Here is a 144,179-nt window from a genome sequence, read left to right as displayed (position 1 = left end):
AGTTCTGACCATTGCCTTGTATAGGCATATGGAGATAATGTGACTCCCAGCTGCCACACAAGTCCTGGCCATTTCCTTGTATAGGTGATGTGGGGTGATGTGACCACTGACTACCCAAGTGATGAGCCCAGCAATGGTCAGTGTCCTGATTACCCCAGTGCTTTCCCTCTGGCCATGAGCAGTCTCCCTATGCTGTAGCACTGGCCTGCCTCCCTATGCTGTAGCACTGGCCTGCCTCCCTATGCTGTAGCACTGGCCTGCCTCCCTATGCTGTAGCACTGGCCTGCCTCCCTATGCTGTAGCACTGGCCTGCCTCCCTATGCTGTAGCACTGGCCTGCCTCCCTATGCTGTAGCATTGGCCTGCCTCCCAATGCTCTGGCACTGGCCTGCCTCCCTATGCTGTGGCCAGGGCCGGCGTCAGCACCCGGCGCACCCGGGCAAGTGCTGGGGCCCTGAGCAGGCAGGGGAGGCCCTCTTGCCGTCGGGCACCCCGGAGCTCTGGGACCCGTGAGCAAAGGAGAGCGGTGCCAGCGCCTGCCACCTCCTTCCACCCCCCCGCTTGCTCAGGGCCCCGGCACAATACTTGCCTCTCCCCGTGCCTCCGCAGCAGCTCGGGTCTCTTCCGCGTCCTCTGACTGTGATGTCTCAGGTCAGAGGGTGCGATGACGTCTTTCCACCGTGCCCTCTCCTGAGCCGTCACAGCGCAGAGCAGGAAGACACTGGCGATGCTGAGGAGACCGGAGCAGCAGCAGCAGGTGAGGAGAAGTGAGGTGAGTATTTCATTTTTTTTTAATGTATGGAGGAGGCATGGGGCATTATGGGGGGGGGGGGGACAGCCTGCAATGGGGTATTATAGGGGGGGGATCAGCCTGCATGAGGCATTATAGGGAGGAAGAAGAGCCTGCAATGGGGCATTATATGGGGGGGGGAACAGACTGCATGGGACATTATATGGGGGGGACAACAGCCTGCAATGGGGCATTATGGGGGGGGCAGCCTGCTTGAGGCATTATGGGGGAGGGACGGCCTGCAATGGGGCATTATAGGGGGGGGAACAGCCTGCAATGGGGCATTATAGGGGGGGGGACAGCCTGCAATGGGGCATTATAGGGGGAGGGGGACAGCCTGCATGGAGCATTATAGGGGGGGGGACAACCTGCAATGGGGCACAATGGGGCATTATAGGGGGGGGGGACAACATGCAGGGGCCATTATGTGGGGGGGGGAACAGCCTGCATGGGGCATTATGTGGGGGGGGACAGCCTACATGGGGCATTTTGGGGGGGCACAGCCTGCATGGGACATTATGTGGGGGCACAGCCTGCATGGAGCATTATATGAGGGCCAGTATTCTGTATGGAGCGTTATATGGGGGCCAGTATTCTATATGGAGTGTTATATGGGAGCCAGTATCCTATATGGAGCGTTATATGGGGGCCAGTATCCTGTGTGGAGCGTTTTATGGGGTCCATTATCCTGTATGGAGCGTTTTATGGGGGCCAGTATTCTCTATGGAGCGTTTTATGGGGGCCAGTATTCTGTATGGAGTGTTTTATGGGGGCCAGTATTCTGTATGGAGCGTTATATGGGGGCCAGTATTCTGTATGGAGCATTATATGGGGTCCATAATACTGTATAGAGGACTATGTGGTGCCCATAATACTGCATGGAGGACTATACTGTCCGGTCTGCACTGTACGCTGCGAGGATTCGCCGATTTCTGAGCTATTGTAGAATTTACAATAGATATCACTCATGTAATGTGAAGTGACCGCGGGCAAGGCCGCGCGTTGATATCCATGATCTGGCCCAGCAAGATCCCCACACAAAGACTCTACCTTGATAACCGTATCTTTACTTGTATACATTTTTAACACAGCAGAACACAGTAAATGACAACCGTAAATGTTCACAGCAATAACGTGTACTTATAAGCTGACCCTCACTGTCCCTACTCACACGTTACCAGTCCTTTACTCCAGAAGGATGTGTCCCCCGTCGCAGGCCTGACTGTCTTTGCAGGAAGGCGTCCCAGCCGAAGAAAACAGGAACAGCAGACTTCGCTGAAAGGAAGGAATACTTCGGCCTCTCGCCAGAGGTCCCGCTTACAGTCTCTCTGATCCGGGTAGTAGCTCTTGTGGATTCCCTTATGTGGTTCACACTCCAGTAGCGGGGAGTGTAACAGCTGAATCCTTCAGGAGTGCGGAAGCTGTGGAAAACTCTGAGGATAAGGTGTCAGATAACAGAAACCACGTTGAGAGTATCCTCTACGGCACACACGAGGACCTGCACACCGTCCTGGTTCTTTTTTACAGACCACCTCCGACTCTCCGCGCGCTTTTTTTCACTTTGCTCACGTGACTCTCCAGGAAGGGACACAGGAGACTCAGTCTTTTCCTCTGTCATCACATCCTGCGCAGGTGCAACCTCTGGCCACAAGGTGACAACACCATCCTGCGTTATCCTTTCTGTCACAGGCTCTATCTCAATTATCACAGAACAGCCAGAGCCTGCCAGCTCACTACACGTCCCCCCGCTCAAAGGTTGGCAGTCCCTGCCAACGACCGGCTCCAGGGCGGCGATGGCTGTGGATGTTACAGGGGGCGGCTGGGAAGAGGGCCACACATATTGGTCTCTGTAGGACTGTCCTGGAGATACCCCTGCAGTGGTCCTCGTTGTCCGCCTAACGGGTTGGATCCCCTCCCTCCGATCAGTCACCCCACTTTCTTTCCCAGTCGACATGTCAGTAGAGGAGGTAATCGGTTCAAGTGCGTCAGTCAGACGGACAGGGGTAGGCATGCATTCAATCTCTACATCCCCGGGGTCAGTGTCTCCGACAGTATTAGTGATATCCATCTCTCTAGGTATCACAGTAGGGGAGTCAGGCTGGGAGCGACAGGGGGGCAACATATTACGGTGCAAAGTACGGATGCTGCCGCTGTCTTCGCCCTGCACTCGATAGACAGGGCCACCGGGGTACGGGTGTCCAATTACTCGATAGACTTCGGTCTCCCACTTGGGCCGGAGTTTCCCTTGCGGTTTCTTTATACGGACTAGGACCAGTTGACCTACATTCAGTGAGTCCTCTTGTACCGGAAGTGGATCAGCGTGCACTTGATCCTGGATTTGTCGGCCTACTAGCCGGTAGACAGTCTCCATTCTCTGGCGGTGTGTTTGTAGCCAGGAAGGATAGGTACCACAGGTATCTTCTTCGGAGTTAGACAGTTGCAACTCATGAATGTCTTTGCCTGGACGGCCAAAGAGAAGGGTATATGGGGTGCATCCAGTGACGGAATGGACTTGATTATTATAGGCCCACAGCAGTTCTGGGAGGAATCGAGGCCAGTCGGGCTTTTTGTCTTCAGCCAGTGTCCGGATCAGTTGTAAGAGGGTCCGGTTAAAGCGTTCACACGCGCCATTCCCTTGTGGATGGTAAGGGGTGGTCCTGGACTTCTTGATTCCATACATCCGTTGGAGTTCTTCAATGACTCGCCCTTCGAAACAAGCCCCCTGATCAGAGTGCAGCCGCTCCGGACATCCGTGGACCCGAACAAACTGTTGACAGATGGCCTGTGCAGCTGATTCGGCAGTCTGATCCTTGGTAGCGACGGCGAATTTCGTGAAGTGGTCCACCATCACCAGACAGTACTGGTAGCCACTCTTCGCCGTTCCAATCAACAGATAGTCCACCATCAACAGCTCGAGGGGCCTCGACGTCTTAATAGTCTGGATGGGTGCACGCTGTTCAGCGGACTTGTGGAATTCACAGGTACAGCATTCTTGACAGACGTTTTCAACCAGCTTACGGAGCCCCGGACAAAAAATGAACTGCTGGCTCCACCGGAGGGTCTTGTCTATGCCGAAGTGACCGTTCCTCCTGTGAGCTTCGCCCACCATCTCATGGGCCAACTGCACCAGGACGACAATCTGCAAACACTCCTCCAGCATATGGGATAAAAGGGCCCTGCGATACAGGACTCCATCTTTCACGATCAGCCGATCCCATTGGGAAGCAGAGTCAAGGCTCCGGTCGACAGTCGGGCTCTCACTTCGGAGGGCGGTTTCTCTTGTTTATTCACATACCGTTTCAGTAAGACGTGCTCGGGATCTCGATCTTGAAGCTTGGCCCATTCTTGCTGGGACAGGGGAGATCCCACTATGGCTTCAATCCCTCCTACAGCATACTGGCGGCTATCTTCTATTTGCTTTGCGAGCCGAGCAAAGTCAGGCATCTCATCTTCCTCCAACTCTTCATCCCGGTCCCCCACTGGCGGGGATGATGTCACTCTAGACAGGCTGTCAGCATTCTGATTCTCATTCCCCGCTCTGTATTTAATTTTGTACTGGAATCTAGAGAGCCTGGCCATCCAGCGCTGTTCCATTGCCCCTAGTTTGGCATTCTCTAGGTAGGCGAGAGGATTGTTGTCCGTCATGACCGGCACCTCCGCTCCTGTCAGATAGCCAGCAAATTTCTCCGTCATAGCCCAAGTCAGAGCCAAGAGTTCCAAGCGGAAGGAGCTGTAGTTGACGGGATTCTTTTCGGTGTCACGGAGAGACCTACTGGTATAGGCTATCACGCGTTCTTTATTATCTTGAACTTGAGAGAGGACCGCCCCTAGACCTTGAAGGCTGGCGTCGGTGTGCAACTGGAACGGTAATGTGTAATTTGCATACGCCAGAACAGGGGGTGATGTTAGAGCAGCCTTAAGTGCCTGAAAGGATTTTTCTTGGTCAGGCCCCCAACTGATGCGTCGTCCTCTGGGACTGTTCGCGGTCCCTCGGAGAACCTCATGCAGTGGTTCAGCAAGCCGAACAAAGTCCTTGACAAACCGATGGCATATGGCATATTAGTAATAGTATATGATCAATATATAAATAAGTAATATACAATGTGACAATAATAAATTATGACACATTCATAATAAATATATCAATACTATAGACACGTGACATGATAATAAATTATAACATGTTATTAAAATATGATACATATATAGATCAAAACATATATCAGTAATATGATTGTTAAAGGAATAAAAGCAAAAAATATTGCTCACTCGTCCATCCCTACTGCTATTACCCATATCTACAGGGTCCATAACATGTACGGGGATACCCAGTTATGTGTGCATAATATATCATAGCATAGTATATGGAAGGGGAAGGGAAACAAGAATGGGAAGGAGGGAAGGAAGGGGAAAGAAAGGGGGGGGGGGAGGGAAAAGGGAAGAGGGAAAAGGGGGGGAAGGGGGGGAAGAGGGGGGAGGGGAAGAAGAGGTGGAGGGGAGGGAGAGGGAAAAAGACAAAGAAAAGGGGGAAGGAAAGAAGAGAACACTGTAGCAACTTCAAGTCTTCAATTGCAAGTCCTTCACGACCATAGAGCCCCAGTCTGGCGATGACATCAGACGTCACATCAAGAATAAACTGTAAGAAATGTTAAAACAAAATAAAAACAGATAAAAACAAAAACAAGACACTGGTTCAAGGACTATGTTGGTCACAGGAATGGAACATAACTAATATTTTCATTTAACCCAAGGGGGCAGACTGTTTTTAATGTCCAGATCCAACGTGTTTCCAGCTGGGCCATGGACTTACTTGTTTTGCCCCCTCTAATATTTGATGGAACCATATCAATGCCAATTACTTTGAGCAGTGAAGCATCACATCCATGAAACTGCTTGAAATGTCTCGGTAATGTCTTCAAGAGGGATAAATCATTGATTTCTCTTGCTGCCACAATGCTGAGAACGTGTTCACGTACCCTAACCTTTAATTGGCGGGTTGTTAACCCCACATAGATTAGTGAACATGGGCATGTGGCATAATATACCACAGCAGTAGAGGTACATGTGATGTGATGTTGAATATTGTACCCTGTGAGTCCATCCGAACTGTGGAATCTATCGGATCTCCCCACATTGGGACAGGCCACACACTTACCGCAGGGACGACAACCTTTAGGCAATTTTGCTCTAGACAGAAATGATGTAGATTCATTCGTGTAGTGACTTTTCACTAAATCATCATGTAGGTTGCGTGATCTTCGGAAGGTAATATTAGGTTTTGGACTTAGATATTTAGAGAGTACAAGATCGGATTGTAGAATGGGCCATGACTTATCCAAGAAATAACGCATCAGGTTAATCTGTCCGTGATGCTGAGTGATAAATCTGACAGTTTTATCTGACTTTTCTGTCTTCTTTGAATACAAGGCCATATGCCTAGAAGTATGTTTGGCCCTGTTAAATGCCCTTTTAATAGAGAGACGACTGTACCCTCTTTCCAAAAATCTTGTCTTCAGTGTGTCAGCCTGTTGTAAGAAATCTGCATCATTGGAGCAAATTCTCCTTAGTCTAAGGAATTGGCCCACTGGTATTGACCGGATCATTGATGGAGGGTGTGATGAGGATGCCAGTAGTAGAGAGTTCACTGCTGTATCCTTACGGAACAAAGAGGATTGTAAACAGTTCTGGGAATCCTTGTAAATCCTGACATCCAGAAAATCAATGGAACTCGTATCACTCTGGTATCTCAGGTGGATATTCAAATGGTTTTGGTTCAGACATTTCATAAATTGATGTAACTCCTCGGTAGTACCATGCCAGATCATGAAAATGTCATCAATGTACCGCGTCCAAAAGAGGACGCGGTCCATCGAAGGATACCGATCTGACATGAATAGGTCCATCTCCCACAGCCCCAAGAACAAATTAGCATACGCAGGAGCAAATGCTGCACCCATAGCTGTGCCCTGGAGCTGTAGGTAGAAGGATTCCTTAAATAAGGAAAAATTATGAGATAAGGTGAACTCTAACAACTGACTGATAAAGTTCCCCATATTCAATGTCCTGGATGAGGAATGAAGAAAAAATTTGGTAGCCTGTATACCATCAACATGTCGAATGTTGGTATACAATGATTCCACATCGCATGTCACCAAAATGGTATCCATGTCTATGTGAAGCTCATCAATTTTCTTCAAAAATTCAGAGGTATCCTTTGTAAACGAGGGTAATGATTCCACCAGGGGCTGGAGCTCAGTATCAATGAAACGATTAACGTTTTCCAGATAATTTCCTCTCCCTGACACAATTGGCCTTCCGGGTGGTGTTTGACAGTTCTTATGTATCTTCGGTAACAGATACAGGGTGGGAATGGAAGGTTCACTGACCTGAAGTGCTTGGTGCAATTCCTTTGAGATAACTCCGTTATCCCTAGCAGATTGTAAAATGGAAAATAATTCCTTTTGATATTTCACTAAGGGATTAAAGGTTAATTTTTTATGGCATTCCCGATTTTTTAATTGACGGAACGCTTCCTCCTCGTACATCGATTTCGGCCAGATCACCACATTCCCACCCTTATCAGCTGGTTTAAGGCTGTGTGCATACGATGCGTTTTTAATGCGTTTCAGCAGCGTTTTTGCAGCTGCGGAAACGCATTAAAAACGCATGGTAGAAGGGCAGCAATGTTCCTCAATGATAATCCGCATGTGCTGTGCCCATGCTGCGGATTTTTCCGCAGCGTTTATGCTGCGCTCAAAAATCCGCAGCATGTCCATTAATTTTGAGGAAACGCGGCGTTTTCGCCGCCATTGACTTGCATTAGACCGCATGGATTACGCATCACTGTATATGTAGATGCGTAATCCACGCGTTCTAATGTGCGGATGGTACCCGGGTGTGGAGGAGAGGAGAGTCTCATCCACACCCAGGTACCATTAAAAAATCTGTAAAAAAAGAATAAAATAAAAAATAAATGTATACTTACCTTCTGTCGGCCCACGCACCGCTCCTGCTTGGTTCCCGGCACTTTGCAGTGAGTTGAAGGACCTGCGCTGACATTAGAGTCATGTGATGGGTCACGTGACGCTGACGTCGGCAGGTCTTTCAATTCAATGTTGCCGGCAAAGGAGAACGGAGTGAGCGGGACACCGGGGGCCATCGGAGGGTAAGTATACATTATTTTTTATTTTTACCACTCTCTCGGGTCACACTATATAAATCCATGCTGTTTGCATGGCTTTATATAGTGTGACCTAGTTGTCACAAGCACTTTCCAAGTGATGCTAATCGCTTGGAAAGCGCTTGTCAATGTGCATGCGGAAATGTCAGTGGGTAACCGCTCCATTTCCGCATGTCCCTGGCAGGAAAACGCATGTACAATCCGCATGCGTTTTTTTCTGCCAGGGAGATGCAGAAATGCTCAGGAAAAAATCCTGAGCATTTCTGCATCGTGTGCACATAGCCTAAACATTACGTCAGATCGTTTGCGTAATAGCTGGAGACATTGTCTCTCATCTCTGGTCAAATTGTCCAGTGTTGGATATCGTGGAATATTCTCAAAGTCCTTGCTCACCATTTCGACAAATACCTCAATGGTTGAGCAAGTGGACAGGGGAGGAAATTTCTGAGAGCGTGGCTTGATAGAGAGAGGGATCTTACCCTCTGTTGAACTGTTGTGTTCCTCCGCCAACTCTATGCTGTAGCACTGGCCTCCTTCCCTATGCTGTAGCACTGGCCTGCCTCCCTCCCTCCCTATGCTGTAGCACTGGCCTCCCTCCTTATGCTGTGGCACTGGCCTCCCTATGCTGTAGCACTGACCTCCCTCCCTATGCTGTAGCACTGGCCTCCCTCCCTATGCTGTAGCACTGGCCTCCCTATGCTGTAGCAGTGGCCTGCCTCCCTCCCTATGCTGTAGCACTGGCCTCCCTCCCTATGCTGCGGCACTGGCCTCCCTATGCTGTAGCACTGGCCTCCTTCCTTATGCTGTAGCACTGGCCTCCCTCTCCCTCCCTATGCTGTAGCGCTGGCCTCCTTCCCTATGCTGTAGCACTGGCCTCTTTCCCTATGCTGTAGCACTGGCCTCCTTCCCTATACTGCACTGGCCTCCTTCCCTATGCTGTAGCACTGGCCTCCTTCCCTATACTGCACTCGCCTCCCTCCCTACGCTGTAGCACTGGCCTACTTCCCTATGCTGTAGCACTGGCCTCCTTCCCTATGCTGTAGCACTGGCCTCCCTCCCAATGCTGTAGCACTGGCCTCCTTCCCTATGCTGTAGCACTGGCCTCCCTCCCTATGCTGTAGCTCTGGCCTCCCTCACTATGCTGTAGCTCTGGCCTCCCTCCCTATGCTGTAGCACTGGCCTCCCTCCCTATGCTGTAGCTCTGGCCTCCCTCCCTATGCTGTAGCAGTTGCCTCCCTCCCTATGCTGTAGCACTGGCCTCCCTCCCTATGCTGTAGCACTGGCCTCCCTCCGTATGCTGTAGCACTGGCCTCCTTCCCTATACTGCACTGGCCTCCTTCCCTATGCTGTAGCACTGGTCTCCTTCCCTATGCTGTAGCACTGGCCTCCTTCCCTATACTGCACTGGCCTCCTTCTCTATGCTGTAGCACTGGCCTCCCTCCCTATGCTGTAGCACTGGCCTCCCTCCCTATGCTGTAGCTCTGGCCTCCCTCCCTATGCTGTAGCTCTATCCTCAATCCCTATGCTGTAGCTCTGGCCTCCCTCCCTATGCTGTAGCACTGGCCTCCTTCCCTATGCTGTAGCACTGGCCTCCCTCCCTATGCTGTAGCACTGGTCTCCTTCCCTATGCTGTAGCACTGGCCTCCTTCCCTATGCTGTAGCACAGGCCTCCTTCCCTATACTCCACTGGCTTCCTTCCCTATGCTGTAGCACTGGCCTCCTTCCCTATGCTGTAGCACTGGCCTCCTTCCCTATGCTGTAGCACTGGCCTCCCTCCCAATGCTGTAGCACTGGCCTCCTTCCCTATGCTGTAGCACTGGCCTCCTTCCCTATGCTGTAGCGCTGGCGTCCCTCCCTATGCTGTAGCACTGGCCTCCTTCCCTATGCTGTAGCACTGGCCTCCTTCCCTATTCTGTTGAACTGTTGTGTTCCTCCGCCAACTCTATGCTGTAGCACTGGCCTCCTTCCCTATGCTGTAGCACTGGCCTGCCTCCCTCCCTCCCTATGCTGTAGCACTGGCCTCCCTCCTTATGCTGTGGCACTGGCCTCTCTCCCTATGCTGTAGCACTGACCTCCCTCCCTATGCTGTAGCACTGGCCTACCTCCCTATGCTGTAGCAGTGGCCTGCCTCCCTCCCTATGCTGTAGCACTGGCCTCCCTCCCTATGCTGCGGCACTGGCCTCCCTATGCTGTAGCACTGGCCTCCTTCCCTATGCTGTAGCACTGGCCTCCCTCTCCTTCCCTATGCTGTAGCACTGGCCTCTTTCCCTATGCTGTAGCACTGGCCTCCTTCCCTATACTGCACTGGCCTCCTTCCCTATGCTGTAGCACTGGCCTCCTTCCCTATACTGCACTGGCCTCCCTCCCTACGCTGTAGCACTGGCCTACTTCCCTATGCTGTAGCACTGGCCTCCTTCCCTATGCTGTAGCACTGGCCTCCCTCCCAATGCTGTAGCACTGGCCTCCTTTCCTATGCTGTAGCACTGGCCTCCCTCCCTATGCTGTAGCGCTGGCCTCCTTCCTTATGCTGTAGCACTGGCCTCCCTCCCTATGCTGTAGCGCTGGCCTCCTTCCCTATGCTGTAGCACTGGCCTCCCTCCCTATGCTGTAGCACTGGCCTCCTTTCCTATGCTGTAGCACTGGCCTCCTTCTCTATGCTGTAGCACTGGCCTCCTTCTCTATGCTGTATATGCTGCAGCACTGGCCTCCTTCCCTATGCTGTAGCACTGGCCTGCCTCCCTATGCGGTAGCACTGGTCTCCTTCCCTATGCTGTAGCACTGGCCTCCCTCCCTATGCTGTAGCACTGGTCTCCTTCTCTATGCAATAGCACTGGCCTCCCTCCCTATGCTGTAGCACTGGTCTCCTTCCCTATGCAATAGCACTGGCCTCCCTCCGTATGCTGTAGCTCTGGCCTCCCTCCCTATGCTGTAGCACTGGCCTGCCTCCCTATGCTGTAGCTCTGGCCTCCCTCCCTATGCTGTAGCACTGGCCTCCCTCCCTATGCTGTAGCACTGGCCTCCTTCCCTATGCTGTAGCACTGGCCTCCCTCCCTATGCTGTAGCGCTGGCCTCCCTCCCTATGCTGTAGCGCTGGTCTCCTTCCCTATGCTGTAGCACTGGCCTCCTTCCCTATGCTGTAGCACTGGCCTCCTTTCCTATGCTGTAGCTCTGGCCTCCCTATGCTGTAGCACTGGCCTCCCTCCCTATGCTGTAGCACTGGCCTCCCTCCCTATGCTGTAGCACTGGCCTCCCTCCCTATGCTGTAGCTCTGGCCTCCCTCCCTATGCTGTAGCACTGGCCTCCTTCCCTATGCTGTAGCACTGGCCTCCCTCCCTATGCTGTAGCGCTGGCCTCCCTCCCTATGCTGTAGCGCTGGTCTCCTTCCCTATGCTGTAGCACTGGCCTCCTTCCCTATGCTGTAGCACTGGCCTCCTTTCCTATGCTGTAGCTCTGGCCTCCCTATGCTGTAGCGCTGGCCTCCCTCCCTATGCTGTAGCACTGGCCTCCCTCCCTATGCTGTAGCACTGGCCTCCCTCCCTATGCTGTAGCTATGGCCTCCCTCCCCATGCTGTAGCACTGGCCTCCCTCCCTATGCTGTAGCACTGGCCTCCTTCCTTATGCTGTAGCACTGGCCTCCCTCCCTATGCTGTAGCACTAGCCTTCCTCCCTATGCTGTAGCACTGGCCTCCCTCCCTATGCTGTAGCTCTGGCCTCCTTCCTTATGCTGTAGCACTGGCCTCCCTCCCTATGCTGTAGCACTGGCCTCCCTCCCTATGCTGTAGCACTGGCCTCCTTCCCTATGCTGTAGCACTGGCCTCCCTCCCTATGCTGTAGCGCTGGCCTCCCTCCCTATGCTGTAGCGCTGGTCTCCTTCCCTATGCTGTAGCACTGGCCTCCTTCCCTATGCTGTAGCACTGGCCTCCTTTCCTATGCTGTAGCTCTGGCCTCCCTCCCAATGCTGTAGCACTGGCCTCCTTCCCTATGCTGTAGCTCTGGCCTCCCTCCCTATGCTGTAGCACTGGCCTCCTTCCCTATGCTGTAGCACTGGCCTCCCTCCCTATGCTGTAGCGCTGGCCTCCCTCCCTATGCTGTAGCGCTGGTCTCCTTCCCTATGCTGTAGCACTGGCCTCCTTTCCTATGCTGTAGCTCTGGCCTCCCTATGCTGTAGCGCTGGCCTCCCTCCCTATGCTGTAGCACTGGCCTCCCTCCCTATGCTGTAGCACTGGCCTCCCTCCCTATGCTGTAGCTCTGGCCTCCCTCCCCATGCTGTAGCACTGGCCTCCCTCCCTATGCTGTAGCACTGGCCTCCCTCCCTATGCTGTAGCACTGGCCTCCTTCCTTATGCTGTAGCACTGGCCTCCCTCCCTATGCTGTAGCACTAGCCTCCCTCCCTATGCTGTAGCACTGGCCTCCCTCCCTATGCTGTAGCTCTGGCCTCCTTCCTTATGCTGTAGCACTGGCCTCCCTCCCTATGCTGTAGCACTGGCCTCCCTCCCTATGCTGTAGCACTGGCCTCCTTCCCTATGCTGTAGCACTGGCCTCCCTCCCTATGCTGTAGCGCTGGCCTCCCTCCCCATGCTGTAGCGCTGGTCTCCTTCCCTATGCTGTAGCACTGGCCTCCTTCCCTATGCTGTAGCACTGGCCTCCTTTCCTATGCTGTAGCTCTGGCCTCCCTATGCTGTAGCGCTGGCCTCCCTCCCTATGCTGTAGCACTGGCCTCCCTCCCTATGCTGAAGCACTGGCCTCCCTCACTATGCTGTAGCTCTGGCCTCCCTCCCTATGCTGTAGCACTGGCCTCCTTCCCTATGCTGTAGCACTGGCCTCCCTCCCTATGCTGTAGCGCTGGCCTCCCTCCCTATGCTGTAGCGCTGGTCTCCTTCCCTATGCTGTAGCACTGGCCTCCTTCCCTATGCTGTAGCACTGGCCTCCTTTCCTATGCTGTAGCTCTGGCCTCCCTATGCTGTAGCGCTGGCCTCCCTCCCTATGCTGTAGCACTGGCCTCCCTCCCTATGCTGTAGCACTGGCCTCCCTCCCCATGCTGTAGCACTGGCCTACCTCCCTATGCTGTAGCACTGGCCTCCCTCCCTATGCTGTAGCACTGGCCTCCTTCCTTATGCTGTAGCACTGGCCTCCCTCCCTATGCTGTAGCACTGGCCTCCCTCCCTATGCTGTAGCACTAGCCTCCCTCCCTATGCTGTAGCGCTGGCCTCCTTCCCTATGCTGTAGCACTGGCCTCCCTCCCTATGCTGTAGCACTAGCCTCCCTCCCTATGCTGTAGCACTGGCCTCCCTCCCTATGCTGTAGCTCTGGCCTCCTTCCTTATGCTGTAGCACTGGCCTCCCTCCCTATGCTGTAGCACTGGCCTCCCTCCCAATGCTGTAGCACTGGCCTCCCTCCCTATGCTGTAGAGCTAGCCTCCCTCCCTATGCTTTAGCGCTGGCCTCCCTCCCTATGCTGTAGCTCTGGCCTCCTTCCTTATGCTGTAGCACTGGCCTCCCTCCCTATGCTGTAGCACTAGCCTCCCTCCCTATGCTGTAGCGCTAGCCTCCCTCCCTATGCTGTAGCACTGGCCTCCCTCCCTATGCTGTAGCACTGGCCTCCTTCCCTGTGCTGTAGCACTGGCCTCCTTCCCTATTCTGCACTGGCCTCCTTCCCTATGCTGTAGCACTGGCCTCCTTCCCTATGCTGTAGCGCTGGCGTCCCTCCCTATGCTGTAGCACTGGCCTCCTTCCCTATGCTGTAGCACTGGCCTCCTTCCCTATGCTGTAGCACTGGCCTCCTTCCCTATACTGCACTGGCCTCCTTCCCTATGCTGTAGCACTGGTCTCCTTCCCTATGTTGTAGCACTGGCCTCCTTCCCTATGCTGTAGCACTGGCCTCCTTCCCTATGCTGTAGCACTGGCCTCCTGCCCTATGCTGTGGCACTGGCCTCCCTCCCTCCCTATGCTGTATATGCTGTAGCTCTGGTCTCCCTCCCTATGCTGTAGCGCTGGCCTCCCTCCCTATGCTGTAGCGCTGACCTCCCTCCCTATGCTGTAGCACTGGCCTCCTTCCCTATGCTGTAGCGCTGGCCTCCTTCCCTATGCTGTAGCTCTGGCCTCCCTCCCTATGCTGTAGCGCTGGCCTCCCTCCCTATGCTGTAGCGCTGGCCTCCCTCCCTATGCTGTAGCTCTGGCCTCCCTCCCTATGCTGTAGCACTGGCCTCCTTCCCTATGCTGTAGCACTGGCCTCCCTCCCTATGCAGTAGCACTGGCCTCCTTTCCTATGCTGTAGCACTGGCCTCCTTCCCTATGCTGTAGCACTGGCCTCCCTCCCTATGCTGTAGCGCTGGCCTCCTTCCTTATGCTGTAGCACTGGCCTCCCTCCCTATGCTGTAGCGCTGGCCTCCTTCCCTATGCTGTAGCACTGGCCTCCCTCTCTATGCTGTAGCACTGGCCTCCTTTCCTATGCTGTAGCACTGGCCTCCTTCTCTATGCTGTAGCACTCGCCTCCTTCTCTATGCTGTAGCACTCGCCTCCTTCTCTATGCTGTAGCACTGGCCTCCCTCCCTATGCTGTATATGGTGTAGCACTGGCCTCCTTCCCTATGCTGTAGCACTGGCCTCCTTCTCTATGCTGTAGCACTGGCCTCCTTCCCTATGCTGTAGCACTGGCCTCCTTCCCTATGCTGTAGCACTGGCCTCCTTCTCTATGCTGTAGCTCTGGCCTCCCTCCCTATGCTGTAGCGCTGGCCTCCCTCCCTATGTTGTAGCGCTGGCCTCCCTCCCTATGCTGTAGCGCTGGCCTCCCTCCCTATGCTGTAGCACTGGCCTCCTTCCCTATGCTGTAGCACTGGCCTCCTTCCCTATGATGTAGCGCTGGCCTCCTTCCCTCTGCTGTAGCTCTGGCCTCCCTCCCTATGCTGTAGCGCTGGCCTCCCTCCCTATGCTGTAGCTCTGGCCTCCCTCCCTATGCTGTAGCACTGGCCTCCTTCCCTATGCTGTAGCACTGGCCTCCCTCCCTATGCTGTAGCACTGGCCTCCTTTCCTATGCTGTAGCACTGGCCTCCCTCCCTATGCTGTAGCGCTGGCCTCCTTCCTTATGCTGTAGCACTGGCCTCCCTCCCTATGCTGTAGCGCTGGCCTCCTTCCCTATGCTGTAGCACTGGCCTCCCTCCCTATGCTGTAGCACTGGACTCCTTTCCTATGCTGTAGCACTGGCCTCCTTCTCTATGCTGTAGCACTGGCCTCCTTCTCTATGCTGTATATGCTGCAGCACTGGCCTCCTTCCCTATGCTGTAGCACTGGCCTGCCTCCCTATGCGGTAGCACTGGTCTCCTTCCCTATGCTGTAGCACTGGCCTCCCTCCCTATGCTGTAGCACTGGTCTCCTTCCCTATGCAATAGCACTGGCCTCCCTCCCTATGCTGTAGCACTGGCCTCCCTCCCTATGCTGTAGCACTGGTCTCCTTCCCTATGCAATAGCACTGGCCTCCCTCCCTATGCTGTAGCTCTGGCCTCCCTCCCTATGCTGTAGCACTGGCCTCCTTCCCTATGCTGTAGCACTGGCCTCCCTCCCTATGCTGTAGCGCTGGCCTCCCTCCCTATGCTGTAGCGCTGGTCTCCTTCCCTATGCTGCAGAACTGGCCTCCTTCCCTATGCTGTAGCACTGGCCTACTTTCCTATGCTGTAGCTCTGGCCTCCCTATGCTGTAGCGCTGGCCTCCCTCCCTATGCTGTAGCACTGTCCTCCCTCCCTATGCTGTAGCACTGGCCTCCCTCCCTATGCTGTAGCTCTGGCCTCCCTCCCTATGCTGTAGCACTGGCCTCCTTCCCTATGCTGTAGCACTGGCCTCCCTCCCTATGCTGTAGCGCTGGCCTCCCTCCCTATGCTGTAGCGCTGGTCTCCTTCCCTATGCTGTAGCACTGGCCTCCTTCCCTATGCTGTAGCACTGGCCTCCTTTCCTATGCTGTACCTCTGGCCTCCCTATGCTGTAGCGCTGGCCTCCCTCCCTATGCTGTAGCACTGGCCTCCCTCCCTATGCTGTAGCACTGGCCTCCCTCTCTATGCTGTAGCTATGGCCTCCCTCCCCATGCTGTAGCACTGGCCTCCCTCCCTATGCTGTAGCACTGGCCTCCTTCCTTATGCTGTAGCACTGGCCTCCCTCCCTATGCTGTAGCACTAGCCTCCCTCCCTATGCTGTAGCACTGGCCTCCCTCCCTATGCTGTAGCTCTGGCCTCCTTCCTTATGCTGTAGCACTGGCCTCCCTCCCTATGCTGTAGCACTGGCCTCCCTCCCTATGCTGTAGCACTGGCCTCCTTCCCTATGCTGTAGCACTGGCCTCCCTCCCTATGCTGTAGCGCTGGCCTCCCTCCCTATGCTGTAGCGCTGGTCTCCTTCCCTATGCTGTAGCACTGGCCTCCTTCCCTATGCTGTAGCACTGGTCTCCTTTCCTATGCTGTAGCTCTGGCCTCCCTCCCAATGCTGTAGCACTGGCCTCCTTCCCTATGCTGTAGCTCTGGCCTCCCTCCCTATGCTGTAGCACTGGCCTCCTTCCCTATGCTGTAGCACTGGCCTCCCTCCCTATGCTGTAGCGCTGGCCTCCCTCCCTATGCTGTAGCGCTGGTCTCCTTCCCTATGCTGTAGCACTGGCCTCCTTTCCTATGCTGTAGCTCTGGCCTCCCTATGCTGTAGCGCTGGCCTCCCTCCCTATGCTGTAGCACTGGCCTCCCTCCCTATGCTGTAGCACTGGCCTCCCTCCCTATGCTGTAGCTCTGGCCTCCCTCCCCATGCTGTAGCACTGGCCTCCCTCCCTATGCTGTAGCACTGGCCTCCCTCCCTATGCTGTAGCACTGGCCTCCTTCCTTATGCTGTAGCACTGGCCTCCCTCCCTATGCTGTAGCACTAGCCTCCCTCCCTATGCTGTAGCACTGGCCTCCCTCCCTATGCTGTAGCTCTGGCCTCCTTCCTTATGCTGTAGCACTGGCCTCCCTCCCTATGCTGTAGCACTGGCCTCCCTCCCTATGCTGTAGCACTGGCCTCCTTCCCTATGCTGTAGCACTGGCCTCCCTCCCTATGCTGTAGCGCTGGCCTCCCTCCCCATGCTGTAGCGCTGGTCTCCTTCCCTATGCTGTAGCACTGGCCTCCTTCCCTATGCTGTAGCACTGGCCTCCTTTCCTATGCTGTAGCTCTGGCCTCCCTATGCTGTAGCGCTGGCCTCCCTCCCTATGCTGTAGCACTGGCCTCCCTCCCTATGCTGAAGCACTGGCCTCCCTCACTATGCTGTAGCTCTGGCCTCCCTCCCTATGCTGTAGCACTGGCCTCCTTCCCTATGCTGTAGCACTGGCCTCCCTCCCTATGCTGTAGCGCTGGCCTCCCTCCCTATGCTGTAGCGCTGGTCTCCTTCCCTATGCTGTAGCACTGGCCTCCTTCCCTATGCTGTAGCACTGGCCTCCTTTCCTATGCTGTAGCTCTGGCCTCCCTATGCTGTAGCGCTGGCCTCCCTCCCTATGCTGTAGCACTGGCCTCCCTCCCTATGCTGTAGCACTGGCCTCCCTCCCCATGCTGTAGCACTGGCCTACCTCCCTATGCTGTAGCACTGGCCTCCCTCCCTATGCTGTAGCACTGGCCTCCTTCCTTATGCTGTAGCACTGGCCTCCCTCCCTATGCTGTAGCACTGGCCTCCCTCCCTATGCTGTAGCACTAGCCTCCCTCCCTATGCTGTAGCGCTGGCCTCCTTCCCTATGCTGTAGCACTGGCCTCCCTCCCTATGCTGTAGCACTAGCCTCCCTCCCTATGCTGTAGCACTAGCCTCCCTCCCTATGCTGTAGCACTGGCCTCCCTCCCTATGCTGTAGCTCTGGCCTCCTTCCTTATGCTGTAGCACTGGCCTCCCTCCCTATGCTGTAGCACTGGCCTCCCTCCCAATGCTGTAGCACTGGCCTCCCTCCCTATGCTGTAGAGCTAGCCTCCCTCCCTATGCTTTAGCGCTGGCCTCCCTCCCTATGCTGTAGCTCTGGCCTCCTTCCTTATGCTGTAGCACTGGCCTCCCTCCCTATGCTGTAGCACTAGCCTCCCTCCCTATGCTGTAGCGCTAGCCTCCCTCCCTATGCTGTAGCACTGGCCTCCCTCCCTATGCTGTAGCACTGGCCTCCTTCCCTGTGCTGTAGCACTGGCCTCCTTCCCTATTCTGCACTGGCCTCCTTCCCTATGCTGTAGCACTGGCCTCCTTCCCTATGCTGTAGCGCTGGCGTCCCTCCCTATGCTGTAGCACTGGCCTCCTTCCCTATGCTGTAGCACTGGCCTCCTTCCCTATGCTGTAGCACTGGCCTCCTTCCCTATACTGCACTGGCCTCCTTCCCTATGCTGTAGCACTGGTCTCCTTCCCTATGTTGTAGCACTGGCCTCCTTCCCTATGCTGTAGCACTGGCCTCCTTCCCTATGCTGTAGCACTGGCCTCCTGCCCTATGCTGTGGCACTGGCCTCCCTCCCTCCCTATGCTGTATATGCTGTAGCTCTGGTCTCCCTCCCTATGCTGTAGCGCTGGCCTCCCTCCCTATGCTGTAGCGCTGACCTCCCTCCCTATGCTGTAGCACTGGCCTCCTTCCCTATGCTGTAGCGCTGGCCTCCTTCCCTATGCTGTAGCTCTGGCCTCCCTCCCTATGCTGTAGCGCTGGCCTCCCTCCCTATGCTGTAGCGCTGGCCTCCCTCCCTATGCTGTAGCTCTGGCCTCCCTCCCTATGCTGTAGCACTGGCCTCCTTCCCTATGCTGTAGCACTGGCCTCCCTCCCTATGCAGTAGCACTGGCCTCCTTTCCTATGCTGTAGCACTGGCCTCCTTCCCTATGCTGTAGCACTGGCCTCCCTCCCTATGCTGTAGCGCTGGCCTCCTTCCTTATGCTGTAGCACTGGCCTCCCTCCCTATGCTGTAGCGCTGGCCTCCTTCCCTATGCTGTAGCACTGGCCTCCCTCTCTATGCTGTAGCACTGGCCTCCTTTCCTATGCTGTAGCACTGGCCTCCTTCTCTATGCTGTAGCACTCGCCTCCTTCTCTATGCTGTAGCACTCGCCTCCTTCTCTATGCTGTAGCACTGGCCTCCCTCCCTATGCTGTATATGGTGTAGCACTGGCCTCCTTCCCTATGCTGTAGCACTGGCCTCCTTCTCTATGCTGTAGCACTGGCCTCCTTCCCTATGCTGTAGCACTGGCCTCCTTCCCTATGCTGTAGCACTGGCCTCCTTCCCTATGCTGTAGCTCTGGCCTCCCTCCCTATGCTGTAGCGCTGGCCTCCCTCCCTATGTTGTAGCGCTGGCCTCCCTCCCTATGCTGTAGCGCTGGCCTCCCTCCCTATGCTGTAGCACTGGCCTCCTTCCCTATGCTGTAGCACTGGCCTCCTTCCCTATGATGTAGCGCTGGCCTCCTTCCCTATGCTGTAGCTCTGGCCTCCCTCCCTATGCTGTAGCGCTGGCCTCCCTCCCTATGCTGTAGCTCTGGCCTCCCTCCCTATGCTGTAGCACTGGCCTCCTTCCCTATGCTGTAGCACTGGCCTCCCTCCCTATGCTGTAGCACTGGCCTCCTTTCCTATGCTGTAGCACTGGCCTCCCTCCCTATGCTGTAGCGCTGGCCTCCTTCCTTATGCTGTAGCACTGGCCTCCCTCCCTATGCTGTAGCGCTGGCCTCCTTCCCTATGCTGTAGCACTGGCCTCCCTCCCTATGCTGTAGCACTGGACTCCTTTCCTATGCTGTAGCACTGGCCTCCTTCTCTATGCTGTAGCACTGGCCTCCTTCTCTATGCTGTATATGCTGCAGCACTGGCCTCCTTCCCTATGCTGTAGCACTGGCCTGCCTCCCTATGCGGTAGCACTGGTCTCCTTCCCTATGCTGTAGCACTGGCCTCCCTCCCTATGCTGTAGCACTGGTCTCCTTCCCTATGCAATAGCACTGGCCTCCCTCCCTATGCTGTAGCACTGGCCTCCCTCCCTATGCTGTAGCACTGGTCTCCTTCCCTATGCAATAGCACTGGCCTCCCTCCCTATGCTGTAGCTCTGGCCTCCCTCCCTATGCTGTAGCACTGGCCTCCTTCCCTATGCTGTAGCACTGGCCTCCCTCCCTATGCTGTAGCGCTGGCCTCCCTCCCTATGCTGTAGCGCTGGTCTCCTTCCCTATGCTGCAGAACTGGCCTCCTTCCCTATGCTGTAGCACTGGCCTACTTTCCTATGCTGTAGCTCTGGCCTCCCTATGCTGTAGCGCTGGCCTCCCTCCCTATGCTGTAGCACTGTCCTCCCTCCCTATGCTGTAGCACTGGCCTCCCTCCCTATGCTGTAACTCTGGCCTCCCTCCCTATGCTGTAGCACTGGCCTCCTTCCCTATGCTGTAGCACTGGCCTCCCTCCCTATGCTGTAGCGCTGGCCTCCCTCCCTATGCTGTAGCGCTGGTCTCCTTCCCTATGCTGTAGCACTGGCCTCCTTCCCTATGCTGTAGCACTGGCCTCCTTTCCTATGCTGTACCTCTGGCCTCCCTATGCTGTAGCGCTGGCCTCCCTCCCTATGCTGTAGCACTGGCCTCCCTCCCTATGCTGTAGCACTGGCCTCCCTCTCTATGCTGTAGCTATGGCCTCCCTCCCCATGCTGTAGCACTGGCCTCCCTCCCTATGCTGTAGCACTGGCCTCCTTCCTTATGCTGTAGCACTGGCCTCCCTCCCTATGCTGTAGCACTAGCCTCCCTCCCTATGCTGTAGCACTGGCCTCCCTCCCTATGCTGTAGCTCTGGCCTCCTTCCTTATGCTGTAGCACTGGCCTCCCTCCCTATGCTGTAGCACTGGCCTCCCTCCCTATGCTGTAGCACTGGCCTCCTTCCCTATGCTGTAGCACTGGCCTCCCTCCCTATGCTGTAGCGCTGGCCTCCCTCCCTATGCTGTAGCGCTGGTCTCCTTCCCTATGCTGTAGCACTGGCCTCCTTCCCTATGCTGTAGCACTGGCCTCCTTTCCTATGCTGTAGCTCTGGCCTCCCTCCCAATGCTGTAGCACTGGCCTCCTTCCCTATGCTGTAGCTCTGGCCTCCCTCCCTATGCTGTAGCACTGGCCTCCTTCCCGATGCTGTAGCACTGGCCTCCCTCCCTATGCTGTAGCGCTGGCCTCCCTCCCTATGCTGTAGCGCTGGTCTCCTTCCCTATGCTGTAGCACTGGCCTCCTTTCCTATGCTGTAGCTCTGGCCTCCCTATGCTGTAGCGCTGGCCTCCCTCCCTATGCTGTAGCACTGGCCTCCCTCCCTATGCTGTAGCTCTGGCCTCCCTCCCCATGCTGTAGCACTGGCCTCCCTCCCTATGCTGTAGCACTGGCCTCCCTCCCTATGCTGTAGCACTGGCCTCCTTCCTTATGCTGTAGCACTGGCCTCCCTCCCTATGCTGTAGCACTAGCCTCCCTCCCTATGCTGTAGCACTGGCCTCCCTCCCTATGCTGTAGCTCTGGCCTCCTTCCTTATGCTGTAGCACTGGCCTCCCTCCCTATGCTGTAGCACTGGCCTCCCTCCCTATGCTGTAGCACTGGCCTCCTTCCCTATGCTGTAGCACTGGCCTCCCTCCCTATGCTGTAGCGCTGGCCTCCCTCCCTATGCTGTAGCGCTGGTCTCCTTCCCTATGCTGTAGCACTGGCCTCCTTCCCTATGCTGTAGCACTGGCCTCCTTTCCTATGCTGTAGCTCTGGCCTCCCTATGCTGTAGCGCTGGCCTCCCTCCCTATGCTGTAGCACTGGCCTCCCTCCCTATGCTGTAGCACTAGCCTCCCTCACTATGCTGTAGCTCTGGCCTCCCTCCCTATGCTGTAGCACTGGCCTCCTTCCCTATGCTGTAGCACTGGCCTCCCTCCCTATGCTGTAGCGCTGGCCTCCCTCCCTATGCTGTAGCGCTGGTCTCCTTCCCTATGCTGTAGCACTGGCCTCCTTCCCTATGCTGTAGCACTGGCCTCCTTTCCTATGCTGTAGCTCTGGCCTCCCTATGCTGTAGCGCTGGCCTCCCTCCCTATGCTGTAGCACTGGCCTCCCTCCCTATGCTGTAGCACTGGCCTCCCTCCCTATGCTGTAGCTCTGGCCTCCCTCCCCATGCTGTAGCACTGGCCTCCCTCCCTATGCTGTAGCACTGGCCTCCCTCCCTATGCTGTAGCACTGGCCTCCTTCCTTATGCTGTAGCACTGGCCTCCCTCCCTATGCTGTAGCACTGGCCTCCCTCCCTATGCTGTAGCACTAGCCTCCCTCCCTATGCTGTAGCGCTGGCCTCCTTCCCTATGCTGTAGCACTGGCCTCCCTCCCTATGCTGTAGCACTAGCCTCCCTCCCTATGCTGTAGCACTAGCCTCCCTCCCTATGCTGTAGCACTGGCCTCCCTCCCTATGCTGTAGCTCTGGCCTCCTTCCTTATGCTGTAGCACTGGCCTCCCTCCCTATGCTGTAGCACTGGCCTCCCTCCCTATGCTGTAGCGCTGGCCTCCCTCCCTATGCTGTAGCTCTGGCCTCCTTCCTTATGCTGTAGCACTGGCCTCCCTCCCTATGCTGTAGCACTGGCCTCCCTCCCTATGCTGTAGCGCTAGCCTCCCTCCCTATGCTGTAGCACTGGCCTCCTTCCCTGTGCTGTAGCACTGGCCTCCTTCCCTATTCTGCACTGGCCTCCTTCCCTATGCTGTAGCACTGGCCTCCTTCCCTATGCTGTAGCGCTGGCGTCCCTCCCTATGCTGTAGCACTGGCCTCCTTCCCTATGCTGTAGCACTGGCCTCCTTCCCTATGCTGTAGCACTGGCCTCCTTCCCTATGCTGTAGCACTGGCCTCCTTCCCTATGCTGTAGCACTGGCCTCCTTCCCTATGCTGTAGCACTGGCCTCCTTCCCTATGCTGTAGCACTGGCCTCCTTCCCTATGCTGTAGCACTGGCCTCCTTCCCTATGCTGTAGCACTGGCCTCCCTCCCTATGCTGTAGCGCTGGCCTCCTTCCTTATGCTGTAGCACTGGCCTCCCTCCCTATGCTGTAGCGCTGGCCTCCTTCCCTATGCTGTAGCACTGGCCTCCCTCCCTATGCTGTAGCACTGGCCTCCTTTCCTATGCTGTAGCACTGGCCTCCTTCTCTATGCTGTAGCACTCGCCTCCTTCTCTATGCTGTAGCACTCGCCTCCTTCTCTATGCTGTAGCACTGGCCTCCCTCCCTATGCTGTATATGCTGTAGCACTGGCCTCCTTCCCTATGCTGTAGCACTGGCCTCCTTCTCTATGCTGTAGCACTGGCCTCCTTCCCTATGCTGTAGCACTGGCCTCCTTCCCTATGCTGTAGCTCTGGCCTCCCTCCCTATGCTGTAGCGCTGGCCTCCCTCCCTATGTTGTAGCGCTGGCCTCCCTCCCTATGCTGTAGCGCTGGCCTCCCTCCCTATGCTGTAGCACTGGCCTCCTTCCCTATGCTGTAGCTCTGGCCTCCTTCCCTATGCTGTAGCACTGGCCTCCTTCCCTGTGCTGTAGCACTGGCCTCCTTCCCTATTCTGCACTGGCCTCCTTCCCTATGCTGTAGCACTGGCCTCCTTCCCTATGCTGTAGCGCTGGCGTCCCTCCCTATGCTGTAGCACTGGCCTCCTTCCCTATGCTGTAGCACTGGCCTCCTTCCCTATGCTGTAGCACTGGCCTCCTTCCCTATGCTGTAGCACTGGCCTCCTTCCCTATGCTGTAGCACTGGCCTCCTTCCCTATGCTGTAGCACTGGCCTCCTTCCCTATGCTGTAGCACTGGCCTCCTTCCCTATGCTGTAGCACTGGCCTCCTTCCCTATGCTGTAGCACTGGCCTCCTGCCCTATGCTGTAGCACTGGCCTCCCTCCCTCCCTATGCTGTATATGCTGTAGCTCTGGCCTCCCTCCCTATGCTGTAGCGCTGGCCTCCCTCCCTATGCTGTAGCGCTGACCTCCCTCCCTATGCTGTAGCACTGGCCTCCTTCCCTATGATGTAGCGCTGGCCTCCTTCCCTATGCTGTAGCTCTGGCCTCCCTCCCTATGCTGTAGCGCTGGCCTCCCTCCCTATGCTGTAGCACTGGCCTCCTTCCCTATGCTGTAGCACTGGCCTCCCTCCCTATGCTGTAGCACTGGCCTCCTTTCCTATGCTGTAGCACTGGCCTCCCTCCCTATGCTGTAGCGCTGGCCTCCTTCCTTATGCTGTAGCACTGGCCTCCCTCCCTATGCTGTAGCGCTGGCCTCCTTCCCTATGCTGTAGCACTGGCCTCCCTCCCTATGCTGTAGCACTGGCCTCCTTTCCTATGCTGTAGCACTGGCCTCCTTCTCTATGCTGTAGCACTGGCCTCCTTCTCTATGCTGTATATGCTGCAGCACTGGCCTCCTTCCCTATGCTGTAGCACTGGCCTGCCTCCCTATGCGGTAGCACTGGTCTCCTTCCCTACGCTGTAGCACTGGCCTCCCTCCCTATGCTGTAGCACTGGTCTCCTTCCCTATGCAATAGCACTGGCCTCCCTTCCTATGCTGTAGCACTGGCCTCCCTCCTTATGCTGTAGCACTGGTCTCCTTCCCTATGCAATAGCACTGGCCTCCCTCCCTATGCTGTAGCTCTGGCCTCCCTCCCTATGCTGTAGCACTGGCCTGCCTCCCTATGCTGTAGCTCTGGCCTCCCTCCCTATGCTGTAGCACTGGCCTCCCTCCCTATGCTGTAGCACTGGCCTCCTTCCCTATGCTGTAGCACTGGCCTCCCTCCCTATGCTGTAGCGCTGGCCTCCCTCCCTATGCTGTAGCGCTGGTCTCCTTCCCTATGCTGTAGCACTGGCCTCCTTCCCTATGCTGTAGCACTGGCCTCCTTTCCTATGCTGTAGCTCTGGCCTCCCTATGCTGTAGCGCTGGCCTCTCTCCCTATGCTGTAGCACTGGCCTCCCTCCCTATGCTGTAGCACTGGCCTCCCTTCCTATGCTGTAGCTCTGGCCTCCCTCCCTATGCTGTAGCACTGGCCTCCCTCCCTATGCTGTAGCACTGGCCTCCTTCCCTATGCTGTAGCACTGGCCTCCCTCCCTATGCTGTAGCGCTGGCCTCCCTCCCTATGCTGTAGCGCTGGTCTCCTTCCCTATGCTGTAGCACTGGCCTCCTTCCCTATGCTGTAGTACTGGCCTCCTTTCCTATGCTGTAGCTCTGGCCTCCCTATGCTGTAGCGCTGGCCTCCCTCCCTATGCTGTAGCACTGGCCTCCCTCCCTATGCTGTAGCACTGGCCTCCCTCCCTATGCTGTAGCTCTGGCCTCCCTCCCCATGCTGTAGCACTGGCCTCCCTCCCTATGCTGTAGCACTGGCCTCCTTCCTTATGCTGTAGCACTGGCCTCCCTCCCTATGCTGTAGCACTAGCCTCCCTCCCTATGCTGTAGCACTGGCCTCCCTCCCTATGCTGTAGCTCTGGCCTCCTTCCTTATGCTGTAGCACTGGCCTCCCTCCCTATGCTGTAGCACTGGCCTCCCTCCCTATGCTGTAGCACTGGCCTCCTTCCCTATGCTGTAGCACTGGCCTCCCTCCCTATGCTGTAGCGCTGGCCTCCCTCCCTATGCTGTAGCGCTGGTCTCCTTCCCTATGCTGTAGCACTGGCCTCCTTCCCTATGCTGTAGCACTGGCCTCCTTTCCTATGCTGTAGCTCTGGCCTCCCTCCCAATGCTGTAGCACTGGCCTCCTTCCCTATGCTGTAGCTCTGGCCTCCCTCCCTATGCTGTAGCACTGGCCTCCTTCCCTATGCTGTAGCACTGGCCTCCCTCCCTATGCTGTAGCGCTGGCCTCCCTCCATATGCTGTAGCGCTGGTCTCCTTCCCTATGCTGTAGCACTGGCCTCCTTTCCTATGCTGTAGCTCTGGCCTCCCTATGCTGTAGCGCTGGCCTCCCTCCCTATGCTGTAGCACTGGCCTCCCTCCCTATGCTGTAGCACTGGCCTCCCTCCCTATGCTGTAGCTCTGGCCTCCCTCCCCATGCTGTAGCACTGGCCTCCCTCCCTATGCTGTACCACTGGCCTCCCTCCCTATGCTGTAGCACTGGCCTCCTTCCTTATGCTGTAGCACTGGCCTCCCTCCCTATGCTGTAGCACTAGCCTCCCTCCCTATGCTGTAGCACTGGCCTCCCTCCCTATGCTGTAGCTCTGGCCTCCTTCCTTATGCTGTAGCACTGGCCTCCCTCCCTATGCTGTAGCACTGGCCTCCCTCCCTATGCTGTAGCACTGGCCTCCTTCCCTATGCTGTAGCACTGGCCTCCCTCCCTATGCTGTAGCGCTGGCCTCCCTCCCTATGCTGTAGCGCTGGTCTCCTTCCCTATGCTGTAGCACTGGCCTCCTTCCCTATGCTGTAGCACTGGCCTCCTTTCCTATGCTGTAGCTCTGGCCTCCCTATGCTGTAGCGCTGGCCTCCCTCCCTATGCTGTAGCACTGGCCACCCTCCCTATGCTGTAGCACTGGCCTCCCTCACTATGCTGTAGCTCTGGCCTCCCTCCCTATGCTGTAGCACTGGCCTCCTTCCCTATGCTGTAGCACTGGCCTCCCTCCCTATGCTGTAGCGCTGGCCTCCCTCCCTATGCTGTAGCGCTGGTCTCCTTCCCTATGCTGTAGCACTGGCCTCCTTCCCTATGCTGTAGCACTGGCCTCCTTTCCTATGCTGTAGCTCTGGCCTCCCTATGCTGTAGCGCTGGCCTCCCTCCCTATGCTGTAGCACTGGCCTCCCTCCCTATGCTGTAGCACTGGCCTCCCTCCCTATGCTGTAGCTCTGGACTCCCTCCCCATGCTGTAGCACTGGCCTCCCTCCCTATGCTGTAGCACTGGCCTCCCTCCCTATGCTGTAGCACTGGCCTCCTTCCTTATGCTGTAGCACTGGCCTCCCTCCCTATGCTGTAGCACTGGCCTCCCTCCCTATGCTGTAGCACTGGCCTCCCTCCCTATGCTGTAGCACTAGCCTCCCTCCCTATGCTGTAGCGCTGGCCTCCTTCCCTATGCTGTAGCGCTGGCCTCCCTCCCTATGCTGTAGCACTAGCCTCCCTCCCTATGCTGTAGCACTAGCCTCCCTCCCTATGCTGTAGCACTGGCCTCCCTCCCTATGCTGTAGCTCTGGCCTCCTTCCTTATGCTGTAGCACTGGCCTCCCTCCCTATGCTGTAGCACTGGCCTCCCTCCCTATGCTGTAGCACTGGCCTCCCTCCCTATGCTGTAGCGCTAGCCTCCCTCCCTATGCTGTAGCGCTGGCCTCCCTCCCTATGCTGTAGCTCTGGCCTCCTTCCTTATGCTGTAGCACTGGCCTCCCTCCCTATGCTGTAGCACTGGCCTCCCTCCCTATGCTGTAGCGCTAGCCTCCCTCCCTATGCTGTAGCACTGGCCTCCCTCCCTATGCTGTAGCTCTGGCCTCCTTCCTTATGCTGTAGCACTGGCCTCCCTCCCTATGCTGTAGCACTGGCCTCCCTCCCTATGCTGTAGCACTAGCCTCCCTCCCTATGCTGTAGCACTAGCCTCCCTCCCTATGCTGTAGCACTGGCCTCCCTCCCTATGCTGTAGCACTGGCCTCCCTCCCTATGCTGTAGCGCTAGCCTCCCTCCCTATGCTGTAGCGCTGGCCTCACTCCCCATGCTGTAGCACTGGCCTCCCTCCCTATGCTGTAGCGCTGGCCTCCCTCCCTATGCTGTAGCGCTGGCCTCCCTCCCCATGCTGTAGCACTGGCCTCCCTCCCTATGCTGTAGCACTGGCCTGCCTCCCTATGCTGTAGCACTGGCCTCCCTCCCTATGCTGTAGCGCTAGCCTCCCTCCCTATGCTGTAGCACTGGCCTGCCTCCCTATGCTGTAGCACTGGCCTCCCTCCCTATGCTGTAGCGCTAGCCTCCCTCCCTATGCTGTAGCACTGGCCTGCCTCCCTATGCTGTAGCACTGGCCTCCCTCCTCATGCTGTAGCACTGGCCTCCCTCCCTATGCTGTAGCGCTGGCCTCCCTCCCCATGCTGTAGCACTGGCCTCCTTCCCTATGCTGTAGCACTGGCCTCCTTCCCTATGCTGTAGCACTGGCCTCCTTCCCTATGCTGTAGCACTGGCCTCCCTCCCCATGCTGTAGCACTGGCCTCCCTCCCTATGCTGTAGCGCTGGTCTCCTTCCCTATGCTGTAGCTCTGGCCTCCTTCCCCATGCTGTAGCACTGGCCTCCCTCCCTATGCTGTAGCGCTGGCCTCCCTCCCCATGCTGTAGCGCTAGCCTCCTTACCTATGCTGTAGCACTGGCCTCCCTCCCTATGCTGTAGCACTGGCCTCCCTCCCTATGCTGTAGCGCTGGCCTCCTTCCCTATACTGCACTGGCCTCCTTCCCTATGCTGTAGCGCTGGTCTCCTTCCCTATGCTGTAGCGCTAGCCTCCCTCCCTATGCTGTAGCTCTGGCCTCCCTCCCTATGCTGTAGCACTGGCCTCCCTCCCTATGCTGTAGCGCTAGCCTCCCTCCCTATGCTGTAGCACTGGCCTCCCTCCCTATGCTGTAGCGCTGGCCTCCTTCCCTATGCTGTAGCACTGGCCTCCTTCCCTATGCTGTAGCGCTGGACTCCCTCCCTATGCTGTAGCACTGGCCTCCCTCCCTATGCTGTAGCGCTGGCCTCCCTCCCTATGCTGTAGCGCTGGCCTCCCTCCCTATGCTGTAGCGCTAGCCTCCCTCCCTATGCTGTAGCGCTGGCCTCCCTCCCTATGCTGTAGCACTGGCCTCCCTCCCTATGCTGTAGCGCTGGCCTCCCTCCCTATGCTGTAGCGCTGGCCTCCCCATGCTGTAGCGCTGGCCTCCTTCCCTATGCTGTAGCGCTGGCCTCCCTCCCTATGCTGTAGCACTGGCCTCCCTCCCTATGCTGTAGCGCTGGCCTCCCTCCCTATGCTGTAGCGCTGGCCTCCCTCCCTATGCTGTAGCGCTGGCCTCCCTCCCTATGCTGTAGCACTGGCCTCCCTCCCTATGCTGTAGCGCTGGCCTCCCTCCCTATGCTGTAGCACTGGCCTCCCTCCCTATGCTGTAGCACTGGCCTCCCTCCCTATGCTGTAGCGCTGGCCTCCCTCCCTATGCTGTAGCGCTGGCCTCCCTCCCTATGCTGTAGCACTGGCCTCCCTCCCTATGCTGTAGCACTGGCCTCCCTCCCTATGCTGTAGCGCTGGCCTCCCTCCCTATGCTGTAGCGCTGGCCTCCCTCCCTATGCTGTAGCGCTGGCCTCCCTCCCTATGCTGTAGCGCTAGCCTCCCTCCCTATGCTGTAGCGCTAGCTCCCTCCCTATGCTGTAGCACTGGCCTCCCTCCCTATGCTGTAGCGCTGGCCTCCTTCCCTATGCTGTAGCGCTGGCCTCCCTCCCTATGCTGTAGCGCTGGCCTCCCTCCCTATGCTGTAGCGCTGGCCTCCCTCCCTATGCTGTAGCGCTGGCCTCCCTCCCTATGCTGTAGCACTGGCCTCCCTCCCTATGCAGTAGCGCTAGCCTCCCTCCCTATGCTGTAGCGCTGGCCTCCCTCCCTATGCTGTAGCGCTGGCCTCCCTCCCTATGCTGTAGCGCTGGCCTCCCTCCCTATGCTGTAGCACTGGCCTCCCTCCCTATGCTGTAGCGCTGGCCTCCCTCCCTATGCTGTAGCACTGGCCTCCCTCCCTATGCAGTAGCGCTAGCCTCCCTCCCTATGCTGTAGCGCTGGCCTCCCTCCCCATGCTGTAGCACTGGCCTCCCTCCCAGCAGCTGGCTCTGGGTTTATGGTATATGCCGGGTTATTGTAATCTATGCAGTAAACACTCCAGAGCAGGGATTAGGTGTTTTCCAGGATCTGAGCTGTGCGGTGACGTCAGTGACGTCAGCCCATGTGCCCGTTGTTCCCGTTGTTCCCTCTGCCTGGCGCGTGTGGCGCAGCTCTCCCCGGGCAGACTGTTCTCATGTAGCTGCGCATGTCCTGGCAGCAGGTTCAGCACCACAGCGCGGACAGCTCCTCTCCATCACTGTGTGCTCCTCCATCCGTCCTCCCAGTCCACCCCCACCTCCTCCCTGCTCCCCTCCCCCACTCTGTGCATTGGTTACCAGCTTGTGCAGTCTCTCCTGGATGTGACTGCATCAAACCGCAGCGAAGCCATCGCGCTGTGAGAGGCGAGGAGACGTCCATCGCCCGGAGCAGAGTGCTGGGCGCGGGAGGGAGCGCTGGTCCCCTGAGAGGGAGATGCCGGCGCCTCTGCTGTGACTCCTCTGCAGACTGTCACTGGGCGCTGTCTCTGCCGTCATCCTCGGGCCTCACCGTCCTCTGGACTCTGCTGCTCTGGTCCCCAGGGTGTGTCTGTGTAGGAGCCGCTCTCACTCCAGCGAAGCTCAGGTTGAAGATGGCGGATCGAGCTGAGATGTTTTCTCTCTCCACCTTCCACTCCCTCTCCCCCCCGGGCTGCAGGTGAGAGCCAGCTTCTAGCATGGGCTTCTGTGGGTGGCATTGGTGTGCCAGGCTGCTGCTGGTGCCCCAGCTGTGGGGACAGAGATGGGGGCACTGACATGACTGCACCCTGACAGGTCTGTCCTCCATGTTACCAGTGATTGCTCTACGGCTTGTACCAGACATCTTAAGACACTGGCACCTAAACAACAGCAAGCACCTTCCACAGGGGCAGAGGGCACAGAGAAAGCCTGTATCACCACATGGGCTGCCCTGTGCCAGGTACCCTGCTCTCCCACATAGCAAGGACAGGGCTTGTCTGCAATGGAAGAAATATTATTATTATCTCCACATGCAATGCAAACCTAAAGTAAGAAACTAATGGCATCCATGATAGAGAATAGCGGATGGCAGAAAAAAAATCATTTTCCAGAATATTGTTTCGTCTTTTGCATCAGTGTGATAAAATCCAAACCTGCTATTGTGTTCCTTCATGTTCTCCATATAAAAAAATAAATAAATATATATATATATATATATATATATATATATATATATATATACTGTGTGTGTGTGTGTGTGTGTGTGTATATATATATATATATATATATATATACATATGCACACAGTATATATATTTATTTATTTAATATATATGTATATATTGTGTTTGCATTTTGCTCAGAGTGCAGTAGATATTAGTACCGTTTGCCTGTTGGCCAGTATACAGGACACGGCCATGGTTGCTGCAGTCATCTGCTCAATACGCTGGGCCCGGACCCACACATAGTAGACAATACGTGCTTCCATATGCCGACCCTGACATCACCACATATTATCTAGTCTGCACTTCTGCACATTAATGCTACGATTAATCACATTTTTAGGTATAAAGCTGTTCTTGGGTTGTAAGCCTTTAGTATCCCCACAGGAGACTTACTGATACTGTTAAAAACTTTCATCTTTATTTCATATTTGATAAGTTGAGTCATATATTTTAATGTTGGACCTTACTAAAATTGCGTTTTTAATTAATATTAAAATGTTTAATGTTATCTATAAAGACTGTGTGATCTGCCTGGACTTGGAGTAAAGTGCTGCGGAATATAGAAATAAAATGTATTATTATTACTTTTAAACCCCTAAACCTTCAACTACATCAAATCATTTATGTTAGCATGTATTAGCTTATAATTAATAATATATAATAGTAATTATCGCCCTTCTATTTTTTCAATATTGTGTTGGGACACCTAAATCATTGTGGGTTTTGTTAAAGAGTAATTGTCATTTTAATTAATTAATTTTTTCATAAATCAATAGTAGTGGTGAAGATAAACAAACTTTGTAACATACCGATTTCTTTCACCTCAAGAATTGTCAAGAGGGAAGATTTTCCCATTACTGAGATAGGAGATGGCAGTTGGTGCTCTTAAAGTTCTATGAAGAACTGTAACTTGTTGCAGCAGAATGTCTGTGTCTGCCTCTAGCTCCTCCCTCTCTTCTCCATAGAATGTTGTGAACACCAACTGTCATCTGTCTCAGTAATGGAAAAATTTGTCTTCACTGTATACAGAGCAGATTTTACTGATTTTATTCATGTATTGGAAGTGAAAGATCAGTCCAGGAGGAAGAAGAAGCAGATTTCTCTGATAAGATATATTACAAAGTTTCTTATTTTCACGTAATTTAGTGATTTCTGAAATAATAATTAAAATAATGGTTATATTTTTAGCTATCTTTGCATTATTACAACAAGTCAAGGTAAAATTTTATTTACTTGAAATTGTATAATTGATGCAATTATTAAACTATTCATCTTTATTAGATTGCAGTCAATTGGCTGTATAAATTGGACCGAGATTGAAACGCAGTGCACGGACTGGCTGGCGGCTCTCCTGTCCAGAGTGTGACTGCTGTATAGAAATAGATGAAACTGTCACACTGGGTTGGGAGAGCCGCTAGCCAGTCCGTGCACTGCGTTTTGATCCCGGTGCGATTTGTACGGCCATCTGACTGCACCCTTACTATGAATGATTTAAATCAACCCTAGAATTGACAAAATAGTTTTAGAATTCACATAAGTAGTTAAATGATGACTCCTTTGTTATGTAAAGTAATTGTTGTATAATACACCTGTATCTGGAAGATGCAACAGCCATTTGGACTATATTCACACATCTGTGTGACACTTCCTAGTGCAAATCTTTTTTTTTTTCTTGGGCAGCACAACGACCCATAGAGTTGTATTAATCTATATACACATCAGTTTTAAAATGGGGTCCGTGATCCTCAGAGCATGTCCTGTTCAGACTCGGTCATTAAAGTCTATGGGGATCCGTGTAAATCAGATGAAACGTGGAAGACAGACTTTGTGCTTTAGTTTTTCATTGGTGTTTCTTCCATTTTTTCATTGATCCATTAAGAGTTAAAGCACCACTCCAGTTTTTTTTATTGCAGCGCTGGAGTGGTGCTTCTAATCTAAAGCCCCTACACCTAGTCTGATACTCACCTGCCGCCGTCTCCACCTTCTTTTGCCGCTGCTCCCATCGGTGTCCTTCAGGATCTCTCCAGTGTTTCCTGGGTGAGCCGTGGGTCACAATTTAATGCAAGTCTATGAAAGCCTTGTTCTAACTCTTTTGAGAGCTTGTAACTTATCTCCTGACTTCCGACCAGTCAGAACTGCTGTCAGAAGACGGCGTCACGAGACCCAGAGCAACGCCGAAAAGAGAGGAAGATGGCGGCGGGTAAGTATAAGATGGGACAGGGACCTTAGTTTAGTAGCTTCACTCCAGCACTAATATGTGGTGTGGAGTGGTGCCTTAATGGATAAATAAAAGTGCAGACCGTGTACCTGATTTAATGTTTAAAAACGGATGATGGAACATGGAGGCAAAGCAAATGACACATGAGAAAAAAAAATTGTTTTTTGCACTGATGTAAAAATAGACATGACATGGTTGTGTGAATCTCGCCTTAGTCTATCACATCGCTGGAGCTTTCTAAGAGTGGGAAGCTGTGGTGTCATGTGAGAAAGGCTCTGTGGCCTGATGAGACCAAGGGCTCAGGCAAACGAGCGTAGAAATCGGACGTGTGCGATCAGATAGCACACGGACAGCACACTGACTCATGTTACTCAATAGGGCTTTTCAGATGAACGATTCTTCTCTTGGTCCAACTATCTGTGAGAACTAAAAATCTAAGCATGCACTACTTTACTCCGAGTTTCAGATGAGACTCACATTCAAGTCTATGGGTGTGTAAAAAACCCCAGAACATCCGCTTGCCATCCGATCTTTGCGGACACATTTCTGTTTTAAACCTAGGAAGCTGTATATGATCATGTACATTTTTTTTAGTATACATGTATGAAAACGGATCACAGATGGATGTCACATGGTCGTTAAAAAAAACGGACACACGGATGAAAATTAGAAAAAAATAGTCCAAGTTTTCATGACTTTTCTTACACTTGTCTGCAGCCGGCCTATGTGTGAGTTTTGTACAGTAACCATGATATGTTTGATGTTAGTCGAACACTACACAGCAATAGAAGCACATTTCTAACCATAAAGCATAGTGAGAGTAATAGTAGGCTGCAGTAATTCTGCAGAACCCCATGTAAGGCTTGTAAAGATTGAGGGTAAAATACAAGGAACCCCCGGAGTAAAACATTCTGCAGTCTACAAGAAAACTGCAAATTGGGAGAAGAATTTTTTTCCAACTACAGCTAAATGTTAAGAAAAAACGAAATACTAAGGTTTACAGTCCAGTGTTAAATCCTTTTTAGAGTAAGAAGATGGGCAAGAAAACATCCCCCGGGGAGAACTGCAATTGTCTTTCATGGGGAAAAAAAGAATTGGAAAAAACTGCAGGTCAGCGCTGCCAGTACAACCAGTTTCTAGTGATTTCTTTTCACATTTTTGTTTGTTACACTTGGACTACTATAAAAGCGAGTGGTGCGAATCATATATATATTTTACCCCAGTAAATGGATAGATCATTTATTTGCTTGTTCTTATCACTATAGGACATAATGTCCAGCATATGTAGAGTGGCTGGCACAGGTGCGGTGCCTGTGCCATCACTAGTGGGTGCCAGCTGTAATATACACCCAGCATTCTGCTACATTGGTCGGGATTGGAATTATATCCGATCCTGGCTCTTTAACCTTTAACCCCTTAGATGATGTGGCATGAAACTCCATGTGTCAGCCCATTAGGCAGGGCTGTGGAGTTGGTAAGCCAAACCTCCAACTCCGACTCCACGACTCTGACTCCCTCATACATGGCTCATGTTTCCGTGATAAATTTACTGTAGCACAGATTCATCTCAGCTAAAAGTCTAGACCCTTAGATCAGGAATAGACATTTATAAGACATTTCATAACTTTCCCAAATTCTTATGAAAAAATGTTCTCCACAAACTGCATTGTACTACTGTACCCAATTTATTATATATTTTAGGAGTCGGACTTGATCCATTTTATACCGACTCCGACTCCACCAGAATGGGCTCCGACTCCACATCCCTGCCATTAGGCAAGTCCAATAGGCAGGTCACCGCTAGCTTCTCTCTGCCCTGTTCCTGTGGGCTGACAGATTGTTCCCTATACACATTTGCAGGGAGAGCCCTGTCAGTCTAGTGAATGGGCTAGGATAAGTTTATGTGGACTTGACTCTTGGACTAGTCACATCATCCCCAGACGCACTTTCACCTATCTTCTCTGTCCAGCGCAACATTTTTGAGTAAAACATATTTAGAATGTAGGTGTTGGTCTCTGATTCCTGATGCCCCTGATTCGGTTTGCATGAATTAGCTGACAGGTCCCCTTTAAATATACAGGGAAATTATTGCAGTTTTTAGTACCCTAGGTGCCATAAAAAAAGTAACATTTTAGAAAATGTAAGTAATTAGAAAAAATACCCCCCTCCAAAAATAAATAAAATAAAAATAGATAAATATATGGTACCACTGCAATTACTCATAGAAAAAATAACAAATCACTTAAACCACATAGCAGTGAAAATAATAGGTAAAAAATAGTGGAGTTGCTATTTTCCTTCCCTCACCCCTGTAAAAAAATAATAAATGTCAAATAATAATCATATGGATAAGTTGACGTAAAAATAAGAAAGTTAAGGGTCTTGAAATGTGGCAATGCAAAAAATGTTTTTTTTTTTCCCCACGTTTTATACACAAAAAGTATTAGAACAACCTATATCAATTTGGTTTTGCCCTAAAGTAACAACATGCTGTTTATTACTACACAGTCAATGTTGTAAAAAAAATACATAAAAAACGGAATGGTATTTTTTTTCTACCCTTTCTTCCCAAAAAAATATTCAATAAGCTATGTGTCCCAAAATGGGGTTAATAAAAACAACTGATCCCACAAAAACATGCCTTCATACAGCTTTAACTACGTAAAACGAAAAATAAGGCCCACAATAGCCCGAAAGCGGTTCACAATAGACATTTTACCCTATAAAATTACATTAATTACTGTAATGTAAGTCAAAGAGTCTGATCACGTATGATGGGGCCTTTCCTGAGCAGTAAGTTGAGTTATTTTATGTCGCAATGGCAGGATATTGCTCTGACAATGTGTTAAGTGTGTAGATGGATGAATTCTACAGTTTTGTTTTGCACGGAATGATATACTTTCATAGATATCCTCATCTATGACTGATGTTCGTTATAATAAGAAATTCTTAGGAACAGTTGAATCAAATTGTAATTCCTAATGTAACTGCCATAGGTGTTTTAACAAGGCTTTTTTGTTGTATATAAACCTAAAAGGGAATCAGTAGGATCAACCCTCCTGAGTCGTCTATATGGGCATATAGGTCATAGGAAGCGGAATGCAATGATATCTGCAATCCAATGTCTTAATCCAGAGAAATCAACTTTTTATTCATATCTAAATTACCTGTTAAGATCTATGGGCTGGACCCTGATCTCCCGGAGACTCCACCTCCAGAGCCTATTGTAAATGAAATGAGTTACCAATGAGACCAATGAGACATATACCGTAATGACAGAAAGTCTGCTCTCCTGATCTACATGTCTCACACTGGTGGTAACACCTAGTTTAATTGAAAGTAGCTCATTTACATATTAAGAAAAACGTAGATTCTTCTGGAATAAGATATCAGATATAAAGTTATAATTTTATTCAATTTTCTATTACCCACATGGCCATATAGACGGCTTAGAAGGGTTCATCCTACAGACAGATTCCCTTTAATACTGTGTGCCCAGAGCATATTGTGTATCACTTATGTTGCATTATGCCACATTTTCAAACAGAGTTATGCAAGCCATGGAAAAATTGTGCCAATGTAATAGGTGCACAGTTTACACAGTTGTTCAAGACTAAGGACCGATTCGCTCATCCGTATTTCGCATATATATTTTATCTGTTTTTTTTTTTGTTTGTTTTTTACTTTTTCATGTTCACATGTACTTTTTTTTTTTTTTCAGACTAATTGTCAGGAAAAATAGAGAAATGTCCTATTTTGAACCAATTTGTAAATCAAAATCTCTCATTTAAGTGAATGGATCAGTGAGAAAAACAGCACACAGTTTCAATCCCTCTTGTAACCTAGTGTATCTATTTTTCACTATCTAATGGGTAGGGTACCAAAAGCTTGGAAACTTTTTCTTTTTGCCATCAAGAAAAATAACTAATGTTAAGAGATATACACATGGTCCAAAGAAACGAATGAAAATCAAATAATAAAGTATCCTATCTTCAGTTTTACTGCATAGCCCAGCCTGTACAACTATGTCTAGGGCTATGCTACTTACAAGACTCTGCTATTTAATGGTTAGTTCCTAGATTTTACAAGACTGTCCAAAATATTGAACTACTAGGAGTACAAGTCCCATGTAGATCAATATTCAGATGCAGTCAGAGCATTGTTATGCTTAGCTTTTATTATCAATACATATATTCATAAAGAGAGAGAGAGCAACATTGTATCTATTCTTCATAATTCCACACCACTTTATTGTTATTCTCTAATAACAGAAGTGATATTACGGCATATTGTTCCTTGATAACTCATTCATAGCCTAAAAATAGCAAAGATGGACAGCTCATAAATAATCACTGTAATGTACCATTTCTAATGGGAAGAGCACAGGCTGATTTCACTGGAGTGATGATGTTACATCTGCAGTTTTCTGATATTAGCGGCGGCTTTTGAATCACCGCTAGTTATGGATTTGATTAGAAAACCATTATCCACAAAGTTCTTAGAACCAGAGAGAGATAAAAGCATTCTCATACTGCTGCCGTTGTTTAGGGCTATCCTCATAGATGCTGCCAGGATCACAAGAGCATCCACGCTACAATCTCTGCAAGCAGCACTAATACATATTTAAAGGGCAGGTTTATGTTTGGTTCCTGACAGGTATTTTTTTTAAATATATCACGAAATTGTTCTGCATTTAGCACTGAATGTGGGAGTCAGTTATTGCAGAGAAGAACAGCTCTTTTTTTCCTATATTTTCTCCTTCTTCTGTTAACAATGATCGGCTAAAGCTGCATAGGAGTAATAGTCTCATGCAATTATCCTACTAAATGGCCTGTAAGTCAATTATAGTCTGTGGTGGACCCTTAACCATAGAAAATAACAAACTTCCAAGGAATTGCTGATTTTAGGGATTGTGCTTCTGCCCATTAGTCTTGCATCATATTCCTTATCATTTAATTCATTTTACTCTCTTATATTGCACCAATAGTTTCCTCAGCTTTGTTGACATCATCATCACTTTCTCCATTGGGGCTCACGTTCTAAAATCCCTATCATTATGTCTTGGGAGTGGGGCATGAAACCCACTCAAACACAGGGAGAATATACAAACTCCTGCAGATGTTGTCTTTGGTGGACCAGGACCCCAGCACTGCATGGCTATAGTGCTTTTTCAAACAATTTCATTAACATTTTAATTAACACACAAATTGGCTAGGAAAGGGGAAAAGGAAGTACTTAGGGGAAGTGCGACGACATAGGTTCTTAATTTGCTTTACTAGGGAATATTCTGAGGGGGGAAAGTCTGAGGAAATGTGGGAGAGGTAAAAATTACAATCTTAACAGTATTGTTTACATACATATAAGAGTGGTTAAACCATTTTACATTTTAGTTTGCTAATCATAGTTATAATTAGAGAGGAATAATGAAAGGTCAATATTTAAGGAGTAGAACAAATCCAGGTCTTCCATTTTTTATAATATGAGTCGTAGTAATTATTCGCAATTGCATGGCTTCTTTCATAGGAATTATGTAAGGTAATTTTATCTATGACTTCACTAATTATGGGTACCGACTTTTCTTTCCATAATGCTGCTATAGCGTTTTTTTGTTACTAAAAAAAGTATGAATTATTATTGGCTTATGAGTTGGGTTAATAGTATCTAGATTGAGGCGTTAAAACAATGTTTAGTTGGGCAAGGCTATACTGCTAACCACTAATACACTGTGCTACCATGAGCATGTACAGTCCTGATCATCGTTATTGGCACCCATGAAGTTTAAGTACATAATGTGGAATATCTCCTGAAAAAAATTAATCAAGTGAAACAGTTTTTTGTATAGAGCACTCCTGTTAAATACAAAAGAGCAAATGATAAACAATAATTTTAAACCAAAAAAAATGGGAAGGAAAAATAGAAAAACCTAAAGCTTGCTGTGACACTGGTATTGGTACCCTTTACATGAATTTAGTATGGAAACACATTTTAACTCGCTTGTGGTAAATCACAAAAGAGATTAACCTGTGATTAATTGTCGGTGCCCATGTGACATGAATTAGCCAATGAATGATGACTTCACTGTTTCAAAAAGCCACATGGTAGGCACTGTTCCTTTGTCACAATGCTGAAGACAAAGGAGCTGTCTGAGGACATCAGAACTGCTATTATTAGCAAACACAAGACTTCCAGAGGGTATAAGGCCATCTCCAAAGACTTTGGTATCCCAGTTTCAACAGTGCGCAATGTTATTAAGAAGTTTGCCAAGAATGGAACCGTCAAGAACCTCCCTGGACGTGGGAGAAAGAGGAAAATTGATAAGAGATGTCTTCAAGGGTTAGTGCAAATGGTAGAAAAAACACCACGTCAAACGTGCAAAGACCTGAAGGCCAACCTGTAACAGTCTGAGGTCATGGTTTCAACAAGTACCACACGCCACACACTAAACCAAGCAGAGTTTTATGGGCGAACGCCAAGGAAGAAACCATTGCTGAAGAAAAGCCATAAAAAGGAACGACTGATCTTTGCCAAAGAGTGCCTTTACAAACCACAATCCTTCTGAGAAAATGTTCTGTGGACAGATGAAACAAAAATAGATCTTTTCAAACAATGCAAAGCAAGAGTTTGTTTACAGTCGGCTCAATAAAGCTTATAAGGAAAAGAACACCATACCAACAGTTAAAGGGGTTGTCCAGTACTTTATATTACCCCCCCAATGTATCCCCCTGGGGCCCATAAGGATTTTTGTAATTAACTTACGTTGCAGATACTGCCTGTGAGCGGCGCTATCACTGGCCGCTCACAGGCATCATGTGACCCCCGGCTACAGCCGGCTCTGACATCCGCTGACTTCACGAACCCCCCCGCGTCACACCCCGCATCCACCGCGCGCTCTGCCTCTCCCCATTCATTGGGAAAGCGCACCGTGGATGCTGGGTGTGACGCAGGGGGTAATCCCGCCTATAACCCAGCAGCCACCACGGGGACCCCAGTTCTGACTCATGCCTCACTTGTCGTGACATCAGCGCGGGGTCACGTGATGCCTGTCAGCAGCCAAGGTTAGCGCCGCTCACAGGCAGAAACGGCAACGTAAGATATTTGCAAAAATCCTTAGGGGCCCCGGGGGGATACATTGGGGGGGGGGGGGTAATATAAAGTACTGGACAACTTCTTTAACCATGGTGTAGGATCCATAATGTTGTGGGGTTACTTTGCTGCATCCGGTACTGGAGGCCTTGACCGTATCATAGCAATTATGAAATCAGAGAATTATTAAGAGATTTTAGAGCGAAATATCCTACCCAGTGTAAGAAAACTTGGTTTGAGTCCAAGATCGTGAGTCCTCCAGCAAGATAATGACCCAAAGCACACATCCAAAAGTACACAGGAATGGTTGAAAAAGAAAAAATGGACTGTTTTAAAATGGCCAGCAATGAGTCCTGACTAGTGTTGAGCGATACCTTCCGATATCGGGAAATATCGGATCGGATTGGATCGGACCGATACCGAAAAAGTATCGGATATCGCCGATTCCGATACCGGAAACCAATGCAAGTCAATGGGACATAAATATCGGAATTAAAATAAACCCTTTCTTTCCTTGTAGGTTATTTCTACATGAAGGAAAACAACTAAGAATAATGTAGAATGTATTGGGGGAGGTGGGGGAGACAATAAAGGCATAGAGGTTTAGCCCAGTCAAATGGAATAGCAGGAATTAATATTTTTTTATTATGTTCTGAGTTACGGAAATATTAACTATGTTAAGTATTTTTATATTTTGTCAGATATTTATGTTTCACTACTTCCATGCTCTTCACCTTCTTTTTTACTTCTCCCACACTTTCTCCTTCATCATCCTCAGCATCTTTTTCATCCACTTCTTCTTCACCTTCTTCTTCTTCACCTTCTTCGTATTATTCTTTTTTTTACATTCTTCATATTCTACTTCTTCATCTTCTTCATATTCTTCTTCTTCATCATATTCTTATTTGTGACAGGCATTCCTGTAGTTGTTATCTATAAAAGGTTGGACATTACACCTTTCGTTCTGCCCGTCACAAAAGATTTACAACAGGATTTGTCCGCGTTCAGTTTGGCCTGCAGCAGCAGGTCTTTTCCAGGGGCACCACGAGGAGGAACGGACTCACCCCCATACACTGCTTAGTCATCTTCTGCTTATAATTTAGATATTATCTTTTGCTCTGATTTTTAGTCTTATGCTTAATGTTCTTCCGCTTTTTGTTCTGCAGCTTCTTGTATTTCTGCTTCTTGGTTTTCTGTCTCTTGTTTTTCTGTATCTTGGTGCTTGTCTTCTCTTCTTTGTCTTCTTGGTCAACTTCTTCAGGGTCATCTTCTTGGTCTTCTTCGGGGTGGTCTTCAGGGTCGTCGTCTTCGGGGGTCCTCGTCTTCGGGGTCCTCGTCTTCTTCGGGTTGGTCTTCTGGGTCCTCGTCTTCGGGGTCCTCGTCTTCTTCGGGGTGGTCTTCAGGGTCCTCGTCTTCTTCGGGGTGGTCTTCAGGGTCCTCGTCTTCTTCGGGGTGGTCTTCAGGGTCCTCGTCTTCAGGGTCATTGTCTTCGGGGTCCTCGTCTTCTTAGGGTTGGTCTTCAGGGTCCTCGTCTTCAGGGTCCTCGTCAGGGAGATCCAGAGTGATTACCAAGAACCATTTCAAAAAGCTTGAACTTGGAAATGTAGCAGAAGGTACAAGAAAGCTGAGGAACTACCGAGGACCAGCTGACGGTACTGGAACCCGGATGGATAGCAGAAGGTACAAGAGCCAATGGAACTACCGAGGACCAGCTGATGTTACTGGAACTCGGTTACTAAGCAGGAGGTACCTGTGCCAGAAAGCACTACCAAGGACCAGCAGACGTTGGTGGAACTTGGATACCGAGAAGGAGGCACCTAATCCAAAGGCACTGCCGAGAACCAGCTGACGGTACTGGAACCCGGATGGGTAGCAGAAGGTACCCATGTAAAAAAAAAGTTCAAGGCCGCGAGCCGGCCGCAGTTACCAAAACCCACAGTCCTACAGAGGGTGCTTGTCCTATTGGCACTATGGAACCAGCCTTCATTGCCAGATCCCGCAGCCCACATAGGAGTCACCTAAACTGCAGGCACCATAGAGTCGGCTAACCCGACCGCAACACGACAGGACAACGCATTGGAGGCAAAGTGACGTTGACACTACCCGGAAACAGCTGGCGTGCTGGAACCAGGCTGGGCAGGAGGGAGTACCCGTGCCAAAGACACTGCCGAGAACCAGCTGACGGTACTGGAACCCGGATGGGTAGCAGAAGATACAAGAGCAAATGGAACTACCGAGGACCAGCTGACGGTACTGGAACCCGGATGGGTAGCAGAAGGTACAAGAGCCAATGGAACTACCGAGGACCAGCTGATGTTACTGGAACTCGGTTACTAAGCAGGAGGTACCTGTGCCAGAAAGCACTACCAAGGACCAGCAGACGTTGGTGGAACTTGGATACCGAGAAGGAGGCACCTAATCCAAAGGCACTGCCGAGAACCAGCTGACGGTACTGGAACCCGGATGGGTAGCAGAAGATACAAGAGCAAATGGAACTACCGAGGACCAGCTGACGGTACTGGAACCCGGATGGGTAGCAGAAGATACAAGAGCAAATGGAACTACCGAGGACCAGCTGACGGTACTGGAACCCGGATGGGTAGCAGAAGGTACAAGAGCCAATGGAACTACCGAGGACCAGCTGATGTTACTGGAACTCGGTTACTAAGCAGGAGGTACCTGTGCCAGAAAGCACTACCAAGGACCAGCAGACGTTGGTGGAACTTGGATACCGAGAAGGAGGCACCTAATCCAAAGGCACTGCCGAGAACCAGCTGACGGTACTGGAACCCGGATGGGTAGCAGAAGGTACCCATGTAAAAAAAAAGTTCAAGGCCGCGAGCCGGCCGCAGTTACCAAAACCCACAGTCCTACAGAGGGTGCTTGTCCTATTGGCACTATGGAACCAGCCTTCATTGCCAGATCCCGCAGCCCACATAGGAGTCACCTAAACTGCAGGCACCATAGAGTCGGCTAACCCGACCGCAACACGACAGGACAACGCATTGGAGGCAAAGTGACGTTGACACTACCCGGAAACAGCTGGCGTGCTGGAACCAGGCTGGGCAGGAGGGAGTACCCGTGCCAAAGACACTGCCGAGAACCAGCTGACGGTACTGGAACCCGGATGGGTAGCAGAAGATACAAGAGCAAATGGAACTACCGAGGACCAGCTGACGGTACTGGAACCCGGATGGGTAGCAGAAGGTACAAGAGCCAATGGAACTACCGAGGACCAGCTGATGTTACTGGAACTCGGTTACTAAGCAGGAGGTACCTGTGCCAGAAAGCACTACCAAGGACCAGCAGACGTTGGTGGAACTTGGATACCGAGAAGGAGGCACCTAATCCAAAGGCACTGCCGAGAACCAGCTGACGGTACTGGAACCCGGATGGGTAGCAGAAGATACAAGAGCAAATGGAACTACCGAGGACCAGCTGACGGTACTGGAACCCGGATGGGTAGCAGAAGATACAAGAGCAAATGGAACTACCGAGGACCAGCTGACGGTACTGGAACCCGGATGGGTAGCAGAAGGTACAAGAGCCAATGGAACTACCGAGGACCAGCTGATGTTACTGGAACTCGGTTACTAAGCAGGAGGTACCTGTGCCAGAAAGCACTACCAAGGACCAGCAGACGTTGGTGGAACTTGGATACCGAGAAGGAGGCACCTAATCCAAAGGCACTGCCGAGAACCAGCTGACGGTACTGGAACCCGGATGGGTAGCAGAAGGTACCCATGTAAAAAAAAAGTTCAAGGCCGCGAGCCGGCCGCAGTTACCAAAACCCACAGTCCTACAGAGGGTGCTTGTCCTATTGGCACTATGGAACCAGCCTTCATTGCCAGATCCCGCAGCCCACATAGGAGTCACCTAAACTGCAGGCACCATAGAGTCGGCTAACCCGACCGCAACACGACAGGACAACGCATTGGAGGCAAAGTGACGTTGACACTACCCGGAAACAGCTGGCGTGCTGGAACCAGGCTGGGCAGGAGGGAGTACCCGTGCCAAAGACACTGCCGAGAACCAGCTGACGGTACTGGAACCCGGATGGGTAGCAGAAGATACAAGAGCAAATGGAACTACCGAGGACCAGCTGACGGTACTGGAACCCGGATGGGTAGCAGAAGGTACAAGAGCCAATGGAACTACCGAGGACCAGCTGATGTTACTGGAACTCGGTTACTAAGCAGGAGGTACCTGTGCCAGAAAGCACTACCAAGGACCAGCAGACGTTGGTGGAACTTGGATACCGAGAAGGAGGCACCTAATCCAAAGGCACTGCCGAGAACCAGCTGACGGTACTGGAACCCGGATGGGTAGCAGAAGGTACCCATGTAAAAAAAAAGTTCAAGGCCGCGAGCCGGCCGCAGTTACCAAAACCCACAGTCCTACAGAGGGTGCTTGTCCTATTGGCACTATGGAACCAGCCTTCATTGCCAGATCCCGCAGCCCACATAGGAGTCACCTAAACTGCAGGCACCATAGAGTCGGCTAACCCGACCGCAACACGACAGGACAACGCATTGGAGGCAAAGTGACGTTGACACTACCCGGAAACAGCTGGCGTGCTGGAACCAGGCTGGGCAGGAGGGAGTACCCGTGCCAAAGACACTGCCGAGAACCAGCTGACGGTACTGGAACCCGGATGGGTAGCAGAAGGTACAAGAGCCAGTGGAACTGCCGAGAACCAGCTGGCGGTGCTGGAGCCCAGGGTAAATACTAAAAACAGAAGAGCCAGAGGTGTATTTGGAGGAGGTTTTAAATCCGTACTACAGTGGATGTGGACAAAGCAGGAGAATTTGCCGGACACACAGCTGGGGATCAGCTGACGTTACTGAATCCCAATAACACTGGAGCAAGCGTTGACTGTGCAGACGGCACTTCTGAGCAGCAACTAGCGGTATTGGAGCCCAGGGTAAATACTAAAAACGGAGGAGCCAGAGGTGTAATTGGAGCAAGTTTTAAATAAGTAGCACAGTGAATATGGACAGAGCAGGAGAAATTGCCGTGAACACAGCAGGGGAACAGCTGACGTTACCGAACCCCAATAACACCGCAGCAAGTGTTGACTGTGCAGACGGCACTTCCGAGCGCCAACTGGCGGTGCTGGAGCCCAGGGATAAGAATGAAAACAGAGGAGCCAGAGGTGTAATTGGAGCAACTTTAAAATCTGTAGTAGTGAGAATGTGGACAGAGCAGGAGAAATTGCCGTCCGCACAGCAGGGGAACAGCTGACGTTACTGAACCCCAATAACATGGTAGCAAGTGTTGACTGTGCAGACAGCACTTCCGAGCGTCAACTGGCGGTGCTGGAGCCCAGGGATAAGAATGAAAACAGAGGAGCCAGAGGTGTAATTCGAGCAACTTTAAAATCTGTAGTAGTGAGAATGTGGACAGAGCAGGAGAAATTGCCGTCCGCACAGCAGGGGAACAGCTGACGTTACTGAACCCCAATAACACGGCAGCAAGTGTTGACTGTGCAGACAGCACTTCCGAGCGCCAACTGGCGGTGTTGGAGCCCAGGGTAAATACTAAAAACGGAGGAGCCAGAGGTGTAATTGGAGCAAGTTTTAAATAAGTAGCACAGTGAATATGGACAGAGCAGGAGAAATTGCCGTGAACACAGCAGGGGAACAGCTGACGTTACTGAACCCCAATAACATGGTAGCAAGTGTTGACTGTGCAGACGGCACTTCCGAGCGCCAACTGGCGGTGCTGGAGCCCAGGGATAAGAATGAAAACAGAGGAGCCAGAGGTGTAATTCGAGCAACTTTAAAATGTGTAGTACAGTGGATTTGGACAAAGCAGGAGAAATTGCCGTCCGCACAGCAGGAGAACAGCTGACGTTACTGAACCCCAATAACAGGGCAGCAAGTGTTGACTGTGCAGACGGCACTTCCGTGCGCCAACTGGCGGTGTTGGAGCTCAGGGATAATACTGAAAACAGAGGAGCCAGAGGTGTAATTGGAGCAACTTTAAAATCTGTAGTAGTGAGAATGTGGACAGAGCAGGAGAAATTGCCGTCCGCACAGCAGGGGAACAGCTGACGTTACTGAACCCCAATAACATGGTAGCAAGTGTTGACTGTGCAGACAGCACTTCCGAGCGCCAACTGGCGGTGCTGGAGCCCAGGGATAAGAATGAAAACAGAGGAGCCAGAGGAGTAATTGGAGCAACTTTAAAATGTGTAGTACAGTGGATGTGGACAAATCAGGAGAAATTGCCGTCCGCACAGCAGGAGAACAGCTGACGTTACTGAACCCCAATAACACGGCAGCAAGTGTTGACTGTGCAGACGGCACTTCCGAGCGCCAACTGGCGGTGCTGGAGCCCAGGGATAAGAATGAAAACAGAGGAGCCAGAGGTGTAATTGGAGCAACTTTAAAATCTGTAGTAGTGAGAATGTGGACAGAGCAGGAGAAATTGCCGTCCGCACAGCAGGGGAACAGCTGACGTTACTGAACCCCAATAACATGGTAGCAAGTGTTGACTGTGCAGACAGCACTTCCGAGCGCCAACTGGCGGTGCTGGAGCCCAGGGATAAGAATGAAAACAGAGGAGCCAGAGGTGTAATTGGAGCAACTTTAAAATCTGTAGTAGTGAGAATGTGGACAGAGCAGGAGAAATTGCCGTCCGCACAGCAGGGGAACAGCTGACGTTACTGAACCCCAATAACACGGCAGCAAGTGTTGACTGTGCAGACGGCACTTCCGAGCGCCAACTGGCGGTGCTGGAGCCCAGGGATAAGAATGAAAACAGAGGAGCCAGAGGTGTAATTCGAGCAACTTTAAAATGTGTAGTACAGTGGATTTGGACAAAGCAGGAGAAATTGCCGTCCGCACAGCAGGAGAACAGCTGACGTTACTGAACCCCAATAACACGGCAGCAAGTGTTGACTGTGCAGACGGCACTTCCGTGCGCCAACTGGCGGTGTTGGAGCTCAGGGATAATACTGAAAACAGAGGAGCCAGAGGTGTAATTGGAGCAACTTTAAAATCTGTAGTAGTGAGAATGTGGACAGAGCAGGAGAAATTGCCGTCCGCACAGCAGGGGAACAGCTGACGTTACTGAACCCCAATAACATGGTAGCAAGTGTTGACTGTGCAGACAGCACTTCCGAGCGCCAACTGGCGGTGCTGGAGCCCAGGGATAAGAATGAAAACAGAGGAGCCAGAGGAGTAATTGGAGCAACTTTAAAATGTGTAGTACAGTGGATGTGGACAAATCAGGAGAAATTGCCGTCCGCACAGCAGGAGAACAGCTGACGTTACTGAACCCCAATAACACGGCAGCAAGTGTTGACTGTGCAGACGGCACTTCCGAGCGCCAACTGGCGGTGTTGGAGCTCAGGGATTACAGTTCAGGTGGTAGAAACATGAACAGAACAGGAGACCTGGATACTGTTGCCAACCAATTATTTATTCTGGAAGAGGACTGGCAAATTCATGAGAGATCCAGGCCTTGTTCATTTTGAGAAAAGTAAGCCGGTCAACGTTATCGGAGGATAGTCGCATGCGACGGTCTGTTAGTACACCACCTGCGGCACTAAAGACGCGTTCCGATAATACACTAGCAGCAGGGCAAGCTAGCACCTCCAGTGCATACTGACTAAGCTCTGGCCATGTATCCAGCTTACAGACCCAAAACTTGAAGGGAGAAGAGCCGTCTGGGAGTACACTAAGAGGGCAAGACATGTAGTCTGTCACCATCTGACGGAAACGTTGCCTCCTGCTGACTGGAGCTGTCTGTGATGGTGTAGACATTTGTGGCGGCGGGGACACAAAACTTTGCCACATTTCGGCCATACTGGTCTTGCCTTGTGCTGAGGCGCTGCTTCTGCTCCCTCTTTGTGCAGAGCTTCCTCCACTGCCTCGACGCACTGAGCTGCTTTGTAAAGCACTAGCAGCACTGCTCTCGGTTGGAATGGAGAACATGATGGAATGCACCAGTGCGTCTTGGTACTCCCGCATTTTACGCTCCCGGTTCAATGGTGTTATGAGGCTTTGTAAGTTGTCCCGGTAGCGAGGATCTAGGAGGGTGGACACCCAATAATCAGCCGTGTTGAGAATGTGGGCGATGCGGCGGTCGTTTCTGAGGCACTGCAGCATGAAATCAACCATGTGCTGCAGACTGCCAACTGGCCAAGAAACGCTGTCCCCTGCTTGAGGCGTGATCTCTGCCTGCTCTGCATCACCCCACCCTCGCTCTAGATACTGACTACTAGAGCATTGTGTACCTCCCTCCTCTGGACAGATGTCTTCCTCATCCATTGACTCCTCCTCATCCTCCTCACAAAGTGTCCCCTGCCTAGGCCTTTGTGAGGAACCACATTGCGCAGACTGTAGAGAAGCAGATGGCATTTGTGACTCCTCATCCTCCACCTCTTCCAAAACCTCGTCCCTTAGTGCTTGCAGTGTTTTTTCAAGCAGGCAGATAAGGGGGATAGTCATGCTGACTAGTGCATCATCTGCACTCGCCATCCGCGTGGAATAATCGAAGGCACGCAAAACGTGGCAAATGTCCTTCATAGAGGCCCACTCAGTGGTGGTGAAGTGTGAACGGCGCGCACTGCGACTTGTTTGCGCCTGCTGCAGCTGGTACTCCATTACTGCTGCCTGCTGCTCACACAACCTCTCCAACATATGTAACGTTGAATTCCACCTGGTGGGTAGGTCACATATGATGCGATGTTCCGGAAGACATAATCGGCGCTGCAGAGCTGCAATGCGTGATCTTGCATTGCTGGAACGCCGCAAGTGAGCGCACTCTATGCGGACCTTGTGAAGCAGTGCATCAAGATCCGGATAGTCCCTCAAAAAACTCTGCACGACCAAGTTGAGCACATGTGCCAGACATGGGATGTGAGTGAGGTTGCCTAGGCCCAGAGCTGCCACCAGATTTCGGCCATTGTCACACACTACCATGCCTGGCTGGAGATTCGCTGGCACAAACCACACGTCACTCTGCTGCTTGATGGCATTCCAGAGCTCCTGCGCTGTGTGGCTTCGATTCCCCAAAGAAATTAATTTTAATACGGCCTGTTGACGTTTGGCCACGGCTGTGCTCATATCGGTCATCATAACAGGTAACCGTTCACGGGTCGATGTGGAGGTAGACCGTGACGGCTCCTGCAGCGCTGATTCAGAGGAACTGGAGTATGAGGAGGAGTCAATGTGTACAGACTGGATTCCTGCAATCCTTGGAGTTGGCAGAACACGTACAGCGCCACTCTCAAGATCTGTACCCGGCTCCACAACATTTACCCAATGGGCAGTGAGGGAAAGGTATCGTCCCTGTCCATGCTTACTGGTCCACGCATCAGTGGTCAGGTGGACCTTGCTACTGACGGCGTTTTGTAGCGCATGTTTAATTTTTCCCTCCACATGATGTTGCAGGGCAGGGACGGCTTGCCTGCTGAAATAAAAGCGGCTGGGCACGTTGTATTGTGGGACTGCCAATGCCATAAAGTTACGGAATGTGTCAGTCTCCACCAGCCTGAATGATAGCATTTCAAGGGCCAGTAGTTTAGCAATGCCAGCATTCAGAGCCTGTGCTCGGGGGTGGTTTGCCGAGTATGGGCGCCTTTTCTCCCATGCCTGTGCTAACGATGGCTGTAGACTGGCCTGGGAGTGTGAGGATGACTGGGAAAGTGGTGCTGTGGGTGGAATTACACTGTGTCTCTGTACAACAGTGCCAGAGATTCTTCCATGGCGATCCTGTGAGGAAGCCGAACCAGCTGTGTGTGAGCTGGAGGAAGAGGCTACAACACGAGCTGAAGAGGTGGTAGGTGGCGCTGTAGGTTGGCCTAGGTCTTCAGTGTGTTTGTGTAACTCCACCACGTGCTTGGTCCGCACATGTTTCCACATATTTGTGGTATTGAGGTTGCTGACACTTTTCCCTCTTTTCACCTTCTGATTACACAGCTTGCATTTGACAAAGCAAATGTCATCTGCAACTGTGTCAAAAAAGGACCAGGCACTGCAAGTCTTGGGAGCGCCCGCTTTGGATTTTGGAAGAGCCATGCTCCTAATGGGTGCCGAAGTGGAGGCTACAGGCAACCAAGTCTGCCCCCTCCCTCTCCCTCCTTTTTGGGCCGTTCGGGGAATCTCTTCCTCAGAGCTGCTCCCACCACCTTCCTGTCCCTCACGCCATGATGGGTCAAGGACCTCATCATCTACACCACCCTCTTCAAACAACTGCTTCTCCTGGGTAGTCTCGACAGCACAGTACGCACCAGAAAGTGGCACCTGAGTCTCATCATCAGATGCGTACTGAGGTGTGCTGCTGACCATAGGCACTGGCCCACCCGCCTCTTCAGATTCAGAGAGACAAAACGGTTGCGCATCACTGCATACTACCTCTTCTTCAAATTCTCGAATTCTGCTTGGCTGGCCCCCTCTTTCCAAGCCAAGAGATTCAGAGAACAGAAGTAGAGATGGCTCCTGTCCAGGGCTCTCTGACTGCCTGGGCAATTTGGCAGGTGGTGAAGAGACAGATGGGTGCTCTTCAGTGCTCAGGACCTGAGAGGATCTGGAACTAATTGAAGTCGATGCGTTAGCTGCCATCCATCCGACAACGGCTTCAATTTGGTCCTCGCGCAGCAGTGGGGTACGGCTAGCTCCTACAAAGCTGCGCATAAAGGACTGTTCCCTGGTAAAACTGGGGGATGCTGAGTCACTGGTGCCCGCAGCAGGCACAGAATCCCCACGTCCTCTCCCTGCAGGCACAGAATCCTCACGTCCTCTCCCTGCAGAAACTCCACGCCCACGCCCACGACCACGACCACATGCCTTACTCCCTGCCTTCTTCATCTTGGTAGACTGATAAAGATAGGCAGAAAAGTACTAAGGGCTTAGTGTGCTTATTCCTGAACAGCTGCTAACAGGTATAAGAAACACTAATTTTATAAAGTGTGGACTAGACTTTAATATGAGCTAATGTGGCCTACACAACTGTAAAGTGGAGTGTTTGGTGAACTTTATTTAGGTTTTTTTTGTCACAAAAAGACACTGGATGTGCCTAAAGATGTAATAACGATAGTATCACAAACTTTTTGTAGCTATTACAATGTAGGAAGGTAACCTACAATGCAATAGATGAGGCTGCAAAAAATAGGCTAATACTAATCTGGCTGGGGCTGCAGGGCCCAATGCTGCAGAAAGGCTCCTCTATCTACTCCTATATAGTGTGTTTGGAATCAATTTAGCTGAATATGGATGGAACCACCACACTAATAGGAGATATCAGGAAAAATTATGAATTGGCAATAAAGGACAATGTATGAGGCAGTGACACACACTGAGTGCACTACAACCAGACGGGGTTGAAGCACACACTACAGGGTGAGCTGCACTCACACACCAGACCTTGCAGACAGCGGTGAACAGTACAGATGCAGAGCACTGTGCACTAGTGCTGCAAGACGGAAAAAAAATTCTCTATCTACTCCTATATAGTGTGTTTGGAACCAATTTAGCTGAATACAGATGGAACCACCACACTAATAGGAGATATCAGGAAAAATTATGAATTGGCAATAAAGGACAATGTATGAGGCAGTGACACACACTGAGTGCACTACAACCAGACGGGGTTGAAGCACACACTACAGGGTGAGCTGCACTCACACACCAGACCTTGCAGACAGCGGTGAACAGTACAGATGCAGAGCACTGTGCACTAGTGCTGCAAGACGGAAAAAAATTTCTCTATCTACTCCTATATAGTGTGTTTGGAACCAATTTAGCTGAATACAGATGGAACCACCACACTAATAGGAGATATCAGGAAAAATTATGAATTGGCAATAAAGGACAATGTATGAGGCAGTGACACACACTGAGTGCACTACAACCAGACGGGGTTGAAGCACACACTACAGGGTGAGCTGCACTCACACACCAGACCTTGCAGACAGCGGTGAACAGTACAGATGCAGAGCACTGTGCACTAGTGCTGCAAGACGGAAAAAAATTTCTCTATCTACTCCTATATAGTGTGTTTGGAACCAATTTAGCTGAATACAGATGGAACCACCACACTAATAGGAGATATCAGGAAAAATTATGAATTGGCAAAAAAGGACAATGTATGAGGCAGTGACACACACTGAGTGCACTACAACCAGACTTGGCTGAAGCACACACTACAGGGTGAGCTGCACTCACACACACAGACCTTGCAGATAGCGGTGAACAGTACAGGGAACTGTGCACTAGCACTGCAAGGCACAGTGATTTAGAAAGTAGCTTGGGTAAAGCAGTATAGAGCAAATAGGTAGCTAAAACTGTCCCTCAGAACAACAGCGTCCTATCCCTAACTGAATTCACAGCAGAGTGAGCTCAAAATGGCGGCGGTGGCTTTTATAGTGCATCATGACATCATTTCAGCAGCCAATCACAGCCATGCCATTAGTTAAGATGCCTACATGCCTAACAGGATGTGCCCACACTTCTTAGGATCCTCATTGGCTGAATAAAATGAAAATGTCTCATTGCATTATGGGAACTTCCGATTCCGGTATACGATATTGCAATAGTATCGGAATTAAGTATCGGAATTCCGATACCGCGAATATCGGCCGATACCCGATATTTCAGTATCGGAATGCTCAACACTAGTCCTGACCTCAATCCCATTGAAAATCTTTGAGGAGAGCTAAAATCTGCCATTGGGAAAAAGAACCCTGCAAACATCCAAGAGCTTTAACAATCTGCAAAGGAAGAGTGGGAGAAAATTCCAGCTGAGAAATGCAAGAAGCTTATAGATGGCTACAAGAAATGTTTGGAGGCTGTCAGCAATACCAAAGGCTGTGCAAGCAAGTATTAATTAGGGGTGTCTTTATTGTTGCACATGCTGTTTATTCTGTTACTTTTTTTGAAATTGCAACATGGAATTTGAAAAACAATGCTTTACTGTTGTGTTACTTTGGACCACTAATTAAAAATTCCTGAGGATATAACTTTGGTACATTTCCATTTATTTCTGAAGATATTGTACAGTGTATGAAAAAAATGAAGGGGTGCCAATAATGGTGAGCAGCTCTGTATACTGATAAAGGGAATCTGTCAGCAAGTTTTGCTACGTAATCTGAGGACACCATGAGGTAGGGGTTAAAACACTGAATTCAACAATGTCTCGTTTATCAAGCTGCATGCTGTTGTTCACTTACAGTGAAGGTTTTATCACTAGGACATTATCACTGCTAGGTCTGATACGACTGCTAGTATGACTCCGCCCCCTCCTGTGCTAAGCAGCTCACTGTCATTAGACAATGTACATACAGAACCTGAGAGCCTGATCTGGGCGGGGTCAGCTGTGTGTGGGTGGGGTTAGCTTTCTCAGCTCAGCTGCATTCTACATCTAAGAACTCTGATTTTGTCTTGATTGCTGTAAACTAAGTGATACAGCGTTGGATTCAGGGTCTCTTTGCCTACATCATTCTGCTCTCAGCTGAGGTAGCAAAAACCTGCTGACTGATTCCCTTTAATCATCTTAAATGAAGTTTTATGTTTAACGGCTACATTCTACATTCAAAAATGTTCCAGAATGTAAAAGTATTAGTAATATTTGATGAACAAGACATTTTTGAGGGATATTTCCCTATAAAAACATAAATCTAGTCCAAAATCTTATAGACTCATACAACTGACTCACAAAAGAGGCTCTTTTAGTTTTCTGTAGCCGGAAATGACTCATAAAATGAAATCAATATCTGCACGTGGAAGCCTGATTTATTGCCACAGTCGTCACTGATAATGACGAGAGGAAGAAAGCAAAGATGAAAAGAAAATGACTAAAAACCAAGCAGTTTCAGATTCAGATACCTTTGGGCGCAATTGTGATGCTTATTAGCAGCTTTTTTACATAAAACCATTTTAGATTTGATTCTCTCTGGGTCTTTATGGACTGATCACTGCTTCAGCTTAGGAAATACGGGATTATTATGTAACTATGGTCTAGGGATTTAGTGGATTTAAAGTCTATTACTACATTTTTTCTCATTGCTTAGCTCAGTGATTCCCAACCTTATTACCTTAGGGGAACCCATGAAAAAATGTTTTCCCTGCCTGGTTATCCTAAATCCCACTCCTACCTGCCTGAGATGCCTGATGTAGAGACAGAAAAAAGTATGTATGGTCTGGTGTTATATTTCGGTTCAGACATGTTACAATCAGTTTGTTTTATCAACTGTTAGGCTGTGTGCCCACGATGCGTTTTTTAAGCGTTTCCGCAGTGGCAAAAACGCTGCAGAAATGCTTAAAAAACGCTTGGTAGAAGGCCTGCCATGTTCCCCAATGATAATCCGCATGTGCTGTGCACATGCTGCGGAAATTTCCGCTGCGAATTATCATTGCGGAAAAAAACGCAGCACTGCCAATTATTTTGCGGAAGCGCTGCGTTTTTGCCGCCATTGACTTGCATTGGAACGCATGGATTACGCATCACTGCATATGTACATGCGGAATCCATGCGTTTCAATGTGCGGATGGTACCCGGGTGTGGAGGACAGGAGACTCTCCTCCGGACCCGGGTACCATAGAACCTGTGAAAAAAAGAATAAAAAAAAAAATATATGTTATATTTACCTTCTGATGGCCCCCGCTACACTTATCCTCCCATGCCGGCCGATCGCGGTAGACTGAGGGACCTGCGCTGACGTCATAGTCATGTGACAGCAGGTCCTTCAGTGTACCGCGATCTGCCGGCAAGCCATGACAGAGCGAAGCCATGATGGATTTATTTTTAACCATTCTTTGGGGGTCACACTATATAAATCCATGCCGTTTGCATGGATTTATATAGTGTGACCAAGTTGACAAGCACTTTCCAAGTGATGCTAAAATCGCTTGGAAAGCGCTTGTCAACCCGCATGCGGAAATGCTGGTGAAGAACGCTTCACATCCGCATGTCCCTGGCAGGAAAAACGCATGTACAATCCGCATGCAGGGAGATGCAGAAACGCTCAGGAAAAATCCGGAGCATTTCTGCATCGTGGGCACATAGACTTAGGCTAGGTTCACACTTATACATTGCTCTAAGTCGAGCATTATGTAATTATTTCCATCTGATTCACGAAAAACTATTCTGATGGGATATCCCAGGGATAAAGAAAAGGACTTGGCACTCCAAAATTCAGGAGTAATTTATTTCAGAATAGCAATCCTCTGTGTAAACAATTTTATGTTTCGGCCATTACTCGGGCCTTCATCAGAAACAGATTGTGGAGTATTCGCTTATTTACACAGCACTTCATGCCTGTCTCCTAGCACTGCATCTCTTGGTTCTTACCTATACTCCTCAGTCCGTTCCTGATGAAGGCCCGAGTTATGGCCGAAACATTAAAAAAATTGTTTACACATAGGATTGCTATTCTGAAATAAATTACTCCCGAATTTTGCACTATTTTTCAATTGCCAAGTCCTTTTCATTTCCTTTGGAGTGGAATCCTACTTGCACACCCATCTATTCTAAAAAGGAATGCCATGCATCCTATTTGAACCCCCAAGAAGCCCCGATGGAGCTATTCACTTGAATGAAGGTTAAACGTGTTTTTGTGCATGTGTGAAAAACTAGAATACCTCCAGGACGGAGGCCAGGCAGTGTTCACAGTGACTCCATCGGCTTGTTTCAAATGAATGGCTCTGTCGGGATTCCCATTGGAATATACTTTTTGGGGGATTTCAATGGAAACTCTGAAGTAGTGCTCTTTGTAGAAGTCCACAGTTTTGAGAATCTTGGTGGAGAAACACTGGCCTAGTTGGTTGAAAGGCCAAAAGTCATTGATTGATTTGATGAAACTCCATTATGCACCTAAAATTGTCATTCTCAATGATTGAAGAGGGACAATGAAGTTAGGGTTCATGCATCATGTTTTTTATTATAAAAATGGATTTCTGCAGGGAAAAAAGAAACTTGATTATTGTGCATCTGACCAGAAGCTCCAAATCTTACATTTAGATTACCACAAAAAGTAGCTTAGATACACTGCTCAAAAAAATAAAGGGAACACTCAAATAACACATCCTAGATCTGAATGAATGAAATATTCTCATTGAATACTTTGTTCTGTACAAAGTTGAATGTGCTAACAACAAAATCACACAAAAATCATCAATGGAAATCAAATTTATTAACCAATGCTCCTGATGAGGTTGCAGATGGTCTCTTGTGGGATCTCCTCCCAGACCTGGACTAAAGCATCCGCCAACTCCTGGACAGTCTGTGGTGCAACGTGACGTTGGTGGATGGAGCGAGACATGAAGTCCCAGATGTGCTCAATTGGATTCAGGTCTGGGGAACGGGCGGGCCAATCCATAGCTTCAATGCCTTCATCTTGCAGGAACTGCTGACACACTCCAGCCACATGAGGTCTGGCATTGTCCTGCATTAGGAGGAACCCAGGGCCAACCGCACCAGCATATAGTCTCACAAGGGATCTGAGGATCTCATCTCGGTACCTAATGACAGTCAGGCTACCTCTGGCGAGCACATGGAGGGCTGTGTGGCCCTCCAAAGAAATGCCACCCCACACCATTACTGACCCACTGCCAAACCGGTCATGCTGAAGGATGTTGCGGGCAGCCGATCGCTCTCCACGGCGTCTCCAGACTCTGTCACGTCTGTCACATGTGCTCAGTGTGACCCTGCTTTCATCTGTGAAGAGCACAGGGCGCCAGTGGCGACTTTGCCAATCCCGGTGTTCTGTGGCAAGTGCCAAGTGTCCTGCACGGTGTTGGGCTGTGAGTACAACCCTCATCTGTGGACGTCGGGCCCTCATACCATCCTCATGGAGTCGGTTTCTAATAGTTTGTGCAGACACATTCACATTTGTGGCCTGCTGGAGGTCATTTTGCAGGGCTCTTGCAGTGCTCCTCCTGTTCCTCCTTGCACAAAGGCTGAGGTAGCGGTCCTGCTGCTGGGTTGTTGCCCTCCTATGGCCCCCTCCACGTCTCCTGGTGTACTGGCCTGTCTCCTGGTTGCGCCTCCAGCCTCTGGACACTACGCTGACAGACACAGCACACCTTCTTGCCACAGCTCGCATTGATGTGCCATCCTGGATGAACTGCACTACCTGAGCAACTTCTGTGGGTTGTAGAGTCCATCTCATGCTACCACGAGTGTGAAAGTACAACCAACATTCAAAAGTGACCAAAACATCAGCCAGAAAGCATTGGTACTGAGATGTGGTCTGTGGTCCCCACCTGCAGAACCACTCCTTTATTGAGTGTGTCTTGATAATTACCAATAATTTCCATCTATTGTCTATTCCATTTGCACAACAGCATGTGAAATTGATTGTCAATCAGTGTTGCTTCTTAAGTGGACAGTTTGATTTCACAGAACTTTGATTTACTTGGAGTTATTTTCTGTTTTTTATTTTTTTGAGCACTATATAAAAATTCTGGACTAGCATGTCTATAAATAATAAAAATAATAATTAAAAGGATAGGCGCTTTTTTGCACTTAGTAGCTGAGGCCCCAATTTATCAAACAATTTTCACCAGAAGTTTGTAGTAAAACTTTGAAATATTACAAAAACGTTGCACAACTCGTAGTTGTTGTGTTTTGTTTTTTATGCCAGTCCTAGCTAGGTCCATCAACTTTTTTGAAAAGTAGGGCAGAGCTTAGCCAGGAGCATGGCTGAGCATAGCTGGCAAATTCATCATAATGTACGCCACAAAAGTGGCTTAAAGGGGTGGTCCGACATACAAAGTAATTTTCATCCTAAATCACTATTTAATGCCATAATCTAAACTATTTTATAATATACTTGAATTAAAAATTTGCTACCTTTCCTGCATACACTATCTAACTGCTTTTCTTTTTGTGTTTGTTACTACTTTCTTTTTTGATTACGATTCGTTTGAGAATCCTAGTGCATGCCTGGTTACTGAAACGAAGCGTCATCAGTGGGCAGAGGCTGCGGTTGTTTTTTAATTCAAGTATATTACAAAATAGTTTACATTATGGTATTAAATAGATAGACAGGATCTTTTTCTTCCTCTAATGATAAAGTAAATTCAAAGGGTGGCTGTCAGCTCTCCTGATGTGTATGTTTTAGTTAAAGGGAATCTGTCAGTAGGATCAAGTCTCCTGAGCTTTCTATATGGGCAAGTAGGTCATAGAAAGTTCAATAAGGTAACACTTTGATACATGCGATCAAAGTCTTAGACTATGTTCCCACATTGCGGGTTTTTTTGCAGCAAAACCTGATCTCTTGGCAGGAAAGAAGCTGCCTCAAAAACCCAGGTTTTGGGGCGTTTTTCAGAATCCCAAAGTTCAGCTTTGCTTCCACCACAGAAGCATGAACACAGATCACCATTGCAAGAGATATGTGAAACTATATTTACCAGAATTTCAAATATAACAGTGGGGGAGGTGAATTGTTCAGGAATAGGTTACCTAAGACACTGGCAGTGCATTGAATTTGCAGGACACTATTTATTTTCACACTATGGTCTGCCATTCAGTTACTCAGGCATTGTCCAATTTCACACCTCCCTGGGCCACAAGTATTGTTCAATCTCACACCTAGCTCAACCAATGTTTACTGTTTACACATCACTAATTTAATGTAACCATTCTAATCCAAGCTGCCATCTCAGGTGACCAAGGCAAGATGGTAAAATCACAAAAATAAATGAGTTTTACATACTGTTGTACTTGCTTTTTTTCACTAAAAACGCAGCAAAACCTGAAAGGAATGTTCACACTAGGCTTTTTTTTCACTACCCATTACTTTCAATGGGTGAAAAAAACGCTGAAAGAAGTGACATGCTCTAGTCTGCAAAAAAACATGCAAAGCACATAATACTGATCATACAAAAACCTAGGTGTGTGCATGAGATTTCTGGAATCTCATAGACTTTGCTGGTACTGTAAAACGCAGCTGAAAATTTGCAAAAAAAACAACAAAAAACACTGAAAAAACACAATGTGTGAACATAGCCTTACTCCAGAAAAATCCATGTTTTTCTTAATATGTAAATGAGCTGTTAAGAGCTATGGGCTGGACACAGATGTCTCTTAAATATGCCTCTAGAACTTATTTTACATGAAAGGGGGCGTTACCAGCGAGACGTGTAATGACTGACAGTATGCTGTCCTGATCTCATTGTAGATCTAAGTGTGAATATAACTAACAAAATGCAGTAGAGCAGAGCTTTGTCTCATTACAAACACATTTGCAGCTTTATCTCCCCTCTCCTGCTGTCAGCTCAGCTGTACCCCACACCCACCAAGCTGCCTGTAAGATGGAAGCTGACCAAGTGTTACTTGTAACCAGGCACAGCTCTGCAGCAGAGCTGACAGCACTGTGAGGGGACAATTGCTGCTGTAGAAGTGTTTATGTAAGGAGAGAAAGATCAGTTTGGCTCAGTATAATTATAGCTTTCAGTCATTACATGTCTCATCCTGGGAACACCCCCTTTTCATTTAAAGTAAGATCTTGGGGCAGACTCTCAGTGAAATCTGTGTCCAGCCCATAGATTGTAACATCTCATTTACATATTAAAGGGAATCTGTCACCCCCTGGGACTTTTCAGACCGCTAATATGGTCATACAGGTTATAGAAATGGGAATCTATATTTACCTGTTTGGCCCATATTAGTGGTCTGGTTTCTGTTAAATCGCATTTTTATGAAATGATTTCTGCTAAGCTAAATCCCTGCCTACTAGCCCTATTATCATACTTATCCCACCTCTCCTGCACGTCATAGGGCCCTGTGACAAGCAGTTCTCGGCCGGATCCCGCTCCTGCGCACAAGTTCCCTGCTCCACAAGGCTGTACGGACGGCAGGGAGAAGAGCGCCGTCCGTGCAGGGGAAACAGCGCAGGCGCGGGATCCGGCCGTAATGATACCCTTGTGGGTTTTTTTTACTTACCAAAGGATTCTAGTTAGGTTCTGGCTTTCTGTTTCTCAATAACTGTGTGTGGAATTAAGTCTTAATAGCTTAACTTGTGACCATATGCTTTGTAAACCACTAATCTAAAAATGCCGAATTTAAGGAGTCCTTAACCTTATTTTTATGCTGTGCTTAAATGAGAGAAAATGATTCTATGGATTTGTGATTTGTTACCTCTCCAAAGTGCCAGCTGTACATTTCCCCAGCAGACCGTGGCAAATGCCGCAGGGAAAATGTAGCCTGTTCTGGCCAATGGCGTTTTTTCCTGAGTGGGTGAACTATGTTGTGATAACTTTATACCCTAAGGCTATGTGCCCACGATGCAGAAATACTCAGGATTTTTTCCTGAGCGTTTCTGCATCTCCCTGGCGGAAAAAAACGCATGCAGATTGTACATGCGGATTGTATATGCGTTTTTCCTGCCAAGGACATGCGGAAGTGAAGCGTTCTTCACATGGATTTCCGCATGCGGGTTGATAAGCGCTTTCCAAGCAATTTTAGCATCACTTGGAAAGTGCTTGTCAACTTGGTCACACTACACTGTGTTCCAAATTATTATGCAAATAATATTTTCTCAGATTTTCCCAAATTACCTATATGAATTGCAGTCATTGTAATTTTCCAGTCAAATAACTATTAGGCTGTGTTCACACGATGCGTATTTCATGCGTTTCCGCGGCGTTTTTGCAGTTGCGTAAACGCCGCGGAAACGCATGAAAAACGCATGGTAGAAGGGAAGCAATGTTCCCCAATGGAAATCCGCATGTGCTGTGCCCATGATGCGGATTTTTCCGCAGCGTTAACGCTGCGGTCAAAAATCCGCAGCATGTCAATTAATTTTGCGGAAACGCGGCGATTTCGCCGCCATTGACTTGCATTAGAACGCGCCAATTCCGCAAGACAGCATTTGTACTTGCGTAATTGGTGCGTTCTAATGTGCGGATGGTACCCGGGTGTGGAGGAGAGGAGAGTCTCATCCACACCCAGGTACCATTAAAAAAGCTGTAAAAGAAGAATAAAATAAAAAATAAATGTATTCTTACCATCTGTCGGCCCGCGCAGCGCTCCCGCTTGGTTCCCGGCACTTACAGTGAGTTGTAGGACCTGCGGTGACGTCAGAGTCATGTGACGGGTCACGTGACGCTGACGTCGGCAGGTCTTTCAATTCAAAGTTGCCGGCAGCCGGGAGAACAGATTGAGCAGGACAGCGCGGGCCATCGGAGGTAAGTATATACACTCTCTCGGGTCACACTATATAAATCCATGCCGGTTGCATGGATTTATATAGTGTGACCTAGTTGTCAAGCACTTTCCAAGTGATGCTAAAATCGCCTGGAAAGCGCTTGTCAATCTGCATGCGGAAACGCATGTGAATCTGCATGTGGATCCGCATGTATTCTGCAGGAAAAACGCATGCACAATCTGCATGCGTTTTTTCTGCCAGGGAGATGCAGAAATGATGCAGAAATTTTCTGCTTCATTTCTGCATCGTGTGCACATACCCTTAGAGTACAATTGAAAGGTTTTTGTACAAACTGCCTATGATAACAGTATATTTTTAAAAAAATAAAAAACTCAAAGTGCACTCAAAATGCATGTTCCAAATTATTATGCACAGCAGAGTTTTCAACCTTTTCATTTTAATAAAGAAAAAAAATGGTCATTTTTGAAATTATAAGCATTAGCAGGTTATTACAAACTGAAATCAAATAGTTTTCAACTCAAAACTTTATTCTACGTGATGTTACATTTGAACATAGGACCCCTTGTTCGAAAGGAGCTTCTGAACTCTCTCGTCCATTGAAATTGTCCGGTTTTGGATGGTTTCTGATTTAATTGTTTTGCATGAGGACAGAATACCCTCCCAGAGCTGTTGCTTAGATGTGAACTGCCTCCCGCCATCATAGACACTCCTTTTGATGATGCTCCAGAGGTTCTCAATGGGGTTGAGGTCAGGGGAGCATGGGTGCCACACCATAAGTTTGTCCCCTTTTATGCCCATAGCAGCCAGAGATGCAGATGTGTTATGTGCAGCATGAGACGGGGCATTATCATGCATGAAATGATCTCGATGGTCCAGATGGATGGAGTGGAGGATGGCTGGTTGATGGACACCCCATGCAAACACGGCTACGGCGCCAACAAGGAGGAGGTGGAGTAATGTTTTGGGCTGGAATCATGGGGAGAGAGATTGTCGGCCCTTTTAGGATCCCTGAAGGGGTAAAGATGAACTCCATAATGTATGTTGAGTTTCTCAAACAGCACTTCCTGCCATGGTTCAAGAAGAAGAACCGTGCATTCCGCAGCAAGATCATTTTCATGCATGATAATGCAACGTCTCATGCTGCACATAACACATCTGCATCTCTGGCTGCTATGGGCATAAAAGTGGACAAACTTATGGTGTGGCCCCCATGCTCCCCTGACCTCAACCCCATTGAGAACCTCTGGAGCATCATCAAAAGGAGTGTCTATGATGGCGGGAGGCAGTTCACATCTAAGCAACAGCTCTGGGAGGATATTCTGTCCTCATGCAAAACAATTAAAGCAGAAACCATCCAAAACCTGACAAATTCAATGGACGAGAGAGTTCAGAAGCTCCTTTCGAACAAGGGGTCCTATGTGTAAATGTAACATCACCTAGAATAAAGTTTTGAGTTGAAAACTGTTTGATTTCAGTTTGTAATAACCTGCTAATGCTTATCATTTCAAAAATAACCATTTTTTTGTTCTTTATTAAAATGAAAAGGTTGAAAACTCTGCTGTGCATAATAATTTGGAACATGCATTTTGAGTGCACTTTGAGTTTTTTATTTTTTAAAAAATATACTGTTACCATAGGCAGTTTGTACAAAAACCTTTCAATTGTACTCTAATAGTTATTTGACTGGAAAATTACAATGACTGCAATTTATATAGGTAATTTCGGAAAATCTGAGAAAATATTATTTGCATAATAATTTGGAACACAGTGTATATAAACCCATGCAAACGGCATGGATTTATATACTGTGACCCGAGAGAATATAAAAAAATAAATATATACTTACCCTCTGATGGCCCCCGCAGTCTTGATTCCCTCCGTCCCGGCTGCCAGCAGCGGTAGAGTGAAGGACCTGCCGACGTCAGCATCGCGTGACCCGTTACATGACTCTGACATCAGCGCAGGTCCTTCATTCCATCACAAACTGCTACCAAGCAAGGAGGAGCGCACCACGGGCCGCCAGAAGGTAAGTATATATTTATTTTTTTATTTTTTGACATTCTCTCGGGTCACAGTATATAAATCCATGCCGTTTGCATGGATTTATATAGTGTGACCAAGTTGTCAAGCACTTTCCAAGTGATGCTAAAATAGCTTGGAAAGCGCTTGTGAACCCGCATGCAGAAATGCATGTGAAGAACGCTTCACATCCGCATGTCCTTGGCAGGAAAAGCGCATGTACAATCAGCATGCGTTGTTTTCTGCCAGGGAAATGCAGAAACGCTCAGGAAAAAATCCTGAGCATTTCTGTATCGTGGGCACATAGCCTTATAGAAGATACACTTACCTAAATGAGCCTTTGAATAGGAACTGATCTGCAGGACCCTTTAGCGGCCACTAAACAATGTTCGAAGCCATGGTGTCCACTCCTCTCACTGTTTACATCCATTCGTTGCTGGAGCTGATAACAGTTGATTAAGGAGGGGGGTCTTGGTATTGGACCACCCTTTTAAGAAACCCCTGTAGCTAACAGTGTCAAAGATTGGTCCTATATTTTATTATGTTTACTACCAATAAAGAGAACGCTATCTTTCCTCTTATGTAAATGGATTGTCTCATTTCAAATATTATTAGTCCATTGTTTTAGAGATATATAAATTATAAACTGAGCTTTTACTCATCCTCCTGGGTCCAGCAATGCCCCCTCATCGCTCTTCCATTCTCTGATAGTCTGCAGCGATGACATCATGTCAACAGCACAATAAGCTATCACTGAGCTCAACTACTTTTCTGTAGCGCTTAGTGATTGGCTGCAGCACTATCGATATCAGCAACGGAACAGCACTGGAGAGGCATTGCTGGACTTCGGAGGACGAGTAACAGCTCAGTTTATTTTATACATCTCTGAGCTTATGAGCATATAATGGATGAAAGTGCACAACCCCTTTAAGAAAAAGGTTCAACTTTGATAAAAAAAAATAGTAATGTTATAATTAACAACAAGGCAGTTACTCCTTAAATAGAATGAACAGTATAAACTTGTGTATATAAGATGATAGTCTTCTTTCGTTTGCAAACTCAATCCAGTTACTACTACTGCAGTGACTGAAGAACTGAAAACCAATAAAGTAGATGTTCACAGTAGAAACTATAAGAGATTGGACCAGCTGATGTGGATGCCTCTGTATCCTCCATCCATTCCTCTAATCTATTATTCTGAATCTTCCCATCTGTTATGAATTACAATATAGCATAGAGAATCAGCAGATTACCATCCTGCAAAGAGCTGGATAGATTGGGGGGTGGGGTGGGGGAATTTATTATTACGGTCTATAATTTAGCTTTAAACCAGGTCAGGCTGGCAGAAGCTGCATCAAATGTTTCCTACAGGCTAACACTGCGATAAGTTTGGTTCATTTTGATGCATATTTAGGTCACTTTTCTCTTCCTTATGCCACCTCCTAGTTGCTTACTTTACATTAACATTTTAAAATGTGGCAGATTTATTAATGGCACATTACAAAATTTTGGCTTGTGCCATAATTGAATTATTAATTGTTCACTACTGTCTAAAAAACATATTAAAGGGGTTGTCCACTACTTTTACATTGATGCCCTATCCTTAGTCCGGCTGCAAGTGCTCACTTGCGGGGCTCCGCCGTCAAGTGGTAGTGTCCGCCGCGGTGCACTGTTGATCCTCCTCCCATTAAGTTGAATAGGAGGCGGATGTGCAGTAACAAGCGCTGGCCACTACCACTTGACGGCGGAGCCCCACAGGTGAGCACTTCTGGCCGGAGGCCGCCGCCGCCACCGATAACAGCTGATCGGCGGGGGTGCCACGTGCGGGACCCCGCCGATTATACATTGATGCCCAATCGTACGGATAGAGCATCAATGTGAAAGTAGTGGACAACCCCTTTAAATACGATGCAGCTCATGGCTATGGCAGCTAGGGCTATCCTACGGATAGATCATCAATGTGAAAGTAGTGGACAACTTCTTTAAGTTGGGTGCAAGACATGTATGCCAGTTTTGGCTTGTGCTGCAGCCACTGTCACGTTTATGTGAATTCCCGAAAACAGCTAAGCAGATTTGTTTTTGTTTTAACTCTCATAAGACCCTCGTTCTGGAGGTTGTTGGGGGTCCCAGCAGTGTAATGTTACAGTATGACATTAGACTGAATCCCATTTGTGATATCCCAGTAATTGTTCTGACAAAAACCACTGATGATGCCATCAGATAGACTATAGCGATCTTACAGCTACCTACAAGACTGAAACATTCCCTGTAGGTTACTTAGGGTCCAACCAGCTGCTTGGCCCCATTGATCAGCTAATTGGCTAAGGCTCTTTTTACACGGACTGACCAGCGGCACAATACAACCACCGATTGGTAAACATTTACTGATCGGTGGTCACATAGTGCACATAGGCTGCCATGGTTTTGGCAGTGCGAGGCTTGTCTACCTAGGACGATTCACCTTCGAGAACAATTTTCTGTCTGCACAAAAGATCATTTCACCCGATGAACGAGTGTTTTGCTCATTAATTGGGTGATTGGCAGCCTGTTTATACGGCAAGATAAATGTGAAATGAGCGTTTTAACAAAACTCTTTCACAATTATCTTACAGTGTAAATGCCCCTAAAGAGTCAGACAGCCACCATTCTTATATTAATAAGGATAGGTCATCAATACTGTTATCCCAAAAAGCCCTTTTAACTTAAAACCCTAAACTGATCATATTTATTCCTATAACTAAGCCAATGCTAAAACCCATCACCACATAGGACGATCATTACTTTATAAGACATTTTTAGAGTGGATATATAGTATAGCACATAGATCAGCTGCAACTATAAAACTCAACATATGACGTAAATATGGATGAAAGCAGATTTACAGACATCAGATGACCTTAGCCTGCCCTCATATACATGCAGCCTCCTGGCATTGTAAAGCACATGTACATATTAAGCTAATGTTATGTCTGTTTAGCTTTTAGGCCACTAGACGGTTTACAACTGTGGTGTCTTTTGGAGATGCCTTTACTGTTTTACTACTTAATATTCTAGATTATAAGCAGACTCATCGAAAAACATACCTTCATTGAGTATATAAGATGTCTTAATTTTGTGTACCGTATATTTAGCCGATTCTGTATATTTCATGCTAGCCAAGTTAAGAATGACTCAGACAAAATTTTCGATTTCTTGGTATTTGGCTTTTAATTTAGCTCATAGGGGTCTAAGGGATAACGTTTCTTCTTGTAGAGAGTGGCATGTCAAGCCTGGCATGTCAGAGTGAAGAGACATAAAAGGTATGCATGCTCCTCTGGGAAATGTAATTTTGTCTCTTCAAACAATTATCATATTTAATCTGGCTCATATAAACTTGGTTTATTATTTTTATCATACATTCCTATAGTGTAGTTTGCATTTCTGGTATTCCCTATAGCTGCCACGGAAAGGTGGAAATTCACATTAGAAGTCAGCTGAACCTGGCCAACCATTTTATGTGTATGAGGGTGTCCTGACTTACCCTAGATGTTGGGGGAAAATAGGTCAGGTGTGTTGGATTTTAACATGCCTGATCCTTTTGTTCTAATGGGAGAAGAGCCTCCTCCAGAGGTGTCTGTCGGCAGGTTATGGCCTTCTCCACTTGGAAAATACATGTAGCTTTTGGCCATAAGACTTAATCCTGATTGGTAAGGTAGTCACATACATTTCTCATTTGTGCCTTCTGCTTTTAATGTAAAAAGTTGAGATAAAAACGCATGGAATATATTAGGCGCAGTAGAGTGGAAGTATGTTGGACAATATTAACAGCATTCCTTGTATATTGCAGATTATCCATTGTCAGCGGGTCACTTTAGCTCTTTTTCATAATGTAGATGATACCAGGAAACCGGTAATAGATATTAGACAATATTCTGTCTGGCTCTCTTTGTCTAATGCATATGCTAAAGTCCCGAAATAAGCAATGAATCTATACAGTATAACAAGCACAGCCATTTATTGCTAATGATTTGTTTAGATGTCCGTGTACGTGGAGCGGTTTCAGATTGTACTATGTTGTTAACTGGGTTACGCATAATTCCTTTATTTTTAAGATGTTTGCTTTCTTTGCCTGCTGGTAGCATTGTAAGTTCAGAGCTGAAATTACTCATAGTTGGAAATGCTATCTCTGGTATCCCCACTGATTCTGAGAATAAACAAGCTATTTTAGTGCTTTTTCCACATTTACGGCTTTCCGCGTTCAGTGGTTCTCCCATTTAAATAGGGCTGTTCTGAAGTTCAGCCAATCTAGTGGACTAAGTAAGTGATGTGTCTTTAAGAAAATACAGTTCAGAATTCTTGAAAGAATACTTTTTTTGTGAGAAAAAGGTTAGGGAAAAGCTGGGAGGGTCATATGAAGTCTGTTCATGGATTTGCATGTAGACAGTTATCATTGAGACACATAGGTCTTTATAGAAGCTGAATGCATGAAATAGCAGGACAATTGTAGTAAAGATTAGTCATAAAGTATCTTTGAATTTAGAATAACGTAAGAAAAAAAGTGTTTTCTCTTTTAGAGCATATGGGGGTAAGAGGGGTGTGCTTGTGAGGGGGTATATTCCCCATTTGTGGTCCCTCTGTACTGCTGCATTCAAAAGGGTTTAACTCTGGTTAAAGTGATAAGTACACTATATAAGTGACACTTTCCAGCATTCTTTATCTTTCAGGTCAAGAGAACCTATCAGGATGATATGTAATATAAAGTCATGGCTGTAATAGCGTTGTAGTACTGATTACATTGATACCTTTGGTGAAGAAATCCGCTTTGTTGTTCTTCTGTAATCAGCATTTGAAGTTTTCTGCTATTTAGATTTCGGTGCACAGGGGCCGGACTGTGCACTGGGTCTGCTCCTCCCTGTCTGTGATTCCCCAGCCCCTCCACCTGCCTCCGGTCTTTGAGTGACCCTCCTGCTATGTATGAAATCACCGCAGTGATCTATTGTTCACAGACTGGGGGCAGAAGGGCTGGGGAATCACAGACAGGGAGGAGAAGACCCAGTGCACAGTCCGGCCCCTGTGCACCAAAATAGAAGTAGCAGAAAGCTTGAAATGGTGATTACAGACGAACCACAAAGTGGATTTCTTCACCAAAGGTATCAATGTAATCTGTACTACAGCGCCATTACTGCCATGTCGTTACTTTATAAATTGTGTTGATAGTTCTCTTTAAAGGGGACATTTCTGCTGGTTCATTCTGTCCTAAGCAGGCCATCATGAATTAGTGACGGGCTATGTTTCACTCTGAAATGATGTGGTGTTTCAGAGAAAACAGGTTTAAAAAATAAGCAAGGAATGAGGAAACTCCGTAGAGAAGCTTTCTTCCCATGCTCTGCTTACACTCATTGATAAGTCTCCCCCTAAAACATACTTCATTGCTATCAGTCAGCCTGTCACAATTAATGCTGCACGTGGTTTGGATACATGAACCTGCTGAGAAAAGTTGTTTGTCACATTCCTGGGCCCATTTCCTGATTCCTAATGACCGGATTTTGTTTCTCACCATACCGGTGAGTCTGCTCATGGAGACATGGAAGAGGAGGTCACTGCCTCCCTAGTGACTAGGTGACAAAAGCCGCCCTAGAAACAGCATTAATATGGATGTCAGGACATTGCTGCATCTACTTTTTTTAGGAGGGGGCTGTGATCATGGAGCTTACAAGGAAAATATTGACAGCGGAAAACCAGCTTCTAAAGAACGTCGGCATTCTCGGACCAGTCATGTCCACAAATTGTAGAGGTGACTGGGTCTGTGCACATCATTGCAGACAGAACTGCTTGCCATGAAACAAGCTCAGCTTCGTGTAAAGAAACCCAAAAGTAGTGCGTGACATTAATTTTTTTCACATTGAGTCTAGAGCAGGGGTGCACAACTCCAGTCTTCAAGGGCCACCAGCAGTGCATGTTTTCAGGATTTCCTTAGTATTGTGCAGGTGATAATTTAATCACCTGCAGAGGTGATGATCCAACACATTGTGCAATGCTAAGGAAATCTGCTGGTGGTCCTTGAGGACTGGAGTTGTGCACCCCTGCGCTAGATGTATGTGTGCTCATGTGCACTTGCATGTTGACTAACACTGGTCAGTGGGCTGTTCATATGGATCCATAGCGTACATGGACACCAGACTGACCAAAAATATGGTCATCCGAACCTGACCTAAAGAGGGTCACATATAAAGCGCGCAATATGGAATTTGATGAAAATTGAGTCAGATGCCAGATACAGGGCTTTGAAGGTTAAATCTACAGCTGTGGAAACATTGCATTTCCCTCTTGCAGTTGTTTCTGACTACTGTGCTCTAGTCACAACATTTTACAGACAGGCTTACTAATTACTGTAATTAGTTCCCATGTTTGAAGAAACACAGATTTGGAGGTAAAACCAGGAACACTTAGGGGCCGATTCATCAAGCTGTTTTCAGAATTTTCGTCTAAAGCTCCTTGAAATGTTGCCCTTTGTTGCTCATCTCAAATCTACACAAAAATGTAGGAACTTTTGGCATTTGTGCACCAGTCCCAGACTGCTCTGCCAACTTTTTGAAAAGTGTTTGGCGCTCGGGTAGGACCAGGTGTGGCCAAGTGCACTGACAAATTAATCATAATTTATGCCACAAAAATTATGTAAATTACTAAGCCAGTCGTCAATTGAAGTACATTTCTTGCAGTGGCACATGGCAGCTAAAAGATGTGCCAGATATACTAGGAGGCGCATGTCTCTTAAAGCGAATCTGTCAGCAGGCTTTTGCTTTGTAACCTGAGAGCAGCATGATGTAGGGGCAGATAGAAAAAAGAGAGGGGTCGCTCACTGGTCTATTCGGGTGCTCTGAAGAAAAGAGTAATCTCAATTGCAAAAAGAACTTCGGCACTCCATACATGAATATATAAGAAATATTGTATCTAGACTAATGTCACTTTGAAAAATGAAGGTTTTTTGCGCATAAGTTGGCCAATTTATGTGTGCCCATCAACCACGACAAGGTCACCTTCGTATGATGGGAAACTACGCTACGCTACCACTGGATATGCCACTCTTGCGCTGTAAGCCTGTATGGACAATATGTCTCTGCTTGGGCTTTTAACCTACAATGTATGGGCTGGTAGAGCTAGTTAAAACCACCTGTGACTGAATGGGAGGGACACATGGTCAGAAAAAAGGCTGTCAAACTTCTAATAGTGTGAACACGTACCTGCTGCAATGCTCCAGGAGCGGGATCCCAAAAATGATTAATAGAAAAAAGAGAGGGGTCGCTCACTGGTCTATTCGGGTGCTCTGAAGAAAAGAGTAATCTCAATTGCAAAAAGAACTTCGGCACTCCATACATGAATATATAAGAAATATTGTATCTAGACTAATGTCACTTTGAAAAATGAAGGTTTTTTGCGCATAAGTTGGCCAATTTATGTGTGCCCATCAACCACGACAAGGTCACCTTCGTATGATGGGAAACTACGCTACGCTACCACTGGATATGCCACTCTTGCGCTGTAAGCCTGTATGGACAATATGTCTCTGCTTGGGCTTTTAACCTACAATGTATGGGCTGGTAGAGCTAGTTAAAACCACCTGTGACTGAATGGGAGGGACACATGGTCAGAAAAAAGGCTGTCAAACTTCTAATAGTGTGAACACGTACCTGCTGCAATGCTCCAGGAGCGGGATCCCAAAAATGATTAATAGAAAAAAGAGAGGGGTCGCTCACTGGTCTATTCGGGTGCTCTGAAGAAAAGAGTAATCTCAATTGCAAAAAGAACTTCGGCACTCCATACATGAATATATAAGAAATATTGTATCTAGACTAATGTCACTTTGAAAAATGAAGGTTTTTTGCGCATAAGTTGGCCAATTTATGTGTGCCCATCAACCACGACAAGGTCACCTTCGTATGATGGGAAACTACGCTACGCTACCACTGGATATGCCACTCTTGGGCTGTAAGCCTGTATGGACAATATGTCTCTGCTTGGGCTTTTAACCTACAATGTATGGGCTGGTAGAGCTAGTTAAAACCACCTGTGACTGAATGGGAGGGACACATGGTCAGAAAAAAGGCTGTCAAACTTCTAATAGTGTGAACACGTACCTGCTGCAATGCTCCAGGAGCGGGATCCCAAAAATGATTAATAGAAAAAAGAGAGGGGTCGCTCACTGGTCTATTCGGGTGCTCTGAAGAAAAGAGTAATCTCAATTTTCTGACCATGTGTCCCTCCCATTCAGTCACAGGTGGTTTTAACTAGCTCTACCAGCCCATACATTGTAGGTTAAAAGCCCAAGCAGAGACATATTGTCCACACAGGCTTACAGCCCAAGAGTGGCATATCCAGTGGTAGCGTAGCGTAGTTTCCCATCATACGAAGGTGACCTTGTCGTGGTTGATGGGCACACATAAATTGGCCAACTTATGCGCAAAAAACCTTCATTTTTCAAAGTGACATTAGTCTAGATACAATATTTCTTATATATTCATGTATGGAGTGCCGAAGTTCTTTTTGCAATTGAGATTACTCTTTTCTTCAGAGCACCCGAATAGACCAGTGAGCGACCCCTCTCTTTTTTCTATTAATCATTTTTGGGATCCCGCTCCTGGAGCATTGCAGCAGGTACGTGTTCACACTATTAGAAGTTTGACAGCCTTTTTTCTGACCATGTGTCCCTCCCATTCAGTCACAGGTGGTTTTAACTAGCTCTACCAGCCCATACATTGTAGGTTAAAAGCCCAAGCAGAGACATATTGTCCATACAGGCTTACAGCCCAAGAGTGGCATATCCAGTGGTAGCGTAGCGTAGTTTCCCATCATACGAAGGTGACCTTGTCGTGGTTGATGGGCACACATAAATTGGCCAACTTATGCGCAAAAAACCTTCATTTTTCAAAGTGACATTAGTCTAGATACAATATTTCTTATATATTCATGTATGGAGTGCCGAAGTTCTTTTTGCAATTGATGTAGGGGCAGAGACCCTGATTTCAGCAACATATCACTTACTGGACTACTTGATGTAATTTGGATAGAATCCCTGTTTTCTCTGCTGTAGATGTAGCAGTGGTCAGAATGCTGAGCCATGTATAACCTGCCCACACCTCTGATTGGCAGCTTCCTGAGTTCACTGTGCATTGTTAGAAAGCTGCCAATCAGCGGTGGGGGCGGGGTTACACAAATTAGCCTGACTGGCCTGCACTTGAGACCTAGTCGCGCAGTGATAATCCCCTACTGATAAAACACTGATTGTATTGAAACTACAGTACACATCCTAATAAGTGACAGATCCCTGGAATAACGATCTCTGCCCTTGCATTTTGCTGCTCTTAGATTAAATAGCAAAAAAACAACAGATTCCTTTTAATGAATTTGGCGTATCTTACTCCAGCGCAAAATGCCAGTCTTGATGAATCGGGGTTTTATTCTTCCTTTAATAATGCACTAAATTTAAAGAGGGTCTGTCAGTTCTACTGATATGTCTGTTTTAGGTGAAGAGGACCTGTCAGCAGGATTTTAGACTTTTAAAGGGAATCACCATTTTGGAGTTATCAATCCTCTACTGTGGCCATACAGGGTAGAAAAGTAAATCTATACATACCTGTATGGCCCATAGCAGAGGTCTGATTGCAGAGAAAAGCGCTTTAATCAATTCTATTTTGTACAGGCTTGGCATCCAGGGGACGCCAAGCAATCCCCGCCTATGTGAGTATTATTCCCCCAAATCCCCGCTTATATGCTTAATTATCATATCCCCCCCTCCCCTGCACGTGACAGGGCCCTGTGACGTACACTGTGCTCCCTGACTTCCGGGCTCACACAGAGCACGCTTTGCTTCATCCTGGCCCTGTCTGCCTGTGCACTGCGCTGAAGGGTTCTGTTGCGCTTGCGCCGAGGGGTCACTGTCACTCCCCAATTTGAATAAGATTTGTGGTGAGACGTTCACAAAAGTGCATGCTACTTTTCAGACTGGCCAGATTCTTTAAAGAGTCTTGCCACATGACTTAGGATAAGAAGCCAAACCATTACTCCATTTGCAGATATGTTTAGGGGTGTTTGCCCCTTAGTGCAAAAAGTTTGACTTTGACTCTTAGGATTGCTTCTTCCAAATAGGTGACACTAAAGTTATAGCCCTCTTTCTCTCTGAAGAGACCATTTTTTATATTTAAATTCCCAGGGCAGCATTGTATGGCCTACAAGTCACCCTGCACCGATTTTCTGTTCTCCACAAAAGTTTACCTCTTGCTTTGCACTAATAAGAGGCAAACACCCAGAAACACTTGTCAGAAAATGGAGTTTCTGGTTTAGCTTTTTATCCTAAGGTCGGGAAGAAGAGTTGTTTTGCAGCTATTAAACATGTATGGCCTCTTTTAGAAGCAGGCATAGAAAGCACAGGGACAAGTCCATGGGTTTATACTCAAGACTGAAAGACATTGAATGTGGAAGGCAGAGAAGAGAGCAGGAAGACTCTACACTGTATGAATGGGTATCAATGAAAGCATTCTACATAAAATGGCAAGGAGATGGGCCTAGAACCTCATTTGTTGCAGAAGTACTGGTTATATATGTTAAATGTGTGCAGAGCTTTATACACCATTTTACATTTTATAGTGGCATAATTTACAAAAAGGTTAAGTAACTTGGTAAGTACATTACATTAAATCATCAGAACTGTTTTTGTAGAAAGATAAGAGTTGCTTTGCATTTTAAAACAGGTCGAACATTTGCTTAGTTTACTTTTTAGGGGGTTGTCACATGCCGAAAAATAACATTCATCTGTTTAATCATGCAATACATAACAATTTTATTTTATTTGGAATCAGTTGCAAAAAAGTTTTTCTGTGCCTTCATATTGTTGTTGTATAAGTGTTATTGTGCCCTGATGCTTTTTGATTCTCTCTTAGAACATCTATCTAATGGATGACCAGTGCAGTTCACACTTGGCCACACTTCATCAATGGTCACACATGATCAGTAGCCCAGACCCACCACCTGTATCCTCCTTTAAACTGGCAGCAGAGTTATTCCTGTGTTGTCCGGCCATCTACTATTAACCTATCCATAGGAGCAAATTAGAAAACAATGCTCCTGTGTCTGGATTTTGCCATTACATATTTGTTATAGGACACCCTGTTTGATCTCAACCAATGCACTTAAAGAATTAATCCAGGTATTTAACATTGATGTCCTAACCTTAGGATAGAGGCAAATCGATTTGACTCTCAGTACCCCTACTGATCAGATGTAATTAGATCTAGTGGCAGACAGATGTTAACATTCTCTTGGAAAAGGGTCAGCACGGTGGCTCAGTGGTTAGTACTGCAGCCTTGCAGCACTGGGGTCCAGGGTTCTAATCCCACCAAGGACAACATCTGCAAGCAGTTTGTTTGAGGTTGTATATGGGTTTCCTCCAGTTTCCTCCCACACTCCAAAGACATACTGATAAAGAATGTAGATTGTGAGCCCCAATGGGGACAGTGCCAATAATGTCTGTAAAGTGCTGCGGTATTAATGGCTTTATATAAGTGAGTAAAATAAATAAAATAAAAAGGAGTTAATGGTCAGTTCTTAGCACCACAGTCAAATGTGCTGTTTAGCTTTGTTCAGTTTTTACATCTGGCCACCAGTGGAGCTAACAGCTGATCTGTGGGGGTGCTGGGAGTCGGACTACCCACCCATCTGATATTCTTGACCTATGCCAAGGATAGGTCATCAGTATTAAATATCCAGACCAACTCTTTAAATGCATAGGGTGGAATCCAATGAACACCAGGGTGCGCTATAACATGTAATGGCAAGATCTAGACACAGGAGCATTGTTTTCTAAATTATTCCAGTTGACAACTTAATACAATCTAATAGTGATATAAGCAATTTAATAGTCTTTATCATTCCTTGATTTGTTAATTATCACTTCTGGTACAACCCCTTTCAACTATTAGTGCCTATTAGTTTCACCGCATGGTGCACTGATTTTACCTTCGGCTTTCTATACTTCAGTGGAAAGCCATCAGTAAGAGTCCTGAAGGCGAGCACAAGGTGCAACCATTAGTGAAGCACCAGCCATTCACATTTACATTGACAGGCTTTTATAGGAAAGAATGCAGACAAAGCAGATCTGAATCTAATGGATTCTATTTCTAAATGCAAAGGAAATCTGACTGTACTGTGTCTATAAAAGCTGGTGATGCCCAGGAAATCCCTGTAGATAAAATATGTTTAATGCAATTTTTGTAGTACAGCTTTCTGTATAAGAAATGTCAGTTTTTATTTGGATGAGACATATTTGTCTATTTGACCCATTTCCCCAGTTTCCTCCTGCTACACTTTGTCACTGCTCGGGATACTGACAAGTTGTCGTTACTCTTCTTGTAACTAGGCCATCACAGGACATCAGTTTGGAGGAATTTGATGATGAAGATTTATCAGAAATTACAGATGACTGCGGAATTGGACTGAACTATGACTCAGACCACTGTGACAAGGTAATGCAACAATATGGTAATAGTATATAAAAATAAGTCAAACAATGTCAATCACATGGCCGATTAGGACATTTGAACAAGAGGGTACTAAAGAACCAGTTTTTGCACTAGTTAACCTGGACCATCCACATTATCCCTGCTACTATCATTGATATCAGTGCAGTACTACAAGCACATTTGCCAGGATGGGTTGCACCTTTGGACATCGGGTGAGGGTGGCTCCTGTCCTCAAAATAGTGATTTACAGCTTCCAGCAGCTCTTCCTGACTTTTCTATGTATAGACTTGCTGAACCTCTGCTTACATTTCTTAAAGGGAATGTGTCAGTAGATTTTTTGCTATGTAATCTGAGGACACCGATTTCAACGATGTGTTACATGTCAGACTGTGTGCCGTTGTTTACTAATAATGAGTGTTTTATCACCTGGTGAGTTTTCTCAGCTCTGCTGCATTGATAAATCTAAGTGTTGGCAGGAAAAACACTTTATAAATTACACGTGTTTTTTTGATTTTTTTTTTATGCATTCAATTGAATGAGTAAAAAAAAGTGCAGCAATAAAGCTGAATAAATTGACATGTTGCTGTTTAAATAAACGTGCCGCAGCTTAAAAAAAACATTGTGTGAGGCTATGTGCCCACGTTGAGGATTTGAAGCAGAAATTTCCGCAGTGTTTCTGTATCTCCTTCGCAGGAAAAATGCTGCGGAAAAAACGCGCAGTTTTGACGCTTTTTTTGAAGCGTTTTTGTACATCAATGAATGCTTTTTGGAGATAAATAAAGTTATTTGGTGGGACATTGCTTTTTGGATTACCATCAGAACTGGGGTGAGTATATTAGTTAATTTAATTTGATTAAAGAATGTGTCTGTTGTATTTCAAATAAAGTGTTTACTCTGTGTCTCTGTGTTTAACTCTTTACTTTAATTAGGTTTGGGGATGAAAGGGTCTGATATATACCTTGTCATCACCAAACAAAAGAGCTAGGTGTCAGCTAATCCCATTCACGCAATCTCATTAGCATTTCCATTCATGTAATTTTTGGGGCTATTTTTAGCCTAGGAAAGTACCATTAGGCAAACATGGCCCCTGGCTATTATTAACAGCTCACATCTGATTCATTAGCCACTACTTCCACCTGATCAGCACTCAGCAGCGCTTTGGATTAAGCATAATTTTTCTACGTTCAAAACGCGGTGTTCTTATGCCGCACTTTGGTTGTCTGTACATGTGAATCCACCGCATATAATGTCACTTCAATCGGTCAAAATCTGCAGTGGAGACTAATCTGCAGCAGAGACGAGTGTGCCCGCTACAGAAATTGACATGCTGCGGGTGAGTTTGGGTACGTGGCCACGATCAGGAGCCGCTGCAGGTTTGACGCTGCGTGTGTATACAGCGTCAGACCTGCAGCATCCAAATAATACAGCATAGTGGATGGGATTTCTTGGCTCCCATGTCATTTTTATAACCAGCAGAGGGAAAGACGACCGCTGGGGGCTGATATTAGTAGCTGGGGAAGGGGCCATTAGCCAACAATGTTCCCTGGCTATTAATATCAGCCAACAGCTGTTTGTTTAGCCTTTACTGGCTAAATTACAGGAGGACCCCAGAAAAAAATTGACGTGGGGTTCCCCTATAACATCTAACCAGGAAAGGTTAAACAATAATATCACCCCTCAGTAGTCCCAGAAATGGTGCATCCATAAGATGCTCCAAATCTGGCGCTCAGCCTCAGCTCTTCCCGCTGCCCTGTAGTGGTGGTGAGTGGGGTAATGGGGGTCACGTCAGTCTTGTATTGCCGGCTGACGTGAAGCCCAGGTTAGTAATGGAGGGCGTTTATAAGATGCCCCCATTACTAACTGCGTAGTACAGTTGTCGCCGCTTTTTCAATAAATACATGGCCAGAATAAAATGTTTTAATGAAATAAAAAACACACGGTTTTAAAAAATGTTTTATTACACTCTCAGTCCCCGAATCCCCCATCTTCTGAAAAAAACGTAAAATGAAAAACAACCATATCCCTCACCTGTCCGCCGTCACAACGTAGTCCACGATTACCTCGGCGAAGTGGGTCACTTCTACAGCAGTGACACCAGCAATCACTGATGTCACTGCTGTAGAAGACAGCAATGTATACACTGATAGGAGTGTAATCACCCCTGTCAGTATACTTTGCTGCTGCAGGAGTGAGGTCACTGGGGTTCATCAGCTGAAGATCAGCTGATCAGCCTCGGTGACCTCAGCACCAGTACTGGTGGGAACATTCTTGAGAATGTATATGTATAATCTCTTTTTATTGAAGTTAACAAATACAAGTATAACATAACCAAAATACAATAATACATTTGGTCATAAAAGACCAACATAACCTTTCTGTTCTTAAGGCTTCAACTATAACTGTACACATAATGATATCCATATGCTTCATTATAACAAAACGAGAAAAAAAGGGGGGGGTGAATAAAGAACCAAAAAGAATAAAAAAGAAAGAAAGTATAAAAAGAAAAAGAGAAAAACCACACAAGTAGCTCACTTTATATTCCAGTATGCTGCCGCCAGCACCAATCCAAGTCCGACCCAATGGGTCACCGACTTTGACTGAAATAATCTATGAAAATCCGATGAATCTTGAAACAGAATCCAGACACTCTAAATTCTCCTGAATTTATCAGAAGATCCAGTGTGATCAGCACTGTTCTTCCATTCTGCGAATATTAACCATTTCATTCTACCAATCTGTAATATTAGGAATTCGACATGATTTCCAATAACATGGAATCACTGTACGAGCAGCTCTTAGGCAAAAACGTGTGAATGAGAGTTTAGAAATCGAAAAAACACACAGCAAAAACACAGCAATAATGCTGCATGTGAACAAGCTCTAAGACAATGTGCGATTAGCATTTGTCAAGGTCACCTACCTTTAACATGATTGAAGCGACTGTTAATTGCTGCGCTCATGGTCAACCCAGATAGCTTTTTTAATTAATTACTTAGTCTCAGACTCTTTTCCTTAAGAAATTTGAATACATTTTTGTGTGAGTAGATTATTATAATCAGCTTATTACAAGAAGTGATTAAAGGACTTGAGAGTTTTATGACTGAAAATTCCCAGTCATAATTTTAATCTGATTTCCACAGTTTAGTAGTACTTACATTGAATACATTACATTGTCATCTAGATACGTGGAAAAAGAGTATCGCTCACCAATATGCTCATTTTCTATCTTTTTGTACAAATCCTATAATGATATGATAAATGTGTTTTGTACTATGTGAGGTTTATTTTCTTCACATAACTTACATGGGAATCCTTCTGAATTATAGTTGTATTCTCTAATTACAATGGTTACTCATGAATATTCATTCCTTGATCCACCTCTTCCCAGGGCTCTTAGGCTACATAATTAACAGGTGCCTCTACATTCGACATCTGATTGGTTTGTCCCTAAATTCACTTAATAACAATGAACATGAATAGTGAAAGTCATCACTGAGCTCCACCATTTACACCCATTAAAAGACAAACTTGCATTTCATTTTCATTTGATTTCTTAAAAATAAAAATAAATACAAGCAGGTGTAGTGCTATAGGAACTTAAAACTTAACGTTTATTGGGGGTTCGTGAAGAACTCCTACCTGACATTAGAACCCTTTTTCACCTCGGTGATGTTGATCCAAACCTTGAGGGTAATGGTCCATTCACCAATCTGAAACTGAAGAGTACCAAAATGCCACCTCCACAGAGTGATTTGAGTCCCATTGATGTATTCTTGAACATGGTGACTAAAGACTTGAGGGACCTTGAAAATGATTCCAGACGTTTTAGACACAATTTCATTCGTTGTGAGATGCAGGCATTGAGGTCACTAGAAAATGATGAACAGATCACCATAAAACCTTCAGATAAAGGGGGTAACGTGGTGATCATGGATACCAGCAAGTACTATTTGATGTGCAGTGTAATACTAAATGTTAAGGAGTGTTATAGCACATTAAAGGCGGACCCCACGACGAGATTCTCTCAAGAATTGGAGGAATTGGCAAATGAGGCTATGAGGGATGGGACCTTAAATAAACAGGAGAGAGATTTTATCTGTCCAACCCATCCAGTTATGTCCACCTTCTATAGTCTTCCAAAGGTACATAAGGGCCTGAACCCACTGAAGGGACAACCCATAATATCGGGAATAAACAATCTAACCCAAAATCTGGGAATATATTTGGAGAAGGTACTTAAACCCTTTGTCTTAAGCTTGAACTCATTTATCGGTGACACTAATGACCTGCTTCGCAAACTAGAAGGTATGACAGTTGATAAAGACGTGACTCTAGCTAGCATCGATGTTGAGTCACTATACTCCTCAATACCCCATGATAGGGGTTTGGAGGCGATACGCTTTTTCCTTATGGGGAGAGGCAAACAATTTGAGCGACACAATCACTTTGTGATGAAGGCCCTTCAGTTTTGCTTGACAAAAAATGTGTTCCTCTTCGGTGGGAAGTACTTCCACCAACTCAGGGGTACTGCGATGGGGAGCCCTGTTGCCCCATCGTATGCCAAGTTGTACCTGGGTTGGTGGGAGGAAACCGTGGTGTTTGGAGACATCCCCATTGTAGGTGGTGAAAATATCTTGTTATGGGTTCGATATATCGACGACGTCCTAGTTCTGTGGAAAGGGGATAAAACATCCTTTGGAAACCTCGTGGAAAGGCTTAATCATAATGACCTTAACCTGCATTTCACTTTTGAGTTTGACCCCCACGAGTTGCCCTTCCTGGACATTTTGATACGGATAGGGAAGGATGGAGGGATAGAGACCAGTACATATAGGAAAACAACCGCCTCGAACTCTCTCCTCAGGTGGGAAAGCAACCATCCAGTCCCGCTTAAAAGGGGCATACCGAAGGGGCAATTCATGAGGGTCCGGAGGAACTGCTCGGACGATGCCAGTTTTAGAGCCCAGGCCACCGATCTTTGTCTAAGATTCTATGAGAGGGGTTATCCAAAGAAGGTGATAGCTGAGGCCTATGGGGGAACTCTGGTTAGGGACCGCTCCTCCTTGTTACACCCATCCCCAAATGTGGATAAGGACAACACTTTCTGCAGACTCATCACTACTTTCACCAATCAGTCATATACAGTCCGTAGGATACTACAAAAACATTGGCCGATTTTACTAATGGACGAGGATATTGGTGACGTGGTCGATTCAAGACCTATGATTACCTATAAAAAGGGTAGACCCCTTAGGGACAGATTGGTCCACAGTCACTATATGGGCCATATGGGGAACAAAAGGTTGAAAAGTCCCATAATCGGCTGTTTTAGATGCAGTGGATGCGTATCATGTAAAGTTATCACGCAAGGGAAAGACTTCATAAGTAATGTCACTGGAAAAACATTTGTTGTCAAACATTTCATTAATTGTAGATCCAAAGGAATTATCTATATGGCTAAATGTGTCTGCGGAATGGAATATGTGGGGAAAACAAGGAGAGAATTGAGAAGAAGAGTAGGGGAGCACCAAAGGGATATTGTCCTGAAAAGAGATACCCCCCTGGCGAAACATGTGAACAACATACACCCGAACAGTAGGGATATAATACGTTTCATGGGAATTGACAAAGTTACGGCCCCACCAAGAGGGGGCGACTGGGACAAACTGATCCTGCAAAGAGAGACGAAGTGGATCTTTAGACTGCGGACAGTGGCTCCCTACGGCCTTAATGAGCAGCTGTCATACAGGCCATTCCTATAATGTAGGGTGAATTAGGGAGAGGAGTGTAGGGACAGCCGTCGAGGAGTGGGGGCGCCATTTGCGCAGGTTTATAGGGTGCCAACCTCCACTGTCAGGTAGGGATATTACTCTAGCTGCTTAATAGGGCTTTCATAGGTCCCTTTGCCCCCCACATGAATCTCTCTAGCTCTTCATTTTTGTGAGGCGCGGTCCCTCCCCATTTACCCTTCATGCTCCCTCGCATCTCTTCATACCCCCCTTCCTTTCATATTTTTGTTTTTGTCACATATTCATATTTTCATTTTTACCTTTACATTTTTCTCATCATAATTTTTTATTTGGGTCTCAAGTGCGCTCTAGGGGCCGGGCCATAGCTTCACTGTGCGGTTCTGGACCTATGAAGTATTTTCAGCCTTTTTACCACTGGGGCAGAATGGACGCGGTTATATATACCGCGGTACATATGGTATGTGCCTGGATGAGTGTCGGCCTGGATGAGCCTGGATGAGTAGCCTGGATGAGTGTCGGCTACTATATGCTCTGGACACTTGCCCCGGTCTGGGGTACTTATGGATGGGAGTTTTTCTATGGTGCCATCCAATGTAGGATGTCAATTGGCGATCCTGCGTGCCCCCTGGCCGTCGCTCCGTTGTGTGCGATTTCATCATGTCTATGACGCGCACACCGGAAGTGACGCTTGCGTGTCACGGCCGGCATCTGCGTTCCACATACCGGATGTCAGGTGACCGGAACCGGAAGTGACACGATTATGAACAGAGCGCGACTAGGATTTAAAACAGGATCTATTAGAACGTTAAGTAGCGCTGTCTGGTGAATGAGCTGCGCGATTTTGGGCAGCGTGCATACCGCATGTCCTCTTCCCTTTTCCCCTGATGAATAGCTAAGGCTAAGAAACGCGTCGGGAGCGGCATCTGGGGAGCGGTATTTGGTTGGTGACCTCATGAGTTTCGGTTCACCTCCATCATATGGAGCCCCCTCTGAAGTCTGAGAGCAGGAACAGATATCAAAATTGGTGAGGATGTTCCATTTCTATACATAACAAAGTTAAATGGTCACCACTGGTAGGGCGAGTGTTTTCATGTTCCCATATCTCAGGGCGAGTGTTTTCATGTTCTCTTTTTTTTTTGGGGTACAATAAGTTGATATAGTGTACCGCGGGCTCCACTATTTCTTATTTGCCATTTTTTCCTTGGTTTGTGTTAGAGATACAATATGCTTATATGACATATATTTATATCTCTGGAAGTAACAATATATGGAAGTTCTTTTGGCTATTCTATATCACAGACAGTCAAACTGTGTGTTTTTAGGTCCTTGCATTTTGCACATATTTTATTTAATGGTAATAAACGTTAAGTTTTAAGTTCCTATAGCACTACACCTTCTTGTATTTATATTTACTTTTGTGTAGTTATTTCTACAATCCCCGTTGCTGTATATATATATTCATTTGATTTCTTATCATACAGATATTGTTTAGTCATAAAAGTTTAAAATAATAGCCTTGAATTAAAATGTAATGTCCTGTTGTTTGTGTCTACAGCTTCTATGCAAATCTTTGTATCTCCATGGTTACAGACAACAAATAGACCCTGTTTATTGAGATCCTGCAGTCTTAACCCCTTAACGACCGCTGTAATGCATTTTTACGGTGGCAGTTAAGGGGACTTATTCCTCATCGCTGTGAAAATGCGTCGCTGAGGAATAAGGCTGTAGCGCCCCCCAGAGTCGGAAATTCTCCAGGGTCTCAGGTACCAGAGGTAGCTGAGACCCTGGAGAATATGATCAGGATCGGTTTTTCCAGTCCCCGATCATGTGATCGCCGTTATTCACCGAATAACGGTGATCACAAAAAAAAAAGTGTGCCCGCGGTTGCAATCATTTCTCTCTCCTCTGACATAATATACATGTCAGAGGAGAGAGAAATGAAGCCCCCCCAAGCCCACCCGGTACCTCCTCCGTCCCCCGATCACCCCTGGATCTTCCTACGGTATCTTGCTGCAGAAATAAAATGGCGGGCGCATGGCAGTGCGCCCGCCGAGATCTGCCGGCCGGTACCCGGCAACAACAATGAATTTTCCCTATTGGTTCCTTTTGATCACTGTGATAAACCCTATCACAGTGATCAAAAAAAAAAATAATTAGTCAAACCCCCTTTGTCCCCCCCTTAGTTAGATAAAAAAATATAAAGTAAAAAAAATATATTTTTTTCCCATTCTTTGCAGTTAGGGTTGTGTTAGGGTTAGGGTTAAGATTAGGGTTAGGTGTCACGGGAGTGTCAGAAGTGACAGACAGTCGCCTTACAGTTGGTTGCAGGAGAGCTCTACGTTTGGCATTACAGACCCCTTCTTAGAGGCTGTCTCTCTAGGACCCAGTGGCTACCTTCCTCTGGCTAATTAACACCCTGGCCTGTATGTATAAAAATACCTTCTGTCTGCTGGAGGGAGGTGCCGGCTTTACTCACATTACCCTTTGTGAATGCTAGGAGCAAGTGCATTACTTCATCCTCTCTGGAGCTATGAGGACGGGTGTTCATCTCTTTGAAGTCGACTAAAAGCTAAGCTATCTTCCCTTGTTTGTTCCCCCTTATTGTCTTTAGTGGTCATTGGGGATCGACTAGCGCTCATCCCCCTCCCTTCCCTAGCCAGGGTCAAACGCCAGGGAAAGACAGGAAGAGGTTCGCATGCAGCGATTTGTAGCAGAGTCAATATAGGGACGCTAGTGGAGACAGGGTGATACTAGATCAGCCTAGGATGTCTCCACTCCCCCCTTTATCTAGAGTCTGGGCTCCCTTTCCCTCTTTCCTTTGTGTTGCAGACTTATGCAGCGTCAAACCCGCAGCGGCTAGCTGTTACAGCATAGTGGATGGGATTTGTCCACTATGCGTCTCTGTGTACCCGCATCTTTCCAGACCGCATTATGTCAATTTCTCCTGCGGGTCTGCATGCGGACTTTCCCCAGAGACCTAATCTCTATGGGGAAAGTCTGTAGGTTAAAAAAAAAAAAAGGTAGAGCTCATTTACATATCCGCGCGCGGCTCCTCCGCAGCGTCGGGGCCGCGGGCTGGAATGCTCGTCTGCGGATGCAGATTTGAAGCAGAAATTTCCTGAGCGTTTTTGCCTCACCCTGGCAGAAAAAAATGCATGCAAATTTACAAGCGTTTTTGACGCGTTTTACATGCGGTTTTTGAAGCATTTTTGAGCATCTATGAATGATTTTTGGAGCTAAATAAAGTTATTTGGTGGGACATTGCTTAAACTCTTGGATTGCCATAAGAACTGGGGTGAGTATATTGGTTCATTTAAATGATTAAAGAATGGTTCTGTTGTACTTTAAATACAGTGTTTACACTGTCTGTGTGTTTCTTTACTTTGTTTGGTCATGAAAAGGTTTGATTGACACCTACACCTTGATATCACCAAACAAAAGAGCTGGGTGTCAGCTAGTCCCATTCAACCAATCTTCATTAGCATTTATATTCATGTAATTTATGCGACTGCTGTGACCTGCTAATTTTAAACTGGGAAAGTGTCATTAGGCAAACATTTTCCCTAGCCATAAGTAACATCTCACAGCTGGTTCCTTAGCCGCTACATCCCCCGATCAGCACTCAGCAGTGCTTTGGACACAACGCATTTATGTTGCATCCAAAACACGGTGTTCTAATACTGCACTTTTGTTGTTGGTACATGTGAATCCACCGCATATAATGACCCTTCAATCGGTCAAAATCTGCAGCGGAGAGTAGCATGTCCTCTACAGAAATTAATACGCTGCGGGTGAGATTGGGTACATGGCCATGATCAGGAGCCGCTGCAGGTTTGACGCTGCTTGTTTATACAGCGTCAAACCTCATTGTCCAGATGTTACAGCATAGTGGATGAGATCTCTAGAAATCCTATGTCCACTATGCGTGCATCAGAGGCTGCGAATCACCCGTGGACACTGACATGCAGCATGTCAAAATCTCTTGTGGAGTCGCTAGTCTCCACAACAGAAATTTGACCACCAGAATGTATTGAATGTGGAAAATATACATGGTTCAGCTGACTGCTGACGTCACCGATCAGCTGATGGTCGCGTGACTATCATGTGATCGCTGCCAGCACTTATCAGCTGATGGTCACATGACCATCAGCTGATAAGTGACGTCACCACAGGTCCTGGAAGTACACTGCAGGGCGCGAGCCCGTGCCCCGCAGTGTACGCTAGCCGCCGAGGAGAGAACATCACCGCCGGGGACCAGGAGGACACCGGGGGCTGCCATACAGGTAAGTATAAAGGTTTTTTTTTTAATTTTTACTTTTTTATTATTTTTTTAACTGCCGCTGGCACGGGGCTGGGAAGAGCAGACTGCTGCTCCTCCTCCAATCCACGCTGCTCTCGCTGTTATCAGCCAGAGCAGCGGTCGGATGAGAGGAGTATCAGTCTCCTCTCCCGACCTGGGTAACAGCTGCGGCGCGATTCCGGTGTGATTTTGCGCCTATTGATTTACATTGAAACGCAGCAAATCCACATGTATAGATATTATACATGCAGCTTTGCTGCGATTCAATGCAAGTCAATGGATGTGAATTAGCCGCGGAATCGCGCCAGAATTGGTTATGCTGCAGTTTTTGCCGCAATGATAATCCGGAGCGGAAACTTCCGCATCATGTGCACAGCACATGTGGATTATCATTGCTCTACATAGGAGACCTATTACCAAGCGGTTTTAATTTGTTTCTGCAGTGGAAAAACCGCCACAGAAACGCATTAAATCCACATCTTGTGAACTCAGCCTAAGTCTTTCCCACACCTTGCGTGACATTATCGCTGGCCGAGCACATTTTGAAAAGGAAAAAAGAAAACCTAACACTATTTTTTTGTGTGTGTGTTTTTTGGGCGTGTTTTTTTTTCCTTTCTCCTTGGTATGGTTTCAGTTGCAGAGCTCGCAGAGTGGCTGCGCAGTCTGTCTCTGGAAGTGAATGACCTCTGTGAGGTTCAGCAGCGACTACGGGTCGCCAATGTTGGGGTCTCTGCAGGTAAGCCTTGTCCAGCCTGTACCCATGGTTGCCCTCCCGGATAGGTTTTCAGGAAGTCGGGTCAAGTTTTTTGTATTCAAGGAGGCCTGCAAACTGTATTTTAAATTTCGTCCTTACCCCTCCAGAAATGAGGAGCAACGGGTTGGAATTGTGATCTCTCTGCTGCAGGGAGATCCTCAGTCGTAGGCGTTTTCTTTACCACAGGACCCGGTTTGTTTCCAGTCTGTGAAGGAGTTTTTCGGGGCTCTGGCCCTCATCTATGATGACCCTTACCAAGATGTCTTGGTTGAGTCTAGGCTACCTCGCCTTCAGCAGGGGAATCAAGCAGTGGAGACGTACAGCTCTGAATTCCGTAGATGGGCAACGGATTCCAAATGGAATGACTCAGCCGTTAGAAGTCAATTTTCTGAGGGTCTTACTGAAAGGTTGAAAGATGCCTTGGCAGTATATGAAATCCCTCAGTCCTTGGAGGCTGCCATGTCGTTGGCCATACGTCTTGATAGACGTCTTTGGGATAGACGGGTGAGACCACCTTCTCCGGGGCTTCTTGTCGGGGTTGTGAATCTCTGCGGGGGGAGTGGTCTGGAGGTGAACCAGTACTGGAGGAGGTGGAGGAAACCATGCAGTTGGGGGTGTCTCTTCATCATACATTTCCCCGGAGATTCGCAAGAAAAAAGGCGTGTTTTTTTTGTGGGAAAAAGGGATATTTTGTTGGGACCTGTCCTTCAATTCCTAAACAAAAGGAGAATCGATTAACTCTTGGTAGTCTGGAGTTGGATAAACAAGGAGTGTATTTGTTGCCAACCTGCAGTTCCCGGTTTGTCCTGACTGTAGAGGTGGTGCTAGAGAGCAAAACCAAGAACATTTCTGTATCTGTTGACAGTAAAGCCGGAGTCAGCATGGTTGATGCTGAGTTTGTGAAAACTCATTGTTTTACTTGCTGTACTTTAGCTAAACCTATTTCCATCTTCGCCATCGACTTGGCGCCACTTGCACAGAAAGTATTTACTCAGATTGTACATAATGTAAAACTGAGGGTGGGGTCAATTCATTGTGAAATAATTGTTTTGGGTATTCCTTGGCTTGTTTAACATAATCCGTTGGTGGATTGGCAAACCTGGGAGATTATTGAATGTGGAGATTACTGCCATGAGAACTGTTTAAATATTTCCCTTGCTACTGTCTCTAAGGAAATATTGCCTGCTTTTCTGTCTGGTTTTGAGGACGCTTTTTCTGAGAGGGGGTGTCAGGATTTGCCTCCTCACATGACCTGTCACATGACTAAATGACGTCATGGCAGGTCCTTTCACACCACCGCGACCGATACAACAGACCGGACGCAGCGGAGAAAACACCGGGGGCCATCAGAAGGTAAATATAATTTTTATTTTTTACCATTCTTATTCTTTTTTTTTAACTATTACTTAGTCACACTATATAAATCCATGTCGGTTGCTCGAATGGACAGACCGAGCGCGTCAATCAGAATTTGGAGACTTACCTCAGGTGTTTCGTCTCTGAAAATCAGGGCTGTGGAGTCGGTAAGCCAAACGTCTGACTCCGACATCTCAATTTCCATGACACCAACTCCGACTCCCTCATACATGGCTTCTTTTTAAGTGATAAATTTACCGTAGCACAGATTCATCTCAGCTAAAAGTCTAGACCCTTAGATCAAGAATAGACATTTATAGGACATTTCATAACTTTCCCAAATTCTTATGAAAAAAATATTCCCCACAATCTACATTGAACTACTGTACCCAATTTATTATATATTTTAGGAGTTGGAGTCGGTCCATTTTATACCCGCTGCGACTCCACTAAAATGGACACCGACTCCTCGACTCCGACTCCACAGCCCTGCGGAAAATCAGGACGATTGGGCATCCTACTTACCGCTGGCAGAATTTGCCATTTAATAATCATCGCCAAGAATCCACTGGCAGGTCACCGTTCTTCGGTGCATACAGTTATCACCCACAGTTTGGTACTTTTAGTAGGGGAGGAGCTTCGGGAGTTCCTGAGGAGGAACGGTTTGCTTCGTCGCTCTCCTCGGTATGGCAGGGTGTTCTGAGTAATTTAAAAATCAAGACAGGTATAAACGTATGGCTGACACAAAACGCTTGCCAGGTCCGGACCTGAATGTGAATGACTGTGTATGGTTGTCTGCCTGGAATATAAGATTGAAAGTTCCTTTTTGGAAGCTGGGACCTAGGTTTATTGGTCCCTATAAAATAACCGCCATCATTAACCCAGCAGCGTTTTGTCTTGAACTTCCTCAGGCACTTAAGGTCCACAACGTGTTCCACAAGTTCTTACTTAAGAAGTAAGTGGAACCTCTTGAGCCCTCACTCTACCACCGCCCCCAGTAATGGCTGACAGTAATCTGGAGTTCCAGATTTCGAGGATTGTAGATTCTCGTCTCCAACGTCGTTCTCTACAATACTTGGTGCTCTGGAAGGGTTATGGTCCAGAGGAAAGGATGTAGGTTTCAGCATGAGAGGGGAATGCTCCAAGGTTGGTTCATTCATTCCACACCTCTCATCCTGAGAAACCTGGTCCTGAGTGGCCGGAGGCCACTCGTAGAGGGGGGGTACTGTCACGGGAGTGTTAGAAGTGACAGTGGGTTGTAGGAGATCTCTACATTTGGTATTACAGACACCTTCTTAGAGGCTGTCTCTCTAGGACCCAGCGGCTACCTTCCTCTGGCTAATTAACACCCTGGCCTGGGTGTATAAATACCTGCTGTCTGCTGGAGGGAGGTGCCAGTGATACTCACATTACCCTTTGTGAAGGCTTGGAGCTAGTGCATTACTTCATCCTCTCTGGAGCTATGAGGATGGGTGTTTCATCTCTCTGAAGTCGACTAAAAGCTAAGCTATCTTCCCTTGTTTGTTCCCCCTTATTGTCTTTAGTGGTCAGTGGGGATCGACTAGCGCTCATCCCCTCCCTTACCCAGCTAGGGCCAAACGCCAGGGAAATACAGGGCGAGGTTCGTGTGCTGCGATTGGTGCAGAGCCAATATAGGGACGTTAGTGGAGACAGGGTGATACTAGATCAGTCTAGGAGGTTTTCACTAGCCCCTTTCCCTAGAGACTGGGGTCCCTTTCCCTCTTCCCTTTGTGTTGCACTAAGTCTTTCCCACACCTTGCGTGACATTAGGGTTGTGTTAGGGTTATGGTTGTGTTAGGGTTGGGTTAGGGTTAGTGTTAGGGTTGTGTTAGGATTAGGGTTGGGTTAGTGTTATGGTTAGGAGTACGGTTAAGATTAGATTTGGGTTGTGTTAGGGTTAGGGTTGGTTTAGGGTTAGTGTTAGGGTTAGGATTGTGCTAGGGTTAGAGTTGTGTTAGGGTTAGGAATAGGGTTGTGTTAGGGTTAGGGTTGTGTTAGGGTTAGGGTTGTGTTAGGGTTACGGTGAGGGTTAGGGTTGTGTTAGGGTTAGGTTTGTTTTAGGGTTAGGATTATGGTTAGGGTTGCATTAGGGTTAGGGTTGGGTTAGGGTTAGTGTTAGGTTTAGGATTAGAGTTAAGGATAGGGTTGTGTTAAAGTTAGGATTAGGGTTAGGGTTGTGTTAGGGTTAGGGTTGTGTTATGGTTATGTTAGAGTTAGGATTAGGGTTGTGTTAGGGTCAGTGTTAGCGTTGTGTTAGGGTTGGGGTTGGGATTTTTTCACAAGTATAGAAAAAAAAATGATGACGATATGGCGACTAGTGTTGAGCGCAAGTGCTCACTACTTGAGTTTGCATCGGGTGCTCGGGTGACATGGTCGAGTCCCCGCCCCATATGCTTCGCGGCCCCAAAAATCTTGCGGGGATTGCCTGCCATGCACGCGCAATCCCCGCTTGTTTTTTTGTGTATCTAACAACCGTGAAACATGTGGGGCGGGGACTCGAGCATGTCACTCAAGCACCTGCGATACATGGTGCATGCCCGAGTACCCGATGCATACTCATGTAGTGAGCACTTGCGCTCAAGACTAACGACGACTTATTCAGTATGATGACTTGATGTTATCTAATTCTGTGTCTACCTCTGGGTTCAAAATGTTCACTATACCCCTTGATAAAATCCTTGAGGGGTATAGTTTCCAAAATGGGGTCCCTTGTGGGGGATTTCCACTGTTTAGGCACATCAGGGGCTCTTCAAACAATGCGAAATGGTCTCAGCTCTCGATTCCAGTCAATTTTGCGTTCAAAAAGTCACACCGTGCTCCTTCCCTTCTGAACCCTGCCGTGCACCCAAACTGTATTTTCCCCACATATGGGTTATTGGCGTACTCAGGAGAAACTGCACAACAGTTTTTGGGGTCCATTTTCTCCTCTTACCCTTGTGAAAATAAAAAATTAGGGGCTAAAAGATCATTTTTGTGGAAAAAGTTGGATTTTTTATTTTCATGGCTCTATGTTATAAACATCTGTAAAGCACCTGGGGGTTCATGGTGCTCACCACACATGTAGAGAAGTTCCTTGAGGGGTCTAGTTTCCAAAATGGTGTCACTTATGGGGGGATTCCACTGTTTAGGCACATCAGGGACTCCCAAACGCAACATTATTCAAGCAAATTTTACAATCAAAAAGTCAAATGGCGCTCCTTCTCTTCCGAACCCTGCCGTGCGCCCAAACAGTTTTTTTCCCCCAATTATGGGGTATCGGCGTGCTCAGGAGAGCTTGCACAACAAATTTTGGGGTCCATTTTTTCCTGTTACCCTTGCGAAAATAAAAAAATTGGGTCTAAAGTAACATTTTTGTGAAAAAAGTTAAATGTTCATTTTTTTGCTTCCACATTCCAAAAATTCCTGTGAAGCACCTGAAGGGGTAATAAACTTCTTGAATGTGGTTTTGAGCACCTTGAGGGGTGCAGTTTTTAGAATGGTGTCACTTTTAGGTATTTTCTGTTATAAAGGCCCCTCAAAGTCACTTCAAATGTGATGTGGTCCCTAAACAAATTTTTTGTAAATTTTGTTGGAAAAATGAGAAATCTCTGGTCAACTTTTAACCCTTATAACTTCCTAACAATAAAAAATTTTGGTTCCAAAATTGTTCTCATGTAAAGTAGACATGTGGGAAATGTTATTTATTAACTATTTTGTGTGACATATCTCTCTGATTTAAGGGCATGAAAATTCAAATTTTGAAAATTGGAAAATTTTCACCAAATTTCAGATTTTTTCTCAAATAAGCGCAAGTGATATCGAAGAAAATTTACCACTATCAAGAAGTACAATATGTTACAAAAAAACAAGCTCAGAATCAGGGGAATCCATTGAAGCCTTCCAGAGTTATTACCTCTTAAAGTGACAGTGGTCAGAATTGTAAAATTTGGCTTGATAATTAAGGACATAATTGGCTCCATCCTTAAGGGGTTATGGTCCATTTACACAGCCTGTAAATGTTATTGTGAACAAGTGTCTTGGCTGCTGATCACCTGAAGGAGAAGCAAAATGTTCCCTCTTCGGGTGACATGATCTTTGGTGTTGTACAAAAGATCTTCATTTTCCAAGTGCATTGTCCTGTGTAAACAGTGCCTATACTTCTTAAAGCAATAGCAGCCAATGTGAGCTGAATAATCTGTTACTGATTGTTCAGTGCACACATGAACTGCGGTCGGCATGTGTAAACAGGCTATTAAACATTTGTGATCAGCAATCATGCATCTGAATAGCAGTGGTTTAATGCCCAGGTCATACTTTGTATTCGGACCCATACTTTTCTTCAGTCTGTCCTTTACCTCTTTCTACCTTTCTCTTTCTTACCTAACAAATATATGTTGATAGAAAGTCATAGGCGAATCTAGATTTTTTTTGCACGGGGTGGGGGGAGCAAAAATTCATTTTGGCGCCCAATCCTATACATAGCTTAAGCGGTTTGATTAGTTGTTATGCGACTGCTCATAAGCGATTTGCATGCTCACATCACATTCAGATGGCCATATAACTCAGACGAGGATCGCAACGCAATGCTCGGACTGGCCATCGGCTCTCCCAACACAAGGATGACAACATGTATTTCTGTGCAACTGTCACGTTTGGATCGGGAGAGCCACCAGGCAGTCCATGCATTGCATTGCGATCCTCATCTTAGTTATCTGACTCTTCCCTTATTCTCTCAATGTTCAATGAAAATCTACAGTCCCTGCCTCATTGAGAAAAGCAAGAAGTGAAGCTAGTTGGCACGTGACTGTAAGTAAGCAAATCGTATATGAGTAGTCATGTGATGACTGAAACCGGCAAGCAGGTCCGTATCCTGACAGTTATTATAATACACACTGTTAGGGTATGTGTGCATGATCAGTATTTGCTTGCAAACATTTCTACAGCTTTTCTGCAAGGTTCTGCACCTCTTGGCAGCAAAAACGCTGTGGAAATTCTGAAGCATTTTTGATGCGTTTTCATGCATTTTTGATGTGTTTTTTCCTGAGGACTTTCCATATGTTTTTTCCAATGCATTGTATAGGAAAAATGCAGGCAAAAGCACAAAAAGAATGGACATGATGCTTCTTTTAACACACATGAAATTCTGTAATAAAAAATCCTGATCATGTGCACAGATCTTGCAAAATCTCATAGAAAATGTGTTTTTGGGGCCCCTCAAACAAAGTACACTTTAATAAAAATAAGTTTCACAATTGGATGTTTAAAAAAATATTCCCGTGCTGAGATGATCTTACAAATGTGCCCCTGCTATGTACTGTGTAATGGCTGTGTCTGACCATGCAGGGACATGGCCTGATCATACCACAGCTCCGGGGCAGGAGAGGTAGCAAAAGATAGTATATAGATAGGACTGCATGGGATCACAACTGCTCTTTTCTGTAAGGAAAATAAAATTTCCTGCTTGTTTAAAAACTTGTTTTAGATCACAAAAAGAATCAGCTGTGATTCCATGCTGTAATGTCTGAATACTCTCTTTTGCTTCCTCCCCTGCCCAGGAGCTATAGTATATTCGACCTTGTTCCTGATGGTCAGACACATCCATTACACAGGGGCACATTTATGAGATTATCTCAGTACAGGAACATTTTTTTAACACATCCAATTATGGAGCTTATTTTTATTCTAAGATATATTCATTAAAATGTACTTTGTCAGTGGGACAACCCCGTTAACTTATCAGACAGCACAATACATTAATAACATAGACATGTATCATGTTATCTGACAGGTTTTGGATTGTAACATGTGTACAGTATCAGAACCTATAACAGCCAGGAATACAGCACTATAAGCTCCATCAATACATGAATACATCACCAGAACCACCAACAGAACAGAAATACATCACCAGGACAGCCATCAGTACAGGAATAGAGCACTACAACCACCATCATTACAGGAATGCATTACCAGAACCATCATTAGTACATGAATATATCACCATAACCACAATCAGTACAGAAATACATCACCAGATCCATCATTAGTACATGAATACATCACCAAGTGTAGTACAGTGATCGATTGTAATGTCAGGTCAGCCCCATATAAATTTGTATCGCATGTACCTACAATTCCAAGTATGTCATTATGAATGGTAAGGAAATTCTGGGAGTTGTTGTTAACAGATTATTGTTGTTAACAGCCATCATCAGACTGCTTACTATACTTGAACCACAGTACTGATGAAGCATAGTCAGTGCAACAAATAAACATTTACATCCAGGTACCTTATAGGTGACATCTTCTCTGATTATTTTCGTTTCCTTTCTTTTCTTCATTTTGTCCAAATGCCATGATGACTTTTCACGTCCACAGCTGATCTCTGCAGACTAGCATCTTCCTCAGCTTTCTGCTGTACATCCCAACACGGTGCCCTTAAAAATAACAATATTGGATAAAAATATCTGCCCTACACTGTGCCCCCGAATAATTGCCCCTCACTATACTTCCTCCACAATGTCCTTTTTTTTCGATACTGGGTTCCCTCTTCACTCTCGCCCCTAGTACTATGTTCCCAATATAATGACCAATCTCACTGTTCCCTCCTCATGCTGCCTCCCCCTTTGCATACTGTCCCCTCCATATTGTGCCTTCACACTATGCCATTTCACACTTTTCTCCCCCCACAGTCCCCTCACACTTTTCTCCCCTCATACTGTTCCCTAACACTGTTCTCCTCCCATTCTGCCCCCTCTCTATAATACCCCCCTTTCTAGCTATTCTATATATTGTTCTCACACCCCCCCACTTCCCAAAATGTCTTTTTACACATTTTTCCTCTTCCCCATACTGTCACCTCACACATCTCCCTCCTCCTCATACTGTTTCCTTACAACTTTCCCCCCTTTATCATACTGTCTCCTCAAATATTCTTTCAAACCACCCTCCCACTCTCTCCTCAAACACTGTCTGGGAGCCAGACGGCGGTTTTCACCTTTTCTGAGCTGGCTGTCAGTCTGACGGCTGACTTGGCGAACAGACATTTCTCAGACTGGGAAGATAGGGGTGAAAGAAATACTACTGCCTGGGAGACGACCTCAGACCACCACATGAGATGGCCCAACAGCACCCCCTGCCAGCTGTCTTAGGTTAAAATGACCCTCCTGCTCCTCCCAGGTACGCCACTGAGAAAGTACAGAGCAGATGGAGGAGAGTATATATGCAAGATTAGACAATGCAAAGTTTGTTCATTGACTGTTAAGCCCGACATATACATTATAGAGCTGTATGCCGAACGCTCCTGTATTCACTTTGAGAGAGCTGCTGGCTGACATCTCTGGCGGTGGCTTATCTCCCAGAAAACAAAAAGATTGGCAGTCCAAAATTGGACATGCTGGACCCTTAATTTAGCCCATACACATTACACAGTCGATATCAGCAGGTTTAGCTGACATTAGTCTAATGTGTATGAAGGGCTTTACCTGTTCAGAGCAATGTCTGCTTTTCAAATATTCTATTATTTAAGATGCCTTTAAAACATTAAAAAAATGTACATACTATCAACATAGTCTTGGCATGATTTTAAAGGGGTTCGCCTACAAAATAATCAGGAGAGGTCAAAAATGTATGATTTCTGTGGGTTTGACTGTCAAGACTTTTTGAAAATGAAGGTCACTAAGGCCCTACTGCGAATGGAGGAGTGAGGTGCATGATCGACCACTGCTCCATTCACATGAGGACTTCGGGACCCCATTCTCTGGATCAGTGTATGGCCTAAGGTTCAGACGCACAGTAATCATACATTTATCACATATCCTGTATTTTTAGTGGAGACTAGTGTTGAGCATTCCGATACTGAAATATCGGGTATCGACCGATATTCGCTGTATCGGAGTTCCGATACTGAGTTCCGATAGTTTTACAATATCGAATACCGGAATCGGAAGTTCACATAATGCCTGCGCTCTGCAGTGTCTCTGAAGGATGACAAGCTGGATGGCAGCGCTCAGCTGCGATCCAGGCTGTCATCAGAATGCCATCCCAGCGTGGGAGAATTCTCCTGCTCAAGCGCTGACATTACATTATCTCCCTTACATTACAATTAAATGGAATAGCAGGAATTAATATTTTTTTAAGACGTTAATGCCACAGCCATGGTGGTTGTGGCATTACAGTGGTTGCCCAAATCGATGGGAACAGTGCTCACAGTGAAACATGAAAAGCCGGCAATTCATCAGCGGCATATACTGGTACCCACAATTTAGAACAGAAAGAATACAGCTTCACACATAGATTAGATAGATAGAAACATGTCAGTCACATATATAAGAAGTACAGTGACAGTGTTGCTTACTGTACTTGTCATTTAGTGTTAAAGGATTTATTAAAAAAAATAATAGTGTTTTCATGCACCGTCTCTTTAAAAAAGCCGGCCGGCAATTCAGCATCGGTACCCGACAATTTAGAACAAAAAGATAGAGCATCACACATAGATTAGATAGATAGAAACATGTCAGTCACATATATAAAAAGTACAGTGACAGTGTTGGTTACTGTACTTGTCATTTAGTGTTAAAATAAAGGATTTATTAAAAAAAAAATTGGCGTGGGGTTCCCCGTAATTTTAGTCTCTAGCGGAGGTTAAGCAGACTGCTGGGGCAGATGTTTGAAGCCTGGGAAGGGGGTAATACCCACGGAGCTTCCCAGGCTACTAATATCAGCCCCCAGCTGAATATCTAGCCTTTACTAGCTATTAAAATGGGGGACCCCCAAAAAAATGATGTGGGGTCCCCCTATTTTAATAGCTAGCAAAGGCTAGGCAGACAGCTGGGGGCTGATATTAATAGCCCAGGAAGGGTGCCATGAATATTGGCCCCTCCCAGGCTAGAAACACCAGCCGTCAGCCGCCCCAGAAATGACGCATCCATAGGATGCGCCAATTCTGGCACTTAGCCTCGCTCTTCCCACTGCCCTCTAGCGGTGGCAGTGGGGTAATAGCGCTGGGGTTGATGTCAGCTTATAATACCAGCTGACATCAAGCCCAGGTTAGTAATGGAGAGGCATCTATAAGACATCCCCATTACTAACCCCATAGTCAAAGTTAAAAAATAACACAAACACCCAGAATAAAGTCCTTTAATTGAAATAAACACACAATTCTTTATTGTTCTAAATTAAACCATACTTACCATCACGCCCATTCCAGCTGAAGCCAACGATCTCCTGCAATAAAAGTAAAATAATAAAGCAACATCATCCTTACCTTTCCATGGTTCCCAGGACGGCTTCAGCTCTGCTACATTCACATGACAGGCTGGATCGCAGCAGAAAGCTGCCATCCAGCCTGTCATGCCGCAGGCAGACACTGAGAAGCGCAGGCTTGCTTGCGCTCCTCAGTGTCTAGCTGTGACGGCATCCAGATGAGCCGACAATGAACTCAGCTCACCTCATGCACGTCACTGACAGCGTGGGAGAATTCTCCTGCGCATGTGGTGAGCGTGAGAGACTCGGCTCATCTGGATGCTGTCACAGCCTGACACTGAGGAGCGCAAGCAAGCCTGCGCTTTTAAGTGTCTGCCTGCGGCATGACAGGCTGCCTGCCTGTCATCTCGATGTAGCAGAGCTGGAGCCGTCCTGGGAACCATCGAAAGGTAAGGATGATGTTGGTTTATTATTTTACTTTTATTACAGAAGACATTGGCTTCAGCTGGAATGGGCGTGATGGTAAGTATGGTTTAATTTAGAACAATAAAGAATTGTGTGTTTATTTCAATTAAAGGACTTTTATTCTGGGTGTTTGTGTTTTTTTTTAACTTTGACTATGGGGTTAGTAATGGGGGTGTCTTATAGACGCCTCTCCATTACTAACCTGGGCTTGATGTCAGCTGGCATTATAAGCTGACATCAAGCCCAACTCTATTACCCCACTGCCACCGCTAGAGGGCAGTGGGAAGAGCGAGGCTAAGTGCCAGAATTGGCGCATCCTATGGATGCGCCATTTCTGGGGCGGCTGACGGCTGGTGTTTCTAGCCTGGGAGGGGGCCAATATTCATGGCACCCTTCCTGGGCTATTAATATCAGCCCCCAGCTGTCTGCCTAGCCTTTGCTAGCTATTAAAATAGGGGGGACCCCACGTCATTTTTTTTGGGGGGGGGGTCCCCCATTTTAATAGCTGGTAAAGGCTAGGTATTCAGCTGGGGGCTGATATTAGTAGCCTGGGAAGCTCCGTGGATATTACCCCCTTCCCAGGCTTCAAACATCTACCCCAGCCGTCTGCTTAACCTCCGCTAGAGACTAAAATTACGGGGAACCCCACGCCAATTTTTTTTTTAATAAATCCTTTATTTTAACACTAAATGACAAGTACAGTAACCAACACTGTCACTGTACTTATTATATATGTGACTGACATGTTTCTATCTATCTAATCTATGTGTGATGCTCTATCTTTCTGTTCTAAATTGTCGGGTACCGCTGCTGAATTGCCGGCCGGCTTTTTTAAAGAGACGGTGCATGAAAACACTATTATTTTTTTAAATAAATCCTTTAACACTAAATGATAAGTACAGTAAGCAACACTGTCACTGTACTTATTATATATGTGACTGACATGTTTCTATATATCTAATCTATATGTGAAGCTCTATTCTTTCTATTCTAAATTGTCGGGTACCGGTATATGCCGCTGCTGAATTGCCGGCTTTTCATGTTTCACTGTGAGCACTGTTCCCATCGATTTGGGCAACCACCTCCCCCAATACATTCTACATTATTGTTAGTTGTTTTCCTTCATGTAGAATTAACCTACAAGGAAAGAAAGGGTTTATTTCCATTCCGATATTTGTGTCCCATTGACTTGCATTGGTTTCCGGTATCGGAATCGGCGATATCCGATACTTTTTGGGTATCGGCCCTATCCAATCCGATCCGATATTTCCTGATATCGGAAGCTACCGCTCAACACTAGTGGAGACCCTTTAAGTCATATCTTATCACGCTTAAAAATAAGTGTGCTCCATTAAATTACACATCTTAAACAAATGATATGATTCCTGGATAAATTACATGCACTGAAGGAATAAAGTTATCCGTCATTTAAAAAGCAATCCTTACATGTTGGGCTGTCATTAGGCATGAATTACTTTTGCCTGCAACTGATGTCAAAATTATAATTATTTTATTTTTCAGGAGGGTCTTGGCTTTGGGAGATGTGATCCTTCACGTGCCATCTGCACTTTCCAAGAGGATTTCCAGGAATTTGAAATGATTGATGAGGAAGAGGATGAGGATGAGGAAGAGGAGGAAGATGAGCTTCCACCTCAAGAAAACAGGAAACAAGTGGAAGCACCTCCATCACCTAGTCCTTCTCCCCTGCCACCTGAAGATACCCTTAAAAATAGGCCATGCACCTTGAGACTTTGTGCCCCTCGAACACAGGTAAGACCTTGAAAGATTGTGTATATAAAAACTTAGGAAGAGAGTATAGATTACATGAATGCATTGTCTTAGTTATAAATAGAAAATACTCAGACTGTCTCATCATTCATTTCTTAAGCATTTTAATTTTGGCTGGAACACTGAATTTCCTGCTTGTTCTGCATAGAGAGCAAACCAAAGACAGATTCCAGTTCAATGGAATCACTAACAATCCATAGAAGCAGATGCAGACGTCAGTACCCAGCCAACAAAACCCACTAGAATTAGGCAGTACTCTACTAATAGATACAAGTCTATTGATATATTTTATTCACTTACAAAGTGACATCATCACTCTCCCCATTGGGGCTCACAGTCTAAATTGCCTATCAGTATGTCTTTGGAATGTGTGAGAAAACCCACACAAACACGGGGAGAACATACAAACTCTTTGCAGATGTCGCCCTTAGTAGGATTTGAACCCAGGTCTCCAATGCTGCAAGACTACCCTGCTAGCCATTGAGCCATCATGCTATAAATGTGCTAAAAGGTTGGCTAATCTTCTATAATGTAGAACTGTCTCATGCACTGCATTCTGTAAGAGGTTTATTTATTACATATTATCGAACAGAGTCTACAAATCGAGGTTTAAATTGTAGAATGGTGTTTAAGATAAAAAAAAAATTAAAGGATATGTACACATTAACACAATTTTTTTTTATTGTTCATTTGCTTCCCAAATGCAAAGATAAACTTTCTAAATAGTCTTCTTTAAAAATTGACTACCATTTTGCTACTACAGATGTCTGCAAGTCCTTTTTTTTAACTTATTTCTACTGTGGACAGGAAGAAAGGATGTACAGTTTCAGTGAGGGCAGAGAAAATAGGTGTTATAAAAGGGGGAAAGCACATGAAAAGGAAATAAGTGCTGGATAGAAATTCTGCTAATATGTTAGTCAGCAGTATCCTTGACACACATACAGTCCTTACCTCCAGCCTATATTACTGGGAGGGACACGCTCACAAGAAAAAAATTGTAAACTTTAAGCAGGCTGTAAACTGTATATCAGGGTGTCTGAAAATGACTGCAGACTGAAACTAAAACAATTTTATTAACTAAAAGTAACCTCTAACATATATAAAAATAATTTTATCCATGCCAAAGGTACCCTTAGATTTTAAAGTAGTGATTTTCTGCTATTTAAAGGGCTATTCTGAAAATTGTAAGTTATCCTCTAACTAAAAGATAGGGGATAACTTACTGATCGCTGGGGGTCTTATTAGTCGACTCCTCCGGTGAGCCTGAGAATGGGCACTTGGATCCTGCTGGGAGCCTGGCTCTGAATAGTCCCGACTTGCATGGAGTGGAGGTGTGCATTCTCCACCTTTTGCTTCATTCATTGTCTATGACAGTGCCGAAAATGCTGAGTACGGTGAAAAAGCAGAGTACAATACTTGGCTATTTAATGTAGTCCCATATATATTGAGTGAAGCTGAGGTGGAGTATGCACACCTCTGCTTCATTGAAGACAGATCTTTGCAGTGCTCGGATGCTGGGATCTAGAGCCTCGTTCTCTGGATCACTGGTGGGGTTTGACTACTGCGACCCCCAGTCAGTAAGTTATCCCATAGATAGGAGATAGCATATAACATTTATATAAAGGAATACATCTTGAAAGAAATGTATAACCATAAAGGGGTGGACCTATAAATTATCTAGATATTTGATTGCCTCCATTAACAGATGGCATAGTCAAAGTGTCTCATCCCAAAAATGAAGCTATGCCTAGTTCTGTAGGTTTTACACACAGGATGTAAATGCTGGGACAAGTAATAAATAACAAAAGTGTTCAAGAATTATACCACAATTAATAGTGCTGGTAAAAGTATTAAATTGTTAGAAATATCAATGAGGCTTGTTATGTGGTGATAAAGTCTGGTTCGTTATCTTCATTGATCTTTCAGATTTTCTTTTGTTGACCTTTTGCTTATTTTTCTGCATCCATCTGGATTCTACTTCATGTAGTTTTTTATTCTTAGAATTTGTATAAGGAACATTTAATGGAGGTATGCCACTAATGTGCTTGTTCAGTTCCTTCATCATCCTCTTGTAATCACTATATTTTCTTGCATTGCCTTGTATTTTTTTTTTTTGATAATTGAAGGGAATTAACACCTTGGGGGAACTAATATATATGCATGCATTTTTTTCACTTTACAACACTTCAGATACAGAGTTTAATTAAAACTCCGTTGAGCCTTTTGGCTTCTACAGCCTTTAAAGCGCACCTGTCAGCAAGATTGTGCTTAGTAAACTACATACAGTGTGAGGTGGGCGCTGTTGCACTGAGTAAAATATACCTTTGTTGATGAAATCCGTCCTGTGGTTCTTGTGTAATCTTTATTTTCATTTCTGCCATAATGATATGCATGTGCTCTGGTACTCTCATTTTGTATTCCTATCTGTGCCTTCTGACAGGTCACTGTGCTTTTAGTGACCTGCCTACTGTTTTAAATATTGCCTGTGTAATTTCTGTTCAAAACTGAAAATTTACATCCCCCAATATGCCCGCCACGGCTCGCGCATGCGCAGTAGCGTCTTTTAGTTGCTGAGAGATACCACTGCGCACGCGCGGGCACCATTTTGGCGCAGGAAGAAGAATTTGTGTGCAGCAATATGGCGCCGCGCATGCGCAGTAGCATCTCGCGGTGATCGATAAATACTACTGTGTAAGCACGGGCTGCGGGGGCCATATTGCTGCAGGCAAATTTCTTTTTCCTCTAGCAAAAAGGTGTCCGCACGTGTGCGGTAGCATCGGCAAGCGATAGACGCTACTGCGCATGCGGTGGCCATATTGTGGGATGTAAATTTTCAGTTTTGAACAGAAATTACACAGACAATATTTGAAACAGTAGGCAGGTCACTTAAAGCACAGTGACCTGTCACAAGGCACAGATAGAAATACATGAATACATAATGAGAGCACGAGAGCGCGAGCATATCATTATGGAAGAAATGAAAATAAAGATTACAGAAGAGCCACTGGACAGATTTCATCATCAAAGGTATTTTACTCAGTGTAATGGCGCCCACCTGACAGTGTATGTATGTAGTTTACTAAGCACAATCCTGCTGACAGGTGTGCTTTAAGTATCACTGTTTTTATCTGGCTGCAGAATGAGTTAACAGTGTATCCTCAGTGAGCTTGTTTTCAGTTTGTAACCCCATCTCTTGAGCTTTCTTCTAAATTGATTCATGGTAATATCAAATGTGAACTTTAAACTTTGCATTGGGCTACTCCTCTGCTATTCCTTCTACAAGTGTATAAATAAATTGACAACTAGGTGTTACCGGTTGGTGGTGTGTCTCTACACCCTGTCCATTAAGTGCTGACTGTACACCTCAGCACTTTAAAGCTAGCCATACCCCTTTGATAAGGAAAATGGACACATCCACCTGTCAATTTATTTATAAAGTTCTAGCATTAATAATTAACAAAAGATCACAACTCAATTCTTCAGGGTGTTTATAAAAATGTCTTTTTTTGGATTATTTTGCCATATGTTGGGTGCCACCAATTACATTGGATTATTTTGAGATATTCTATTCTCTGAATCTCAGGACACACTTAACAACAACGGTGGATTCATTTCTCAGAGTGACAGCTGGGCAGATCCTGAGAGGAATGAGACTGGTGAGAGAGTTAGACTCATTCTTTGCATGGCTGTCTATAAGTACTTTCCTGGATTTCTTCATTTGTATTAGTTTTATATCGTCCTCATGGTTGAGAGTGTTTCTTTTTTTCATGTTAAAATCATTTGTTGTAGAATGAAATTCATTGATTTGCTCCCTTCACCTCATGTTTTGATATCACTGTCTTTTTCTCAAGGTGCAATATGCTTGTTGCATGCCTATTTTGGGTTTAAATTACCCATATGTAATTATTGATTTTCCATATATAATAAACTAATGACCCACATTTTCAATCTACAGAACTGGCATCCCATACCCAGATTACCCATGCAGATCTGGTAACTCAAAAAGAAGATGACCATGAAAATGCTGAGACAGAGTTGAATATTGAAGAAGTCACTGAGGTTTCAAGGATTGTTCCAGACAGATATCATGTATCTAGCCAAGGAGGGCCCTGGTCATCAGATTTAGAGTTGAGAGTATCTGCACCACCTCAAGAAGATCTGGAAGATCTGAGCCCTGAGCAGAGAGGAAACACAAGAGGACGTCCATCAAATTCTTCTAATGAAACAACGTCTCCATCTTCTGATCCTGGCATTGAGGCTGATTTGACTAGTCGAGGTCGATTCCTGCTAACAGGACATTGTAGTCAGGACCTGAGCTCCCCAGGCTCGGATTCAGACATAGAAGGTGAAATAGAAGCAGCATTTGCTTGTGAGGGAGGTAGACTTGTTGGTAATATGATTTCCTCAATATCAGAAACCGAACTGGACTTAACCAGTGAGTCAAGCAGTGGAAGGTCTTCTCACCTTACCAACTCTATTGAAGAGGCAAGTTCTCCAACCTCTGATCCAGAACCAGATCATGTGGGTGATGGAGGCCGTCAAGGAATCAAAGACTCTATCTTACTTGACAAGGAAGAAGAGAGTGGGCCATTGATGATAGAACCAGAAGAGAAGTATAGTACATGGAATGAAGAAGGTCTGTGTCAGGAGAAAACAGATCAGAACAAACGGAGTCTGGAAAGTATAAGACGCTCATTTTACTTACCTGTTGGGCCTAAGCTTATGCCAGAAACAGATGCTAATAGTGAATATGACTCAGACTCTGAATCAGAAGCCGACCTAAGTGAGGATTCTGACTCCCCTTGGCTGCTCAGCAACCTGGTAAATAAGATGATTTCGGAAGGATCATATCCCATTTCATGTCCAGATGAGTGTTTTCAAAGGCAGACAAGTCCATCATGTGATACTCTTTCTCCTGCCTCTGAGTTAGATCCTGAGACAGTTGATGCAGACATTGAGGCTGAGCTTGCAAGTTCCAAGGAGTCCTCGGAAGAGCTAGAAACAGCAGAACAGAGTATAGAGTTGGTAGATATGGAGACACTACAACATTCTCTTAGTCATCTTGATAGAGAGGAAAATGGTCCTGGTTTGTATGTTCTGCATGACTCATGTGACACTGTAACTCCAATTTTTGAGGGACTTCCTGTACAACTGGAGGGATTATCACATACAACAAAGTGTCGTCCACAGTCTCCAGGGCATATAACTGAACAGAAACCTTGGCCTGGCACAGAACAAATTCTTCAGGAACGAAGAGATGGTTGGGATATTGACCGTGACTTAGATTCTGGCATTCTAGAGGATGATGATCTTTGTCAAGAGCTGGACCAAAATCAACCCACAATGGACATTTCAACAGCCAAAACAAATCATGGCTTTAACCTAGATTTTACGGGTGAGGAAGATGAAGATATTCCATATTACAGAAGTCTAAAGAGTTCACCTTACCATAATTGTGTTGGAGAAGAAACTTTTATGGAGCGGCCTACAGCTGAATCAAGAATCCTGGATGACTCCTTGGCCTATGATTCAATGAAATACACTTTGGTGGTAGACGAGCACACCCAGCTTGAGCTGGTTAGTCTCCAGAGATGTACATCTATACTGAGTGATGGCAGTGATCTTCTTAGAGCATGTGATGCATGTGACTTGGAAGAAGATGAATTTGGAGATGATGTGGAAGTCCATGAAAATGAATCTTCATCTGAAGACTCCTCACCAGAGCCTAACATGCCTTTCTCCAAGAAGTTTCTCAATGTTTTTGTTAACAGCACATCACGATCATCAAGTAAGTTGATGATTTATGATAAGTATGTGTGATGAATCATTAGTTTGTAATTAGTATTGTCATTACTCTTGACGTGTCGGTTTTAGTTAAAGGGGTTGTCCAGTACTTTTATATTGATGGCCTTAGGATAGCTCATCAATATCTAATCGTTGTGGGTGCAACACCTGGCAGCCCTTCCGATCAGCTGTGTCCGGTGTCATCTGGATGTGCTCAGTTACGGAGCAGAACTACACAGCTCTGTCAAATGCATAGTGGCTGCTCCCGAGTACTGCACATCCGCCCCCTATTGATTCGAATAGGGGCAGATGTACAGTACCTGTCCATGGCCACGATTCATTTGACGGAGCTGTGCGTCTCTACAACTGATCATATGCTGTCACCAGCGTCAGGAACTGCTGATTGTCAGGAATGCCGGGTGTCGCACCCGCACTGATCTGATATTGATGACCTATCCCTATCCTAAGGATATTTTCTGATGTATGTACAGTGTTTTATTTATTGTGTCTTGTAAGATTTGTTGAATATGTGGTTAATTGGTCTTCTCACAGGCACCGAGTCATTTGGGTTATTTTCTTGTGTACTCAATGGAGAAGAGCGAGAACAGACACACAGAGCTGTTTTCAGGTATGAGAATTTTACTCCATAGTACTTTTTTTTTTTTTTAAATAAAGTATTTTTATTGAAATTTTCTATCAGTTTTTAAACAGACGTAATACATAATCAAAAAACATGTTGAATAAAGAAGCTACATAGAAGGGAAATTAAGTATGTTCTTAACTTTGTTAGTGGACTGCCTGCATTATAAACTCTTCCAAAGCACCCAACTCAAGCATCATTTCTCCTTACAATTTATCCTGTAAAATTTCTCAATTTATTATAAATTCATAAATCTATTTTATTAACTATTAATTGTCAGAAGACTTTGAACATAACTTTTTAAAAAGAAAGTTTAAATTTACCTGGAATATACAGCAAATATTAATACCACCTTTAGGTGAGGTGAATAACATTGATTACTTAGAATGGCAATTGTCAAAGAGTAAGATATATTGGACTGCAAGTGAACACTCAGTTCTTGAAGTACATATCGTATTTTACGGATTATAAGACGCACCCCAAATTTTGGGAAGAAAAATGGGAAAAAAATGTTTTTAATAAAATTGTGGTGCGTCTTATAGTCAGTGCGTCTTACTGCTTACTGGGGGTGCCGTGAAGCAGGGTCCCAGGGTTGCTGCTGCAGGAAGCTGGGCATGGCAGGAGTGGGGCGATGCTGTGGGCCTCAGGCTGGATTGAGCCGGTGTTCGGAGATGCGAGGGGATGTTGTAGGGGCTCCGCCGACATTTTGTGAAAGCCCAGAGCCCCCACACTTACATGGTATATAATGTGGTGGACTTTGGGAAAATGGCAGCACAAGCGCAGATTGAGATCTCGGCACCGAGATCTCTGGAGACAAGATCTCTGTGCCGAGATGTCAATCTGTGCATGCGCCACCCACGGCGGCCATTTTCCTGGAGTCCACCGCATTGTATACCATGTAAGTGCGGGGGCTCTGGGCTTTCTCAAAAAGCTCCAGCACCGACGAACACCCGCAGCATCACACATCCAAACACCCCCTCCTTCCAGCGTGGGGCCCGCAGCATCGCCCCACTCCTGCCTCCTCCGCCAGCCGCGACCCTGGGACCCCGCTCTACCGCAGTCGGTAAGGTATATTAACATTATAAGACGCACTCCTATTTCCCCCCCAAATCTTGGGGGGGGGGGGGGGGGGAGTGCGTCTTATAAAGCGAAAAATACGGTATGTTGCAAATAGGAAAAAGGGGCAAGTGTAATGATCTGAGCGATTTCACCAAGGTTCTTCTGGGGTATTCCCAGTTTACAATAGTAAGCAGATGCCACAAGTGGTTCAGTCCAATCAAGTGTTTGTGGGGTGTGCTGAAAACAAATGCAATTTGTGGAGTTCCGACCCCACAACTTACAGAATTGCTGCTAATATTTTGGTGGCCAATACCGCAGGACAATTTTAGGCTGTTGCATGACACTGAAATCGCAGCGATTGGCTCTTACACAACAGATGTCGTCGTGTAACTCCAGACTAAGGCCACGTGCACATGTTCAGTATTTTACATCAGTATTTGGAAGCCAAATTCAGGAGTAAGTGAAAAATGCAGAAGTGATGACGTGTTTCTTTTATACATTTCCTCTGATTTTTCCACTCCTGATTTTGGCTAAGGGTATGTGCACACGATGCAGAAATGAAGCAGAAAATTTCTGCATCATTTCTGCATCTCCCTGGCAGAAAAAACGCATGCAGATTGTGCATGCGTTTTTCCTGCGGATTCACATGCGTTTCCACATGCATTTCCGCATGCGGATTGACAAGCGCTTTCCAGGCGATTTTAGCATCACCTGGAAAGTGCTTGACAACTAGGTCACACTATATAAATCCATGCAACCGGCATGGATTTACAGTTATATGAAAAAGTTTGGGCACCCCTATTAATCTTAAGCTTAATGTTTTCTTAAAATTGGTGTTTTTGCAACAGCTATTTCAGTTTGATATATGTAATAACTGTTGGACACAGTAATGTTTCTGCCTTGAAATGAGGTTTTTTGTACTAACAGAAAATGTGCAATTTGCATTCAAACAAAATTTGACAGGTGCATAAGTATGGGCACCTCACCAGAAAAGTGACATTATTAATATTTAGTAGATCCTCCTTTTGCAAAAATAACAGCCTCTTGTCGCTTCCTGTAGCTTTTAATGAGTTCCTGGATCCTGGATGAAGGTATTTTTGACCATTCCTCTTTACAAAACAATTCCAGTTCAATAAAGTTTGATGGTCGCCGAGCATGGACAGCCCTCTTCAAATGATCCCACAGATGTTCAATGATATTCAGGTCTGGGGACTGGGATGGCCATTCCAGAACATTGTAATTGTTCCTCTGCATGAATGCCTGAGTAGATTTGGAGCAGTGTTTTGGATCATTGTCTTGCTGAAAGATCCATCCCCTGCGTAACTTCAACTTTATCACTGATTCTTGAACATTATTGTCAAGAATCTGCTGATACTGAGTGGAATCCATGCGTCCCTCAACTTTAACAAGATTCCCGGTGCCGGCATTGGCCGCACAGCCCCAAAGCATGATGGAACCTCCACCAAATTTTACTGTGGGTAGCAAGTGTTTTTCTTGGAATGCTGTGCTTTTTTGCCGCCATGCATAATGCCTTTTTGTATGACCAAACAACTCAATCTTGGTTTCATCAGTCCACAGGACCTTCTTCCAAAAATAAATTGGCTTCTCCAAATGTGCTTTTGCATACCTCAGCCGACTCTGTTTGTGGCGTGCTTGCAGAAACGGCTTCTTTCGCATCACTCTCCCATACAGTTTCTCCTTGTGCAAAGTGCGTTGTATAGTTGACCGATGCACAGTGACACCATCTGCAGCAAGTTGATGCTGCAGCTCTCTGGAGGTGGTCTGAGGATTGTCCTTGACTGATCTCACCATTCTTCTTTTCTGCCTTTCTGATGTTTTTCTTGGCATGCCACTTCTGGCTTAACAAGAACTGTCCCTGTGTTCTTCCATTTCCTTACTATGTTCCTCACAGTGGAAACTGACAGGTTAAATCTCTGAGACCGCTTTTTGTATCCTTCCCCTGAACAACTATGTTGAATAATCTTTGTTTTCAGATCATTTGACAGTTGTTTTGAGGAGCCCATGATGCCACTCTTCAGAGGAGATTCAAACAGGAGAACAACTTGTAAGTAGCCACTTTAAGTAGCTTTTCTCATGATTGCATACACCTGGCTATGAAGTTCAAAGCTCAATGAGGTTACAAAACCAAAAAAAGGGCTTTAGTAAGTCAGTAAAAAGTAGGTAGGAGTATTTAAAACAAGAAAATGATAAGGGTGCCCATACTTATGCACCTGTCAAATTTTGTTTGAATGCAGATTGCACATTTTCTGTTAGTACAATAAACCTCATTTCAAGGCAGAAACATTACTGTGTCCAACAGTTATTACATATATCAAACTGAAATAGCTGTTGCAAAAACACCAATTTTTATAAAACAATAAGCTTAAGATTAATAGGGGTGCCCAAACTTTTTCATATAACTGTATATAGTGTGACCCGAGAGAGTGGTAAAAATAAAAAATAATGTATACTTTATCCTCTGATGGCCCCCGGTGTCCTGCTCACTCCGTTCTCCCTCGCCGGCAACTTTGAATTGAAAGACCGTCACATGACTCTGACCTCAGCGCAGGTCCTTCAACTCACTGCAAAGTGCCAGGAACCAAGCAGGAGCGGTGCGCAGGCCGACAGAAGGTAAATATACATTTATTTTTTATTTTATTCTTGTTTTACAGCTTTTTAAATGGTACCTGGGTCCGGAGGAGAGTCTCCTCTCCTCCACACCCGGGTACCATCCGCACATTAGAACGCGCCAATAGCGCAAGTACAAATGCAGTCTTGCGGAATTGGCGCGTTGTAATGCAAGTCAATGGCGGCAAAAACGCCGCGTTTACGCAAAATTAATTGACATGCTGCGGATTTTTGAGCGCAGCGTTTACGCTGCGGAAAAATCCGCATCATGGGCACAGCACATGCGGATTTCAATTGAGGAACATTGCTGCCCTTCTACCATGCGTTTTTAATGCGTTTCCGCAACTGCAAAAACGCCGCGGAAACGTATTAAAAACGCATCGTGTGAACTCAGCCTTACAAATACTAATGTAAAGAACTAGAAGGCTAATCAATATCATTAAGATGATTAATTCATCTAAGCTCCCCTCAATTTTTCTAGCATTAGACGCTGAAAAAGCCTTTGACAGGCTGAACTGGGATTATTTAAAATTTACCCTTATAAAGTTCGGATTTAACGAAAAATTCCTCTCACACGTTATGGCACTCTATTCTAATCCCACAGCCAAAATCTACGCAAATAACCACTTATCAAACCTTATTGCCATTTCTAACGGGACAAGGCAGGGTTGCCCTTTATCCCCACTCCTTTTTGCAATAGCAGTGGATCCTTTTGCCCAAAGGGTAAGAGAAAACCAAAATATTAAAGGATTCGCTTCCGGGTCCCGTCAGTTTAAAATAAACCTATTTGCTGATGACATACTGCTAACTCTTACAGACCCATTAAACTCTATCAACGAAGTCTCAAGCATACTTGATAACTTTGCAAAAATCTCGTACTTTAAAATCAATAATGATAAATCCAAAACACTGCGATTTAACTTAAACATTGAGTTAATAACTAAAACTAAAGAGAGATATAATTTTGGGTGGGCTGAAGAAGAAATTGTCTATTTGGGAATAATTATATCTAAAAATATAAGTTCCATAATAGCTAAAAATTTGGAATCCATAATTAGTACTATAACTAAAGATATACTCTTTTTTGGAGATCAAGATCTCTCGTGGTTGGGCAAAACTCTAACAGTAAAAACTATCACGCTCCCTAAAATACTTAAAATTTTTAGAAACTTACCTCTTATCCACATACTTAATAAGTATTCAGAAATCAAGGATTTCCATTAATACTCTACACCGCGTGCAGAATTATTAGGCAAATGAGTATTTTGATCACTTTGATACTTTTTATACATGAAATCCTATCAACAGACCAAATAATATATGGTCTGTAACCCCTACAATACTAACAACACCAACAAAAGAGTTCAGCTAGGGAAAAAAGGAAATAAATAAAGCAAAACAGACAGGGAAAAACCCCTGTACTATAAATGATTACTAATATTATTCAATAAGTAATCCCAGGCTGACACAAAAGGGGTTTGAATCAAAAAGTATATAAATTTTTTTTTTTTTTTTTTTTTTTTTATTGCACAATATTACATTTAATTACACAATAGTAATAAAAAGATGTAAAAAGTGGATGGGGAGGAGAGAGGACAGCTAAAGGAAACAGGGTAAAGCAGAAATACCCCGTTCAGAGACTAACATCCCCAAAGAGAAAGCAGCTTACAATGTATACCTAATTAAGAGTATAAGTTGTTTAAGCTGTCAAATAAATAGTGTGATTGTATAAGTTCCTGACACAGGATCATGCCAGGTGATATCAAGTCTACCAATAGAGATACAACATAGAACATATATATATAACTATGATGGATTATAAGTTAAGAATTTTAATAAAATCCATGTTGTCAAATCAGTAAAGTTATATGGTCTCCGTTACCTTGAGTCATTGTTGGTAGATCTTAGGACAGCATAAAGTAAGGTGCTGGGGATGCCTGGCAGCCTCGACGCGCGTTTCGCCCGGAAATGGCTTCGTCAGGAGGCGTGGCTAATGTGCAGGAAGGAGACACCTTATATATGTGGTTATGCCAATCAGAGGCATTAGTATGGCGAGGCCCCGCCCCCGGCGACGACGCAGGCGCCGCGCGTCACACGCGGCAACCAAGGGGATAAGCTGTCCTCTCTCCTCCCCATCCACTTTTTACATCTTTTTATTACTATTGTGTAATTAAATGTAATATTGTGCAATAAAAATTTATATACTTTTTATACATGTTGTCCTACTCCAAGCTGCATAGGCTTGAGAGCCAACTACCAATTAAGTAAATCTGGTGATGTGCATCTCTGTAATGAGGAGGGGTGTTGACTAATGACATCAACACCCTATATAAGGTGTGCTTAATTATTAGGCAACTTCCTTTCCTTTAGCAAAATGGGTCAGAAGAGAGATTTGATGGGCTCTGAAAAGTCCAAAATTGTGAGATGTCTTGCAGAGGGATGCAGCAGTCTTGAAATTTCCAAACTTTTGAAGCGTGATCACCGAACAATCAAGCGTTTCATGGCAAATAGCCAACAGGGTCGCAAGAAGCGTGTTGACCAAAAAAAGTGCAAAATAACTGTCCATGAATTGAGGAAAATCAAGCGTGCAGCTGCCAAGATGCCATTCGCCACCAGTTTTGCCATATTTCAGAGCTGCAACGTTACTGGAATATCAAAAAGCACAAGGTGTGCGATACTCAGGGACATGGCCAAGGTAAGGAAGGCTGAAAAACGACCACCTTTGAACAAGAAACATAAAATAAAACGTCAAGAATGGGTCAAGAAATATCTTAAGACTGATTTTTCAAAGGTTTTATGGACTGATGAAATGAGAGTGACTCTTGATGGGCCAGATGGATGGGCCAGAGCCTTGATCAATAAAGGGCAGAGAGCTCCACTCCGACGCCAGCAAGGTGGAGGTGGGGTACTGGTATGGGCTGGTACCATCAAAGATGAACTTGTGGGACCTTTTCGGGTTGAGGATGGAGTGAAGCTCAACTCCCAGACCTACTGCCAGTTTCTGGAAGACAACTTCTTCAAGCAGTGGTAAGGAAGAAGTCGGTATCGTTCAAGAAAAACATGATTTTCATGCTGGACAATGCTCCATCACATGCATCCAACTACTTCACAGCGTGGCTGGCCAGTAAAGGTCTAAAAGAAGAAAAAATAATGACATGCCCCCCTTGTTCACCTGATCTGAATCTCATAGAGAACCTGTGGTCCATCATAAAATGTGAGATCCACTGGGAGGGAAAACAGTACACCTCTCGGAACAGTGTCTGGGAGGCTGTGGTGGCTGCTGCACGCAATGTTGATCGAAAACAGATCAAGCAACTGACAGAATCTATGGATGGAAGGCTGTTGAGTGTCATCATAAAGAAAGGTGGCAATATTGATCACTAATTTTTTGGGGTTTTGTTTTTGCATGTCAAAAATGTTTATTTCTAAATTTTGTGCACTGATATTGGTTTACCTGGTGAAAATAAACAAGCGAGATGGGATTATATTTGGTTTTTATTAAGTTGCCTAATAATTATGCACAGTAATAGTTACCTGCACAAACAGATATCCTCCTAAGATAGCCAAATCTAAAAAAAACCCACTCCAACTTCCAAAAATATTAAGCTTGGATATTTATGAGTATTTTGGGTTGATTGAGAACATAGTTGTTGATCAATAATAAAAATAATCCTCTAAAATACAACTTGCCTAATAATTCTGCACACAGTGTATATAAAAACAAAGCTAAGGGAGGCCTTGGCCTACCTAACATCAACGCCTACTACCTCGCCAACATTATAAAGCAGAGCATATACTGGTTGAAACAAGAGAACACACCTGCATGGATTGATTTAGAAACTATGCTAAATAATAATCTTCCCTTGGGTGACCTACTTTACAAATACCTTTTCAAAAAGTACTACAATGAGCCATCACATCCAATATTCAATGCAGCCATTTATGCTTGGAAGAAATTATCCAAAAGCAAAAAAACTAATAAATTCAACAACATAAATAATTTCCTCCTTTCATTTATAGTTTCTCTATATAAAAAGCCTACCATCTCACACTGGTCAGATCTAGGCATAAAAAAAGATTAAAGATATTCATTAAGGGAAAAATTTCATCCCATTTAAAGATTTAACCGCTTCCAGACCGCCCACTGTACATAAACGTCGGCGCTGCCTGGGCTCTGTGCAGCGCCGACGTTTATGAACAGTTGGTGGTCCTGTAGCCCTCCGGACCCCCAGGGTCCTGCAAATGCTGTGATTGCCGTTCAGAGCGACAGCTCTGACAGGGGACATCATCGGGACCTGATTGGATCAGGTCCCAATGATGTTAACCCTTTGCTATCTTCTATATGCCGCGATCTATAGTGATCGCAGAATTTAGAAGATAGTGAGAGGAGAGGGGGTCGTCCACTTACCTCTCCGACGGCCCCCTGATGTCTTCCAGGACCTGCCGTTGTTATGGCAGCCGGAGGTCACATGACCGCCTCCGGATCTGCCATATATGGTGTCCTGCTAGGCTCAGCCTGCAGCTGAAGTCTAGCAGGAGACACAGACAGTGTGAAACTGTCAGCAAAGTTCTCATGCAATGCAATACATGTCTATTGCATTGCAGGACAACAGTGATTAGAAAAATAAAAATTAATGTCCCATACAGGGACTAAGTAAAAATGTAAAAAAAAAGTCTAAAAAAATGTTTTCAAACTGTTAAAAAAATCACAAAATAAATAAAAATAAATAAATAAAATATTAAACCAATAAATCCGTATATTTATGCAAAAACAAAAAAAGTACACATATTTGGAATCGCCGCGTCCGAAACAACCCGATCTATAAAACTGTCACACTAATTAACTCCTTATGTGCACACCGTAATAAAAATAATTAAAAAACGGAGCAAAAAACTATGCTTTTTCATCATATCACCAAACAAAAAGTGGAAAAAAATGCGATCAAAAAGCAAAATGGAAATAAAAATGGTACCGCTGAAAACGTCATCTTGTTCCGCAAAAAAAGAAGCCGCCATACAGCTCCATCAGGCGAAAAATACAAAAGTTATAGCTCTCAGAATAAAGCGATGCAAAAAAAATATTTTTTCTATAAAATTGTTTTATTGTGTAAAAGCGCCAAAATATAAAAAAAATATACAGTAAGTGTAGTATCGCTGTAAATGTACTGACCCGAAGAATAATGCTGCCTTATCACTTTTACCACACACAGAATGGCATAAAAAAAACCTCAAAAAACAATTCCTGAATTGTTGTTTTTTTGTTAATTTTACCTCCCAAAAAACGGAATAGAAAGCGATCAAAAAATGTCACGTACCCAAAAATGGTACCAATAAAAATGTCAACTCGTCCCGCAAAAAAACAAGCCGTCACATGACTCTGTCGGCCGAAATATGGAAAAATTATAGCTCTCAAAATATGGCGATGCAAAAACTAGATTTTGCAAAAAAAGCGTCTTTTAGTGTGTGACAGCTGTCAGTCATAAAAACCCGATATAAATCTGGTATCGCTGTAATCGCACTGACCCGAAGAATAAAGTAATCTCATCACTTATACTGCACGAGGAACGGCGTGAAAAATAAATAAAAGCAATTCTTCACCTGCTACTGATTTGTTTATTATGTCTCCCAAAGATCGCAGTAAGGCTCTGCTCACATTTATCCTGCGCTCTGCGCTGAGCACTTACACCAGAGCTTCCGTGTAAATCTCTGAAATACGTGATTCAGACGGAACCCATGACGGAAGATTCCCTGTAATGAGGCAGATATAAGACACTGTGGATGCCGTCTGGCCTGTGATCCCACGGTGTCAGTTTTTTTAGGCGTGCATAAAAGTGCGGTTGGCCACAGTTTTGTGCACTTCTGAAAAAAAGGACACCGCTAAACAGAGGCCAGACGGAGTCCAGAGTAACGCTGCTGCCTCATTACAGTGAATGGATCCCGCAGGGGTTTCATCTGAATTACATCACTTGGAAATTTAGATGGAAACCCCGATGTAAGTGCTCAGCCTCGAGCGCCGGATAAATATTATGTAAAGTGTTCCCAATAAAAGCTTCAACTCAGTCCTCAGAAAAAGCTAGTCCCCACTCAGGTCCGTCATCTGTTAAAAATATAAGGGACTTCCAAGTTACTGTTAGCAGAAAGGCTCTGGAAAAGCGAAATGGCCCTTGCCCCCCAAAAGAAATTCACAAAAAAAATTTTGTGCTCCCAAATCCAAATGCCTATTCTACAATAATTTGTTCTCCAATTGTCAAATAGCACTCCGTCTCCCCCAGATCTCGCCGTATGGCTAAGCGGTACGATACAGCCACATATGGGGTATTACCACTTTAAGAAGAAATTGTGTGACACATTTCGGCACCATTTTTACCCATTGCCGTGTGTGAAAATGTAAAATCTGAGGGTAAAACATTTTTTGTGGTAAAAATATAATTATGTTTTCTTCACTGCCCAATGGTATAAATTTAAAAATTAAAAAATACTCACTACTTCCCTAGATGAATTCCTTGAGAGGTGTAGTTTACAAAATGGGGTCACTTGAGGGGGTTTCTGCTGTTTCGGCATGTCAGCGACTCTTCAAATGTGACATGGTGTCTGCAACCTATCCCAGTCAACATAGCGCTCCTTTCTCTTCCGAACCCTGCCGTACACCAAAGCAGTGGTTTTCCCCCACATATGGGGTATCGGCGTACTCAGGAGAAATTGCACAACAAATTTCATGATGCAATTTCTCCTATTACCCTTATGATAATGCAAAATTAGGGGATGAAAAATATTTTTTGTGGGAAAAATGTGAAAATTTTATTTTTACGGCTCAATATTATAAACTTCTGTGAAGCACCTGGGGGTGCAAGGTGCTCACCACACATCTAGATAAGTTCCTTAAGGGGTCTAGTTTCCAAAATGGTGTCACTTGTGGGGGGTTTCCACTGTTTAGGCACATCAGGAGCTCTCCAAACGCAACATGGCGTCTCCTAATTTTTTAAACAAATTTTACATTCAAAAAGTCAAATGGCGCTCCTTCCCTTCCGAACCCTGCAGTGCGCCCAAACAGTGGTTTTCCCTCACATATGGGGTATCAGCACGCTCATGAGAAATTGCACTACAAATTGCGTGTATTCCATTTTTTCCTGTTACCCTTGTGAAAATAAAAAAAAATGGGTCTAAAGTAACATTTTTGTGAAAAAAAGTTAAATGTTCATTGTTTTCTTCCACATTCCAAAAATTCCCGTGAAACACCTGAAGGGTTAATAAACTTCTTGAATGTGGTTTTGAGCACCTTGAGGGGTGCAGTTTTTAGAATGGTGTCACTTTTGGGTATTTTCTGTCATAAAGGCCCCTCAAAGTCACTTCAAATAAGATGTGGTCCCTAAAAAAATGTTTTTGTTGGAAAAATGAGAAATCGCTGGTCAACTTTTAACCCTTATAGCTTCCTAATAAAAAAAAATTTTGGTTCCAAAATTGTGCTGATGTAAAGCAGACATGTGGGAAATGTTATTTATTAACTATTTTGTGTGACATATCTCTCTGATTTAAGGGCATAAAAATTCAAAGTTTGAAAATTGCAAAATTTTCAAAATTTTCGCCAAATTTCCGATTTTTTTCACAAATAAACACAAGTGATATCCAAGAAATTTTCCCACTATCATGAAGTACAATATGTCACGAAAAAAAATCTCAGAATCAGGGGAATCCGTTGAAGCTTTCCAGAGTAATTACTTCATAAAGTGACAGTGGTCAGAATTGAAAAAATTGGCCCGGTCACGAAGGCAAAAACAGGCTCTGGCGCGAAGTGGTTAAAACACAGATTTAAATTATCCTCATCAGATTTTCTTCACTACACTAATGTAAAAGACTATGTTTCAACCTTCCTCTCAAATAACCTACTAATATCGGAAGCAATTACGAACCTTATATGTAACATTAACCATAGAATTTTTTTGAGTCTCAAAAGTATCTATAATTGGTTTAACAATGACAATGTGCTGATCAAATGTCCATACATGATCAGATTGGAAAAGGATCATAAAACCTTCTTCCAGTTAGAGGCATGGGAAAACAGCATAAATTGATGGATATATTTGAAGCGTATGAAAAATTTATGCCTTTTTCCCATGCCTCTAACTGGAAGGAGGTTTTGCGATCCTTTTCCAAATTTGACCAATAACCTTACTATAATCACTCCACAAATGGCCCTTCTTTCATTGGAAATGAAGAACATCAGGCCATCTGAAAGACTAATTCTTATCCATATCTTTTTAGTTGTAAAAAATGCAATTGCATTTAATTGTAAACAACCAGATCCTCCTAAATTCTCAGACATCCTAGATAGAATTTCCCTTCATAAATCATATGCGTACAGATTCGCCATTAATAACAACCGTTTAAACAAATGATCAAAAAAATGGACATGTTGGACCAATAAATTTCCTTGATTTATATAAGCACTATTAGGAATAATAATTTTATATTATTATTTCTATCATATTAAATATTCTCATATTCAGTTTCAATGCGGATCTAGCCCTTCTCTAGACAACGATATCTTTATATTTTACAAACATTTGTAACTTGTATTATTTTATATTTTATTTTATGTCATTATTCATGGATTACCATGTACACATCTTTGAGTTCTCCCTTATTTCCCTCTTCCAATCTATTTCTTCCCTTCCCTTCCCCTCCCTTCCTCCTTAAATTCCCTTTCCCATATATAAAAATTTTTAATACTAATAAAAATATTGAAACAAAGACTGATGTAAAATCCTGACCAAATACTGAATGTGTGAACGTGTATTAAGATATTTTTTGGATGAGTCAAAGCTGTTTTGGCAAGAAGGGAGACCTATATATTAGTCAGTTGTTTTAAATGTTGTGGCTGATTGAAAGTATGTTATTTTAACCCTTCTAATCTTAAGTGTTAGCTGTTTATTTTGGTTTGCAAAATTATTTTGTTACCAATAAATGTTATGATGTTGACAAGTGAATAAACTTTATTGAAAGTAAATCAGTGCCCTTCTGCAAAAAGTTGCTTGCTTGTCATCATCATTTCCATCATAAATCCCAAAATTAATTTGTTTATTCTTCAATTTTGGCACTAAGAAATCATAAAATCATAATTGGATGTAGGATATCTTCTTCAAATTAGTCAAATGGCATCATATAGTAATGTGAAAATAACAATCACAAATTACTGCCAAAAATTACTGTCCAGAATACCAAGAAAGTATAGCAGCTGTATCATACAGACCCCATCCGTACACAGGATATCTACCATTAGTAGCAAATAGTCAATATCAAGTCCCTTCTTGTACATGGCATAGTCAGCAAAGCGTCCTGTGTTGTCACTGGCAAAATCAGCATTCATTGAGCATTCTTTTTTTGGTCAGCAAAAAAATCATTATTGGGTACGAAGCCCAGCAAAATCACTGATGGCCTAAGGTTTAACTCATAGAACAAATGGTCAAAACTGATAGATGACTATTTAGATAAAAAAAATGTAATTTACATTACTTAGAAACACCAAGACTAAACTTTTGCATGTACAGAGAAGTGTGTCACTTTGACAGGAGCTTGTTCAGAGCCTATTTAGTGCTAATATTTACTTCTGAATGCAAAATCTGGACAATAAAGAAACAAGACAGAAGAAGAATCGACGCCTTCGAAATGTGGTGCTGTAGAAGGATGTTATCAATACCATGGATGGCAAGAACAAAATAAATCAATTTTGGAACAAATCAAACCAGACATGTCACTTGAAGCAAGGATCACTAAGCTATGACTGGCCTACTTTGGATATATGATATGAAGAGAGCAGTCACTGGAGAAGGACATCATGGTCGAAAGATTAGAAGGAACAAGGCGAAGAGCAAGACCAGCAACCAGATGGCTTGATACTATCACGATAACAGCAGAGAAGACCCTGGTGGACCTATCTAGATTTGCACAAGATTGATCTTCCTAGAGATCTTTCATCCATCAAGTTGCCATGGTTCAAGATCAAGCTGAAGACCGTTAAAAGAAAAAAGAAAGAAAGGTAGATAATAACGAGTACAAGACAACTGTGAGTAATTGATGATAATTAAAAAGGTAGCTGGTTCCCAGGCTGTAAGCAGTATATCCAGTGTAAGGCGGCGGTGTTCACACCGTGCAGTAACTGAGGCAGTGACCCAAGCAAGTCCAACATAGACAGCTTTTATTTCAGCACCTCACGGGTAACAGAAAGTCCTCCGGTTCACAGCCGGGTTAACAGAAGTCCATACACAACGGTTGCCGTGGGCAATGGCCGCGCCGGGCCGCTTAGAGCTTGACGGGTGCAGAGCCTTCCCAGGCGTGGGTTCAACTATACACAGTCCAGCCAAGTTTTCCTGCTATGCTCCTAACAGGTCCCAACACTGAACAACATTAATCCTTAGTGCAGGGTTTTTAAAGGACCTGTGGCAAGAGCCACTGGAAAACCCATGTTGGAGGGAGGAGGTCGCCCCTCTGCCTTCCTGTAGCCTCCTCCAAGAAATGAAGGCCCTGCCTTGTTTTACTAATCTGCCTTAGCCAGATAGCCTAACCAGGTCAATGCTCACCTTCGTTCCTGCATTGCAGCAACAGGTGAGTTTGTACACATTCTGGGGGATATATAACGTCCCTCGTATACGATCCCGGTCACTGCCTCACACCAGTTATGCTGGGAAGACAGTGATTATTTCTACTTTTTTACTATCTGTGACTCTGTTTTTTAGGTTTATTCCTCGTCATGAAGATGAGCTTGAACTAGATGTTGATGACCCATTACTGGTAGAATGTGAGGATGGTTCATGGTGTCGTGGTTATAACATGAGGACGGGAGAGAGAGGGATCTTCCCCTCATTTTATGCCCATGAAGTTGTTTGTCCAGTGAAGGAGAATGTTGGTAAGGTTCTACAGAGGTTGAATATTTTTGTAATATCCTGTCTATTTTTTTTTTTAAGATTTTCAGTCATTGTGCCTCTGCCCTCCAGTCTTGAAGAGATACATATGATATTGTGTTTTAAAGGGGGGATTCCCATCTTATACATTTATCTCATATTCCATAAATATCTAATAGATAGTTTCTGGAACTGCAGCTTTGTGGAAAAGGAGGGTCCTCAAACGCTATCCTGCCTGACAAGGTAGGACCCACACCATGTGGATATGAGATAAATATCTGAGATAGGAATGTTCCTTAACATAAATAGACATCAGATAGTTGATAGTGTGTAACTATTTTTATATGCTGGCCAAAAGAGCAGTTTTAGGATTCCAGTATTTTATTTGCTACATCTGGACTCATTATGACACATTTACAAGGGCCATTTCGACCTTACACATTTCATTATTTTGCCACTTGTGACAGTTTTCCACTGTTGCCTTTTATGGGAAAAGTTGCAAAACGAGTTTACGGAACCGACCCTGACCCCTTTATAGAGAAGTGACTACAAGATGCTTTTCCACATGCGCTATTTTCTCTGGAATTCACTGTGGACCTAACACACAGAACGCTCCTACGAGACCCATGTTGGGCGCCATGCTTAACTGCCGTGACTGCGATTTAGTATTACAAAGGGCACACTATGTATGAGAAATCAGGTTTCAAAATGCCACTATCTCCATCTTTCCAGATTTTTGTCTTGATCTTCAAAAACAATGACAGTGTAGGTGCTTAGATGTTTTATAATTGCCTACTGCCCTTTATCTACAGTATGTTTTTACCATATTAATAATACATTTCATAATTTCTGTACAGTGATTAAAGGCAATTCTCCTTGGGTCCAGATGTTTGATGTGCAGTTTCTGGGTTCTGTTGAAGTTCCACATCACCAGGGCAATGGTATTCTGTGTGCAGCCATGCAAAAGGTAAGGAAGTAAGATAATAGGCTCTTGTTCCGGGATTCCATATATCCCAGCTTCTAATAACATTTACCATCCATATTAATCAAAGCCATATGGCTAATTGGAAGAAAGTGTAATGTAAAACATGTAATGCTATTGCAATTAGAGAGCATTAGACAATCAATTTTTAGCAGCTGTATCAGGAAGACTAACATAGCATTTTGTAAATACTTACTAAATGTTATAATGATTATAATTGGATATAAGCAGAACTGAAATATATGTTTACCATAAGAAAATACAGTACACCCAATGCTTTCTACATTCATTAGTCTTTAAAGAGGACCATTCACCAGTTTTTGCAAGTTAAACTGGCCACATCATGGAATAGTGGCTGAAGAGCTGAGTAAAATATAGTTTTTAATTTTTAATTTCTTATCTCCGTTGCTGAGATATTATTTTTATAAATTTACATTCCAATTTCCCCTTCAACCAAGAGGGCGTTAGCAGAGATTCTTCTCTAGGGTCATGTACTTTTACTCTTGCATGACATTGACCAATCATAAGCAGGATACGTTATTTAAAGAAAAAGAGAATATGTCTCCAGAGAATGTCAGACCTGGCTTTTTCTATGTGAGACATGTAATAACAAACAGCCCTGCTTTCCTTCACTGATGTCACTGTCTGCATCTACTGTAAGTACAAGCTGAGGGGCAGGGGCATACTTAGGAATCATGGGGCCCCATGGCAGAAGTATAATGACCCTACTTTACCCCACCTCAACTCCCAGGGCAAAGCATGCTGACCCAAGCACAGTATAATCCCCCAACTGTGACCCTCACACAGCTCTCCATACAGTATAATGGGCCTACATACAGTATAATGGCCCCCACACAAATCTTCACACTCCACACAGTATAATGCACTCCCCATGGTCCTCCACACAGTATAAGACACTCGCCATGGTCCTCCACACAGTATAATGCACTCGCCATGGTCCTCCACACAGTATAATGCACTCGCCATGGTCCTCCACACAGGATAAGACACTCGCCAGGGTCCTCCACACAGTATAAGATACTCGCCATGGTCCTCCACACAGTATAAGACACTCACAATGGTCCTCCACACAATATAAGACACTCGCCATGGTTCTCCACAGTATAATTTACTCGCCATGGTCCTCCACACAGTATAATACACTCGCCATGGTCCTCCACACAGTATAAGATGCTCGCCATGGTCCTCCACACTGTATAATGTACTCGCCATGGTCCTCCACACAGTATAAGACATTCCCCATGGTCCTCCACACAGTATAAGACACTCGCCATGGTCCTCCACACAGTATAAGATACTCGCCATGGTCCTCCACACAATATAAGACACTCGCCATGGTCCTCCACACAGTATAATGTACTCGCCATGATCCTCCACACAGTATAAGACACTCGCCATGGTCCTCCACACAGTATAAGATGCTCTCCATGGTCCTCCACACTGTATAATGCACTCGCCATGGTCCTCCACACAGTATAAGACACTCACCATGGTCCTCCACACAGTATAAGATACTCGCCATGGTCCTCCACACAGTATAATACACTCGCTATGGTCCTTCACAAAGTATAAGACACTCACCATGGTCCTCCACACAGTATAAGACACTCGCCATGGTCCTCCACACAGTATAATGCACTCGCCATGGTCCTCCACACAGTATAATGCACTCGCCATGGTCCTCCACACAGGATAAGACACTCGCCATGGTCCTCCACACAGTATAAGATACTCGCCATGGTCCTCCACACAGTATAAGACACTCACAATGGTCCTCCACACAATATAAGACACTCGCCATGGTTCTCCACAGTATAATTTACTCGCCATGGTCCTCCACACAGGATAAGACACTCGCAATGGTCCTCCACACAATATAAGACACTCGCCATGGTTCTCCACAGTATAATTTACTCGCCATGGTCCTCCACACAGTTTAATACACTCGCCATGGTCCTCCACACAGTATAAGATGCTCGCCATGGTCCTCCACACTGTATAATGTACTCGCCATGGTCCTCCACACAGTATAAGACATTCCCCATGGTCCTCCACACAGTATAAGACACTCGCCATGGTCCTCCACACAGTATAAGATACTCGCCATGGTCCTCCACACAGTATAAGACACTCGCAATGGTCCTCCACACAATATAAGACACTCGCCATGGTCCTCCACACAGTATAATGTACTCGCCATGATCCTCCACACAGTATAAGACACTCGCCATGGTCCTCCACACAGTATAAGATGCTCTCCATGGTCCTCCACACTGTATAATGCACTCGCCATGGTCCTCCACACAGTATAAGACACTCACCATGGTCCTCCACACAGTATAAGATACTCGCCATGGTCCTCCACACAGTATAATACACTCGCTATGGTCCTTCACAAAGTATAAGACACTCACCATGGTCCTCCACACAGTATAAGACACTCGCCATGGTCCTCCACACAGTATAAGATACTCGCCATGGTCCTCCACACAGTATAAGATACTCGCCATGGTCCTCCACACAGTATAAGACACTCGCCATGGTCCTCCACACAATATAAGACACTCGCCATGGTCCTCCACACAGTATAATGCACTCGCCATGGTCCTCCACACAGTATAATGCGCTCACCATGGTCCTCCACACAGTATAAGATACCCGCCATGGTCCTCCACACAGTATAATACACTCACCATGGTCCTCTGCACAGTATAAGACACTCCCATGGTCTTCCACGCAGTATAATACAATCCCCACGGTCCTGTACACGGTATAATGCAGCCCCCCATAGGGTAAAATTCAGCTTCCATCATAGGGTAAAAATTCGGCCCCCACCATAGGGTAAAATGCAGTTCCCCCCCTCCGTAAGGTGAAATGCAGCCCCAGTCCTCCAGTATTATCAGTAAACATTCAGTACGCAGAAGCGCGCACGCACGCGAACACACAGTACGCAGACATGCGCATGCACACACACAGTCACATTAGAATTATTTTTAATATGGGGATTGGGGAAGCTGGCGACAAGTCTCACTCACCTAGAAAAACAGAGTAGACCTAGCACCACATTAATTCTAACTGTATATATGTGCCAATGTCCGAGAACATTGCAGGGGAGAACTGTGAGGGAAGTTGGGACCATAGGGGCACCAAATATACAAATATACTAAATAATCAAATATAGAGACAATGTTATACAAAATTATACAAAATTTTTATTGTTCCAAAAACATTCAACACCATGATAAAAAACATGATTAAAAAACATATCCGACAAAGACACAGAAAAGAGTAAAGACAGGAAAATCCCTCCAAAGAAAAGAAAAATAGACATATCAATCCTATATAATATATAATAAATTATGTGCAGAAACAATGCAATTCAATTAATACAGTACACTATTCCAGTGTCCCTCAAATAGGAATAAGATGGTTTAGATGGGATTATTAGTAAAGTATCATGATAAGAATATATAAAGCTAAACTCAATCTAAATCCAATATCATACAAATTGTATCAACAGAGAAAGACCTCATATACTATGATAATATAGGGATTAGGAAAGTGTCAAGAATAAAGCTGCACAGAGAAAAAGGAAGGATATAAATAACCTACGCGTTACGCCGAGTGATTATGGCTTCATCAGGGGTATGAAGTTAGTGTCACAGACAGGAAATATATATACAAAAAAAGTCACATGTCCCAATTAGTCAGCAGAGGTAAGTCAAAAAGAGAAAGAGCGAACTGGATTATGTAAAGTGAATGTCCTCAAAGATCTGCACTGTCAATAATGATAGAAGGTGAACTCCAGGTAGTAATCCAGCATCCACAGTTTTACAGGCCCACCCAGGACTAATGAATACAAGCTGCAATTTATTAGCATTAACAATGTCTACCACGAGGAGAGTAGCGTGCGGTTCAGAATGGAACGCACCGCTGTCAAGGAAGGCCAGAAGCAGCTTGAACAGGGATAAATTACTCACACTGCGCATGTCAGCGCAATGCGCGTCACCAGGAAAACACCCGGAAATGAGGCATCCAAAGGGGTGGGATCCGGAGACACCAACAAGAGCGGTGCGTTCCGCAGTGGAACGCAATAGCAGAATGATCAGGATAGAGCACGCGCGATGCGCGTCGCCATTGGGACATCCGGAACTGACGCACCCAAAGGGGCGGAACCCGGAAAGAGCCAGTGACAGTAATGATTTCCACAGTGGAACGCATCGGTTGCGGAAACAGGCAGGTATTACCACCCCCCCAAAAAAAATGCTTAATACCAGTCCGCAGATATGTTTTTTAATCATGTTTTTTATCATGGTGTTGAATGTTTTTGGAACAATAAAAATTTTGTATAATTTTGTATAACATTGTCTCTATATTTGATTATTTAGTATATCTGTATATTTGGTGCCCCTATGGTCCCAACTTCCCTCACAAGTCTCACTCACCTGCCACCAGCCTGTGTCTCATCCAGCTCCTCGTGTGGCTGTGCAGGGCCGCCGGCGTGTCAGATGGCCATCACAGACATGGCCCTGGGCTATCATGGGGGCCCACTCGCCGTCAGGGCCTGGGCCTCTCCCCCAGCATCTCCGCATGACCGCCGGCGCTGCTCGATTGTCGGCACTTCAGACATGGCAGCGCGCTGTGCGGCTGTGTCTGCTAGTAATGAGGCAGCAGGGGTGACACACAAGCATATTTAAAGGCGCAGTGTCGCCCATGCCGTGTCATTACTACCAGACACAGCCGCACTGCGCGCGGCCATGTCTGGTGAAATACCGGCAATCAAGCAGCAGCGCCGGCGGTCCTGCGGAGATGCTGAGGGAGCGGCCCGGGCCCCGAAGGCGAGGACGTCCCCCTGATGGGCCAGGGCCCCTGCACTTGCCCGGGTACGCTGGGTGGGTGCTGACGCTGGCCCTGCAGTTGAATGCGGAGGGGGTCCCGTTGCAGGGGCCCGATGCAGGGGGTGCACGGTGCAGGCGCTGACACCGCGCCTCTCCCCCGGCTCACGGGCCCCTTAGCAGTTGCGTGGCCTACCGCCATTGGCGGTACGCCAGTGTTGAGGGGGAGTAGAGTAGAGATGTGTGTTGTTACAAGAACGTCAAACCTTTACATCTGGAGCTCTCAATGCACTGTCAGTATGTGGGGAGGGGTAGTAGAGATGGCTGTGAAATAACAGATGCAGCTGCAGAGGTGTTAGTAATAACACACAGCTCTGCTTTTCCCCTGTTCAACGCTTGTAATTCCAGAAGATGTCAGCAGTGAGATCCGTGAGGAGAGCAGGTTGGGTGTTATCATTACATGTCTCACACAGAGAAAGACGGTTTTGGTCATCTCCTATGGTTTAATGCCTCTTACTTATGATTTGTCAACTTCATGCAGGAAAAAGTAACATCCCCCTACAGACAAATCTCTGCTAAAACCTTCTTGTTTAGACTTTACAGGCTAATATTTCCGCAAAGATGAGAAATAAAAACATTTTATTCAGCTCTGCAGCTTCTTTATCTTGTTAAAACTGGTGAAAGGTCCTCTTTACTGGTCCTCTTTAATGGGGACCTGTCTGTTCCAGAAATGCTATCTACGTGCAGATTTAATGGTAATCTGCAGGTAAATATTATTTAAATCCTGTTTAGATGGCTTCCTGGACCATATGCTACAGTGAGAAAAAGTAGATTTTTAGTACTCCCAGTAAAATCTGTTTTCTGGACACAGAACAATGGGATAGTCTGCTGCCACCTGGACGCTGACATTATTATTGCATTTAAATAAAATTGGCTCCTCCACAACTGGCTATACCTCGCCTGTTGGAGTCAGGCTTCTTAAGTTTTGTGAGAAAGCAGTAGGAGGAAAAAAGAAAGGAATTAAGGCAAAGAGAAACACAACTGCTTGCCCAACCAAGCAACCAAGGGAGGGAGCTGTGTCCCCCAATGAAAACTACGAGAAACAGATTTTACGGTGAGTACCAAAAATATACTTTTCTCGTTCGTCTCATTGGGGAATACTGAACAATGGGACGTCCTAAAGCTGTTCCTAGGGTGGAAAAAATTAAATATCATACTGTTACCACTTAGTCTTTCGCCGTATCTCAAGTGGACGTTTGGGCTACTGTCGCCTGCAGTATCTTCCTATCAAGACTTGCAACTGCTGAGGCAAAAGTGTGGACCCTGTAAACGTAGAAAATGTATACACCGATGCCCAAGTAGCTGCTTTACAGAGTTGTAAAGCCGATGCCTGATGACGAACCAACCACGAAGCTCCCACTGCTCGCGTAGAGTGCGCCCTAATCCTAAATGGGGCCACCCAGGCCTTAGCCCTATAGGCATGGATAATAGCCGTCTTGATCCAGCAGGCAGTGGTTGCTTTAGAAGCAACCTGACCCCTACGAGGGCCCTCTGGTATAATAAACAAGGAATCAGAATGTATGAATGGGGCAGTGGCCGATAAATAGTACCTTACAGCTGTAACAATTTACAACCTGTGCATAGCGTTCTCAATAGGATGAGATGGTGCCGGACAAAAGGAAGGTAAAACAATGTCTTCATAAAGGTATAGTCTTCTGGGGAGGAGCCAATTTTATTCAATTGCAATAATAGTGTTAGCATCCAGGTAACCACAGACTATCCCATGTTTCAGTGTCTCCCAATGTGACAAACCTAAAAATGAAATTATATTGTCCCCACAGTCGTTCTCTTGCAGTCATTGGGGTGGTGCAGGGAGGTATTACAGTCACTGCTCACTATACAGCGAGTGCTCTTAATCACTTCTAAGCACTGATTGATAGCCTGCTCTGCAACGTGTATGTGCAGGGTATGTGTGCATAGCAGGCTGTCAATAAAAATGTTGGGTAGTGATAACTGCTGCTCTTATGGTGTAGTGAGTGGTGACTTTATCAGCCCATCGCATAGTCTTGATGACTGGAAGTGACCGCTGCAGAGTGATTAAAACTTCATTTTGTGTAGTCGTTGCTCTAGTAAGCTGGCTATGCAGGATTTAAACACTATTTACCAGTAGTTTCTCGTCATATTTGTAGATAAATAGTTTTTCTGGACATGACGGATTCCCGTTAAAAGGGCATGTAATGAGAAAGTGCCACAGTCTCAATATTACTTATTGCAGTGTAAAGGACTACCTATAGTATCCGGTGGTATCTGATTTCCATGTTGCTTCTGATGACATGCTCAGCAAAATGAAAGAATCCTTATATGATGTATAATTGTGTAGATCCACATCCTGATACCAGTCATTGCAGGTTATTTGTCTCAGTACAGTTCTCTACAGTTCTTAGTTATTATTGGATTTTATACCACCACTAGATTGCAACTGCAAGGAAGCTGACCGTGCACCTGCGGCCGCCTGCGAGCTGTGAGCTGGAAATTTCCTTGCGCGGTGTCAAGCTCATTCTGAGAGGAAACGACAGACCCGAGGTAAGACAAAAGAAAGAAACTGCAAGTGTTAGTCTTTAAAGATGACATAAAGAATGACATCAACTTGTGAACAGTCATATTTACTGTGCGTGTGACTTGGCGTAGACTGGAGCATGGCCCACCCAAAATGCATTAAATCTATTAAAAGGCATGGTCAAAGGCAGAATGCCATCACACCTATTAGCTATTTCTGTCTTCTTCTCCTCTTTCTTTCTTACACTGAACATGGTGAAAACTGAATTCCTTATCTTTCCACTACCCTGAAATATCCCATCAGGCTTCACAATGACTGTTGATGACTTCAAAATTTCCCATTCTCCCAAGTCTGATGCTTTTGGGGTAACCTTTGACGTCACCTTGTTCTTCAGATCACATATTCAAGCCCTTCCTGCTACCAGAAACTCAAAACCCGGAGCGTTTATTAATTATTAATGTTTTCATTTGATTATATTATACTACTTATTAATATTAGGAAAAGTTCTCTTCTCCAGATTTTCATTTTTATACCCCAGATGATACCTGTAAAATGTTGTATATGCTCCTATATACTGCTATGTTATTATCTGTCCAGGTTGAAGATTTGCAATGTCCTGTGAGCCCAGTGTCATCATCAGTCATTCTAGGTATTATAATAAAATGCCTTGTTAGAGATATATTGGACGGTTTAGAATTCTCAGTGCGGATATACAGCAGGTTACTGTAATAGCACTGCTCTTCCACACCATCTTTCAGTCCCCAGTGATGCACTTTCATACAGTGACATGAAGTGGTGGCTGGAAAATTACCAAGGCTACTTTTTAACAATATGGTTATATAGCATTGTCTCATCTATCATCTGTGACACCAAGAAAGCGAAAAAAATAAAACCATTTTACTGACGGAAATAAAATTGTGAAGGTCATTTGAAAAGGTAGAAGATGTAGAGGCTGAAACTAGAGCAGCGGCCTAAGGACTAATAGTATATACATTAGTGGCCCGTTTCCTTAGCTTTTTGTTGGACCACCATCTACCTCTCGCCAGACATTGCACTTTCCTGCACAGTACTGTATATTGAGAAATATGAATTTATCATCACAGGCATTGTGTTCAGTTTTTGCCTATTTTGTGTATTGCAATTCACAAGTATACTGGTTTTCCTTATGCGTGCATCTACAAATAAAATAACAGAAGCAAAAAAAATGAATATGGATTTTGCTATTTAATGTAAAGGACTTGTGCACTCTTTCCACGTGTACTCACAAAGAATGCAATCAATCTACGACTAAGTGTTATAATTTGAACAGTGGCCAAGAGATCTATTGATGCCTAAAGTCATAGCAGTGTGCTCAACCCCTTAACGACCATTGCCGTACATGTTTGGTGCTCGTCGGCAGAGAATAAATGGAGAGATCTGAGGAGCTGAGCCCAATCCATTCCCTGTATCATTCAGGCATCATCTGCCTCTAACAGCCACAAGTGGAGCAGAGCTCTGCCCGCGGCTGTTACAGTGTTAAATGCTGCTATCATTCTCTTACAGCGGCATTTTCTGCGATCTTTCCAGGGGGCGCTGTTTTAACCGCTCATTGGACCCATATGATGTGATCGTGGGGTGCCAATGGGTTGCCATGATGGCCAGGGGTCTGCTGAAGACTCCCTTGCCTGTCATGACGACACTTCTGTGAATCCCAGGTTCTGGCTGGTATTCATAGGAGACCGTGACTTGTGCTCTATACAGCAGTACTGTGGTAATGCTGTATATGGTACAAGTGATCAGATGATCATAGGTTCAAGTCCCATAAGGAGACTAACATATACAGTAAAAAGTGAAAAAAAAAGGTATTAAAAACATATAAAAATTCAAATCACCCATTTTCCCCCATTTAAATCAAAGATCTTGAAAAAAAAAAAAAAAAGTGGTATTGCTGCACCCAAAATAGTCCGATCTATCAAAATATAAAATTAATTAACCCAATCAATAAACATAATAAAGAGAAAAAAAAAACGCCAGAACTGTGTTTTTTTGTCGCAACAACTCCTCAAAAAATGCAATAAGAAGTGATCTACTGTGTTTTTCGGACTATTAGACACACTTTTTTCCTCCAAAATTTTTGAGGAAAGTGTGGGCGGTGCGTCTTATAGTCCGAATGTAGGAGGTGGGGGTGTGATATATTCAGTACAGACCAAAAGTTTGGACACACCTCATTTAAAGATTTTTCTGTATTTTCATGACTATGAAAATTGTACATTCACACTGAAGGCATCAAAACTATGAATTAACACGTGGAATTATATAGTTAACAAAAAAGTGTGAAACAACTCAAAATATGTCTTATATTCTAGGTTCTTCAAAGTAGCCACCTTTTGATTTGATGACTGCTTTGCATACTCTTGGCATTCTCTTGATGAGCTTCAAGAGGTAGTCATGAATACGGAAAAATCTTTAAATGAGGTGTGTCCAAACTTTTGGTCTGTACTGTATATATATCAAAAGAATGCAGCAGCACTCCATATGGCCAAGATACGTCTTAACAATGAAAATATTAGATCTAAACTGTTTTGCTCAGCAACAATTATTTACAAAAAACAAAGGTTTTTAGCGCATAAATTGGCCAATTCATGTGTGCCCATCAACCATGGCAAGGTAACCTCCCCCTGATGGGTAACTACTCTGCCTTACATGTCACTTTTGGGCTACAAGCCTACAACTAAACGGACAAACATGTCTTCTACTGGGCTAAAAACACCTACATTTAAAGGGCAAGCAGAGCTGTTTATAAAACACCTGCTGGTTAATGGGAGGAGTGAAGAATCAGGCAAGAGGCAGTTACACCCCCTTATAGTAATACAAACCAGAGAAACCTGACCGGCACCTCCTAATGTTAACTGGTGCCAGCTGCTGTAACTATAAAATGTATCAAAAGAATGCAGCAGCAGTCCATGCCGTGGTTGATGGGCACACATGAATTGGCCAATTTATGCACTAAAAACCTTTGTTTTTTGTAAGTACTTGTTGCTGAGCAAAACAGTTTAGATATTTTCATTATTTTCATTGTTAAGACGTATCTTGGCCATATGGAGTGCTGCTGCATTCTTTTGATATATTTTATAGTTACAGCAGCTGGCACCAGTTCACATTAGGAGGCGCTGGTCAGGTTTCTCTGGTTTGTATATATATGTATATATATATATATATATATATATATATATAATCTCATACATACATACACTGTGTCGGGGGAGTGGTGGTGGCGGAGGAGCGGGGTACAGGAGGCAGCAGCCGCCTGCTGCAGCTTACACTGTCTCCGCTGCTAAAGAAAATTAATATTCACTGCTCATAAGCGTGGGGAGCAGTGAATATTCATTGTCCTTAATAGCCGGCACACAGTTGCGGCTCCCGCTGCTGCCATGCGATCGCGTGTGCCCGCTATTAAAGGGCATGAATATTCACCCCTCTCCACGCCCATGGGAGTGGAGAGGGGTGAATATTCATGCTCTTTAATAGCGGGCACACACGAACGCCCGGCAGCAGCAGGAGCCGCGCTGCAGCTTCACTGTGTGCTAGCTATTAAGGAGAATGAAGTCACTGCTCCCCACGCACACAGTCCCGGCGTGGGGACCAGTGACTATTCCCGCAACTGATATCACCTTGTGAGGGCGCATGGGAGTGACATCTTGCGCAGCTCACATGGTGAGATCAGTGCTGGCAGCAGAGCAGGACGCAGCGCTGGAGCACAGGGAAGAAAGGTGAGTAGATGTGTTTATTTTTTTTTTTTATGTGCAGCGTGCTGGGGATGGGGACGTGCCATGCATACCAGGATGGGGATTGCTGTGCCATGCATGCCAGGATAAGGATGAGGGCTGCCATGCATACCAGGATAAGGATGAGGGGTGCCATGCATTCCAGGATAAGGATGAGGGGTGCCATACATACCAGGATAAGGATGAGGGGTGCCATACATACCAGGATAAGGATGAGGGGTGCCATGCATACCAGGATAAGGATGAGGGATGGCATGCATACCAGGATGAGGGATGCCATGCATACCAGGATAAGGATGAAGGGTGCCATGCATACTGGGATAAGGATGTGGGATGCCATGCATACCAGGATGAGGGGAGCCATGCATACCAGGATGAGGGGAGCCATGCATACCAGGATGAGGGGTGCCATGCATACCAGGATAAGGGTTCCATGCATACCAGAATGGAGGGGTGTCATGCATACCAGAATGGAGGGGATGAGAGGTACCATGCATACCAGGATGAGGGGAGCCATGCATACCAGGATGAGGGGTGCCATGCATACCAGGATAAGGGTTCCATGCATACCAGAATGGAGGGGTGTCATGCATACCAGAATGGAGGGGATGAGGGGTACCATGCATACCAGGATGGAGGGGTGCCATGCATACCAGGATGAGGGGTGCCATGCATACTAGGATGGAGGGGTGCCATGCATACCAGGATGAGGTGTGCCATGCATACCAGGATGGAGGGGTGCCATGCATACCAGGATGAGGGGTGCCATGCATACTAGGATGGAGGGGTGCCATACATACCAGGATGAGGGGTGCCATGCATACCAGGTTGGAAGGGTGCCATGCATACCAGGATGGAGGGGTGCCATGCATACCAGGATGGAAGGGTGCCATGCATACCAGGATGGAGGGGTGCCATGCATACCAGGATGGAGGGGTGCCATTCATAACAGGATGAGGGGTGCCATGCATACCAGGATGAGGGTTCCATGCATACCAGAATGGAGGGGTGTCATGCATACCAGAATGGAGGGGTGCCATGCATACCAGGATGAGGGGTTCCATGCATACCAGAATGAGTGGTGCCATGCATACCAGGATGGGGATGAGGAGTGCCATGCATACCAGGATGGGGATGAGGGGTGCCATGCATACCAGGATGGAGGGGTGCCATGCATACCAGGATGGAAGGGTGCCATGCATATCAGGATGGAGGGGTGCCATGCATACCAGGATGGAGGGGTGCTATGCATAACAGGATGAGGGGTGCCATGCATACCAGGATGAGGGGTGTCATGCATACCAGGATGAGGGGTGTCATGCATACCAGAATGGAGGGGTGCCATGCGTACCAGGATGAGGGGTTCCATGTATACCAGAATGAGGGGTGCCATGCATACCAGGATGGGGATGGGGATGAGGAGTGCCATGCATACCAGGATGGGGATGAGGGGTGCCATGCATACCAGGATGGAGGGGTGCCATGCATACCAGGATGAGGGGGTGCCATGCATACCAGGATGGAAGGGTGCCATGCATCCCAGGATGGAAGGGTGCCATGCATACCAGGATGGAGGGGTGCCATGCATACTAGGATGGAGGGGTGCCATGCATACCAGGATGAGGTGTGCCATGCATACCAGGATGGAGGGGTGCCATGCATACCAGGATGAGGGGTGCCATGCATACTAGGATGGAGGGGTGCCATACATACCAGGATGAGGGGTGCCATGCATACCAGGTTGGAAGGGTGCCATGCATACCAGGATGGAGGGGTGCCATGCATACCAGGATGGAAGGGTGCCATGCATACCAGGATGGAGGGGTGCCATGCATACCAGGATGGAGGGGTGCCATTCATAACAGGATGAGGGGTGCCATGCATACCAGGATGAGGGTTCCATGCATACCAGAATGGAGGGGTGTCATGCATACCAGAATGGAGGGGTGCCATGCATACCAGGATGAGGGGTTCCATGCATACCAGAATGAGTGGTGCCATGCATACCAGGATGGGGATGAGGAGTGCCATGCATACCAGGATGGGGATGAGGGGTGCCATGCATACCAGGATGGAGGGGTGCCATGCATACCAGGATGGAAGGGTGCCATGCATATCAGGATGGAGGGGTGCCATGCATACCAGGATGGAGGGGTGCTATGCATAACAGGATGAGGGGTGCCATGCATACCAGGATGAGGGGTGTCATGCATACCAGGATGAGGGGTGTCATGCATACCAGAATGGAGGGGTGCCATGCGTACCAGGATGAGGGGTTCCATGTATACCAGAATGAGGGGTGCCATGCATACCAGGATGGGGATGGGGATGAGGAGTGCCATGCATACCAGGATGGGGATGAGGGGTGCCATGCATACCAGGATGGAGGGGTGCCATGCATACCAGGATGAGGGGGTGCCATGCATACCAGGATGGAAGGGTGCCATGCATCCCAGGATGGAAGGGTGCCATGCATACCAGGATGGAGGGGTGCCATGCATACTAGGATGAGGGGTGCCATGCATACCAGGATGGAGGGGTGCCATGCATACCAGGATGGAGGGGTGCCATGCATACTAGGATGGAGGGGTGCCATGCATACCAGGATGAGGGGTGCCATGCATACCAGGATGTGGGTTGTCATGCATACCAGAATGGAGGGGTGCCATGCATACCAGGATGAGGGGGTGCCATGCATACCAGGATGGAGGGGTGCCATGCATACCAGGATGAGGGGTGCCATGCATACCAGGATGGAAGGGTGCCATGCATACCAGGATGGAGGGGTGCCATGCATACTAGGATGGAGGGGTGCCATGCATACCAGGATGAGGGGTGCCATGCATACCAGGATGAGGGGTGCCATGCATACCAGGATGAGGGGTGTCATGCATACCAGAATGGAGGGGTGCCATGCATACCAGGATGAGGGATGCCATGCATACCAGAATGAGGGGTGCCATGCATACCAGGATGGAGGGGTGCCATGCATACCAGGATGGGGATGAGGAGTGCCATGAATACCAGGATGGGGATGAGGAGTGCCATGCATACCAGGACAGGGATGAGGGGTGCCATGCATACCAGGATGGGGGATTGGGGTGCCATGCATACCAGGATGGGGATGAGGGGTGCCATGCATGCCAAGATGGGGATGAGGGGTGCCATGCATACCAGGATGGGGATGAGGGCCACGTATAACAGGATGAGGGGGCCATATATACCAGTATGGGGGATATTAACAGAATTGGGGGACATTACCCCTATACCAGTGTCAGTAGCAGACCCCCTCCCCCTTAACAGTGCATCGTGACCACATTTTTTTACTTAAATCTTTCTTTTCTATTTTCCTCCTCTAAAACCTAGGTGCGTCTTATGGTCCGGTGCGTCTTGTAGTCCGAAAAATATGGTAAATGTTGTATCCACCCCAACATAGTATCAATAAAAACATCAGGTCGCCCTGCAAAAAAACAAGCCCTCACACAGCTCCATCAAATACAAAATGAAAAGGTTACGGGTCTTGGAAAATGGCAGCACAAGCAAATTTTTTTTTTTTTTTTTACGAATTTCTGATTTTTTTTTCTTCCCAACATTTTGACCTGGAATTTCATATTTCCAGTGCTTCTTTTTTTACTGCACAATGAACTGCATAAAAATAAAACCCCAAAAACAAATGTGGAATAGCACTTTTTTTCTTCTTAATTTCACCTTCAGATTTTTTTTCTTATTTTCCAGTGCATTTCTGGTAATATGAATGGTGTCATTCATAAATACAACTCGTCCCACAAAAACAAGCCCTCAAGCAGCTATGTGGGTGGTAATATAAAAAATTTATGGCTCTTGGAAAAAGGAGAGGAAAAAACAAAAGCAAAAAAAAAAAAATCGCCCAGTCCTTTAAGGGGTTAAAGGCTATGAACACCTATGTGGGCATTTTATTACTTGAATACGTATACTTTGGGCTTCTATAGTCTCTATGTTGCACTGTCTATTGAGCTATCCGAGAATCCATCAGTCAAGTTGTTCTGTCAAGGAGTTTGCAACTCTTATCTGTCTTTTCCTGAACTTTTCTCAGCTGATATTTAAGAGTTAGAAAGAGTTCACTGACAGATTACCAGTTAAGGCTTGGTCCACTCTATATTTGTGCACAGTGTTGAGGGCTAACACTCAGGAGGTGTGCGGCCGTCAGTGTTCACAGTCAGGATGGATGCTGGGTGTCCGTCTACCATAGGGATCCATTGTAAATACACGTATACTGCATATCATACGTTTCTTTGCAGCGGAAAGTACATCAGACTATATTGTACATAAGTATGGATAACATCCTATTCAGTCGAAGGAGAAAAAACGTCTTTTTGTATCAATAAATATTTTGCACTTTATGGAAGCTGGAACGTTTTTTCTCCTTCTACTATTGCAAGTGGTCCCTTGGGTTCCGTGCCTCCGGACGCCTGGGAGTGTGGATGAGCTGGTCCTTTTTCTATTTTTTAACATCCTATTCACACTGTAGTTCTCATTGCCTTCTTCTTCATTGGTTTGTAGGATGAACGTTGCAGTCACTTTTTCCAAATGAAAAATATTTCCTTCTGTGGTTGTCATCCACGCAACAGCTGGTAAGAAGTGGTCTGATACCTGTCCTGTGGCAGTGGGCAAAATATCTAAGTTGGCATCAGCGCTTACAGTCTGCTTTCTAAATTGTGTACAAAGACAAATGAAAGTGGATCAGTATGAATCCAGGAAGTTTCTCCTTCACTAAACTTTTATTAAACCTTGTATTGGCAATGAGCAGCAACAAAAATGCAGATGTTATATAGAAACGGCTCTATATACTAATATGTAGGTTCAGCTGACTGTTGGATATCTGAAGGCATGACAGCCTCATATTACAAGGACCATTAGTCAAGAGATTATTCTTATTCTAAGTTCTTATGCTACTTTAAAGAGGTTTTCACAGCATTGAATATCATGACCGTAATATAAACATTTGCCTTTTGCATGCTATTTCAAAATTAATATTATGACATTTACTTACATAGTATGGCGCCTCCAGGTGTTCAATATGCCTTGCAGTGTGTGCTGCGGTAGATTCACTCACTTAGCTCTCACAGAGGTAGACACGGGAATGTGGAGGTTTCACCAATTTAAGATACACCAGGTAACTGCGCTCCTCCAAATTAAAGATGTCCGAGTGCGTGCAAAGAAGCCAATCATCCAAATTTGCTAATCTGGTCGAAAAACTTCACTCAGAGACTGAACCACGCAAAATGGCATACTTTATTACGTAGACATGGGGTTATATACTATTCTACTCCTAGGTGGGATTAGTAAAATGCATTGCTCTTTCTGATAACTTGGCACACTGCAATTTGCTCATCCATGTATCTCTTGGCCTCAGTAACGCCTTAGGAATTCTGATGGGAGGGGTGAAGTCGTCTCAGCACCATCTTTGCCTACTTGACATGAATCTCTCTGTTATCAGCCATGCACATGCATACGTCATTCCCAGGAAATCATTTAGTTGTTCATGCCTACAATAAGAACAGAAACACATGCACATGGATTAACTATTAACATAATCCATGTGCATATACACATTTGCATACATACATACACATAGATTATTCCATCATCTCTATGTTAATTCACATTGATTAGGTAATCTATTAAAAGAAACTAATTGATTTTCTATAATATATGTATTTTACCTTGACAGGAACACTTCTTGGGTTAAACTCCTGCGGGTTTATTAGGATACAGCATAAACCAGAAAAAAAACAGCTTTCAGCATAACGACAAATAAAAAAAAAAATAAAGTATAGCACAGTTCATAAGTGAGCGGGGCTTCGCCCACTCCGGGTAGCACAACAACGTTTCACGAAAGTTCTTTTGTGGAACTCTCTGACTTCCACATGCACAGTCTGGAGACTTCCTTCTCCAAACAACACCAGAGAAAAAGAAACTCACTGCTGCAGATTTACCTTCTTCAGCCACACTCAGTCCCGCCCATCTCACACCTACTCACAAAAAAACATCCCAAGATGGCTGATAACCTCTTCAGCACCTAACATGCTGGAGAAAACTTCTAGGTTCAGTTCACTGAAGCTAACAGCTGCAGTGAAACCTAGTTCCCCTCACATATATCACCAGTGACTGTCACAGTGCTTTTACCTAATAAGCAGAGTTCTAGCATACTCAGTCACTTTTTGCATTATGCATAGTGATCCCCAGCTCACTGCTGAACAAGCCATAGAAATAGCTTTCTGCCCTATTTCTAAGGATAAGGAGCTGAACCTCTGTCATAGTATGGCAGAGAAAACTGCTTTTTAGGAGAACTAAGATGATACTTTATCAGCTGCCAGAGGATAAAGGAGTCTGATTCTGTTAAGAGTCTCTCCCTAGCAGCACAGATTAGCAGCAGCATCAAGATAGACACGTGTTAGTAACCTATCAACTCAAATAGGTGTCCATGAACACTTGGCTTAGCACGTCCATTTTTTGTAGGGTACCCTGGTTTGCTTCCATAGAATAGCTGCTGGCTAGGAGAGTTGAATGAAGTAAACTTGCTAGATGGGTCAGAACCTGAGAGAGGAGAATAATGACAAAGTCAGAACCAATAGACAAGTTAGGGGACACCTGAGTTCAAGTCCATGACATCAGTCACAAACAGTACTTGGGTCAAATATAGAAGGACATCTAAGGGTTAAACAAAAAATGGAATACAATAACTGATACAAGTCATATAGGGAATCAAATAGTGTATCCTGTGCCAGCAGGCCCATCCTGTGATTGGTCTGATGACCACCCCCAGTGACTGACAGCCAGCAGTAATGTGACTGACACTGTGGCTGTCAGGACTTGCTGAACGCTGTATACTTTCATCTGCCTTCTTGTCTGTCTCACAACTGGATAGCACGCATCCATTCCATTAAGTGTTACATTTATTTTATGTTTCCTTTACACAATTTTTCATTTTTTCTCTTTTTTGGAGAATAAATTGTTTCTTTTCCCTTTTGTGACTTTTCTAACTTTGTATATTTCACTTGTTCTTATAGTTATTTTGGCTTCATTACGAAACACCCCGTTTTGAATCGATTTGCTTGCCATGTCTTCGTTTCCCAAGACTCAATGCGGCGCGTGGCTGAGTGTGTGGGGTGAGTCTGATTTTGTAGATTCTTATACTAGACCAGAGAGGTGGAGTCGGAAATCAAAATTCCTGCTCTGTCTCCTCTATTTTTGTACTTTATAAACAGCCAATAATTAGAAATAACAAATGCTAATCATAGACATTTTTAGATAAGAGCCTTAAAGAAGCATAAAAATTCCCAGTATAAGGGACAGCAGAACACAGGGGAAGTGATAACTGATTTGCAATCACCACTCAAACACCCTAGTCATCACTGTTTTTTTTTCATAATTAGGAGCTTTAATTAATAGAACATAAAATATTTTTATAATATTAACATTTCTAAATTCAAACAAAAGGTAATACATTAAATAAATATACAACATTAATTACAGATATTAGTTCTTTCTATTTCTACCAACTTTGACTCTACGAGTCCACAGCCCTAGGCAGGACAAATACAATTAACCAAATAAATAAAAACATTGGGCATGAAACATAAAACCTACAGAAGCAGAATAAAAAAATTAAGCCACTGGCAGAAAGTATTAATAAGTATGAATAGTTTATCCTCTCTGCTCAGATTATAATTTTGATACCAATATGCATATTCCCCATTACACAAAATCTAGTCCCTCCATTAATTTTATGTAGCAAATTCAGACATAGCAATAGACTCTAATTTGCATATACAGTCATAGCCGAAAGTGTTGGCACCCTTGAAATTGTTCCAGAAAATGAAGTATTTCTCCCAGAAAATTATTGCAATTACACATGGTTTGTTATACACATGTTTATTTCCTTTGTGTTTATTGGAACAACACAAAAAAGAGAGAAAAAAAGAAAATTGGACATAATTTTACACAGAACCCCAAAAATGGGCCAGGCAAAATTGTTGGCACCTTTCCAAAATTGTGGGTAAACAACTATGTTTCAAGCATGTGATGCTCATTCAAACTCACCTGTGGCAAGTAACAGGTGTGGGCAATATGAAAAACACACCTGAAACTAGATAAAAAGAGAAGTTGACTAAATCTTTGCCTTGTGTGTTTGTGTGAGAACTGTCTGAGGACTTGAGAACCAAAGTTGTTGAAAAATATCAACAATCTCAAGCTTACAAGTCCATCTTCAGAGATTTTGATGTTCCTTTGTCCACGGTGCACAACATAATCAAGAAGTTTATAACCCATGGCCCTGGCACTAATTTCCATGGATGTAGATGGCAGAGATATGTTGATAAAAGGTTGTAACGCAGAATAGTCCGGATAGTGGATAAGCAGCCCCAATCAAGTTCCAAAGAAATTCAAGCAGTCCTGCAGGCTCAGGGTGCATCAGTGTCAGTGTGAACTATCTGTCGACCATTTAAATGAAATTAAACACTATGGCAGGAGAACCCCACTGCTGACACAGAGACATAAAAAAGCTAGACTGCAGTTTGCCAAAATGTACATGAGTAAGCAAAAATTCTTCTGGGAAAGCGTCTTGTGGACAGATGAGACCAAGACAGAGCTTTTTGGTAAAGCACATCATTCTATTGGTTTACTGAAAACGGAATGAAGCCTAGAAAGAAAAGAACACCGTACCTGCAGTCAAATATGGTGGAGATTAAAAATTTGCTTTGGGGTTGTTTTGCTGCCTCTGGCACTGGGTGCAAGGCATCATGAAATCTGAAGATTACCAACGGATTTTCGGTCGCAATGTAGTGTCCAGTGTCAGCTGGATTTGCGTCCTAGGTCATGGGTCTTCCAGCAGGACAATGACCCCAAACATAGTTCAAGAAGCACTCATAAATAATGGAAACAAAGCGCTGGAGAGTTCTGAGGTGGACAGCAATGAGTCTGGATCTAAATACAATTGAACACCTGTGGAGAGATCTTAAAATTGCTGTTGTGAGAAGGCACCCTTCAAACATGAGAGACCTGGAGTAGTTTTCAAAAGAAGAGTGGTCAAAAATTCCAGATGATAGACTTAAGAAGCTTGTTGATGGTTATAGGAAGTGATTGATTGCAGTTATTTATTCCAAAGGATGTGAAATCAAATATTAAGTTGAGGGTGCCAACAATTTTGTCCTGCCCATTTTGATGTTTTGTGTGAAATTATGTCCAATTTACCTTTTTTCTGTATTTTTTGTGTTGTTTCAATATACACAGAGGAAATAAACACTTGTATAACAAAGTGTAATTGCAATAATTTTCTGGGAGAAATATTTTATTTTCTGGAACAATTTCAAGGGTACCAACACTTTCGACCATGACTGTAGATGTTTAGGACTTGTTGGCTTTGATTAGTGCAATGCATGTAAGCACGGCCCTATAGAAACTTGGGGCGAGCTAATCCTTATTATGTTGTATCAGTGCTATGCGCTAATGGATGCATCTGTGGTTTTCAATGCAGAGTTGGCCACTAGATGCAGAAAGGAGGGATATTAATGTGTCTGACTGCTATCCGAGAATAAGGATGAATTTCCTTGTTGTCTTGCTGTTTTTCAAAACCACCAAACTAAACCCTTAAGGGAATGTCTTTCATGGTGGAACCACACGCCACAAATATGACATTTAAACCCCGATACATCACGGTTTTTACTCCAGAATTCTGGGGTATAACACTTTCAAATGCCGCAGAGTTTATTATCAACATGAAGTTTTTAAAAAATTTGGCACCTTTTGGCGTTTTCATGTCAGTTTCACGCAGCTCTGCCAAATTAGGCAGAACTAGGGAGGAGCCAGAACGGTGTGGAAACGCCCGCACCGACAAATTCATTAAAAATGGCGGCATTCTTTATTCCAGAAATGTTACTCTAGTCCTCAACTGGAGTAACATTTCTGGCAAGGAACATGAAGGCTCATGCTACTGATAACATGCTCTTAATTCATTAAGTGGTGTGCACCTTTTGATGAATTAATTATTCCTGCAGTGCCCTCATCAAGACTGTCATGCGAAACTCTTGTCTTAATGAAACGGGGCCTTAATGTCTTTACATCCTCAGGTGTGGGGTGGAAGGTAGCTGGATGTGAGAGCCTTTTCGTATAGTATATCATAGCTTGAGCAGTGCATAATCTGATGACTTTACCTTGCTCTCTTCTTTTCTTTCTAGACGGGCTTTCCAGGAATTCTATCAGGAACACGTGGAATTCAGTTGTCCCACAGAAGACATTTACTTGGAGTAACTTGGGGGTTGTAGATATTAAAATGGGAATTGGTGGGGTGGGGGGAGGGGGCTCTGGGAATATAAATATATATACAAATTTAATGTCACCATCATTCAGCCAGGACACAAGAAGCAGTGCGCCTGCATGAACCCTGCCATCCCCCACCACAAATCTTTAGTAGGAGTAATATAATTTCTCTCATACAGATTATACATTAACCCTTTCCTACAAGCAGACAGCAGTTACTCTCCTTTAGGCCTTCTCTCTATCTCCTGAATTCAACCCCTTTCCTTCATCTGTCTTTAGAGCACCTTGAATTAATCCCCGCTCCTGTTTGTAGAGCATTTTGGAGTAACCCCTTCCTTGCTTCTGACTGCAGAGCATGTTGGGTTAACTGTTATCCTGCAGAATATTTCACCGTAGCACCTCATATGGTAGACTGCAGTGCACAACACATGCAAATGATTCCAGTTAACCATGTTTCCTGCTGCACATTTTATCTTAAGGATCAGCTGATTTTCTGATATTAGTATCTGCCTAGCACGTTCCTGTAGATCAGGGTTCCCCAACTCCAGTCCTCAAGGCCCACCAACAGGTCATGTTTTCAGGATTTCCTTAGTATTGCACAGGTGATAATTCCATCATCAGCACAGGCAATAGTTACATCACCTGTGCAATACTAAGGAAATCCTGAAAACATGACCTGTTGGTGGGCCTTGAGGACTGGAGTTGGGGAACCCTGCTGTAGATGATCTCTTCTTTACCGGTGGCCCTCTCAGTCGCTCTGATTATGAGCAGGCCTGTCCCTTTTATTCATATATGATCTGACAAGCCTGCAGCTCCCGTGTCAAATACTCTTTCTGCATTTCAGTGATGTACAGTTTTTGCTACGGTTTTGCCTACGACTGTAGTAGTCCTTTTGCTTCCGGTGACCTGTAGTTCTTTGTTCACTTATATTTTCTCATAGCAGTGACCTGGATACCACCATTGTCCATCTTACATAGTACCAGCTGGTAACTTTTTAATGTGGCAGGTTAAAACTGCTCACTCCAGCAACAGAAAATGGGAGGCAGCAAAATGTAAGGCCTTCGTTAAATTTATTGCTGAGACTTGTCTGAATCTGTACTTTCTATGTTGCTGGTAGATATAATAAAGGTTTTAAAGCAATGTTTCCTGTTACAGTATCCACTGAGATAATACAGTTGTGATTGACATTTTGTGTAAATGCTGGTAGGGGTGAGGTTCTAGTTGTCACATCAGCAATCACTCTGAGAGTACCATAGACGATCTGCCGTTCATTTCACAATCACCCCTAGTGTGAGATGAGCTGCTCATTACTCCTTTACC

The 144,179-nt window shown here is 45.8% G+C and overlaps 1 protein-coding gene across 1 annotated transcript; it reads left to right on the top strand.

Moving 5' to 3' along the window:
* Nucleotides 1-29,818: 29,818 nt before the first annotated feature.
* Nucleotides 29,819-143,040, top strand: MAPK8IP2 (mitogen-activated protein kinase 8 interacting protein 2). The gene is made up of 12 exons (XM_073652626.1): nt 29,819-30,320; nt 75,676-75,781; nt 99,132-99,380; nt 102,982-103,054; nt 103,354-105,186; nt 105,735-105,810; nt 120,240-120,409; nt 121,262-121,371; nt 128,715-128,825; nt 137,103-137,173; nt 139,613-139,711; nt 142,778-143,040. The coding sequence occupies exons 1-12, from the start codon at nt 29,833-29,835 to the stop codon at nt 142,848-142,850; spliced, it is 3,459 nt and encodes a 1,152-aa protein (XP_073508727.1). The 5' UTR covers nt 29,819-29,832; the 3' UTR covers nt 142,851-143,040.
* The last annotated feature ends 1,139 nt before the right edge of the window (nt 143,041-144,179 follow it).

Source organism: Phyllobates terribilis, unplaced genomic scaffold, assembly GCF_046119375.1.
Source record: "Phyllobates terribilis strain yellow unplaced genomic scaffold, ASM4611937v1 Scaffold_11__3_contigs__length_659146591, whole genome shotgun sequence".
NCBI lineage: Eukaryota > Metazoa > Chordata > Amphibia > Anura > Dendrobatidae > Phyllobates > Phyllobates terribilis.
Note: the sequence above shows the minus strand (reverse complement) of the source record. Positions and strands in the feature narration are given on the sequence as shown.

Bases quoted from the DNA above. Each gene is read 5' to 3' on its own strand.
- MAPK8IP2 (XM_073652626.1), top strand. From the start codon at position 29,833: ATGTCCTGGCAGCAGGTTCAGCACCACAGCGCGGACAGCTCCTCTCCA. The intron at 105,811-120,239 runs GTATGAGAATTT...TCTGTTTTTTAG, and splicing joins ACACACAGAGCTGTTTTCAG to GTTTATTCCTCGTCATGAAG. The intron at 139,712-142,777 runs GTGAGTCTGATT...TTTTCTTTCTAG, and splicing joins CGCGTGGCTGAGTGTGTGGG to ACGGGCTTTCCAGGAATTCT.